Source organism: Mustela lutreola, chromosome 1 (genome assembly GCF_030435805.1).
Source record: "Mustela lutreola isolate mMusLut2 chromosome 1, mMusLut2.pri, whole genome shotgun sequence".
In the NCBI taxonomy this organism is placed as follows: Eukaryota; Metazoa; Chordata; class Mammalia; order Carnivora; family Mustelidae; genus Mustela; species Mustela lutreola.
In genome coordinates this window covers 216,471,703-216,593,598 of record NC_081290.1, presented here as the reverse complement: position 1 = coordinate 216,593,598, position 121,896 = coordinate 216,471,703, and the positions used below count along the sequence as shown (strand labels likewise).

Genomic DNA, 121,896 nt, shown 5'->3' with positions numbered 1-121,896 from the left:
CTTATGTAGGAGAAACTCCCCTAGGTTGGAATAAGTGCCAATAAGCATGTTATTTGGCTACTCTCAGACCTAGGGTACCAGTTGTCCTCTCTTCTACAATTTGAAATTGTCATGCTTTGTATAATTAAAGTGTTGTATTTTGTTCCCGGTCACACTTTTGTAAAAATCAATGTACTCAAAAAGGTGATGCTGGTGACTCAGTACTTCAAGATGATTTCCAATGTTTATAACCTTGAGAAGATACAGACTTGAAATGGGAAGTGCCTGAGAGTTCTCTCTCCAAACCTTCCCTGTTACTGTAATGTGGCCTTAAGTGGAACATGGGACATAACAACATGGGACCTAGGAAAGGTCCATCCTGGACACAAGGGACAAAAACCACGAAATGTGGAAAACCTGACTTGTAATCATTGATGCTTTTGAGGAAAGGTCTTGATTAAAGGGAGGAAATGTAAATATTAATAAAGATAAACTTCACTCAATGGAGTGGGGAAGCCAGAAGAAGGAAGCTCACCTACCACTCACCACCAATTGGAGATGCAAACAGGAAGAGAGATAACTTGCAAGTAGATACCATTTTACTCCCCAGCAGGAGGAATAAAGGTTTTCTCCTCCCCCAGCAACAGCTCAGCCAATGAAAGGCCACTATACTTTAAACTCCCTAGTGTATGCTGATGGACTTTTTTTTTTTTTTTTTTTACAACAGCCCTACCAAATACCTCCGGCTTTCCCTATAAAAGACCAGCGCTCTGCTTTGTTCTCCCCCTTGCCTGTGGCTTTGCTGTAGCCTGCATGTTTGGAATGGTAATTGTCTGCTATTCTTCAACCATTTTTGTTGGTAAAACAGCATAGTTTTATTTTTAAAGTTAACAACTCAGTTCTTTGGGAACCATTAGGGACACATTTCCTTAGCCACCCATTCCATATTCCCCACAGCAGACTGTCCTGGTTACTGCAGAATCAACATTATGGAAGTTGCCTGCCAACAGCAAGAGTCTCTGTCTCCTCCCCTAGCCAGACTTCCTCTTTCCCTTTAAGGCCCCCTCAGGACCAGAGGGGACTGGAGTTGTTTGCTGTGCTTTGGAGGGCAGTACAGCAGCCCCTGCTTTGCAGAAAGCTGCTGGTGGGCAGGTACTCACCCCGTCCCCTGCTGTGCCCTCTGTTTGGCCTGCAGGCTAGAGGCTGGCTCTTTCCCAAACACCAAGCTCCGTCCCCAGGGAGTCATGGCTACGTCCAGGGGCCGTCTCTATCTTTGGATGTACTTGGCTGCAGCGCTGGCATCTTTCCTGGCAGGATTTATGGTCGGTAAGTATGAACCCCTTCTCCCCAGTGCAGGGCTGGCACTTCACCCTATCGAGGCTGGGGAGGAAGGAGAGAAAGCAACCCTGGAGGCTGTGTGGGCTCCCTGAGCTCCCTGCGTGTGGCCAACTCCAGGGATTTCAGCCCAACTGGAAACCGAATGGAATGCATTTTGACCTTTTTAATGAAGTGTGACTGAAATTCAAATTCATTAAAGGTTCAGTGAGCTCAGGATACTTGTCAGGAGCTGTTCCGTTAGAGCTATCATTCCCCACAGGCATGAAAAAGGTTGTTTCATTTACAAGCACTATTAATGAGTCAAAACTAGCAAATAATATGAACAGCAGTGCAAAAATTGCCCTTCCTTCATCATTTACTAAATAAATATTTGTGGAATGTTTCTTGTGTGTCAGACGCTGTACTACGAACTAGATCACCCCAAGGAGAAAAAGAAAGTTAGAGTCCCATGCCTTGGTGCGTAACATGAAGGAAAATGAAAAGAGTATCTCCTAAAACTAGTTTTAACCAACTCAAAATTACACTGCATAGCAGAATTTGAAGGATTTCTATACTTAATAGGAATATTTTTGTAAAGCTCACCTTGAGCTATTTCTGAAGTAAGGACAATTTTTGGGCTTCTAATTTTTGTAAAGTCAAAAGCAATTATATAAGTATATGGCAAGTATAGATGCATGAATTATCTCCCCTAGGCTGGTTTATTAAGCCTTTGAAAGAAACTACAACTTCACCGCCCTATCATCAAAGTACACGGTGGAAACTCGTATCTGAGATGAAAGCTGAAAATATCAAATCATTTCTTCGGTAAGTTTGTTTTGATGTTTGGTCTTAAAAATGTTGAAAATATCTCAGAGGGAGAAGCATATTACAACTGGTTATATTCACCTGGGTAATCTTTATGTGTAATTATACCATCTCACATTAATTTATGTAGTTCAGAATGTCCCTTTTAACCACTCAGGGTAAAATGTATCTGAATGTTGCAAAAGTGGGTCTTGGGTCTTTCTTTAACTTCATGTACAGAAAAAGGATCTGGTTGCTTTTTAAAGAGATGTTTCAACTTCATGTAACTTTAGACAGCAACTGAATCTTGTTTCTCCCTTATGCCTGCTTTTAATCAGCAATTTTATTTGAAGGTCATTTTGTCAGGAAGACTTAGATGGTTGTAAACTCAGATTTAAAGGAGGGGAGATTAAAGTTTCAGACTGTCTGCCACAAATTAAACCTTTATGCCACATTGCAAATATAAGTAACACAAACTAGACAAAATGAGAGCAAAAGGATTAGTGCAAATCCACCATCCTCTAAGCATGAAAAAGCGTGACATTTCAGGAAAATAATAATGAACTCCTTAAAGGCAGTCACCATGATGTTTGTTTCTATATTCAGACTCTCTCAAAGGAGGGTCATTAAAAGAAATAAAAATAACAACAAACTCAGCTTTATTGCAGTATAATTTATGTAAAAGGAACTGCATCATATAAAACCTTAAGTTTGACAGTATTGACAGATATATAGTAGACTCAGCAAACCAATTCTTGAGTCAGGATACAGAAATTTTACATCATGCCCTTTGCAGTTTATTCCTGTCATCACCTTTAGCCCTATGCATCAACTGATCAGTTTTATGTCAATGAGTTTCTCTGCATTTTTGAGAATTTTATATAAATGGAATCATACAATATGTACTATTCTGTGTCTGTTTTCTATCATTCAGCTAATAATTTTGGAATTCATCAAGGTTGTTGCACATAGCAGTTTATTGCTTTTATTGCTGACTAGTATTCCATTGTATGGATATCTTGTAATGTGCAGTTGTTGGACTTTTGGGTTGTTTTTTATTTTTGATGATGATGAACAAAGCTGCTATGAACATGTGTTTATAAGTTTTGTGTGGACATACATTTTCATTTCTCTTGGAATGACTGTATTGGATGATAAGCATTATGTATAGCTTTTTAAGAGAATGTCAAACAGATTTCAAAAGTGGTAACAGTTTTACACTCCTGTGCACTATGCATGAATGCACTAGCTGCAGCACATCCCGGTCAACACTTAGTTTTGTCTGTTGTTTTAGTTGATTTGCATCTTCCGTATAACGAGTGATGTTAAGCATCATCTCCTATGTTTATTGGACATTTGCACATTTCAAAAAGCATCTGTTCACATATTTTCCTATTTTATTTATTTATTTATTTAAGATTTTATTTATTTGTTTGACAGACAGAAATCACAAGTAGCCAGAGAGGCAGGCAGAGAGAGAAAGAGGAAGGAAGCAGGCTTCCCGCTGAGCAGAGAGCCCAATGCAGGACTTGATCCCAGGACCCTGAGATCATGACCTGAGCAGAAGGCAGAGGCTTTAACCCAGGCACCCCCTATTTTCCTATTTTAAATTGTTTTCTTATTGAGTTGTAGGAGTTCTTTATTTATTCTGAGTACAATTCCTTTGTCGGACATGTATTGTGAATATTTTATTTTGTTCTTTGGCTGGACTTTTTTGTTAGTGGAGTTTTTGAAGTGCAGAAATTTTTAATTTTGGTAAAGTCCAGTTGACCAAGTTTTGATTTTCTTTCTTTTTTTTTTTTTTTTTTTTTTTTTTTAAGATTTTATTTATTTATTTGCCAGAGAGAGAGAGCGAGCACACAAGCGGGAGGAGCGGCAGGCTGAGGGAGAAGCAGACTCCACACTGAGCGAGGAGAGTGATGTGGGACTTGATCCCAGGATCCTGGGATCATGACTTGAGCTGAAGGCAGACCCTTAACCAACTGAGCCACCCAGGCGCCCCAATTTTTGTTTTTTTGTTTCATAGTCTATGTTTTATCTCACTTTGGCTATTAGAAGTATGAAGATTTCCTTCTATGTTTTCTTTTAGATTTTTTTTTTTTTTAGAAGTTTTATAACTATAGCTTGTATATTTAGGTCATTGGTCTACTTCAAGTTAATTATTGTGTATGATATGGTATAAGAGTTGAAATATTCAATTATTTCTGCAACACTTGTTGAAAAACATTTATTTCCATATTTTATTGCCTTGGCATATTTGTCCAAAGTTACTTGACCGTATATGTGTGGCCTGGTTTTGGATTTTTACGTTTTCTTTTATTGATCCGTAGATCTCAATACTACATACTGCTGGCTAGTGTAGCTTAATAATAAGTCTGAGAATCCAGTGGAGTTAATCCTATAAACTTTTATTCTCAAAAATTGCTTTGACTACTTTGGGCCATTTGTATTCTACATTAATTTTAGAATCATCTTCTGAATTCCTACAAAAAACCTGGAATTTTTAATAAACTCTTTTACTAAACTCTTTTACTCAACTCTATAGATAAATTTGGAAGACAAGTAACATCTTTAAAATATAGAGTCTGCCAGTCTCTTTTTTTATTTGTCATGGGATGGTACTATAGTTTAACTTTTCAACCATGGAGGGACATTTACGATTAGTTTTTGGATATTATGATTAATGTTGCTATTCACATTTATGTACAGGTTTTACATAAGCATAGGTTTTCATTTCTGTGGCATAAATGCCCAAGGATTAAAAACTGCTAAGTTGTATGGTAAATACATTTTTAGTTTTAGAAGAGTTTGCCTGCTTTCCAGTATAGGTGTATTGTTTAGTGTTTTCCATTGACATTATTATTTTTAATTTTACCCCTTCTCACAGGTGCATAGTGATACCTCATTATGGTTTTAAACTGTAGTCCCCTAATAATTAATGATATTGAACATCATTTTATGTGTTTATTCATCATTTGTATACTCTCTTCAGTGAAATGTCTGTTCATGTCTTTGACCTATTTTCTATTTGGATAGTTTTATTTGTTTTTTTTTTCCTCTTGAGATTTGAGAGTTCTTTATATTTTCTAGATAAGTATTTTGTCAGCTTTGTGGTATTCAGATATTTTCCCCTCTGTTATTTGTCTCTTCATGTCTTTAACAGAGTTATTTGTAGATTAGAAGTTTTAAATTTTAATGAGGTCCAGTTTATTGCTTTTTCCTTTTATGGATCATGCATTTGGGTTCATATCTAAGAACGCTTAGACTAGATCTCTTTTCCCCTCTCTCCCCTCCAGCCTGAAATTTTATACTTTACATTTTACATGAATTTTGTGATTCATTTAATTTTTGCATAAGACATAATGGGCTGTGGTGCATTATTTTGCCTGTAGATGTCCAATTGCTTTGGCATTATTTGTTGAAAGGCTATTCTTCTATTTAATTGCTTTTCACCTTTGTCAAAGATCGGTTGGGCATATTTGTGTGAGTCTATTTCTGGCTTCTCTATTCTGCTCTATTAATCTGTGTGTCTTCTCTCTGCACATACCACATAGCCTTGATTGTTGAAACCATATAGTAAGGCTCAGTAATGTGTAGAATGATTCCTCTCATCTTGTTTTTCTAAACAATTGTTTTAGCTATTCCATATCCTTTTCCTTTTCATATAAAATATAGACTAAACATATTTACGTCTCTGTGGGATTTTGAAAGTATTTGTCCTAATCTTATAGAACAATTCAGGGTACTTGACATTTTTCCCATGTCCAGTCTTCTAATCCATAAACATAGTCTGTCCAGTTATTTAGATCTCCTTTGTTTGCTTTTATAACATTTTGTAATTTTATAGGATGCAGATCCTGGATATGTACTGTTCAATTTACATCCAAGTATTTCATTTTCTTTGGAGTGGCTGTTCAAGTCATACTGTGTATAATTTCAGTTTCTACAATGTATAGAAATACTGTTGATTTTTGTGTTGATTTTGTATCCTGTGGCTCGTTTAAATTCACGTCTTTAGGAGTTTCTGGTTGATTCATTGGGATTTTCATGCCATCTTCAAATAGGGACACTTTTATTTCTATCTTTCTAAACTGTATGCATTTTACACTTGGGTTTTTCTGTTTGTCTGATTTTTGCTTGTCTTGTTCTTATTGTGCTGACTGAAATTCCAGTAGTATGTTGAATAGGAATGAGAGTGAACATCTTTTGTTGTTGTTATTTCTAAGATTAGGGGGAAAACATTCAGAATTTCTTGATTAAGTATGATAATGTTCATAGATTTGTTGTAGGGGACATATGTGTCTCAGTTGACTGAGCATCTGACTCTTGATTTTGGCTCAGGTCATGATCTTGGGGTCCTGGGGTTGAGCTCTGGTGGGCATGGGACTCCATGCTCAGTGGGGAATCTGCGTGGGAGTCTCCCTCTTCCTCTCTCTCTCTGCCTCCCTCTACCCGTTTCCCCACCTGTGCTCTCTCTCTCTCCCTTTCAAATAAATAAAAATCTTAAAAAAATTAATTTTTTGTAGATGTTCTTTATCAAGTTAAGAAAACTCCCCTCTATTCCAAGATTGCTAAGCATTTTCTTTTATCCTGAACGGATATTGATATTGTCAAAAGATTATTTTTCCACATCAGTTTCTATGATCATGATTTTTTTTCTTTATCTGGTTTGGAATCTAGTTATTCCTTTACTGATTTTAGGGACATTGGAATCAAATTATATCAAGAAAGGAGTCACAATCTCCAGGAGTATGAAAATGCATATTTTTCCCCATTAATTATGTAAATCTCTGCTTTATATATTATGAAGACCATTGACTAGGCATATACATGTTAATGTTAGGTGTTTTTTTTCTAAGATTTATTTATTCATTTATTTGACAGACTGAGATCACAAGTAGGCAGAGAGGCAGATAGAGAGGGGGAAGCAGGCTCCTGGCTGTGCAGAGAGATGTGAGGCTCTATTCCAGGATCCTACGATCACAACCTGAGCCAAAGGCAGAGGCCTTAACCCACTGAGCCACCCGGGTCCCCCTGTTGTTAGGTCTTTAAGACAGACTACCTTTTTATCTTTATGAAACATCCTTATCTTTGGTAATTGCTATCTTTAAGTCTATTTTATTTGGTAGAAATATTGTCACATCAGCCTCCTTACACTTATGTATACATCGTATATCTTCTTCCATCTACTTTTATTTTTTATTTTATTTTATTTTATTTTTTTTTTTTAAAGATTTTATTTATTTATTTGACAGAGAGAAATCACAAGTAGACGGAGAGGCAGGCAGAGAGAGAGAGAGAGAGGGAAGCAGGCTCCCTGCTGAGCAGAGAGCCCGATGCGGGACTCGATCCCAGGACCCCGAGATCATGACCTGAGCCGAAGGCAGCGGCTTAACCCACTGAGCCACCCAGGCGCCCTTCCATCTACTTTTAATCCATTATTTTCTTCAGAACTTTTCTGTTCACTGTAGAAAATAAGACAATAATTATATAAAGTAGAAATTAAATATCTCAAGCCCCACTCTTTTTTAATGTATACAAAATAACTTCTGTCTATAAAACACAATACTTTTAAAAAATATATGCTAAGATATTAAATATCCATAACGTGTAGATTTCATTTAATGATATAGAAAGGGAAAGCTTAACAGGAGAAGATGCTGGAGGAGTCCTCATGGGTGATAAGTAACTTGCTTTCTCTTGTGGAAAAGGAGAATGAAAGAAGTGGTGACAGGGAGACTGAGGTAGATGGGACAACATTTATGTCTCAGAGAAGACCTTGTGCAAAGGTGATAGGTGGCCACTGCAGGAGGAAAAGGAGTCTACCAAATGCCGTGGGGCAGAGATTTTTTTTTTTAAGGGTGGAGAATTTTATATGGAGAGTGGTGGGAAATGAAAATGGAAAGGTAGAAGGGTGGCTCAGATAAAAAAGGGCCCAATATGCCATGCTTGAATGTGAACTTTATAAAAACTCACGATATAGAGAGCCGTACAAGGAGTTCAGGCAATTAAATAATATCAGATGAATGATTTCAAATTATCACTATTTCTCAAGGTCAGACAACTATGACTTTCATATTTTAGTCCCAGCATTTAATGACTGACATTATGAAGAAATTATTTAACTATCCGCTCAGTTCCCTTATTTGCAAAATGAGGACAGTGGGAGAAGGGTTGTGAAGGCTGCACGAGGTAACCCAGGTGAAAGTGCCTGGTCGCGTGCCTGGGATGTAGTAAGTTCTCAGCAAACGTCTGTTTCCCTTTACTGCCTATCTTGTTTTGGTTGTGTCCTGGTTGGCTAAAAAAAACAATTTATAAAAGTATTATTCTCTTACTGAAGGGGTGGTGGGGTGGAAAAAGGTGAGAAATTATTTTTAAAATATTATTTACCTTCATGTAAAATCAGCCTATATAAAAACAATTTTTGTGAGGTCCCTTAAATGCTGCAACCCATTTATACTCAGAACCAAGAGAACATTGCCCTAATTCAGTTCAACAAATCTGTTGTAGAATATCTGAATAATCAGCAGCAACTAAGCAGTAGGCAACATAAAAATAAAAATGCGTGAACTTTTAACTTGAATAAATACAACAACAGTGGAAGTGTACAGTTTAGACTGCCCCGCTGGTCTCTGGCAAACATTATGAACTGCCCTCCCCCGTCTACCACCCAAAATCTCCCCCCTTACTGATGATCAGCAGGAAGGAGCACCATTCGTATGGAGGCCTGATCTTCTCCCAAGGTGCTTTCTCATACTGCTGACTGCCTGTGTTTACCATGGCATATGTTCTTTTCCGGGAGATCATGTTGTGAATATTGTATTTAAACACAATTTTTAAAATGGAATACCTAGAAATTGATATCATTAGCTTTTTAAAAAATCTTTGAGGTAGAAATGATAATACCTAAAGGATGAGTGATGCATCTAGAATAGTACTGAGGCATATTGTCTGAATATAGTCTTTAATTCCCACTTGTATCTTATTTTCATTGTAGTTCTTTTACAAAGCTCCCTCATCTGGCAGGAACAGAACAAAATTTACTTCTTGCCAAGAAAATCCAAACCCAGTGGAAGAAATTTGGACTGGATTCAGCCAAGTTGGTTCATTATGATGTTCTCCTATCCTACCCTAATGAGACAAATGCCAACTATATATCAATCATGGATGAACATGGAATTGAGGTGATGTGCAATTGTTGGTACTTATTGTGGTTTATAATCCCTGTTGTTCATGTGAATTGGGATGTAGAGTCAAGTAAAAATAGAAATTGGCTAATAGTGCAGTGGAGCTCATATTTTTTGGAAAATTGGTAAGTTGCAAACTAATGATTCAGTGTCTACTATATATTAGGCACAGTACTAAGTTTTAAAGATGGAATGAAGCCTAGGAACAGGATTCTTTTCGCATTAAGTAAGTCAAGGCAGTTGTTGGAACACATCATTTTAAATCAATATGGTGAGTGTTATGAAGAATATGTTTTGGGATCTTTACACAGAAAAGATTCACTTAGCACAGTCTGGGACTTAGAGAAGGTTTCCTGAAAGAAACCTTTCTGATACGAGAGTCATGAAAGATCCTAAGGAGTTAACCACATGAAAAAGCAAAGTAGGGGGCTGGCACTTGGATGGCTCAGTTGGTTAAGCTTCTGCCTTTGGCTCAGGTCCTGATCTCAGGTTCCTGCTTCCCTGCCTCTCTCTGCCTGTCTTGCCTCCTTATGATCTCTCTGTGTCAAATAAATAAATCTTAAAAAAAAGAAAAAGCTAAGTAGAAGAATCCAGGCAGAAGAGAAAATAATGGCAAAGGTTTGGAGACCCATAACTAACTTAGTATTACTGGGGAACTTAAAAATTTTCTGTATTTCAAAAATGTAAAGTACACATTGGGCCACAGTAGGAGATAAACCAGTATATATATTTTGGGGGCAGGTCACAGAATGGCTTATACATTGTCCTAAGGGGCTTAGAATTCAGCTTCAGTCAATGGAAACCATTGACAAGTCCTAAGCAATGGAAGGATGTGACAAGAGAGGCATTACTTAGATAGTTTGGGTCATCTGCAGGTTAGACCTTGATAGACAAGGAGTTCAAATTGGAGTCTTATGAAAACAGTCCGGGTAAAAGATGATGAAGCCCTGAATCAGGATGTTAGTAGAAATGAGGAAGAGGGATGATCTAAGTAATAGTTAGGTGGCAATACTAGTGGAAATTCATTCGTGATTGCCTGGAGTAAGGAGATGAAGACAGAGTTCAGGATGACTCTGAAGTATCTGTGGCATGGGCGGCTGGCTAGTGATGCTACTAGTAATAGCAAGGAAAGCCAAAAAGCAACAGGCCGGGGTGAGGGATGAGAAATTCAAAGTCGGACGTGTTGAGTCTGGACATCCAAGCTGAAATAATCATCCGGCCCTTGTGTTGGTGGAGATGTCCATATATAAATGTACATAAATATACATATCTGGAAAGGTGGAAATTATAAGCGTATGGACTATGGATAAAATTTGGGGAGTCAGTGAAATCTGATGACAAGAGAGTATAAAATGAGGCAGATCATAGACTGGGGATAAAACACAGGAAATATTTAAATGCATTTGAAAGAAAAGGGGTCCAACAAAGAAAGTTGAAAAGGAATCATTGGAAAAAGAGGAAAATCCTGGGGGTGCCACCTTCACAGCCCTGTTTTTATATGGTAACTCCTAGTCACCTGAGATTGCGTGCATTTGTTGAAGATGCTACCGCTTTGAAAGCGGTAAGAACAATAAAGCTCTTGCTCATTGTTGCCAGTGGAATTTACCTGATCAGTTACTGAACCTACTGTCAGAATGTTTAATCTTAAGTGTACACTTGGGGGCATTATTCTTTAATAAAAATCAGGAATATTTTTTTCCAACTTCATGTATTTCATGTATTTTTGATTCATGTATTTTTGCTAGGTTTTCAATACCTCCTACCTTGAGCCGCCACCTGATGGATATGAGAATGTTACAAATATTGTTCCACCATATAACGCTTTCTCAGCCCAAGGCATGCCAGAGGTAAAAGGACTTTTTACTTAACTCTTTAAGCCTTCTTTTGTTATTTAAAGCATCTGTAAAGGACTAGAACAAAGGAGATTAGGTAAATCATACTTGCTGATCCATACTTAAAGATTCAGTGCTACAAACACACTTTCTAAAACTAATTTAAGGGGTGCCTGGGTGGCTCAGTGGGTTAAAGCCTCTCTGCCTTGGCTCAGGTCATGATCTCAGGGTCCTAGTATCGAGCCCAGCATCGGGCTCTCTGCTCAGCAGGGAGCCTGCTTCCTCCTCTCTCTCTGCCTGCCTCTCTGCCTACTTGTGATCTCCGTCTGTCAAATAAATAAATAAAATCTTTAAAAAATAATAATTTAAGAATAAGAAAAAACAAATACATAAAAATCGTAGCCTTGTGAAGCAGATGCCGCTGTGAAATAACAACCTGCTGAACACATCTTTAATTTGGTAATGTCAGTAGATGTTTCCACAAGCTCTTTTCCTTTGTTCATAGTCTGATTTTGTTACAGGTTTATAGATCATACCACACAAGTGGTATTTAAAAATGAAATATGGGATTTCTTTTTTCTTTTAAAAATCTCCTTTGTTTCACCTACCACCCACCTTTCTCCCTTCTGGCAACCCTCTGTTTGTTCTCTGTATTTTGAAGTCTGTTTATTTAGATTCAGCATGTAAGTAAAATCATATTTGTCTTTCTCTGACTGACTTCTCTTAGCATAATATCCTTTAGGTCTATCCATGTAGTTGCAAATGGCAAGATCTCATTCTTTTTTATGGGTAAGTATGTGCACATGTACACAACCCAGTTCTTCCTTATCCGTCAATAGACACTTTGGTAAAGAATGATGCAGTAAACATTAGGGTGCCTATATATTTTTTGAATTAGTGTTTTTGCATTCTGTGGGTAAGTACTCAGTAGCAGAATTACTGGATCCTATGGTATTTCTATTTTTAAGTTTTTGAGGAACTTCCACACTGTTTTCTACAGTGATCACACCAATTTACATTTCCACTAACATAATGCAAGGATTTTTTCTTCTCTACATCTTTGCCAGCACCTGTTATTTCTTGTCTTTTAGATACAAGCCATTCTGACCCATGTGAGGTGATATTTAATTGTGATTTTGATTTGTGTTTCCTTGATGATTACTAATGTCGAGACTGTTTTCATGTGTCTGTAGCCCATCTGTATATGTTCTTTAGAAAATTGTTCATTTCAGTCTTTTGCCTATTTTAATCAGATTAGGGGTGTATATATGTATTTTCTGGTATTGGGCTGTATGAGGTCTTTATATAGTTTGGATATTAACCCCTTATTGGATATATCATTTGCAACTATCTTTCCCCTCTTTAGTTATGTTTGTGGTTTTCTTTACTATGTGAAATCTTTTTATTTTGCTGAAGTCCCAATTGTTTATTTTTGCTTTTGTTTCCCTTGCCCAAGGAGACATATCTAGAAAAAATGTTGTTAAGGCTGATGTCAAAGAAATTACTCCCCTGTGTTTTCTTTTAGGGGTTTTATGGCTTCAGGACTCCTCTTTAGGGCTTTAATCCATGTTTATTTCTGTGGCTGGTGTAAGAAAGTATCTTGATTTCATTCTTTCACATACAGCTGTCCAATTTTCCTAGTACGATTTATTGTAGAGACTGTCTTTTCCTCACTGTATTTTCTTTCCTCCTTTGTCATAGATTAATTGATTGTGTAAGTGTGGGCTTACTTATGGACATTGTTCTGGTCCACTGATCTAGGTCTGTTGTCATGCCAGTACTATGCTGCTTTGATGACTAGAGCTTTGTAGTCTGTCTTGAAACTGGGATTGTGATAACCTCCAGCTTTGTTCTTTCTCATGCTTCCTTTGGCTTCAGTGGTTCCATACACATTTTAGTATCATTTTTCATAGTCCTATGACAAAGGCTGTTGGTATTTTGATAGGGATTGTGTGGAATCTGTAGATTGCTTTGGGTGGTATGGACACTTTAATGATATTAAATAAATTCCACTCTGTGAGCATGGCATATTTATTTATTTATTTATTTATTTATTTATGTCTTCTTCAATTTCTTTTATCAGTATTTTATAATACAGGTCTTTTAGCTCCTTGGTTAAGTTATTCCTAGGCATTTTATTATTATTTTATGATTGTTTAAAACACAGCTGGGATTTTTAAATGATCTCTATTTCCTTTGGTTCAGTACCTGCTGATAATCTCTTCAAAACAGAACACACTGTTTAAAGTGTTACAAACTGGCATTTTTTTCTACCTTTTGAAGTATTGAAATATTTTCTAAAAACATACAGAATTAGCACATACCAGTTTTTTAGGCCCAATCTAGGAAAGATAATTTTTGATGATGTGGTATTGTGGATCAAACTTATTCATTGGTTTTCCTTTTAATTATAGCAGTAACCTATATATTTTTAAATTTTTTCTTTTCCTTATAGGGAGATCTTATATATGTGAACTATGCTCGTACTGAAGATTTTTTCAAACTGGAGAGAGAGATGAACATCAATTGCAGTGGAAAGATTGTTATTGCAAGATATGGAAAAATCTTCAGAGGAAATAAAGTATTGTATCACCTCCTTTTCTAGAGAGAAGAGGATTGTGTATATCCTCTAAATGTAAATGATCAGCTTGCATCATGTTTTCCAGAATTACCTCAATTTATATGTATTTTAAAAATCTTCCTATTGGCCATGGTTGCATGGGAAATCTTGCTGTTGTTGTTGTTTTAAGATTTTATTTATTTATTTGACAGAGAGAAATCATAAGTAGGCAGAGAGGCAGGCAGAGAGAGGAAGGGAAGCAGGCACCCCGCTGAGCAGAGAGCCTATAAGGGGCTCAATCCCAGGACTCTGGGACAATGACCCAGGAAATCTTGTTTTTATGTTACCTCATACATCTAGAAAGGGAAATTACTTTTATTACAGCAACAAAATTTGCCTTTTAAATTTTTTGGAGGGAAATTTTATGTAAACTGAAAATGAAAGCTCCCCTACATGACCCATTTTATTTGCCCACATGTGATCAATCTTCACAGCTTTTCTTAGACCCAATTCTGTGACATATGAATATAAATATCTTTTTTATATGCTGATTTTACAAATATTATACATTTTTTACAAAGATGCCATCATATACTATATTTAACTTTATTTTCTCACTCAGCAATAATATATAGGTATTCCTCCACATCAAAACACTGAGTGTTGTTGTATAATGTGTGATTAAGACTAGAGGACTCTAGATTAGATCCATACACCATAGATTCTGGTCTAGTCTAGGCTCCCTGTTCTATTGATCTTTTACTGTGAGCAAGTTACTTATCTTTGTCAGTGTTTCCTTATACATAAAGTGGGAATGCTAATAATAGCACTGATCTCCTAGAATCCTTATAAAGATTAAATGACTTTATGTTTGGAAGCACTTATGATAGTGCCTGGTACTTAATTGGTAGTTAATTCTATAGAGCTGCTTCCTAAGTAAATATGTTGTTATTTTGGATGGGTGCATAATACTTTGTAGAAGTGATAAGCAGTGTAACCATTCCTATGTTGACAGATGCTTGGCTTGAATTTATTACTATTAAAAATAATTCCATTGTGAACATCTTTGTCCATACCCACTTGAATATTTATATGAAGATTTTTGTAGTATGGATTCCTAGCAATTTAATAGCCAAGTCAACATGTATATTCTTTCAAAATTTTGGAAGGCATCATCTAATTGCCCTTCAAAAAAGTTGTGACAGATTGTTCTCCCATTCATATTGTAGAATGTTTTCTGAATATTGAAGTGTGTTTTAGTTAGCCAAAACTGATTGTTATCTATCTTTCACTACAATATTTCTGGTAATGGAGACTTCAGAATCTTGCTGGAAAGATTTTCCTATTTGTGGTTAGTTTACATTGTTAGAAAATGTTTACAAAATACAGTCAGCAATTTTTCACACACTCTGTATAGAACTTTAAATTAGTTTAGTTCTACAAGTATTTCTGTGTTGTGCCAGACTTTGGAGGGTGGGTAGTTAAAAGTGAACAAGACATGGTCCCTTTTCTAAAAACATCCTCAGTCTAGCAAGAGAGAAAGTTACCTTAAAGGTATTTTAAAATACAATGATCCATCCTATCACAGAAATATGTACAAAATAGAAGAGGTAGAAAGAAGGGAGTCATTAATTTTGCAGTTTTGGCCAAAATAGGAATGTTTCACAGAAGAGAGAGGAGCTTGCTTAGAGTTGTTAAAATAAATGAGAGCTCTTAGTTCCCCCAGGAGAGAAACTGTATTTAAGGCATAAAGAACTGAATGTGTAGCAGCATCATAAAAAGCAGTGTCTCCAATTCCTTACATTATTAAATTGATTTTCTCTTAGACGAATTAATCATCTGCCAGTTCTCCATTATGGATTGCACATTGCCCCTGCAGGTTAAAAATGCCATGTTAGCAGGAGCCATAGGAATCATCTTGTACTCAGATCCAGCGGACTACTTTGCCCCTGCAGTACAGCCTTATCCTAAAGGATGGAACCTTCCTGGAACTGCAGTGCAGAGAGGGAATGTGTTAAATTTGAATGGTGCTGGTGACCCACTCACTCCAGGCTATCCGGCTAAAGGTAAGCATGAATGGGCCTGCCCTGGTTCACCCATTTTTGCAAAAATACTACTTGCCCTTAGTGAAGACCTAAAAGTGAACATCTATTGAATAACCTTCAAACTGCATACAGTTACAATATTTTGGATTACTATAGCTAAGAATTAAAAAAACATTTCCCATGTATTACTTTTGTTTCACATTTTCATGAGGTGTGCACATGGAGGGGGAAGCGTCAGTTGAATTTCTCTCTACTTTTAGCAGAGGTACAGAAACACAGACCCCCATACCCAAATACTATTTTTACCAAACTAGAACTTTGGTTTTCTGAATTGCTTGGTGATACTATCCTTCTCTAGCTATCATACATTTGTATTATTATTATTTTTTTGAATACCTGTCAGTTTTGGGGTGTTGTCAAAACTTTTCACATTTCACATGTTAAAACGTCTGTGTAACTGCCTTCACAATTAAGATAATGAACCTATCCATTACCCAAAAGTTTTCACTCTCTCTAATGCTTTCCTCCAAACCCTTCCTACCCACTTCCTGCCCGTCCCTAGGCAACTACTGATCTACATTCTGTCGGTTTAATTGTTTTGAGATCCATCCATGTTGCTGTCTGTGTCAGTAGTTGATTCCTTTTTATGCCAAGTATTTCCTTGAATGGAGACACTGCAGTTTGTTTATTTACTTGTTGATGGACATTTGGATCGTTTTTTTAGTTTGGGGACTCATATATAAACCTCTATAACAGTTGTATACAAGCCTTCATATTTACATATGCTTTTATTTCTTCTGGGTAAATATATAGAAATTTGAATGACAGGATAATATGAGAGATGCGTATTTAAATTTCAGAGGGATTTTCAAATTGTTTTCCCAAGTGGTTGTACCATTTTACATTCTAGCAGCAGTGCGGGAGTGTTGCACTTGCTGTATCCTTGCTACCTTTAGTTTGGTCAGTTTCATTTTACATTCTAATAGGTATGCTAAACCTCCAAGTTACATTTTTTTCAAAGTTTTGGGGGCTATTCTAGGTCCTTTCCATGTGAATTTTAGAACCAGTTTATTAATTTCCACTGAAAAGTTTTCTGGGAATTTGATTGAGACTGAATTAAATCTGTACGTCAATTTGGGGAGAACCGACATCTTAAAAAAATAATATTTTGATCTGTGCACGTGGCACGATTCTGTTTACTTAGATACTCTTTATCTCTGCCTGTTTGCAGTTTCACTGTATGGACTGTGCACATCTTTCTCATTTACCCATATGTGTTTTCTACTTGTATGCTTTTTAATAATATATTTGAAATTTCTATTTCCCTATGTTCAGTGCTAGTAAGTAGAAATAATTTGTAGAAGAAATACATCAATCTTGTATCCTGCAAACTTGCTGAACTTACTAAATAGTTCTAGTAGGTTTCTATAGATACCATCAGTTTTTACATAGACGACCATGTTTTCTGCAAGTATGTTTTTTTTTTCCCAGTCTGGAGGCCTTTTACTTTTTAAAATGTGTTTGCCTTGGTATACTGGCTAGTATGTCTTGTACATTCCTGGAAAAAGGTGTTAGCAGAGATGTCCTGACCTTGTTCCTGCCTCAAGAAGAAAAAATCCAGTCTTCGGCTATAGGTTTTATTTTAGATTCTTTTTGTCAGATTGGGGGAGTTTACTTCGAATGGACTAAGAGCTTTTGTTTTAGCACATTTATCTAGGACTGTATAATGAATTTTGTCAAATGCTTTTACTGAGTCTTGAGATGATAGTAAGTTGTTATGTTACTTTCATTAAATTATACGAATAGATTTTGGACATTAACCCAACCCTCCCAACCTAGGATAAACTCTACTTGGTCACAATGAACTATCCTTTCACGTGCTTTGGTATATTGAGTTTAAAATTTTGTTAAGCTTATCTCCTTTTATTCATGAAGGATATTGGCCTGTAGATTGATTTTCTTGTACATGTTGGTCTTATTTTGGTATCAGAGTAATGTTGGCCTTATGCGCTGAGTTGGAAACTATTTCATCTTCATTGTTTTGTAAGAGTTTCGAGAGATTTTGGCCTATAAACATTTGGTAGAATTCCCTAGAAAATCTTGGCCTGCAATTTTGTTTGTAGGCATGTTTTTAACTACAAATTCCATTTTAAAACAGGTATGTGGCTATTTAGGTTGCCCATTTATTGTTGAGCGAACTTCAGTAGTTTATGTCTTCAACATATTTAGTCCATTTCATCCAAGTTAAACTTGATAGACTTGTTCATAATATTCTCTTGCTGTGTGTGCGGGTGTGTGTGCATACACACGTGCATTTGCAGGCACGAGAATGAGATTCTCTTCTTTATTCCTGGTCATGGCAACTTTTCTCCCTCCCTCCCTTCCTTCCTTCCCCTAAACTGTCTTGCTGAAGATTTATGAGTTTTATTGATCTTCTCAAAGAATCTGCTTGGATTTTATTCATAATTGCTACCATTTTTCTGTTTCCTATTTCTTATATTTCTGCTCTGATCTTTATTATGTTCTTTCCCTTATTATGTTCTTTCCCTGCTTATTTCTGCTTCATTTCTGGAACCTTGCTGTCATTTGATTGGAATCTTTCTTTGTTTCTAAGCTAGGTGTTTTAGTGCTATACAACTATTTTGGCTGAAAGCCAAAGTCCCAATGAGGTTGTAATTCTGACAGTACTTTTTAGTCTTCCTTTAAAGAGAATGTTGTATTACCATTTGAATAAGATCTTTATTATTCCCAAGATCTCATAAATTCCTTTTTTTTTTTTTTCAGTTATACCTAGTTTCAAAATTTGGGACATAATTGGACATAATTGGGCAACTAGTTAACTGAAGCTTCCCTAAGGATTCAAGAGATCCCTGAAGAAATAAAATATTCTTGTAAAATTCAAGAGATTTACATGCCATGTCAAAACAAATTTGGAAATTTATAATCCCCACAGTTGATTTTACATTAAAATTTGAATGATTTAATTTCTTACTGTTGAATTAAATAGGTCATATTAGATAAAACAATCAGTGGGTTTGGGGGAATTTTAAATTTTGATATAATTTCAAACATGTAGTAAATCTGATATAATTTTAACCATGTAGTAAATATAGTAATAAAAGACATTTCTTTATACCCCTTGCCCAGATTTTTCAGATGTTTTCATTTTATACAATTTCTGCAGAGTACACCTTTAGACTTGATGTCAAAGAAGGAGTGGGAATTCCCAAGATCCCTGTGCATCCTATTGGGTATAATGATGCAGAAATATTACTACGGTATGATTTTCTAATTGGATATGATATTTAAGATGTTTTATACTAATGTGTCTATTTTCTTGTCTAAAACCAATGTAATCTAATTATGTTAAAAGTAAAGTCTGGTTGTATACCTGAAACCGATGTTATATGTCACTTATACCTCAAAAACATTTTTTATTTATTTTTTATTTTATTATTACTATTTTTTAAAGATTTTATTTATTTATTTGACAGAGAGAGATCACAAGTAGACAGAGAGGCAGGCAGAGAGAGAGAGAGGAGGAAGCAGGCTCCCTGCTGAGCAAAGAGCCCGATGTGGGACTCGATCCCAGGATCCTGAGATCATGACCTGAGCCGAAGGCAGCGGCTTAACCCACTGAGCCACCCAGGCCCCCAAAAAACATTTTTTAAAAATTAAGGAAACAAAGTAGGAAAATACTTCCTGAAGTAGGAATAACAGAGTACACCAAGAAATGGCAAGAAACCATTAGTCTCTTACAAAAGAAAGTATCAAGTGCAAAACTGTGTCCAAGATAAAAATACTGACTGGAGATTTTTTAAATAGTTGGATTTTCTTTGATATTCATTTGATGTTTGTACTTGACTTGTATTTTAAAAATATTACAGGGCCCACTACTTATTAGATGTGTGAACTTGGACCAATTACTTAATCTTTCTCTGGTTCAATTTGCTTATCTGTGAATGAGCACAGTAATTGTTTCTCCCTGATAGGGTAATTATGAGGAGGAAATGAGACCAATGCAAGTGTGTAAAGTATCTAGAGTATAGTAAACATTTAACTAATGTTTGCTAATGTTGCAGTCTGTCATTGATTTTTTTTTTTTTTAAGATTTTATTTATTTATTTGACAGAGAGAGAGATCACAAGTAGGCAGAGAGTCGGGCAGAGAGAGAGAGAAGCAGGCTCCCCGCTGAGCAAAGAGCCCGACGCAGGGCTCGATCCCAGGACACTGAGATCATGACCTGAGCTGAAGGCAGCGGCCCAATCCACTGAGCCACCCAGGCACCCTGTCACTGATATTCTTTCACAAATTTCCAACTTTTGTTTTTTAGATGTCTGTACCAATAAAATTTAATAATTGCTAGGTAATCAATCACCAGCTTCCCTAGAAATTAATTTCTTCTCCTTTACATAGTCATGAATTTCCTATTTTCACTATTTCTTAGATCTAACACTTCCCTACATAAAGTCAAAAATAAGGAGGCTGATGCTTCTCATTTCCACTCCCTATTCTTTTTTTCTAAGCCCTCTTACCATAAACATATTAAGTACTTCATATCTTTCAATTTTCGCTCTCTTGATAACATGTAAGTTCCACAAAAAAAGGGAATATTAATAGTACTTGGCTCAATAAATATTTGTTAAATGTATGAATGAAATATCACATTATCAGCCTCCATGATTTCTTCTAAGAAATTATGATGCTCAGCCTTTTTCTGTTACTTTTATTTTCTCTCAACAGCCACATGGGAGGAATTGCTGTACCCGATGACAGCTGGAAGGGAAGTCTTAATGTGGATTATAACATTGGGCCTGGCTTTGCAGGGCATGATTCCTTCAGGTAATTTTATATTACTTTAATAGACTGGAATAGTTTTCTACGTTTAATGGAAAAATGTCAAGGTAACTTCTTTCAGGTATATTTTGCTTGTCTTTTTCTCATTTTTCATAACGAACAATTGATCATTTTATATCACTTAAGAAGTACTTATAGAATGATGTCCTGAATTCTTCTTCTAATAGAGAGATCACAACATTTGTATTATAAAGTCTTAAACATGACTACATTTGAGTTCAGATTTAACATTTTAACTGCCTTTTTCATCCAAAATTTTAAAACAATGTTTCGGATAACCCAGTATTTTAAATGTATAACATTTTGAAAGTTACCTTAAGGGAAGGAGTAAAAGAGAAGAGAGAAAGGAGCTCATGTTGATTGATCACTTGCTGTGCAGTGAGTTAAAATAGGTAAACACGGAACTGTTGTAAAACTCAATGCGTTAGCATTGGCCCTGTTGGAGAGGAGTGATCCCAGAATATTTATTCATTGAGCTTGTAAGTTTCCCACTAGATCAAGGCAGGCAGGAAATGCTAGCTGGAGAGATCAACTTGTGTAGAGATCAACTTGGCAAGATTTAGAACTTTAAGTAGTTTGATTTGCCTGTGGGAGAAAGGGAAATTTAACACTGATAAATCAGTGTTTTGGTTAAGTCTTTTGATTAAGCCCAAATCAGTGGATCAGTCTTGTTTGCTGTAACTTTACATTAGCCATGCAAACTTGGATTCATACTAATTTTTTAAGTTAAGAATGTTTTTTCAGCACTTTTAAAATATTAGGAGTTAACTCCTTTTATTTTAAAGGAATTTTAGAAATACTGTAAGTGCTTATTTATCTCTAACTGAGAACAAAGAGTTACTTTAATATAGAAGTTTTTTATATACAGTAGCAAGAAAACCTAACATACAGAGTGAAAGATAAAGGCCTTTCTGATTTAGAAATGAAACATAATGACACAGAGAACAGAGAAAACATATGGCTTCAGTTCTGTAATTTCAGTTCAGGAGTAAATTCAGAAACATACATATCTAGACCTTGGTCTAGATATCAAAATGTTCTCCTTCACCATGGGCACAAAATTCCTAATTGATTTGAGCTCAAAATGGACAAATACACAAATAAAAATCTCTTGTTCACCAAAAAGAGCTTTTAATAATCTATTAACCCATTTATAGAGATTCTGTCATTTTTCACCCAGATGAACTGTCCAGATTATCATTTCTCACCCAGAAGAGCTCTTGATAATTAATCCATTTACAGAGATTACCAAGTGACAAGACATAAAACCAAATTCCTAACCATTGCTCCCACCAATAGGGAATAATTCACCTGCCATAAGCAAACTAGAAATACAAAACATAAAATCAGTAGGAAAGATAGTATAAAGTTAGAAGTCCACAGAAAGAGAGACAAACCAAGAAATAGACTCTTTTTTTTATTTTTATTTTTATTTTTTTTTATTTTTATTTTTTTTAAAGATTTTATTTATTTATTTGACAGAGAGAAATCACAAGTAGATGGAGAGGCAGGCAGAGAGAGAGAGAGGGAAACAGGCTCCCTGCTGAGCAGAGAGCCCGATGTGGGACTCGATCCCAGGACCCTGAGATCATGACCTGAGCCGAAGGCAGCGGCTTAACCCACTGAGCCACCCAGGCGCCCAAGAAATAGACTCTTAATAACAGAGAACAAACTGATGACTACTAGAGGGAAGGCAGGTGGAGGGGATGGGTGTAATAGGTGGTGGGGAGAATAAGAGTATACCTACCATGATAAACACTGAGTAAAGTATAGAACTTGTGAATCACTATATTGTACACCTAAAACTAATACAACACTGTATGTTAACTGTATTGGTGTTGACATTAAACACTTCCTAATTAAAAAGAGATACAGAGTCAGCAGAGTGAAAATTCTGTCACTGCTTTGGTTTAACCTCAGAGCCAAAAGAAGACATGTCTGGGTTTAAGCTACCCATACCTGGTTCTACAAGGTGAATCCATTGTACATCTCAGTGGGACTTCAAAAAATGGAACAAATGGTAATATTTTTAAGTAAAACCATGTTTTTCCTACAAATATAAAATGAACATGTGTCAAAAATTTCATTTAATTCATTAAATAGTAAGGGAACCACAAAGGAATTCAAATTTGTTCAAAGGAGAATTCAATGATGATACCAAAAATATCAGCACATCAAGAATGCTGAAATGGAAGTACTTAATAGCAGAAAACTAGCTTCTTCTACCTTGAAGGAATCCATTATTCACTAGACAGATTTCAGTGGATGTGGAATTTCCACAAGTTAATCTTGATCTCTATGGAGTTGTGAAATAGTCTAGTCAAAGACAGTGATAGGCAGAGGTAACTGATAGATGAGCTAAGGCCTTTCTCACTTTTTCCTAACTGGAGTGTATTCATTCATTTTACAAATATTTATTGAGTATTTACTGTAACCCAGGCACTATTCTGCATACTGGGAATTCAGCAGTGAACAAAACAGACAAAGTTCCTTCCCTGTGGAGCTTACATTATAGAGTTCATGTTGTTTGGAACATGATGAGTTTGAAGTGATAACAGGACCAACAGATCCTTTGTTAAAAACTTTTTGAGTCATTAATTCTAGAAACTAGAAAGACAGAAGTATTGCATATGTGGTTGAGCTCCTCTGAGGATCTGAACAGATAATCTATGTTTATTTTCAGGTTTTGATTAAAATAGATTTTTTTCTTCATTCCTTGTTTGTAATATTCTTCTTTTATTCATTTAATGACATAATATCAATGATTCAGGGTTTCTTACTGATAAATCTTAGGCTTATTTTTAGAAATATGCTAGAAATCTTTTTGCTTCTTTGCTATTAATTTTTATCTCTCAGCAAAATAAATCCTTAATGTCTTAAAATATAAAAAATACCATTAGTTTTTCTCCAAAGGCACTTTATTGAATATCACACGATTTAAATATGCATTCAGAAGCACAATATGCTTGTAGAGGGGAAAAATCAGTACAGGTTCTGACCACCTCTTAGTTCTTCCACTCATAAATAACCACAAATTAGAAACTGCTGGGAGTCCTCTCTTCCACCGCCCGCCTCCCACATAGATAAAGATTCGTTTTGTTTCCTTGTGAAAATAAGACAGTATTTTCCCATGTCATTTTGTATTCATAGAATGTGAATGACTTTTTTTTTTTTTCTATTTTAGCCTGACTATATTTTTCCTTTAATTTGGTTAATTGTATTTCATGGGTATTTAAAAGGCTGGCCCAAATCAGAATCAACAGTGATGGATGGATAGAAAGTTTCATTATATAGTTGTTCGGTACATTTTAGGAGGTGCTTTCCCAAATTCCCATTTCCTTCCCAAATTTCCCATTGCTTTTTGGCAGTACTCAGCCAGCTATTTACTTAACAATTACTGACATTCTGCTTCAACAATCTTGCACCAGCAGGCATTAAGGTAAATACAAAGACACAATTTAAAAATGCTTATCTTTCCCTTAAGACATAACTGGCTGCCTTCCTTATTTTTGCACTTTGTATACAGTGTTTTTAAAAATTTTAGAATGAATACCCAAAACATTTTGAATAAGAGTATTTTGGACTTTAAATATCAACAATATAGCTATGAGGGAGGAATAATAAAAATATGTCAGTTTTTAAAATCTGACTTTAAGCATGCATAAGTACTTAAGAGTAAAATGCATTAGCCATTTACACATTGCACATAACAAGTGTTAATGATTATTGAATTAGTTTGTGGATATATGGGAATTCATTGTCCTATTATATAATTATCTGTAATTTTGAGATTTTTCATAATAAAATGGTGGAACAAAACTGTTAGATGTAATAATTTATATAAAGTAATTTATTCCCTTTGAAATCCTAGGAAGGTTAGAATGCATGTTCATAACACCAATAAAATTACAAGGATTTACAATGTAATTGGAACGATCAGAGGATCTGTGGAACCTGGTGAGTCTGAATATTTTTAAACACTTCATTTTTACAAAGATTACAAGAGTAAGAGAAAATAAACTTCAGTCAATAATTGATTTTTTTCTCTGATGTGAAACAGCTACATTTGAAAAAAAAGATTGTACAATGCTAAAAGAAACCCCTATCTTATAGTGTTGATTTTTTTTCCTATGGAGGAAACTCAACCAAAAGGAAGTTTAAGTTAAAAACTTAAATCGCTGGCGCCTGGGTGACTCAATTGGTTGAGTGACTGCGTTCAGCTCAGGTCAGGATCCTGGAATTCTGGGATAGAGTCTGCATCCAGCTCCTTGCCTAGCAGGGGGTCTGTTTCTTCCTCTGACCTTCTCCCTCTCATGCTTGCTCTCTCCGTGTCTCTCTCTCAAGTAAACAAATAAATAAATAAAATCTTAAAAAAAAAAACAAACCTAAATCACAACTATTTGTAATATATTGAAAAATTGTAGTTCTTCTGAACACATTATTTTCCAGACAGGTATGTTATTCTAGGAGGTCATCGGGACTCCTGGGTGTTTGGAGCTATTGACCCAACCAGTGGAGCTGCTGTTTTGCAAGAAATTGTCCAGAGTTTCGGAAAACTCATGAGCGGAGGTAAATGATGTTTCTTTGGTTGGTGATGACAAAAAGTGACTCACTTAACTGTCCTCTGTTTTTAGATAGGTGTACCTAATTAATGCATGTTAACAATGATTGCAGGCTGGAGACCGAGAAGAACTATCATTTTTGCCAGCTGGGATGCAGAAGAGTTTGGGCTGCTGGGGTCCACAGAATGGGCTGAGGTAAATATGACTACAGGCTTTTGTTATTTTCTTGGTCAGCAGGGAAACAAATACATGTATCTCAGGATAAGCACAGATCCCATTTGAGAAATAGTTTGCTTTTATTTTCACATTAGTTTGGCAAAGCAGAATAACCTCTAAATTACTGGGCCAAAACCAAATTTATTCTTGTCAAAGCATTTTGGTTTCCATTTGCATTTGTTTTGTGAATAAGTAAAATTTGTAAGCTCAGAGAATAAACAAAACTAGCAAGCTTTTCTGACGAGAGGACTGACCTATGTAAAATGGATACAGATCCTTGGAGTTAATTTTCAAGTTTTTAAGTTTTCTTGGAGTTCTACTTAGGAAAAACCTATGATATTCTTGCTTAAGAGAACTAAGGTGACTGTACTTGGGTTGTAATTTTACACTTGTAGATTCCATATAAATTGCAACCATAGCTATATTTCACCATTCTACAAAAGATTATGCTTGATTGTTGAGTAGAAGATAATTTTGTAAATGGAATTACTTTAGTAAATTGTCTTTATAATTTTAGATATTTATTTTTTCTAAAGGTATGATTGATTTTTATGTTACACTGCCTCCTAATGCTTTATCTTTAAGTGTCTCTCCTATGCCCCCTTCTTTCATCTTCTTCCCTTAGCCTTCCTATCGAGTAACTAAGTTCTTTAATGTACAAGGTAAGGAAATGCATTTTGTAAAGACATGTGCACTATATAAGCACATAGTCCCCCAGCACCATGAATTTATCTTTTATGAGCTGAGATTTTATAGCATTGTTTTAAAGCATGTCATACACTTCTTGTTATCTAGTTTTTAAAATAATTTCCTCCTGACTCATTTCCTCTTTAAATGATAATGTGAATGAAATAAGTATGGAAGTAAAATCAAACAGTTTCTTGTCTCCTGTCACTTATCCTTATATTCAGTTGACATTGCAAAGTTTTATCATCACATCGGTAATTATGAATATGCATTTTAGAAGTAGACTATTTAGAGAAATCAAATTTCCTTTTAGAAAAGCAAATTCTTTTGAGTGCATGAATATATAAATAGATGTCCCCGTTTCTCTAAATTTAGCAGCTTAAAGTACAATCTAAGATATAAAGTAATAAACATACTTTGCAGTAATTTAATAAATGTGGATTAGGGACAGTTTCAACACTTTCCAATATTCAACAGCATACTTTCTTTAAATATAGTTAAGGAATCTTCTTTATTTCTACTAAAAATGTGTTGCAATGGAAACTCTGACTTTGTATCTATAATACAGGCAACTGCCATCCAGCCATTGCGGGCAAGTGTAGATGGGGAAACAGTCCTCATTTGTGCCCGTAACCACTCACAGCTTTAATTTTTTTTTATTGTAATATATTTTTTCTTAAATTTAAGTATAGTTGACAATGTTGTATTAATGTACAAATTGTGGGTTGACAATCTTATACATTATGCAGCTACCATAATATGTGTAGTTACCATCTATCATCATATAAAGTTCTTTTATTGACTATGCTGTACTTTGCATCTTCGTGACTTATTACTGAAAGTTTGCACTTATTAATGTCTACACTTATTTTGCCCATCTTTCCACTGCCCTCCCTTCTGGCAACCACCAGTTCTCTGTGTTAGCTTTGGTTTGTTCAACAAATATCCCACTTGATCATGATAATTCATCCTAATGTATTGTTGAATTGGGTTTCATAATATTTTGTTGGGAATTTCTGAGTCTGTGTTCATCAGGGATATTAGCCTATTGGGGTAATGCTCGCTTTATAGAATGAATTGGAAGCTTTATTTCCTCTTCTGTGTTTTGGAATAGTTTGAGAAAGAGAGGTATTAACTCTTCATAAATATTTGGTAAAAGTCATCTGTGAAGCCACTGGGCCTGGACTTTTGTTTGTTGGGAGTTTTTTGATTATGGATTCAATTTTGTTACAAGTAATTGGTCCACTTAGATTTTCTATTTCTTCCTGATTCAGTTTTGGAAGATTGTATGTTTCTATAATCTTTTTTTTTTTTTTTTTTTTTTTTTTTTAAAGATTTATTTATTTATTTGACATGGAGAGATTACAAGTAGGCAGAGAGGCAGGCAGAGAGAGAGAGGAGGAAGCAGGCTCCCTGCTGAGCAGAGAGCCCGATGCGGGACTCGATCCCAGGACCCCGAGATCATGCCCTGAGCTGAAGGCAGCGGCTTAACCCACTGAGCCACCCAGGCGCCCCTGTTTCTATAATCTTATGTTTCTTCTAGACCGTCCAGTTTGTTGGTGTATAATTTTTTTATAGTATTTTAAAATCATTTGTATTCCTGAGGTGTTAGTTTTAACTTTTTTCCCCTAATTTTTACCTGAGTCCTCTTTTCTTGATGAGTCTAATATTTTATCAATGCTGTTTATCTTTTTGAACAACCTGCTCTCAGTTTCATAGGTATTTTCTCTAAGTTTCCATTTTATTTATTTCTGCTTTGATCTTTATTATTTCTTCTCTCCTTTCACTAATTTTGGGCTTTATTCTTTATCTAGTTCCTGTAGGTATAAGGTTAAATTGTTTGAGATTTTTCTTATTTATTAAAGTGTAGACCATAATGTATTTCTATAAAACTTTCTTTTTAGAACTGCTTTTGCTGTGCCCCAAAGAATTGAATTATTGTTTCCATTTTCATTTGTCTCCACGTATTTTTTTTTATTTCCTCTTTGATTCTTTCATTTACTTACTGGGTGTATGATAGCATATTGTTGTAACCTCAACATATTAGTGTTTTTGCCAGGTCTTTGTCATTTATTTCTAATCTTATACCATTGGGTTAGAAAAGATGCTTAAGATAATTTTGGTCTTAAACTTACTGAAATTTGTTTTGTGCACATATCCCGAGATCAAATTTGGAGAAAGTTTCTTGTGCAGTTTTAGAGAAATGTGTGTTCTGCTGTTTTGGGGTGGAATATTCTGTATATAACTGTTAAAGCCATTTGGTCTAATGACTTATTCAAAACCACTTTTTAATAATAGATTATCCAGACCCAAAAATCTATCTATTGCTAGATGTGGGCTTTTAAAATCCTTTGGAGTATAACTATTGGTTTCTAACTTTTAATGTCTGTTAACATTAGCTTTATATGTAAGGTGCTTATTTAGTATTATTATATCTTCTTGTTGGATTGATCCCTTTATTCTTCTATAATGTCTTTGTCTTTTAAAGTGTATTTTGTTTGATATAAGTATTGGTACTCCAATTCTCTTTTGCTTCCATTTGCATGGGTATCTTTTTCCTTTCCCTTCTCTTTTTGTCTGTGTGTCTTTTGATCTGAGGTGTCTCTCTTAGATTGCACACAGATTTTGTTTACTTATCCATTCAGTTACTCTGTCTTTTGACTGGAGTACTTGGTCCATTATAGTTAATGTAAGCATTCATAGATACTACTCATTGCCATTTTGTTAATTGTTTTCTAGTGTTTTTTGTAGTTCTCTCTGTTCCTTTGTTCTTCTTCTGACTTCTTCCTTTGTGTTTGATGGTGTTCTTTAGTGTTATACTTAGGTCTCTTTCTCTTTTTGTGTATTATGGATTTGGGGTTACCATAAAGTTCCCATGTATACAGCAATCTATATAAGTTGATGGTTGCTTAGATTTGAACACATTCAAAAGCATTAAACTTTTACCCCCCAAACACAAATTTTATTTATATGATGCCATATTTTGCATATTGCCTAATATGCTAAATATAGTTGATTAGTTTTCTTTTAACCTTCATATTAGCTTTGTGATTTATCTACTACTTTTACTAGATGTTTGCTTTTACCAGTGAAATTTTTTCCTTTCATACTTTTTTTCTAGTTGGACCTTTTCTTTTCTACTTAAGGAATTCCCTTAACACTTACAGGGCCAGTTTAGTGGTGATGAATTTCATTAGCTGTTTTTCATCTGTGAAACTCTATCTCTTCCTCAATTCTGAATGGTAAACTTGGTGGGTGGAGTATTCATGGCTATGTTCCCCCAGTGCCCTTTTAGCACACTGAATAGATTTATGGCCTCCCTTCTGGCCTACAAAATTTCTGAGGAAAAATCAGCTCAAAGCCTTATTGAGTTTCCTTTGTATGTAACTGTTTGCTTTTTCCTTGGTGTTTTTAAGATTATAGAAGTTTTCCATTTTAACTATTCTGTCTTGGTGTGGACCTCCTTTGATTCATCTTTTTTTAGGAGTTCCTGGATGTCTGTTTTCTTCTCCAAATTAGGGAAGTTCTGTTATTTCTTCAAGTAAGTTTTCTGCTCCCTTCTTTCTTCTTCTGGGAACCCTATAATGCAAAAGTTACTATTTTTAGTGTTGTTGCAGAGGTCCCTTAACTTGTCCTCATTTAAAAAAACTATTTCTTTTGGGTGTTCGGCTTGGTTGCTTTCCAGTACTCTGTCTTCCAGCTCACTGATTTGTTCTTCTGCTTCCTCTACTCTTGTGTGGAATTCCCTCTAGGGTTCTCAGTTGTATTTTCAGTTCTGGTGGGTTCCTTTTTATACTTTCTCTTTGTTGAAGTCCTTAATGAATTCATCCACTCTTCTCTCAAGTCTGGTGAGCACCATTATGCCCATTACTTTGAATTCCTTCTTAGGTAGATGGCTTTTCTTCATTTAGTTCTTTTTCTGAGGTCTTGTTCCTTTGTATGAAACATCTTTCCCTGTCTCCTGACTTTTGTTTGACTTTGTCTTTGTTTCTACATTAGGTGGAACAGGCACCTATCTCAGTCTTGAAGAAGTGGCCTTATGTAACAATGCCCCTGTGTAGACTGTGTGCTTAGTGGCTTTGGCTAGCTGATTGGTGCTGGATAGGTGCTGGCTGTGGCACTTTGCACAGAGGCACCCTGTCAGGTCAGCTTGAGCTAAAGCAAGAGTAGTTCAGAGGTTCCTAGAGCACTTTGCACCATGGTCCCCTGGAAGGACAGCTGAAAGGGAGCAGGTTCAGGCCAGGGTTTTTGGGGAGCTCCCCGTTGTGGCTGCTTTGGTGGGAGGGCTTGGGTGTTGACCCACAGGCCAGGTGTGTGCTTGGGTCACCTTGGTGGAACAGCTGGACCTGGTGTGGGTGAGGGGACCAAGTACCTCTGATCCTGGAAAGAGTTCCAGGAGTTAAGCTCATTTGGCAGACTTCTAGGGTTAGTAAATGAATGTCCTTCACTTAATAGTCTAGTTTCCCTTTGAACTCTGTTTTGTTTTTCTGTGACCTAGGGTGGGCAAGTCTGCAAAAGGTTCCCTCAGTCATATCTCTCCCTGCTGTAGGTTGTCACATTGTGGTTAGTTGTTCCCAATGTTACTGTGTCTCTGCTGTTCCTACCCTTCTATATGTGGTCCCTCTATGCTTTCTTGTGCAGAAGCTGTTCAATCAGCTTTCATTATTCTTCAGGAGGAATTGCTCTATATGTAGATGTAGATTTGTTGTCTAGGAACTGAGTTCAGGGTATTTCTGTGCTTCTATCTCGGACCACCTCCTATTATAGCATGTTCCTAAGGTAGCAAGCCAGATAGAAGTAAGAGGCTCTCTCAGCATATTCCCATCTGTGTGACGGTGTTTTCTATCTTTTGTGTGTGTGAGAGTGAGTGAAAACAAGGGGAAGCAGGAGAGAGGTAGAGAGACTGTCCTAATGTCTTTACTTCTTTCCCTGTAGTTTTTTCCAAATTACTTTCTCTCTTTTATTTCCTCTTTTAATAATAGATAAATGGAAATTCTCATTTCCTCACTTTTACTTTACTTGGGTATCCAGTCTCAGTATATCTCTCAAACTTCAGTGTATGCAAGAGTTTCCAGGGATACCTTGTAGAAAATACAGATTTCTAGGACTTTCAGAAATTCTTGTTCATTAGGTCTGCAGTGGAGCCCAGAGTCTGGGAGCCTCACCCTATATTCTAATCCAAGAAATCAAGGAACCACACTTTTCTGTGACAATTCCTATTGCTATGAACAGCAGCTATGCAATATTTTTCCTACCGATTTTAACTGCATTAATGTTCTTAATCAGCCAGTTCTCTGCATTTTCTTAGAAATTATGTTCAAAGGCATAGGTGTTTGATTCATAAAGATATTGGTAGACCACTTTTATACTAAGTTGTTATTTTATTTTATTTTTTTTTACATTCCCACAGTTGTAAATATTGTGAATTAACTAACAACTTTGCTTCAACTGTAGGAGAATGCAAAAACACTCCAGGAAAGAAGTGTTGCTTATATCAACTCAGATTCATCTATAGAAGGTATATTTTATTTTAGATTATTAAACATCTTTTGAATGTGCAAATTGTAACTAACTTATAAACAAAGATTATTTTCTTCCTGTCAAATTTCTCACTGATACCTTAATTTTCCACTTTACCACAGAGAAAACCATGATTCAAATGAGTCTATGTATGATTAATAACTAAGCTACTGATCCTAATTTCTTTAGTATATTTTCCATTTGCCTATCTTGAATTACTACTTAAAACTCTAGTATTAATTACAGTCTTCCTGTGGAGATATTAAAAGAATTAGGCTAAAATATTTCAGAATACTTTACAGAATATTCCACACAGAAATACTTCCTGTATGTACTGCAACAATTTGAAGCAAGCACAAAGTACAGACTTCCCTTGGAACAGGCTTGCATTTCATGAGGTCTAGATAAATGTCAGAGCGTACTTATTACTGAAACGCTCTAGTCTCATGTCTTGATACTGTTGAATTAGGTAAAAAGGGAATAGACTTATCACTTCATTTGCCAGAGTCCCCCTAAGAAATACCCTAAGAATGATGCGAGGGGTTATGGTGGGACTTGCTGCCTCAGCAGCCAAAACCCTCCTATAACTTCCTCTGTTTGAAGTGTACACTTTATTGTTCCTGAAGAACTATTTCCACCCTATTAAGATTTTATTTACTTGATAGACAGAGATTACAAGTAGTCAGAGAGGCAGACAAGGAGAGAGGAGGAAGCAGGCTCCCTACTGAGCACAGTGCCCAATGTGGGGCTCAATCCCAGGACCCTGAGACCATGACCTGAGCCGAAGGCAGAGGCTTTAACCCAATGAGCCACCCAGGTGCCCCTCCACTCTATTCTAATTCCTTGGGAATGATGCCTTCAATTTCAAGTCTACTGTATCTTCTTTATAATTAGAAATAGAGTTCTATTGGAATTTCATTTGGAAGTATTAAAACACACTGTGTTTTATTTTTCCAGGCAATTATACTCTCAGAGTTGACTGTACACCCCTTCTTCACCAGTTGGTGTATAAACTGACAAAAGAGGTAAATAAATCTGTCTTGTTTTCTAATGAATGGGTAAGTGAATAATACCTATTTTCTTAATTAGTGGTGCTTTTTAAACTGGAAAGAGACCTTAATACAGTATTTGTATGACCTATCTATAAGAATAGTATTGCTAGTCTCTTCTAATAGTAGCTATTAATAATTGTGTGCACTGTTGTCATGTTGTAGGTATACAGAGTCATGTGGTAGAGGCATTCTGATAGTACAGTGAGCTGAACTGGAAAAAGCCTTGGGTTCAGGCCCAACAAAGTGAATTTTAGCAGCAAAGATAATAAAAAGACATGGTTACTGAATCCAAATACTTAGTAGTCCAGAGAGGATATATACTCATAAATGAGGAATTATACTTCACTAGAATATTGGATTCTACAAGCAATGGAGAACAATTATGGAATAGAAAATGTGAAATCCTGGGGTAGGTGGGCAGGCATCAGAAGAGGTTTACAGAATATTTAGTGCATGGGCTGTAAAATGGAAGGATATGAGAGAGAAGGCATTCTCAGCACAGAACACAATACCTAAAGCAGATGTGAAAATAGGAAAAAAGTATTTCCTGACCTCTGGGTGGCTCAGTGTGACATAAGTGAAAGGTTTTGGTGGAGAGATGGTAAGAAATGGGGCATGACAAACAGGCCAGGTTCAGACATCTGGTGATGGAGAAATTAAAAAACTTTAACAAGGTTATACATTATCATATTTACCCATTAGAAAGATCACTGTCAGTGTATAGATTAAGCTGTAGCAACTCTAACAGCAAAACAAAAATAATAATCATATAGGAATTTTGTAAATATTGATAAAAAAGTATTCTGAGCTCCCTAATGTACTCTAAAAGTTATATAACCTATTCCCTTAACATCTCTGTACTTCATTTAAATAGTTCATTGTAGAATTACAGAAATATTTCCTTGAAGTATGTGTCACTTTTCTGAAGGTACTATTTTCCTACTTTCCCTTATTATTGTTCTTTTTCCTATTAGTGTCTCTAAAAACTCCTTTTCCCAAAGGAATCCTCTCATTATCCCAACTGGCAACAAATTGGATAGCTCGTGTTCTTGATCCTTTTATTGGAAATGTCCCATAAAAACATCTCCTTTAAAAGCAAGCTGTAAGGAAAATCCTGAGAAAATCCCTTTCAGCATATGCATTTATGCTTTGTGCTGTCCTAGAGAGATGGCTCCTGCCTTTGATGTCAAGGATAAGAATAATTTTAGGGGTACCTTGGTGGCTTGTTAAGCGTCTGGCTCTTGATTTTGACTCAGGTCATCATTTCAGGGTTGTGAAATTGAGCAATGTCAGGCTCCATGTTGAGAATGGAGCCTGCTTGAGATGCTCTCTTTCCCTCTGCCCCTCCCCCCATGCTTGTGTTCTCTCTTAAAACAAACAAAAAACCAACCATAAGAATGTTAGGGCCAATAAGGAGAAATTTAGGTCTATGCACCTTTGTAAAGAGGCAGATGCTTATCTATGGCCATACCGATACCCAGTAGAAAAAGACTTTTGTATTCTCCTGTGAACCGATCGTTATAATTTTACCAACTGCTAGTATGTGTTAGCATAGTCACATCATGGTGGTAACATGAGAGTAAGATAAGAGTTGTAGACAGGGCAGAGCTTAGAGAGAAGGGCAGCTGACTGATCAAAGAAATGGGGCAAGATGGGACGCCTGGGTGGCTCAGTTGGTTAAGCAGCTGCCTTCGGCTCAGGTCATGATCCCAGCGTCCTGGGATCGAGTCCCACATCGGGCTCCTTGCTCCGCAGGGAGCCTGCTTCTCCCTCTCCCTCTGACTCTGCCTTCCACTCTGTCTGCCTGTGCTCGCTCTTGCTCTCTCTCTGACAAATAAATAAATAAAATCTTTAAAAAAAAAAAAAAAAAAAAAAGAAATGGGGCAAGGTGTTGAAATAATGAAGGAGGGTCAGCCCCTATGAAGATGTGTTGATTAGAGACAGAAGTATGATCTCGGGAGACCAGGCTGAAGGGACACCGTTCTGGTTAGTGGTAGATTGAGATGGTGATTCCAGAAAATGAAAGGATTTTTCAGGGAATTCAATCTAAGCAGGATATGGGAGTTGGAGCAGATTCTCAGCTACTGCAAGTTGGTAGAAATTGATTAGAGTAGAACCCGATGAGTTGGCTGGAAATAGAACATCTCTGCAGCTGCAATGTGCTGCTGGCAGGCAGAGGGATGACTGTGGAGTGCTGGGACTGTTTTTAAGCTAGGGCTTCATGTGCAGTGATAAGGCAACAACCAACTCTGTATAAGGGCAGAGAAAATACCAGAGAACTGATGTTGATATTAAGATGGGGACCATTATTCCCACTTCCACAAGGTGAGAAAACTAGGGCTTCAAGGGGGGAAGCAATACACAAAAGGTTAAAAGGCTTCCAGGCTGCATAAGTAGGGTATGCTCTCCCCCAACTTTTTTTTTTTTTTTAACAAAGAGCTATAACCAGACAAATTACAGGTGGGTATGTGTGGTAATATGGATTTAAAATACATGTTAGCCTTCCAAGTCTGCAATTTTTCCACACATTGCCCTGCTTCAAGTGAAGAATGAGAAGTATGTTTATACTTTTAATGAGGATAGTATAAAAGGTTCATGCAATTTACAGAAGATCTTAGAATTTCCAAATAGAAATCTGAGCTTATACAGAGCTTTTACAACCCATCAAATTCCAACTTTGCAAAAATAAATATAATGTGACTTTCTAAAATGGCAGTACCTCCTTACCCCACCTGCCCTACAAAACCAACTTCAAACTTAGTGTCTTCAGCCTCATCTCCTGCCCTGAGGCCTCTTTTTATAGGTCTTCATGGACAAAAGCAATTTACTAAAGTAAATCTTGTATCTGGTTTGGCCCAGTAACTTATTACTAAAAGAGATCTAAGCTCCCAGAAATCATAGTGATGACATTTGCTGGAACTCTAGTAAAAAGTTTACCAAAAGAAGGAGATTTTATCCCAGGTATAGGGTAAAATTACCATTAGGCAGCCAACAAAAATAAACAAGAATTTGGATTTTTTTCCTTGCCATTTGCTTTTGTTTTTCCATAAAGAACATGACATGTATCCATATAGTTAAAAGCTGATAACATATGGTCTTATTATTGGCATAAATTTAGTTGCTCCTGGGTCTAATTCACAGTATTCGATTTTTCATTCCAGATCTCTAGCCCAGATGATGGTTTTGAGAGTAAATCTCTTTATGAAAGCTGGTTAGAAAAGGACCCTTCATCTGAAAATATAAACTTTCCTAGGTAAATTACTTGTGTATTTCTTACCATAGGATAAATTATGAATTCCCCTTTGCCCCTTGTTTCTCCAAACATGCAATTCTTAGATGTGTCAACAGTTTGACTAAAGAGAATCCCATAGGATCCTGCTTGTAGCCTTCGATTTGCTAACTGGACAGAATAGCTGTCTTTGAATCTATGAGAGTCTAGTTTTGCAGAGTTTTAGTCAAAGTTATTTTGCCACATTATCAGGTACTATTTTGCATTCTTGAATTAAATTTCAAATATGTTATATATGTTAATAAATCATGTAACTGCAAATGATAATGATGAAGTACAAGAACAGGATTATTTGCTTCTAAAGGGGCATTATAACCACCAGATTGTCTTTACCTGTAATCAATTTAGACTGTTTAAGTATTAATCTTTTTACTTCATATTCATACAACAGCAGCTTTCTTGATTTTTTTGTTTGTTTTGTTTCTCCTGCAGTACTATTTCTAAAAACTAGTAGAGGATGGTAGAGTGTATAGCTTCATTCCATATTCTAAATAAGGGTTGTGAAAGTCTGTTTCCACTATGAAAGTTTCACATGCTTAAAAAAAAAATTAACTGGAGTAGAAAAAAAGGTCTGAAAAACATCTAAGGTTGGGGTCGCCTGGCAGCTCTATTGGTTAAGTGTCCACCTTAGGCTCTGGTCATGATCCCAGGGTCCTGGGATAAAGCTATGTCTGTGCCTTACTCAGCAAGAGGTCTAATTCTCCCTCTGCCCCTCTGTGCTCTCTCCCTCTCAAAAATCTTAAAAAAAAAAAAAAAAAAAATCCAGGGTCTAAATTTGGGAGTGTATAGTTACATTCTTAATGCAAATGTAATTTTACTTTCTGCTTTACTCACCATTAAGAATTTTTCTGTTAGTATATATATGTGTGTGCGTGTGTATAGTGGTTTTCTTTACTTATGCAAAGAAATCGATTTTAATTAAATTTCTAAATAAGTCACATTTAGATTCTTAATGATCTTATTTTTTTGTTTCTCTTTATTTTAAATATACTTTAATATGGCAGGGTTTTTGGTTTTTGTTTTTAAGATTTTATTTGAGAGAGAGAGAGAGAGAAAGCAAGTGGGAAGAGAGGCAGAGGGAGAAGCAGACTCCTGCTGAGCCAGGGACCTGATGGGATGTGGAACTCCATCCAAGGGTCCAGGGATCATGACCTGAGCCAAAGGCAGACATCTGACTGAGCCACTGAGATGTCCTTCATGGCAGTTTTCTTCCTAGATTATAGTTCTCTGGGAATGATGAAATCTTACTTTTCCCTCTAAATAAATACCATAACATGCTGACAATATTAGAGACTACTGTCTTGGTAGGGAGCCTGCTTCTCCCTCTCCCTCTGCTTACTGCTCCCCTGGCTTGTATACTGTCAAATAAAATCTTTAAAAACAAACAAAACAAAACAAAAACACTCTATATAGTTCCTAGGTTGCTGTCTTTGGTGGCACTGTTTAACTCCATGTAGTAAAGTATTTTTGTAGTAAAGTACTTTTCCTAATTCCTGTAAATATACTATGCAATTCCTTGCTTGGTTCACTGTCCCATTTAACTTCATAATTTTTATTTATTTCTCCATTTGTGTATATTTATTTTCTACATTAGGATCAACAAACTGGGATCTGGAAGTGATTTTGAAGCTTATTTCCAGAGACTTGGAATTGCTTCAGGCAGAGCCCGTTACACTAAGAATAGGGTAAGCCATTGTATTATTTTGGATACACAGCATAACCAACTTGTTAGGAATTTTAAAAAGTCTAGTTTTTTGGCAGTAGGTCACATGGCCCAGGAAAAATTCCACGGATAAGGGCTGACTTTATTCCCTTTGTAGATGGACTAGGAATTTGGGTTATTCTGTGTATCTTCCCTGCAGGATTATTCAGTGAAGCAATAGTTAACAAAGTAATGCCAGATACTTAGCTGGTTATCAGAACCAAGTAGTTCATATCTTTTCTGGTGTAGGTTTTGTTGGAAAGCCTCATTCTTATCTTTTCTTGAGGAAAACAAGCAGGTGAAGAACCTGTCTTGGTTACAGGGGATGCCAGAGTCTTTACTGGTTACAGAGTCTTTATTGTTAGTAACCCCTCTTCACATACCCACTCCTGCCTGTCATCTGAGCCCAGGGCTTCTGACTAGGGAATAAAACAAGTTCTTCATTTTTCAGTTGAATCTTTTTTCTGTTCTGCACTGACTACTTTACACCACTGTCACTCAAACATACTGATGATGTGCAAGTCGTAGGATATGCCAACATATACCATATGTCTGCTTGATTATGTAAAAATTATGTAATAAACTGGGGTGCCTGGGTGGCTCAGTGGGTTAAAGCCTCTGCCTTCGGCTCAGGTCATGATCCCAGGGTCCTGGGATTGAGCCCCACATTGGGCTCTCTGCTCAGCAGGGAGCCTGCTTCCCCTCCTCCTCTCTCTGCCTGCTTGTGATCTTTGTCAAATAAATAAATTTTAAAAATCTTAAAAAAAATTATGTAATAAATCAAGGTGAAGGTTCCAACAGTAAACTCAGATTAGTCACAGATTTTAGTAATTTTGAAATAACTGCAGTACACCAACATCTTGCTTTTCTAGAATACATACCCCTTGCAAACTGGACTACCCAGAAGATGACTGAGAACAGAGAAGAAAGCAAAAACAGTTCCAAAATAAATGCACAAGTCTGTATACTAATACTCATTAAACTTTTTCAAGGCTTATTCACTGATGACCTATTCTGGCATCAATCTGAACAAAGTTATCTAGTTTTTAAGACATTGTAGATTAAAAGCAGAGTATTAGAGACTGGCATGGGGGATTCCTTGTAGTGATACTAAAAGCAATAAAAATGTTAACCTTATAGCAAAGTAGCAGATAGACAAAAACTAAATTTAGGAAAGGCAGTCCTAAGTCAAAAAATATTTACTTAAAATACCACTATGTAATAATTTATCCTGGTAGACCATAATTATGTAATAAAGGATAAATAGCATTTAGTTATACAGTTTGGAAAGGAGACAAGGTACTTAAATATCAAATTCCTAAACATATGTATCTTAGCCAACCAGAACCTTTCGTTTTCAATTGATAATTTTAAACTGTGCTAATATACAGTTTGAGTATGTACTCCTTAATTTCAGTTATCAGAAATACAATAAAGACAATTTTCAGGAAGTATTTTGAATAAAATTACATGAATTATAAAACAACAGTGAAATTTAGACTGGTAAAACATGATAGTGTTTTAGTTAGATACTAAGTTTATTCTGCTTCATTGTGATAAAACTCAGGGTGCCACAGGATTGTATTTTTCCTGCAATCATTTTTATTATATCAATCCTGTAATTTGAATATTTAATGTTTGTATTTAGTACCTGGTTTTTTCCTCCCCCTTCCCCCCCACCCCTTCCAGAAAACAGATAAATACAGCAGCTACCCGGTATACCACACGATTTATGAGACGTTTGAATTAGTAGAGAATTTTTATGATCCCACATTTAAAAAACAGCTTTCTGTGGCTCAGTTACGAGGAGCACTGGTTTATGAGCTTGCAGACTCTGAAATCATTCCTTTCAATATTGAAGACTATGCAAAAGCTTTGAAAAACTATGCATCAAGTATCTACAATTTATCTAAGAAACATGACCAACAACTGAGAGACCATGGAGTATCATTTGGTAAGAATGGCTGGGTATTTTATAATCTTTAAGTCAGAGCTTTAAGACAGTCTCCTCTTGTCATCACTGCACACTCTGATCCTAGAATATATACCTGCATCACTTAATTCTTACCTCTGGGAAAAAACCGAAGCACTTTTAAAGAATGTAATTTCATCTGATACTATAGGATGAATTCATATTGCTAAGTTAATGCTACAGACATTGGTTTATAAATATTTTCCTGATGTTGCTGCCTTTAAAAATATTTTTGCTGTTAAAAGAACAATACTACAATACAGAGATGAGAAAACCTATTCCACTACATATGTAAGTATCATTATTATTGCATATTATTTGTCTATATGCAGGATTTCTTTTACATGGTTTTAATCACTGTTTCGTATTTATGTAGCCATTTTGTGGTTACTATTTTATACTGTACCCCTTACAAAGCAGGGATGAAATGGGTCTGAAAGTGGTTACTCAATTCAAATCCTGGCTTTAATATTTAATCACTGCATGATGCTGGGAAAGATACTTGGCCCCTATGTGTATGTCAGCTTCCTTAGGAATGAAACAGTAAAGAATATAACGTGTTTCCAAGACAGCTGTGGGTGACTGACCTGGTTAATACATAGAAACAATGTTATCTACTAGTAGGGTTTTATTTTAACCATTTTTAATCTGGGAGTACATGTTCTTAGTATACACCAAAATTATCAAATTTGTATTCAGTGTCTACCATCTACAAGTTCTGTGTTAATTCCTGGGAGATAGAAGGATGTGTGAAAAATAATCATTGCCCTCAAAGAGCACAGAATTTCACGTGAGGGAGAAGACCAAAAGGCCGGGGACAAGTTGTGATAGGAGTATACAGAGAGTACTACGGGAATACAAAGAGTAAGTACAGAGTAGTCAGTAGTGGCTTTTGAATATTACTACATCCAAATTTGTCACCTTCAAAGTTATGATGAGCAGTAGGTACTAAGTTCTAGAGAAAGATGATGCAAAGAAAATTTAGGAAATTGTGTTTATATCAGTAATTGGAGAACCTCTGTAATGAAGGGGCAAATAAAAAAAAAAAAAGATTTAACTGCAGACATAAGATGGACATTCATGGTTCTTTGGCTATCCAGGACCCAGTTCTTGTCCTAGATGCTCTGATTTTTCTTTTAGTGAATTACTTTTTATCAATTCAAGTTGGTATCCAACCAAGAGAGGGCACACACTTAAAATGGAATGACTCTCTTTACACAGGTTAAGTAGCCCAATCTATCTCTTAATACCCAGCCTTCCCCCTGCCTCCCAACTGTCAAACTCTCCAACTCATTGGTGACACTCCATCCGGATTAAACACTGATAATCTTCTATCTCCTACCTAACATGCCCTACTCCTTTCCCAATCAAAATTCACCATTAAGTGCCAGGCAAAATCAGGCACTCAAAAAATGTTTTAATGAAGGAATGATGGATGGGATGGATATATAATCTGCACTCCTGGTCTCCAGTTCCTTACTTCCTTCTACCATTACAGTGCACTGTCTTCCTACTAGTCTCCCAAAATTGTTTACGCCAAAGTTATCACTCACCCCTATTACTAAATACCAGGGACACAATTTACTTCTTATCCATCTGGACTGCTGTGGTTCACTGGAAATTTAAAATTCCTTCCTCAATACTTTTCTGTACCTTCCATAGTACCTATTATTATTTCGTACATGGTTTTAAAAACAACTATACTAATTAGAGCTTAAAGGAAATCTAGGACAAAGAAAGATTTGTATTCTTTATTTTGAATGCACTATTTACTAGCTGTGTGACCTAACAGCTTGTGTCTGGAACAGTAAATACTCTATCTGTAAAATGAATATTGTCTCCCCTGCTTTACAGATTAATGAAAGGATAGCAATAATTTCTGTTTATGTTCAATTTAGAAAAGATACAAAATAATAAATAGGTAATTGTAATAAAAAGTACACTGAGAACGTTCTCACTTTACTTAGAATCTTTGTAAACTAGAGAAAAGCCTGACCAGGAAAAAACCACCACCTGACCCTATTTCTGTGTCCACATACATCAGCTTGTCACAGGCAGACTTTAAACAAGATCTTAAATGCACTCCTTACAAAGAGGGCTTAACACTGTTTTAGTCTATAATATTGCAAAAACATAACTATCTATAGCTGTATCTTGTATCTAGCATACAGATGTACCAATAGTATGTATTGAATGAGTACATACATGAATGATGCATTTCTGGTAAATTAGGAGTTAAAAGAATTATTTATGTCCTAGACTCCTGGAAGTTATTTCCTGAAGAAACAATTGTCATTTTCTATTTTATATATGTATGAAATTTTTATATACTTTTATATAAAATATATATATACAGTTTCTTTGTTATAATATTTTCTGATAATCTCCATGGATCTGCAGGAAGGCGCAACACTGTTTGCCTATCTATTCACTCCTATCTCCCTGGAATGGGGACAGCAGGAAAGTGAACATGTGAAATAAGCAGCACTTACTAACTGACCTTCCACTTTTGTATTTTTAAAAGATTCTTTATTTTCTGCTGTGAAGAACTTCTCAGATGCTGCTTCGGATTTTCACAGAAGACTTACACAAGTTAATCTTAATAAGTGAGTTTCAAATGTCAAGCTCTCCATCATTCTGAAAACAGATGTGGTTACTAGAATGAGTCATGTACACTTACACTTGGCTCTACCTCACTGCTCTTGAGGTCTGTGATTCAGCAGCATCAGCATCACCTAGGAGCCTGTTAGAATGAGAGTATAAAACGCCTTCCAAGACCCACTCAATTCGAATTCCATACTTTAATAAGATGCTCCAGAATGGTTTTTATTCACACTGAAGTTTGAGAAGCCTTACTCTAAATAGTAGACAAAAACTCATCCACACGACAAAAGCCAAGGAGGAGAGCTGGGAATTCATAGTTCCACAGGCTTAAGTGCATTTGCAGTATGAATTTCACTATGATCCCAATAATTCCCTGTCCTAATGCAGAATGTTTTTATTGATACAATTGTTGCATTTCACTTAACCACTTGCTTGAAATATAATGAAAAGCTCCTTGGATTGTAGGAAAGCCAGAGAACTTATGTAGCACCCCAGAAAGAGAGCTGGCAGATTCCAAGTGTGAAAGGGGAGTCCTGGCATGCAATACCTCCCATCCTTCTTGTAGAATGAAGCAACTTCCCTTCATTTTTTGCTGTTCAGTGTTTATTCGGTGGCACTAAATGGCTTATCAAGAACTTGATAGCACACCCAACCTGCCTCTGCAGGAGGCCGGGCTCTCCTCCTAGAAAGAATTAAAAATGTCTTTCTATTCTTTCTGTGATCTTGAAAAACAAATGAACCACTACCAATAGGTCTTTCTTACTGTAAATATTAGAAAGATGCCTATGTTGTCATATATGGTTTACATATGAGGCATTACCATTAATCTGCATTTTCTTAAAAGCTATTGATTTTAGAAATTCATTTTTCCATGCCTTATCCTGTATTATTTTAAAATCCAGTTCCATGGTAAGGGTTATAGTTACTTATTTCTTGTTTTCCCAGTCCCATTGCAGTGAGAATCATGAACGACCAACTGATGCTCCTGGAGAGGGCATTCATCGATCCCCTTGGTTTACCAGGGAGGCGGTTCTATAGGTAAGGAAGCAACAGGTGTTTCACTAAAGGACATTAGCTACTTCTCTGTGACCAAAACCAGCATGCTTTAAACTCTTGCCATCAGATGAATGGAAGGCGAATATGTATGCTATGAGGAACATGGGTAAGATTATGTATAGTAGTTGTAAGTTGTAGTATCAGAAAACTTAACTTCATGTTTATTGATTTGCTGCAGATGTAAATGATAAATGGTAGATGAAAAATAACTCTAAGAAAATCTAAAAGCTATAAAATTTAGAGGGAATCTTAGAGCTTCTGTAATTCAAACTTCTACATTAATCTTTACTATAGCATCTGAGGTAAGTAGCTATTTAGCCTCTGAATCTTCCAGTCCATAGGAAGCTTACTACCCTCATGAGGAAGACCACCTCATTTTAAAAAAGGTCTAATGTTAGTTTCCCTCAGAAAGATCTTTTTCTCTGTAATTTTCCTCCCTCTGACCCTGTTCCTTCCTCCCTGTTCAGCTCTTCAAATTCAAATAGGATAAATCTAGGTCTATTTCCATAGAACATTATAGTTTTTTGAAGATGGCTGCCATGTTCTGCTGAAGCAATATCCTCTTTTTGTATCCGTACCTCTATGCTTTATTTCACTGTCTTGGCCGTTTTGAACAGTCTCATTTTTCTAGGTACCTCTTAAACTGCAGGTCCTTGGTGAAAATTTGTGAGGCAACTTATCATCAGATACCATGTGCCAGACATAGTTCTGCATGTTAGCTTTCTTATAAATATTAGTTGACTAGTATTAACCTTTAATTATAAGCATAGGCTTTCAGAGCCCAGCTCTGGCTCATACTCAGCAACCTGGGCGAAAGACTGACCTGAATTTCAGGTTCCTCGGCTATAAAAGGAGAGGAGAGTATAACTGCTTTCATCCCATAGACTCAGAGATTTCAGGCAGATTAGCTCAGAGAGGAATGTACTCATAAGAAGCTATTTTAATAAAGTTATAAACAGTAATAATTCATTATTGATACAAATAAAACAGCCATCGGTTAAGTATGTACATGTCAAATAAAAAGCTGAAAGCAAATCTACATGTTAACCCCCTCTTGCCTATATTAGTCTATTATTCATAAGCAAAACACCTTTTTCTCAAAATGAATGCAGACTCTACAGAAGCTTGTAGGAGAAAAAGGGACCATGGTCCTTCAGCTTTTCCTTCTGTAACCCACACCCAGGCATTTGCTATTCTCTTTAAAGAAAATCATTTTATATACATGTGTACATATGTATTTTTTCATCTGTATCTAAATTAATAGGACCATACATTTTGCATCTTGCTCTTTTTTCATAACAATTTATCTTAGAGATCTTTCCATGCCAGTATATAGTTTTAGCTCTCTCATCTGGAATATAGTATTGGTTTGGCATGTATGTATAATTTTTAAGTCTCTGTTGACTCTTTAATTCAATTTGTTTTCCCCTCATTTACTTTTAGTAAAGTACTGCCATAGTATGCCCTTGTGCCCTTTTGAACATTTGTTTTTATATCTATATAATCAGTATGTGGATTTCAGGGTCAAAGAGTAAACACATTCTAAGTAACTGCTACACTGTCCTCCAAAAAGACTGCACTATATTTAAAAACTTATTGGGAATTATTAACTGAATATTAAAGGCTATATTCTAAAGCGAGGACAGTACCAGATGGTAATGTAGGAAGATCCTGAACTCCCCTCAACCCAGGGACACAATGAAGCTGTAACTATATATGTAACAGTTTCCTCTCAAAAAGACCAGAAGACTAGCTGAGCCACTGCTTCGTATCAAACAAGAAAAAGGCCATACCAAAGAGAGTAGTAGGAGAGTCCGAGAACTAATCATGCCATAAACCCATCTCTAGGTACACAACCCACAATTAGAAGGGAATTTATAAATCCAGAATTTCTCCCTTGAGGAGAAGGGTTCATACCTCAAATAGGGTACACCAACTTTTAAGACTTGCACTTGAGGTTAGCCTCTAAAATATCTGGCTATGGGGCACCAACTACCCAAAGGGCTACAGTGAACAGACCAACAGCTCTTACAGAGCTTGCATGGACTCACCTGCCACAGGGCCAATACAGAAGGAGCCCTCTGAAAAGCAGACTTCATGTGAAAGATTCATTTGGTAGTCTTAATGCATCACCTGGAGGAGGCTGGTGGGTGCCATCTTTGTGGTGTTCTGCTGAACTCCAGAGCACCAGTATCTCCTGGAAGGCAGCTTTTTACCTGTGTCTTGTACTTAGTGTTTACAGCTGCTGGCCAGGGATGCCCTTTAATTGTGTGGCTCTGGAACACATGGGGCTTACTTACATTCCTGAGTCCCATGAGACTGTAACAACTGAAGGCTGTTCTTAGAAGAATTTTTTCTAAGAAAAACAACTATCTGCTGGTATAGGAGGTTTGGCCTAAGAAGAAAGCTCTAGGGCCTATGGCTGATGGCAAGAGTCTTTCTACTCCCCCTCTGACCTGCCCCAGTTTGATGGTATATTCCAAAAAGGAGGTTATACTTTTGTTGGGCATTGGTTTTTGCCACTGCTGCCAGGGCACACCTGTCCATTGGGTCTGGGGCCCAGTAAGGTCCTACAAGACTGAAACTAATGGAGAAAGAGGTCTTAAGACAGCAAGAGGCAACAGATCCAAGCAGCTCAGTCTTCCAAGTGACGGAGGTCTAAGTTTAACATCATGGCTACAGCCTGAGGGGCAGGCTTCCACTTGAACACAGGTCTAAGCATTAACTATAAACCTTACCAGGGACATCGGAGGGCAGGTACTATTTTTCGTGTTCTCACTCTTCCTGTTCCAGATAGCAGACTGAAATATAAGCATATTTACTTACCCTGGAGCTTCAGCCTGCTGCAGGGCAGGCTTTCCATCAGGCCCTCTTTTAGAGGCCTATGGCAATGCTCTCAGGCCATGTAGGTGGGGGCAGTAACACCTTTGTGCTCCTTCTTATTGCAGCTTGCTGCTATATTCCAGAAAGCAACTTATGTACTCAGTTGGAGCCCCAGTTTTTACTACTGTGTCTGAGGGACACCTCCCTATCATGTGGCTCTGGTGGCCACCCCAGATTGCTTACAGTCCTATAAGGTGGTACATATTTGCATACTATGGAAACCAAACCCTCAGGCAGCAACTTTTAATCACCATGAATTTAAGGCCTGAGATAGTCAAGGGGACAGTGACAAGTCTTGGCACACCCTCAACTACCAAGAGGAGTTATTAAAAAGAGGCTGTTGGAACAATCACAAAATTGGAGAAACAAATGGAGATAGAGCAAAGTTAGATGAAAAGGTTCATCTACTTCGACACTGGGAGAGGTGGCTGTTTGATCTAAGGCATAGAAACTAACACAAAGTTAAAAAAAATTCAACAGGAATATACCAATGAAAGGTAAAACCACAGAAAAAGAGCTTAATGAAACAGAGATAAGTAATCTACCTGATAAAGAGTTCAAAGTATGGCCATAAAGATGCTAAGCAAATGTGAAAGAATGGATGAACACACTGAGAAGGTGAAAAAGAAAAGTACCAAAGAGAAGTCATAAAACTGAAGGATACACTTAGAGGGGTTTACAGCAGAAGAGATGAAGCAGAAGAAAGTATCACTGAACTCAGAGATAGGGTACTGGCTTTCACCCAAACAGAGCAAGGGAGGAAAAAACAAAACAGAACACCAAAAGCTTAACGAACTTATAGAAAACATCACTCCCAGTGTAGGGACAGAAGGGGGCTACAACCTGCCATCACCTAGAGAAGGAAACCAACATCCAGATCCAGGGAACCAAAAGAGATCCACACTAAAACACATTATAATTAAAATTCAAGGACAAGGAATTTTAAAAGCACCAAGAGAATTACTTGTTATGTACAAAAGAATCCCCATAAGATATTTATATTTTTCAGAGGAAACTTTGCAGGCCTGATAGGACTGGCATGATATAGTCAAAGTGCTGAAGAAAAAACTGAAACTAAAAAGAAAAAAAACTTCCAACTAAGAATATTGTATTCTGCACCATTATCATTCAGGATTGAAGGAGAAAGAGTGTTCCAGACTAACAAAGGCTAAAGGGATTCATCACCACTAGTCATATGAAATGGTAAAGGGAGTTCTTTAAAAGCTTGTGAAGAAAAGGTGCTAATTAGTAACAAGAAAATAGGAGAGTGAAAATTTTACTGATACAGATTAGAGTAAAGGCAATATATTAAATAGTATGAAGGGTAATGCAAGAGTTATAAAAGTAAGCATAACTGCAATAATAAGGGATGCACAGAATTAAGAGGAAGTAAAATGTGACACAGAAAACAAAACGTGGTGATAGGGTTGATATAAGAGTAAGAAGGGAGAGCTTTAGAATGCCTTCAAAGTTAAATTGTACTGTTCATGAAAGTCCACTTTAAATTGTTACATTAGTGTATGTAAGGCTCACAACAGCCACAAACCAAAAGCTACATAGAGGCTTACCTCTGATATACTGCAAGGGAGGTCACAGATATTTGCAATAAAGCAAGTCACATGAAATTCCTGATTTTCTAGTACATATAAAAGCTATGTTTATACTATATTGTAGTCTATTAAGTGTGCAAAGCATTACTAAAAAAAAAAAAAAAAAAAAAAAAGTACATACCTTAATTTATTGCCCCAAATGCTAACCATCATTTGAGCTTTCAGCTAGTTGCAATCTTGCTGGTGGAGGGTCTTGCCCTGATGTTCATGGCTGGTGATTAGAGTGGCTGTGGCAATTTCTTTAAAGAATACAACCACGAAGTCTGCCACATCAATTGACTATTCTATTTATAAGATTTCTCTGTAGTATGTGATGCTGTTTGATAGACCTTTACCCACAGTACAAGTTATTTCAATATTGGAGTCAATTCTCTCAAACTTAATTAAAAAGCAGCAGCAAGGCTTTATGTAATACTTTAAACCCTTTGCTGCCACTGTTGAAGGCACTGTTCTACCTTCACAGACAGCATCTTCATCAGGTATAGATTCCATATAAAGTAACGACTTTCACTTATCCGTAAACAGCAACTCTTCATCTGTTAGTTTTATAAGATTGCAGCAATTAAAATATAATTACAAAAATTAAGACCAGTATCCCTGAAGAAGAGATGCAAAAATCTTCCACAAAACAGCAAAGTGAATTTAATATATTAAAAAGATCATTCACTATCCTCAAGTTGACTTATTTCAGGGATGCAACTCTTTGAGTATTCACAAATCAATGTAGTATATGACATCAACAAAATAAAAGGTAAAAATCCTATGATCAAATTAATACAGAAGCAGAAAAACCATTTGACAAAATACAACATCTGTTCACGATAAAAATTATCAGTAAGTAAAGTGAGTTTAGAGCCAGGCCATGTAAGACCTACCCCCTTGTACCCTAATACTCATGATGAAACACTGAAAGCTCTTCCTGTAACATCAGGAACAAGACAAGGATTCCTACTCTTACTTTTATTTAACATAGTCTTGGAAGTTCTAGCTGCAGCAGACAGGAAAAATAAATAAAAGGCATTCACATTGGTAAGGAAGAAATGAAACTATCACTATTTGCAGATGACATGGTAATAAAGAAAACCTAAAAACAACAAAAAATGAGAACCAATGAATTCAGTACAAACACAATGCACAGAAGTCTATTACACTGCTATAGACTACTAATAAAGTAGCAGAAAGAGAAATTAAGCAAACTCCTTTACAATTGTATCAAAAAGTATAAAATACCTGTGAATAAATTTAACTAGCGGTGAAAGATCTGTACTCTGAAAAGTACTAGATAGTTCTAAAATGGAACAATTAAAACAAATGCAATCCCTATTGAAATACCAACAGCATTTCCCACAAAATTAGAGTAAATAATACTCAGGTTTGTATCATAAAAAACATCCCAGACAGCTGAAGCAATTCTTGTGAAACAGCAAAGCTGGAGGTACATACAATCCCAGATTTCAAGATATACTACAAAGTCACAGTAATCAGTATGATACACGCAGAAAAACTGACCCAGAGATTAATGGAATGGAACAGAGAACCCCAAAATAAACCCTTGCTCACGCAATTAATAACATACAAAAAAGGCAAGACTGCAGTGGAGTCTCTTCAATAAATGGTGGTGGGAAAACTGGACAGCAACATACAAATGCAATGAACCACTTCCCTACATCAAACAAAAAGCAACTCAAAATGGACTAAATGCCTAAATAAATGTTGAGAGCTAAAAGCATAACACTCCACCAAAAACAAAAAACTCAGCAACACAGGCAGCAATCTCTTATACACTGGCCTTGGCAAAATTTTTCTGGATAGGCCTCCTTGGGCAGGGAAAACAAAAGCAAAAATAAACTTTTGGTAAAATATTAAACTAAAAAGCTTTTGTGCAGCCGAGGAAACCAACAAAATGACAAGCAACCTACTAAATGGGAGGAGATAACTGCAAATGATAGATCTAATAATGGGTTCATATCTGAGATACAAAAAGCCCCCAATAATCGATTAAAAAAATGGGCAGAGAACCTGAATATATATCTTTCTGAAGAGTACACATGGCCAAGAAACATGAAAAATGTGGTCCCCATCATTAATCATTAGGGAAATGCAAATGAAAACTGAGGTATTACCACCTCACAACTCTAAGGAAGGTTCGCATCAAAAAGCCAAGTGTCAGTGACAATGTGGAGAAAAGGGAACTCTGGTGCACTGTCAGTGGGAATGTAAACTGGTGCAGCCACCAGACAAAACAGTATGGAGGTTCCTTAAGAAATTAAAAATAGCAATCTACATAATCCAATAATCACACTGCTGGGTTTTTACCCAAAAAAGCCTGTAAAACACTAAATGTACAAATATATATTTAACTAAATACAAATACATGCATCCTTATTTTACCAAAGTGTTACTTACTACTGCCAACATAAGGATGCAAACTAAATGTCCACTAATAGATGAAATAAAGATGTAGTATACATACAATGAAACATTCCCTAAAAAAGAATGAAATCTTGCTATCTACAACATGGCACCCAACTAAGAGGGTATTATGCTAACTGAAACAAGTCAGAGAAAGACAAATACCATCCAATTTCACTTCAAAACAAATGAACCAAGAAAAGAAACGGTGGTTGCTAGAGGGGAAGGTGGCAGGAGGGTGGGCAAAATAGGGGATTAAGTGGTTCAGATTCACAGTTATAAATAAGCCACAAGGATTAAAGGTACATCACAGAAAATATAGTCAATAATACTGTAATAACTTTGGTGATAGATGTAACTCTTTACTGCAGTGAGTATTTCTTAATGTATGTAACTATATGTAAATGTAAAACTGGACATAAAATCTACGTACCCCAAACTAATAACACTGTATTGTCAAATGTATTCCAATAAAATATAATAAAAGTTTGATATATTACAAGAGTAACTGTAGTTGGAAAAATGGTGTCAAAAGAACTGCTAGATGCAGGTTTGCCATAAACCTTCAATTAAAAAAAAAACACAAAAATGTATCTTTCAAGCACAATAAAATGAGGTAAGCCTGTATTAGATACAAGAAAAGATAAAAATTTAAGCATATGTTCCAACAAACCACAAAGGGCAAGAGGAGGAAAATAAGGAACAAGGAGGAACTACAAAACAGCAAGAAAACAACTGACAAAATAATATGTACATACATACTGATTATTTTGAATGTAAATGGAATCTGCTCCAATGAAAAGACAGGGTGCCTGAATGTAAAAAACAACAACAACAACAAAACAAGAAAGACCTGTCTATATCATGCCTAGAAGAGACTCACTTCAAATGTAAAGATCCATACAGACTAAAGATGAAAGCACAGAGATATCAAATGCAAATGGAAGCCACAGAAAGCAGGGATAGCTATACTGGTATCAGACAAAATACTTTAAAATGGAGACTGTAATAAAAGACAAAGAAGGAAATTACACAATAAAAGGGTCAAACAAGAGGATGCATTTGTAAATATTTATGCACCCATCATCATAAAAGCACCTGAACACATAAATTGAGACCAAAAGAGAAACAGCAGTACAACAGGAGGACTAGAAGGAGACTTTTAATACCACATGTCAATAGCTAGATTCCAAACAAAATAATTACTATGGAGACATTAGTCTTAAATGACGCATTAGACTATATGAAATGAAAAGATATACACAGAACATTCCATCCAAAAGCAGAACACACATTCTTACAAGTGCATGTGGAATATTCTCTGGGATGGGTCATATGTTATGCCAAAAAAACAAGACTTAATTAATTTAAGAATCCAGCATTTCTTTTGACTACAGGGGTATGAAACTAGAAATCAATTTACAAGAAAAGTAGAATACTCACAAATAGATGGAAATTTACATTCTACTTAATAAATAGCTAATAGGTTAATGAAATCAAAAGACAAAAAAGATACCTTAAGAAAAATGAAAATGGAAGTAGAACATGCAAAATTTATGGGATGTAATAAAAGCAGTTCTAAGATTGACATTCACCAGCAATGAATAACCAATACCTCAGAAAAAAGCAAAACTCTTAATCAACCTAACACCTACCTCAAAGAAGTAGAAGAATGACAAATAAAGCCCAAATTTAGGAGTAGGAGGAAATAACAAAGAGGAAATCAAGGAAACAGAAATTAAAAAGCCAAAAAAAAGTTCAGTAAGACGAAGAGCTGACTGTCTGAAAAGATGAAATTTATAAACCATTCACTGGATTCACCAAGAAGGGAATGGGCTCAAATAAAGTGAGGAGACACTGTTAAATAATACTATGGGAATAAGTAAGAGACTACTATCAACAATCATCTGTCTGCAAATTGGACAATGTAATAGATATGGACAAACTTCTAGAAACAAATAGCCTTCCAGAACTTATTAATCAAATAGAAAATGTGAATAGAGCAGTTATTAGTGAGGAAATTGAATTAGTAATCATAAACCTCCCAACAAACAAAAGTCCAGGACCAGGTGGTTCACTGATGAATTCTACAAAACACTGAAAAAATAATCAGTACCAATTCTTTTCAAATTCTTCCAAAAAAAAGAGGGAACACTTCCAAACTCATTTTAAAAGGCCAGCATTACCCTCATAGGAAAATCAAATAAGGATGAAAAAGAAAATTACCAGCCAATATGATGAGCATAAAAGGAAAAATCCTCTATAAAACTTAGCAAACCGAATTCAACAATATATTAAAAAGATCACGTACCACAAATGGGATTTATTCAAAGATGGTTTATACAAAGACGGTTCAATATCCACAAATAAATGTTATATACCACACTAACAAAATGAAGGACAAAAATGTCTTAACAGATTCAGAAAAAGCGTTTGACACAATTCAACATACACTTTATTAAAACTCATCAAAATTATGTAGAAGAAATGTAACTCAATATAATAAAGGGCACGTAAGACAAACCTACAGTTAAAATTGTATTTAATGGTAAAAGGCTGAAAGCTTTTCCTCTAAGATCAGGAACAAGACCAGGATGTTTTTCAACACAGTATGGATAGTCCTAGCCAGAGCAATTAGGCAAGAAAAAACCATATTGGAAGAAGTAAAACCAATGTTATTTGCAGGTGACATTATGTAGAGATAAATCTAAGGAATCCACCAAAAAACTGTTAGAATGAACAAGTTAAATTCAGTGTAAAGTGAAGATACAAAATCAATATACAGAAACTGATTTTATTTCTATTCACTAATAATGGGCTATCAAGAAGAGGAACAAAAAAATAATTCCATTTACAGCTGCATCAAAAAGAACAGAGTATCTAAGAACTTAACCAAGGTGAAAAGCCACAGGACTATTAGATGTCAGTTCAAGGATTCAAACCAGGTTTGTACAAACCTTGTATCTATCTTATACATTTTTTGCTATACTCTGCCTTTCTAATTCTCCAGTAAAGGACAAATGCAGTGAATGCATAGTCAGATTTCTTTGCTTAAAGTTATACTGTTACATAAGTATTGTAAATCACTTATAGGTCTTCATTTTGGAATAAAAAAAGTGAATGCCAGGAGGAGACACACAGTATTGTTAAGGTGTGGTCTGACAAAAGGGAATGAATAAAAAAGCATATAAAGTGTAATGTATGTATACTCTAGCTCAACCTACCATCTATTTTTTTCTATTAGGCACATCATCTTTGCTCCAAGTAGCCACAACAAATATGCTGGAGAATCATTTCCTGGGATCTATGATGCTATGTTTGATATTGAAAATAAAGAAGACCCTCATTCAGCCTGGACAGATGTAAAGAAACACATTTCTATTGCAGCCTTTACAATTCAAGCAGCAGCAGGGACTCTGACAGAAGTGTTAGAGTGAGGTCCCAGCCAAGTGGCTAGCCATTTAAAGTGTTACTGAAAGTCTGAGGATAAAACTCTCGTTTTTGATAATTCATGATGCCAGAGTATTCTATAATCTTGCTTTTCATGTCATGTTTTGACTTTAGACTTCCATCCTGTCAAAAACAAACACCCCAGTTGTGGGGCAGAAAAACAAAGTAACTGAAAATTCCCATAAATGTCAAGGAATGTGGGACTTTGGCACATTGCTAGTAAAAATGTAAAATGGTACAACCACTTTGAAAAAGAGTTCATTAATTTTACAAAGTTAAACATACAGTTGACTCTTGAACAACATGGGTCTGAACCGCACATATCCACTTACACGTGAATTTTCTTCTCATAAATATAGTACTGTATATGCATTTTTTATTGATGATTACATTTTCTTTATTTTTAATTGTTAAGAATACAGCATATAATATACAAAATAGGGGTTAATCAATCTGCTATCAGTAAGGCTTCTCCTCAATAGTAGACTATCAGCTGTTAAATTTTTAGGGAGTTAAAGTTATTCAGATTTTTGACTGCATGGTGGACTGGCACCCGTAACCCTCACATTGTTCAAGGGTCAACTACAGTAACCTTTGCAAGTTATTATTTCAAAAGTTATTTTGTTTTCATCATCTTTAAGAAAAGACAAGTGATTATGTGGTAGAACAGTGTAATTAAGGATGTTACAGAACATGCCTGAACTATTTCTTAAAAACATCTTCCCCTAAGAATACTTTACCTATGAGATGGTTTATGTAAGCCACCTGGTAACCACAAAGCAAAAACCTAGTGATGAAACCTAAAAAAAGGGGAGACTGAACAAATCACCATGGAAATCCACTTTACAAAGGTAGAAAATAGAAGTACAAAATAGGAAACACAGGAGATACAAGACTAGAAGGCAAACAATAAGATGGTAGTATAAGTAATTATGAATGGACTGATTTTACCTAAGGTCAGAGTGACTGGATGGAAAAGAAAAAAAAAAAGGACCTAACTCCACTCTACAGGAAATTCACTTTAGCTTTCAAGACATACACACACTCAAGTATAGGAATAGAAGAGGATATTCCATGTAGGTGGATACCAAAAAAAGTGGGTGTAGCCATACTTATGCCAGAAAAACATACACTTCAAGCCAAAAACACTAGCAAGTGTGATAAAAGAAGTCATCACATAATGATAAAGTAACAAAGATGTCAAGAAGAGAGAATGCTCAAAAATATACACACATGCAGCATCAGAGCACCACGATTAAAAAAACTTTCACCAGATTTAAATGGAGAAATGAGCAATACATTAATAGGGAACTTTAATACTACTCAATAAATTAATCATGCAGTCAGAAAATCAAAAAGGAAATACTGGAATTGAACCAAAACATATTCCAAAACAAAGTGATTTAGCAGTTATATATAGTAATATTCCATCCAAGAACACTATAATACACACTTTTCTCAAGGGCATATGAACATTTTCCAGGGCAGATTCTATGACAGGGTACACAACAAATTTCAGCAAACTAAGACTGAAAGTATACCGACTCTCTTTTCTGATCACAATCGTCTAAATCAGACATCAGCAAGAGGAAGCTAGAAAAATCTAGTACATGGGAACTAATAACACACTTCTAAACAGTAAGTCAAAAAATAAAAATGGGAAATTAAAACAAATGAAAAAGGGAATATGACACATCAAATCTTATGGGATAAAAGCAAAGCAGTCAAGAGTCAAGTTTATAGCATGAAATGCGTTATCTTAAGAAATTACAAAGATCTCAACCTAACTGTACCCCTCTAGGAAATATAAAAAGAATATGCTTACAGGAAGAAGAAGGAAGGAAAGAAAATCAAAGCAGAAAAAATAAAAACCCTATTTCAGAAAAAAACTACCCATAAAACTAAATGCTGGTTCATCAAAGAGATAAAACTGACAAAACTATTAGCCAGACTTCGACAAAGACATAAAATTATAAATGAAAAAGACCATACAAGTGGTACTACAAAATACACAGGATCATAAGAGACACACACACACACAAATGTGAAAAGACAATAATGAGCAAGAGATTGAATCAGTCATTTAAAACCTCCCAGTACAAAAAATAACCCAGGACGAGAGGGCTTCATCGGCAAGTTCCAATAAACACTCAAAGAATTAGTACCAGTCTTTCTCAAACTCTTCCAAAAATATGAGGTACAGGGAATACTTCCAAACTCAGATTAACAGGCCAGCATTATCCTGGAACCAAAGCCAGATAAGAATACAACAAAAAAGCGGTGTCTGGGTGGCTCAATCAGTTAAACATCCAACTCTTGATTTCAGCTCAGGTCATAATCTCAGGGCTATGAGACTGAGCCCCATGCAGACACTGGGCACCGAGCCTGCTTAAGACTCTCTCCCTCTCCTTCCTAGTCTGCCCACTATTCATTGGTGCGCGTGCTCTCTCCCTCAAAATAAAACCACAAAAAAATGAACTATAAACCACTATTCCTGATAAACATAAACATAAAAATTCTCAACAAAGTATTAGCAAACCAAATTCAAGAACACATAAATTATACACCAGGGCTAGATGAAATTTTTCCCTGGGTTGCAAGGATGATTCAACATACACAAATCAATACATGACTTTTCATCACATTAATGAAATGAAATCACATTAATGTAATGAAAGAAACATCATGATCATCTATGCATTTGACAGAATGCAAAATCCTTTCATGATAACTTTTGGCAGACTGAGTATAGCAGTAACATACCCCAAGGTAATAAAGGCGATGTGTGACAAACCTCCAGCTAACATGATATTCAGCTGAGAAGAACTGAAAGCTTTCCCTCACATCCAAATCAGCAAGAAAGAAGTCAAACTGTCCCATTTGCAGTTATAGGACTTTGTTTACGCCAAATCCCAAAGACAACCAAAACACTGCTGGAACTAATATTTCAGTAAAGTTGAATGACGCATGATCAATGTACAGAAATAAGTTACCTTCCTATACACTAAGGATGAAATACCTGAGAAGAAAATTATCCCATTCACAGCATCACAAAAGATCTATTTAGGAATAAATTTCACCAAGGAAATGAAAGATATACAATGAAAACTAAGACTTAGCTAAAAAATGAAAAGACACAACCAAATGGAAAGACATAATTTGTTAATGGATCTAAAGAATTAGTATTAAAAAGTCCATACTACCCAAAGCCATCTAGAGTCAATGCAATTTCCATCAAAATACCGATGGCATTCCTTACAGAAATAGAAAAACAATCTTAAAATCTGTATGAAACCCCAAATTGCCAAAGCACTCTTGAGGGAAAAGAACAATGCTGGAGGTACCACATTCACTGATTTCAAACTATACTACAAAGCAACAGCAATAAAAACATCATGGTGCCAAACTAAAACAGACATATAGACCAACAGAACTGAGAGCCCAAAACTAAACCCCTGTGTATAGAAGTCAACTAATACTTGAAAGGGAGCAAAGAGCACCCAATGGGGAAAAGAGGATTCTTCAAAAGATGGGTGTTGGGAAAACTGGATAAACACAATGAAATTAGACTCCTCTTACCACTCACAAAAATCAACCTGAAATGGATCAAAGACTTATACAAAAGACCTTATACTACAAAACTACAGGAAAACATAAAGAAGCAGCTCAACAATGGTCACAGCAGTGTTTGAAATATCCCAAAAGCACAACGAAAGCAAAAAAAAAAAAAAAAAAAAAAAAAAAGCAACAAAATGAAAAAGCAAGCTATGGAATGGGAGAAAATTTTTGCTAATCAGGTATCTGACAAAGTACTCAAATTCAAGACACATAAAGAACTCCTATAACCGGACACAAAAACACCCAAGAGTCCAAAAACTGGGAAGAACTAAACAGATACTTTCTCAAGACCTCTATCCACATGGTCAACAGGTACATGAAAAGATGTTTCACTTCAATAACCATCTGGAAAATGCAAATTAAAACCACAGGGAGGGATGCCTGGGTGGCTCAGTCAATTAAGCGTCTGCCTTCGACTCAGGTCATGATCCTGGGATTGGGGTCCTGGAACTAAGTCCTGCATCGGACTCCCTGGTCAGCGGAAGCCTGCTTCTCCCTCTGCCTGCAGCTCCTCTGGCTTGTGTGCAAACACACTCTGACAAGTAAATAAATAAAATCTTTAACACAAAAACCACAAGAAGATATCACCTTATTATATCTTTTCAAATGGCTATCAACAAAAAGACAAACATGTAGCAAGGATGTGGAGAAAAGGGAGCCCTTGTGCACTGCTGGAAGGAATATACATTTGTACAGCTACTATAGATAATAGTATGGAAGTTCCTTAAAAAAAAAAAAAATTAAAAAACTGTAACATAAAATCTAGTAATTCTACTTCTCGGTATTTATCCAAAGAAAATGAAAACATTAATTCAGAATGACATATGCATACCCATGTTCACTGCAGCACTATTTACAACAGCCAAGATATGGAAAGAACCTGTGTCCACTGACAGGTGAATGGATTAAAGATTAAAAAGATGTGATATGTATACACACACACACACACACATTCACTCATGAGAAAGAAGGATATCCTGTCATTTGTGACAACATGGATGAAGGACTTGGCACATTATACTAAGTGATGTAAGTCAGACAGAGAAAGACAAGTGCAATATGCTGTGACTTATCTGTGGAATTTAGAAAGGCCAAAGTTGTAGAAACAGAAAATAAAAATGGTGGTTACCAGGGGACAGAGGTTATGGGATCAAGAACAGATGGAGTTTAAGGGTACAAATTTGTAATACACAGTTAATATGCCTTAGAAATAAAATGACCATACAATGAATAAAAACAACAAATTGTTATTAAATTCATCAAACTTGCTAAGAGACTTGAACTTAATTATTCCAACTTCCAAAAATAATTATCAAATAATTATGTAATGTGATAGAGGTGCTAATTACTACTTCAATGGCAACCATATTACAATATGTAAGTGTATCAAATTCACATGTTGTACACTTTAACATTCCTTGGAAGCAAACCTGTGTGGTTGGTCAATTACCACCAGCATGAAGAAGTCACTAAAGTGTTTTTGTTAAATGAAGTAATTAAGCAAAGGGATGGCTACAATGCTGAAGATGCTTACAGACTTTTAGATCTTATTAAAAATGTTAATAAAACTTATAAATCTCATACCTATCAAACTCAGGACTTCTTGGAGAGTAACTAAGAAAGCTAAAAATCAGCTAGTCTCAAGGTTATCTGGCAAAGTGTAATATATAAAAAGTAAATCAATCATGTATGCTAGAGATTTCCCTTTGGAAGACGGGCCTTGTAATTTATAACGTAATGTGGTTTTTGATTCATTAAACACTTAGGGTTCAGGTTTTAAAAGTCCCTTCTAATTTGATGGAATATCTTCCCTAACTCTTCACAAATGAGAACCCATCCAGTTTTCACATAATCGAAAGAACGAGTCTGTCTGTAAAACACCAATAATTTTAATGTGTTGCTTCTTTCACCCCATTACAGTGCCTATGTACTGTATCTATGTATCTGCTTATGTACACAGAGATGTAGAAAGTTGTTCCAAAGTCCAGGTGACAGTAAGGCCAACTTACAGGCACAAGAGTTTACAAGACAAATTCATTGCCATCACTCTATTACTTTCATTCAGTCCTGCAGACTCCATCCATAATCCTTCTGAATTGCCCACCTGTCCATTAAGGTCCTTATCAAGTATTTCAGTGCAAAAACTGAAAACCCACTATCCTTTCGTGATAATTTGGTCATTTGATACTAAGACTAATAAACAAATGGCAGTTACAATTTTACGTTTTGCATGTTTAGGTGTGTTTAGTGTCATGTTAAAGAGTTTAAGGACTTAGGAATCAAAGTCCCTCAATTTAAAATCTAATTTCACCATTTGCTACTTATGTAACCTGACGCAATGTATGTGGTTTTCCTTTGTCTCTGCTTCTCTATCAGTAAAATATGACTATTAGTATATAATCATATGGAGGTGTTCAAAAATTAAATGAAAAGCTATTAAAAACACTTAAAGTACTTGGCAACTTCTAGGTGCCAAACTCTTGAACAAAAAAAATAGCTACATAGTTATATCTACAGTCTTGAATTACTTGTAACTAATACCTAAATTCCTAAACCTCAACTCCAAAATCTATGAAGTCTTCTAACCTAATCACTAGTGAATTATGAAGTCTTGATGTTAGACACTTACTTTTCCTGGTTTAAAATTACCTGCTTGAAAAATGGAACTAGAATTCCACCTAACTGAATACCATTGTTCTAAATTTTCCTTATCTTGGTATTGGCTTTCTGCTCCCTTAAATTTACTCCTCTCCTCTGCCTCCAACTCAGGCTTTTCTTGCTCATAATTTAAGGAGTTTTATGGTTAGGTGGGAGAAGTGCCCTGGAAGGAATCCTTAAGGTATCAAAACCAGTCCAAGTTGGCCTTCAATATAATGTCTGTAATCTGAGACTAGTCTGTTATTAGAATCTAGCTTTCATTTGTAGGGAGCCTTTTCAAGTTTTATACACAATTATAATTTCAAGAAACCCACTAATCCTAATAAACTCAATGCAGTGAATGTTATAATTTGTGGATTTGCTGATACACATAATCTTTAATTCTTTTCCTTAAGAATATATCATGCCTAACCAAATTGTTTAATCACTGAACTGACAGAATCAAGCAAGAGATAGTCTGTGGTGAATTTTGTTTTGTCAACCCAGCAGCCTTCTTTCCCCATTCTTCTGGCAAATAACTTTTCTTTCAGTGGCACACACTGCATATTCAGGATATAAGCCTGAACAATCCTGTACTGGATGGTATGTACCCGTGATTCTACCAATGAGAATGACACTTGATTTCTTTTGACTGTCTTTATCAATACACATAAATTCAACCCTAAGAAAACCAAAAGACAAATGCCAAGTGAGGGACAGTCTACAAAATACCTGACCAGTCAGTACTCCTCAAAACTGTTAGGGTTTTGAAGGAAGTCTGAGAAATTCAAAACCAAGAGGAGCCCAAGAAGACATGATGACTAAATGTAATGTGGCATCCTAGATGGGATCCTGGAACAGAAAAAGACATTAGATAAAAATTAAGGAAATGTGAATAAAGTATGGATTTTAGTTACTAAAATGCATCAACACTGGTTCACTAATTCCAGCAATTTTATCGTACTAACAATTTTTATCTCCTGTAATTTATCAATGTTAATTATAGAAGAAATTGGATATGGAATATATGGGAACTCTCTGTACTATCTTTATAATTTTTCTTTAAATCCAAAACTGTTCTAAAAGAGAAAGTAAATTTAAAAGAAATTAGACTGATAAGAGGTAAAAAAAAAAAAAAAAAAAAAAAAAAGCACACCTAATCACACTTCCATGCTGCTAGTACAAACTTTATTGTACATCAACATTTTTATGCAAATTTTTGAGCCTCATTCCCAGAGTTTCTGATTTAGCAGGTCTGAGGTTGGGGACCCAGAACTGGCACTTCTAACAAATTCGGAGATGTTGATCCTGCTGGTCTAGAAATGGTATTTTGCTAGTCACTGGCTTAGCCTAGAAGATGAAAGTCAGAAACCTCAAATGATCCCTTGCTTATTTGTCTTTCCTCTGCTAGCATCTTTCGTTGCAGACACTTTAGATAACTGCTTTAAGCAAGTCTCATACTAAAGGGGAAAGACAGACAAATCTGATGCTGTTTCATTACAGATTTTTCTAACATGCAGATATGAATTCCTATCTGTAAAGCTACATACAGGATACATACCATTATCAAAAAGACAATGGACGCTTGTTTCTGAAACTGAGGATTCTGAAACTTCTTTGGAGGCTGTTGAGAGAAACTAGAGACCTAAGAGTTGTCAAATCACAAATGAAGAGTTTATAATCTAGCTATTATTATAACTAAAACAATCCAGACAAAAGGACTACGTATTTTATTTTATAAACTTATTTTCTAACAAAACATATGAAACTAAAAATTTGTTCCTGGTGACCAAACACAGTGTTACCAATTTTCCATGCTATGTGCCAATGTTTTATGGAAACTATTACTCCAAGTGGCAGACACAAGCAGCACAGAGCAGTTAAAAGCACAGAACACAAAGCCAGGCTATTTGAGCTTAAAATTACTACTACTTATAAACTCACTAGCTCTGACTTGGGCGAGTTATTTAACCTATGCAATCAATCACTTTCCCCATGTGTAATGTAAGGATAGAACCTACCTCACAGAGTTATCATTAGGGGTAAGCTCATATTCATTAAAGTCCTTAAAACAGTGAGTGGCCCATAAGGAGGTGGTTGTGGATCTTCTTGATATTTACAAAAGCCAATCAATACGCCAAGCACTATACTAGAAAATGGCAATATTATGATTGGCCAAAACAGTCAAGGTTAGTCAGTCTACAAGAGTATACAGACATTCACAAATCAATCATACAAAAAAAATATGAATATTGCACTGTAAACTAAAATAAACATTTGCAGGAAAGGACCACACTATTTTAAAAGCAGTAGCCTTACTATACACATCTAGTTTGATTTGTGGAGGATGACAGGAAAGTATGACAGGTTCACAGATGTATCCCTCTTCCAGGCTTAATAGTAATCTTACTTCAAGTAGCAAAGTCTTAGAGGTATTTTAACAATCCAATCATTTGGGCAATATACCTGCTTGGTCAAAAAAAAAAAAAAATGGAAATCGAATTATTTTGACATAATTTTTAATCAACATAAAAATGTTTAGGGCTGGAAGTTTTATTTCACTTTAATGGACATTAGAGGTGGCCTACTAAATTGGAAAACTAAGAAAGGTCATTAATTAACATTTAATTAAAACATGCCCCTTTGGAGAAACTGTTCTTGAAGGAATTAAGAACGATATAAAAACTTAAAATCAAATAGTAACGATGCAGAAGAAAAACACTGCAAGCTCAGTACTTCAGAGATAATGCTATGTGTATAAAACACCCAGGCATTTACACTTAATAAAAAAGGGAAGTCATGCAACAACTCTAGATAAGTTTAAGTTCCAAGGTACTTAGGCGTTAAGGAAGAAATCAGGTAAAAAAATCAACTGCCTATCGACAGAATTAAAATAAATGAAAGGAAATATTAACAAAACTTAAAAGCAAGCTAGACTTAGCTTGCATTTCAGAAAGGATGACACAGATTTATAATACAGGCAAAAGAATAAAAAAAATACCCAATATGAATGCCTATTCAAAATTAATATGCAATGAAACAAACAAAACCCTAATGTTAATGTTCTAACAGACAACTTAAAAATACGCAGTAGTTACTTTAAAAAAAAAAAAAAAAGTACATAACCAAATGCCTTAAAACTGATACCAGAACTCATAAATGAGATTTTAAAAATTTATTTATTGTGGGTGTCATGCAGCTTCAGGCTGAGGAATAGCTGACTTTTTAAAAAAGTAAGGAGTGGCAGAGCAATACCCCGAAGTCACTTTCAATTATTTGCAAGAGCTCTTTAGGTTTTTCTTCACCCTTAAATGGTTAATTGTCTAAACAAAACGAAACAGGTTACACTTAATAAGAATTAAAATCTCTAGCATAAAATGATAAAATAGATCATTAGTCCTCTGCCAGTATATGGTTACAAGAAGTTACATCACTGACCTATATAGTCATTTCTCTCTATGGTATGTTGATTTCAATTTATATTTTTAATGGTTTACAAGTTACTGGCTGAAATTATTACAACAAAACTAGGGCAGGTTTTAAGAACTACCCTTCAAGTGTTCCACTAAAAAAAGGATGGTCAAAATCAATGTTCTAATTTACGTAGTAATATTGTACCTATTGTACTAATTCTTAGTTTTGCACATGTTCTATGGTCACGTAAGATTTTAATACAAGGCAAAGATTACTATAGGAAGTAAAAACTGCTCTAAGTACTTTTTTTGCAATTCTTCTATAAATCTAAAATTATCTCAAGATAACAGGTTAAGAAAAATAAAAACTCAACTCTTAGGACCTTACTACCTTTATATTAGCAAAGATACTGAACAAGAAAAAAATAGTACTTTCTATTTCCCATGTTGAGTTTAGCTGTCAGATTAGTTACAAGTGTATAATAAACTTAGTTTTCACTGCTTTGCTATAGTAATTACTTTGAATGCTATGAAAGACAAACATATTTCTAGAGAAACGATACACTTAACATTTTTAATTTTCTTGACAGATAAAGTGACACAAATTCTACTCAACAATAACTGTCCCTTTATGTATGAATCTAAGATAAAAATATTTATATTTTTATTTGGGCAACAAATCAGGTTCATAGGAGTAAGAGAAGAAATAGGATTGGTCACTAATGTAACCACTAATGTAACTGAATACATAAGCTGCAACTTTCCCACACATACACAAAAATACACACAGAGTCAGTGCTTTGTAACTAACTCTCAGGTGAATAATCCACTTGCTTTAAATAATAGTTCAACTGCATGTAACACCTTAAGATATTGCTTAGGGGGAAAAAAGTCTCAAGAAGAAAACATTAAAAAAAGTGTATTAATCACCACCTCAAATCAAATCAAGTATCAACCTCTCCCCTAAACAATAAATAAGATTTTATGTCTCCAAATGAACCCAAGTCCTTAAATTATGAAAGATAATTTTTAAAAATTTAAATACAACCCCAAGTACTAAAAACTTATAATATTCTCTTTTGGCCCAGTTGTTCTGAAATGTTTCCATGGTTAAAATATTTATTTTGTTAAAATACCATGTATCCTGAAAGCCCAGTTGCCAAGTTTTTTATGTCTTTATTTGTAACAGAGCTAAATCCTTTAATAATTACGTAACTACCTTTAGTAGTTATTGGCTAGTTGAGTGAGACATACTCTTTATTAACCTGTACTTCTAAAACTGTAATTATGCAAATTATCTTTGTAAGAATAAAAGAAAAACACTCAAGGGGCTTGGGAAATAATCATTTTAATCTACATTAGCATAATTCATACCCAAATTTCTTAAGTTTTGCCAAAGTTCTGGCCTTCAAACATTTCTTAATTTTAGTTTTCTTGGTGAGCTCTGCATTGCCTCAAAAAGTAAGCTATCTTTAATGGGTTTAATTAGCATAAACAATCTAAGCCTGTGATACCTGTAGTTAATGAAGTATATACACAATCAACATTGTATCACCTAGAATTGTCAAGCTATTCATGAAAGTCTTAAAAAAAAAAAAAACCTCTAAAAGAATTCAGCTATTTTATTTAACATGTAATAGGTATTTCTCATAAAGAAAAGCTTAAATATTTAGTTTTCTGATACCCTAATGTATTTCCATAAGCCTTTAAGTCTACGGTTCAATACATAAAGGTTCCCATCACGGAGGCCAGATATATAATTTCTCTTTACAAGTAACTAAAGATTTTAAAAGGGTGTAGGCTATAAATCCGATACAATTTAGTCGTAACACCATACAAAGACCTTATAAAATAATCAGGAAAGAGATGTGTACCATTATTGCTTAGTCTTAATAAAATGGCAAATTCTAATCAAATTGATACCCCTCTACTCTTATTTATAATGTTTTCTATACATTTAAATCATAGCGCTTGGCAAGTAATACAGGTACTGATATAATGTTTTAATTCAATTAGTTGTAAACAAATTCCAATTTGTTATTCAATGCATATATTCCCCTTTAACTAGCTACTACACTACCTCAGAATTATTCCTCCTAGAAAAAGTAACCTTCCCAAGGATAAAACAATGCAGAGCTTTATCTCCTCCTTAAAGATTTTCAAGTATTATAGGAACACAAACTCATGAAAAAACTAATTAAAAATCCGACATTCCATCTTGCTTTACTAATTATGGGGTAACAGAAAAGAGATGTGAACAAAACAAATGTTCTTTTATACTTCTCTGCTCAACATAATATTATGTGGAAAAATACTGTAACTATGAGCTACTTTCTAGCTTATCAAGTAAAGGACCCAACTACAGTTCTGTCGAGTGAGGAGAAATGAATAATCAAACTTAGGTAACTCAAAAAGAAGATGGGAGGCACAGAAAGATAAACTGACTTTGGCTTTTAAGAACCTACCATTGACCCTGAACTGCCAGATTCAACAATAACAGCAACAACAATGACAACACAGCAACAAGAGAGGACAGCAGCAAGCCACCATTTTACCACACAGCTAAGAATTCTGAAATAGGCAATAACTTTCTATCCCTGTCAACTCATTCTGCTCTATCTTCTTTTGGTTTTTCCGGCTTTTTGGTAGCAGGCAGTTCAAGGCTTGCCCATTGCATAGGTTCAGCTTTTCTCATGGTGATCTCAATCTTTGTTGCAGTCATAGTTACATAACTTCGTGTTACATCAATCACCTGCAACACACCAGAGAATGATGGTAAGCCTCGATGTTTTTCAAGTCCCAGAGAAAAATACTCATCTTGTCTATGCTAATAATCGCAACTCTGAGCATCTAAGGCCATTTTTATACCCAGATTTAAAGTTTTTAGTAAGAATTAATGGTAAGTTATATTATCTATTTTGTATCATTGATTTCTAAAGTATGGTCTTCTTACTGTAGAAACTGTTTATTTTGAAGCAGTAGAAAAAATTCTGGATACTTACACCCCATAATTTCACATTTTGATGAAATTCCTTCTCTCCTTCAAATACAATGTGCACATTTAACTGAAAAATATACAGAAAGTTAACTGATCAAATCCAAGTTGAAGGAATAAGATTTAAACAATGATTATAAATAAAAAAGATACTGATATAAATCCTTTAAGCTATTTTAACAAACTTCCAATATTGTGTATTTTTTTTTTTTTGAGGAAACCATTAACAGAGGAGAAAAATTAACTGAAGTTTCATATTGAGAACTAGGTACTATATTATTTAATAAAATCTTCTAAGCTACTGTAGTATTTCCAGAATGCTTCAGAAATAATTCTATTATATATAGAAATTTTCATTTACAAAAGTTTGACAGTAATTTCAAACTACTTTTTCGAATGAAAAAGATTAAAAGAATCTTAAAATTGACCCAGAGTATTTTTTAATACATTAATATAGAGAATCATGTATGAAGACAATTTTTTCTCAAAGATATTTAGTGTACTTACCAATGTACTATTTGCTTCTACTTGGCTAAGTTCTGGAAGTGAATTTTTAGCATACACTGAAATGGTGACTTCACCCCCAGTCTGATGCCAGTCATGTCTACAAGGAACAACTTTTTTCCCCTGTAAAAGAAGAAAACCCTTATGAATTTACAAAGTGCCATATAACCTCTAAAAAAGAGGAATCTAAGTCAAATTATATTAAAAAAAATTACCATGTGCAACTGAGCCCTTAATGTTTTTAAGGGCAAACAATCTCTTAAAGGTTTAAACAGTAAAATACATCACAATACAAATAATCTTTATAATCTTATGGTTGGAGAACATGCTTATTCTTCCATTTGTGTTTTTTCCTTTTAGGGCCATAGCATCACTATACATTGAAAAAGGCAACTTAAAAACTCCTATTAAGTTTTATCCTATTTTAACATTTCTGAAATCCACTAAGCACAGTCATAAAAACATTCTATGAAAACCAAGACATTTGCTTAGTGAATAATCCAGATAACATCTTAACCTCATGCACTGAAATCTTCCACTTATTTTAAGTTGGAAGTTGACGACATGTTGAAATTTCCAGTTTCTACAAGTTGGAACTGACTACTTATAGCAATCTACTATTTGCTGTTATAGAACAGTTTATTTTCCCCTAATAATAAAATGAAGAAAAAAGTGATAATTTGTGGAAGAAATGTTTTGGGTTATTATTACAGAAATAACTATTACCTACTAGTAGAACATTGCTTTATCAAGGACTATTTTGAAAAAAGAGACAAATCGTGATTAGTTTCATAAATTTACGAAAGCAACTTAGTTACATAATGCAGGAAACTGTGAGGCACTACTGTTCTTTTCTTTTTAGTTAACATATAATGTATTATTTGCTTCAGGGGTACAAGTCTGTGATTCATCAGTCTTACACAATTCACAGCGCTCACCATAGCACATACCCTCCCCAGTGTCCATCCCCCAGCCACCCATCCTTCCCATACCCTCCACTCCAGCAGCCCTCAGTTTGTTTCCTCGGATTAAGAGTCTTTTGTGGTTTGTCTCCCTCTCTGGTTTTGTTGTATTTCATTTTTCCTTCCCTTCCCCTATGATCCTCTGTCTTGTTTCGAAAATTCCTTATATCACTGAGATCATATGATAATTGAGACACTACTGTTGAAAAAGCAGTATTTACATTTTGGTATAATTATGCTAACTGAATTTAAAATTGTTTGGATCCCTTACATTTTTTTGTCCTTAGCTACTAGCTCAGACACTTAATACTTGATTAAGTGTATGCATTAAAATATAACAAAAACATTATTACATCAAGGGTTAGACTATGAAAATTTCTGCATATAATAAAAAACATTTATTTTTTTAAGCTTAAAACTTTCAAAATTTTGGTCTTTGGAGAAAATACAGAAAGATTTTACTAAGTTTTTTTGCTAATAAAATATTCCTGCAAGTTTTGGGGTAGACAAGTTATTGTAACTTGGAGTATATATTTATAATACCAAAGCATGTTACTAAAAATCAGAAAATATAGAATACTCAAATGCAGAATTGAATGAATTCCTAAAGCAATTTGGAAATTTACAATTGTTCTGTAAGTTAAAAGACACATATAGTGAAAAGGTTCATTGTTAGTGGGGTTGTTACTGCCAATATAGCACATAAAACTAATTTATTATAAAATATGTTGCAAGAGCTAAGGTGCACTTTCTGACAATAAATTGGCTGCCTTCTTAAAATTTAATGGGATTCTGGACACTTATTTGCATAGCCTATGTCTTTTTAAAAAGCTATCCAGTGAAGTAAGGACTAAAGTTTTTCTTGTTTTAATAAAGTACCCTTTAGCAAGCAGAGGCATTCAAGACAATTGGAAAAAAGTCAGCCATCCTTCTCTTTGGCCGCTAGATGGAGCGATTTTGCATTGTAAATGGCTGAGTCAAGTTTTAAGAGGCCAGAAGAGAATCCAAAGTCGAAGTGATTAGTAACATGGAAGGAGAAGAAAAATGATTTAAAAACAAAAACAAAAACAAAAAACAACAGAACGTGGGGAGAGCCTATGGAATTACAGAAACACATGCTTCAATTCTGGCAGAGGCTTCAGTATTTCACAAAAACCTGCATATCTGCATCATCACACATAACGGCCACTTGGATTAAAGGGCAGTGCTCTAGACATTTGACTCAAATTAATTTTAATTTTTAGGCTCATCAAACCTTTATGCAAGAGAGACATTATTTCTGAAGACAGAATAATCTTAAATCTTTAAGAAATGACAGATAACTATATCCCAATGTTATGAAAATGCTACTTACAGCATCCTTTTTAGTCCACATGTGCTTCCCTGTTGTACAGCCCTCTTGTGCTAAGAATGTATTGAAATCAGAAGTTTTTTTTCTACAGCAGCTCCAGTATTTCATCCTTTAAATTATCACAGAAAAACTTCAGAAATAAAATCTTACAACTACCACAATGACACTGTGATTTTAAAAGGTAAATAAGTATGTGCAACTTCAGTATTCTACAGAGAGTCTGAGTTACTAAAGAGAGTTAAAACTATCAGGAAACTAATCATTTTAAAACCAGAATGGCATTTATTGTAGTAGTTCTGGAGCTCCTGAGTAAAGATGCTTAAAACCATCACAAAATTCCAAATCTGCTTTTCACTAACTGCTCACATTCCACTTTCCTCATAAAGTTCCCCAAAAGTGATAATGACCAAAGGTTTTAACAGAGTGAAGACTTTAACATGCTACTGCATTTCTATAAACTACAACACGCATGGAAGAGGGCTCAGCTGAGGGCTGTGGAAAAGTGTGGATTTTCTTGGATGACACAATATTGATGACAGATATTAGTCAGACTCAAAAATTCTAGATGTCCAGCAATGCACAGAGCAGTCCTTCCAACTAAAAACTATCCAGCCCAAATAGAGTATTCCATTGAAAAATAAGAGAATAAGGAAAAACATGCAGTATGAATCACAATGGCCATTTCACTGTAGTAACTGTTTCAGTTTTCTCATATATAGAAAGATAAAACCCCCACTCTAGGTTTTTTCTAAAGATTATATAACAATGTAAGTAAAACACTAATAATGCTGCATGGCAAATAATGTTTATAGGCACATTAACTCTTCTAACCTCTACCATGAAGTTTTAATTAGTCATGTATAAGTTACCCTTCATGAAAAATAGGTACTCCAGAATGATATACACAGACTTCTTCTAAACTCTGTGGACCCTGATAAGTCTAAAAGAGAAAAAAGAGGAAAAAATTAGCTTCACATCTCACTGTCCTATTTCACAAACATTTGTAGAACTGGTGACCTCTAAGAACTATGAAAATGCTCAAGAAATAACAATTACCTAAAACATTCATTAAATTCACCCCAAGTCATTCCAATAAGGAATGGAAAATGATTCCTTTTTAGATATGCTTAAGTTTTAGTTCCCTGTGAAAAAGGCAAATAGAAAAGCAGGCAATGGGATATATTAAGATGTTTTCACACATTCAGGTATGAGGTCACAATTCAACGTATTTAGGTATTTAAATTTATAGAACAGTATTGAAATCAAGGGACTGGTATTCTCAATGGAAATACAGTTATAGCATGATTTATGTGTACAGGAAACTCTGTGTGGGCATTATGAATTAATAAGCAATTCTGGAAGTTCTATAGTGTTGTTTCTTATCCCTAGGAAGGGTAAAATGAGCTGCAGACCTATAAATATATCCAGGGTTTGTCTGGAAGATCCGGGCCCCAGTGCTGCTGTAGGTGAAGGCTCTACAGATGAATTCACAAAAAGTAATGTTAATAAAACACAGATGCAGCCAGCAGTATATTTTTTATTCTGGTATTTATAGCAACCACCTACAAGTACAGAAAATAAAATTCTGTATATTTACTTTTGGTAAATCCAACGTACTGCCTTGTATCTCCTAAAGATTCCATAAGCACATAAAAATCAGCTATGTTAGATTCTGAACTTATCACTACTTCCCCCTCAACTCCTATTCTTCTTCCTACTTATGTGATGGCACCATATCCATTCAGTCTCCCAAAGCAAAACTGCTTTCTCCCTCTGTCCATGTTTTCTATCATGAAATCCTGCCAATTTAGCTTGAAAATATGTATCAGTTTAATCTTCTAACCTTCCTCATGATCCCTAGCAGATTTTAGACAATGAGACTGCACTAACAGATTCTAATTCTTTTCTTTGCCTTCCATTTCTGTATTCTAATTAAAACGTGTATCACTCTCTTTTAACAGTCGTTTAATTACATCTACCACACACCTTACAGTTACCAGTTCCAGGTGGTTTGTACATTTTAAAACTGCCTCTATATATGAGAAAATACTCATGACCTTCATGTAGACAAACTTCTTAAAAAGAATAGGAAGAGTACTCGTCAAACAGAATGGACAAATTAGGTTTCATTAAAATTAAACAGCCTTTCTTTGTTTTATCAAAAGTCATTATTGAGACAGTGAAAATATACAGTATCTCTCTCTGGTTAAAAATAGTAAGAATTCCTAAAACCAAAAAGAAAAGCCAACTGAGAGAAAGAAAAATACATAAAAGATTTCAGACATTTCACAAAAGAGGACATCCAATTGACCGATAAACACCCAGAAAGGTACCCAACCTCATCATCAGGAGCATGCAAACTAAAATCACAATGGCAACACTACGCACTAACAGAATGGCTAAAATATAGAAGACTGATATTACAAAGTGTTAACCAAGGTGTAGAACAAATGGAATCAGCCCCATATACTGCTGGCTGATGTGTAAAGACGACCATCTTGGAAAACTATGAGGAACTATTTGTTAAAGCTGGACACAGACACACTATCATCTGGCAATTCCATTTCTAGTCATATAACTAATAGAAATGTATCCATGTGTCCCCAAAAGTCAGGCACAAAAATGTTCATAGTAGCATTAAACAAAAATATTTAAAGGACAATAGAAAGGGTAAGTTGATGGGCAACATTCACACAGCAGCACATTTTAAGACAAAGAAAATGAACAAACTACGGCTACATGCAACAAAGAGAACTGTAACACATTTCATTAAGCCAAGGAAAACAGGAGTGAGAGAGAATCCTGGTCTACAATTCTATTCACCTTAAGCTCAGAAACAGGCAAAACATTGATTAAAAATGTGGTTATATTTGGGAGAAAATAATAAATGGGAGAAGGTGTAAGGAGGGCTCCGCTTTGTGAAAATCCCTTGAGCTATAAATTTACTTACATCCGTATACTTTTTAGTATTACATTTCAATGAAAAAGATCAAATAAGGGCCTCTCTAACCTACAGCAGGTTCTAACTTTTCAGCACTATAAAAGCCTTTAAAGATCTGGTCCTAACAACTTCTCTTTTAATCTCCACACCAACAAATTTTATACATTACAAACAGTTCCTTGTTGGCTGTATACTGCTATCACCTCTGCTTGAGATATCCTTTCTTTTTGTCCATTTACAGAATCGGCATTCATGTTTCAAAATCTGTCTGAGATCGTTTCTCTCTGGTCTTCCTGCACTACCTACCATCCCACCTGCACTGTCTCCTCTACCCCAGTATTTAGTTACTCTCTTCTATCTACTACTTCAACCTTACATAATACATTTCCATTTCCAACCCTAAATAAGCAAAGTGATCTCAAACTTAACATGAGGGAAAATTACACACCCGCTCCCCAAAACCTGTTTTCTCCTTCTTGGTTAATGGTGTCATCAGTCACCCAGCTGTTCGAGCCCCATGTCCCCTCCACTTAAAGTTCATTAGCAAGTTCTGCTAATACTGCGTCATTTGTCATGAGCCAGGCAGGCACCACTCGAGGCATTTAAGATACAGCAAAGAACAACAACAACAAAATTCTGTCCTTGTAAACCTTACATGAGAGAAGGAAGGGAAGGGAAAGTCAGATCACAAAATACATATGCAAAAGAAGTAGTGTGTTAGAAAGTGATTAGTGTCCTGGAGAAAAGGATAGCTGAGAACGGAGATACTGGAGGGCATGCAATTTCACATGGAGAGGTAGGGGAAACTCACTGCAATGTTTGAGTATATCCCACATTTAACCCCTTCTAAAAAATAAGCTTCCAGCCACACTGCCTGGTCTTTCACAATTGCAACCTAGCTGTTTTCCCCTCCTCTAGTTCCCAGTGCCCATTACGTATGCCAGATTATCAGCCAAAGAGGTCTTTTTAGAACCCTGCCTTAGAACAGGGAATGTGAGGGCACCTAGGTGGTGCAGATGGTTAAGCATCTGCCTTTGGCTCAGGTCATGATCTCCAGGTCTAGGGATCAAACCCCATATCAGGCTCCCAGCTCAGTGGAGAGTATACTTCTCCTTCTGCTTTTCCCCCCACCTGTGCTCTGTCTCTCTCTCAAATGAATAAATAAAATCTTAAAATAAATAAAGAGAATTCTTCCCATTATCCAAAAAATAAAAAAAAAGCACCCTACACTCTTCACTGTGCCCTATAAGGACTGCCATAATTGTGTTCCCCAACTTACCCCTACCTTTCATATCTTCCACCCCTGACCAAGCCCCACTGACCTTTCCCATAATTTCATGAAAAGCCAAGCTTTAAAGGCTCTACACATACTGCTCCCCTATCAATTTGGAGGTTTACATAACTCACTGCTTCATTGGATTTCTGATTTAGTGTCACTTACCAAAGGACTTTCCTGACAGCCTTCTTCAACAGTTTTACTGTCCTTATTTATTACATTTTGTCTACCTGAATTCCTAATATTTAATTATCTATGTGTTATCCTTCTCCCTAAATTGGACTACCAGCTCCACAAAAACAGAAATTGTTGCTTTACTTGATACTGTATTTCCAGCCCCCCGCCAAGTGTCTGACACACAGTAAGTATTCAGTAAATGCTGACTGAATTAGAATTACTTATTCCATGATTCGGTCAGATATATTTGTCAAAGACCAAGTCTCTTATCCATGTTCACAGTCCTAGACCACAGCACACTGACCAACACATAATAGGCACTCAAATGTTTGTTGAATTGAATCAGTAAATTGCATCCTCTTCTTCAAAAATTATTTTACTTCCATAACACAACACAAATTTTATAATATATACCTTTGAACACCCTCCATTTTTACATGAGGTCCCAATCTTAATTTCATCACTGTCCTCTTCTAAAAGAAAGAAAAGAAAATCAAATTAGAAACATTAAAATACTTTAGTATCATTCTTAAATAACCTTCTTCATAAAACAAGTATTTGGAAAAATACTAAATCTAAAATACACTGAAATTTTAAAACAATTTTGAATTATTAAGTTTTCTAAATGATCTTTTAGAATAAGAATAATTGATAAGAAATCAATTACTGTGATTAGGTTTTGCCCATGTCCCCAAATGATATATGACACATTTCTATTCTATAATGTAATACAATATCCAAAATCTTAACCTATCAGAGAGAAATCATGAAATGGGTACTACTTACCTCCATGGTACTGAGTGTAGGTCAGAATATATTGAATATATTTTATATCACACACAATGAAACATTTACAATTATCAAATAAATTTAACAGTTAAAAACTACTGAACCACAGAATAAAAATGTTTAATTAGCAGTTTCTCATTTTAATAAAGACATTATGGAATACACCACCAATTGATTTTGTGATGTTACTGGTATTCAGAAAAATAAATTCTTTACTATAATGTGCTACCTTTTTATATTTATATTCATTGAACCATACTGCTATCTCTTTTTTTATAATTGGTTAATTGTACAGAAAAACCCACAAAATGAAATCTTACCTTTCTTATTTTCTTCATTCCCCGAGGTTAGTTTAAGTTTATCAAGTGCTTGTTTTAGCGAGGCAGCTATTTTTAATTCCAAGTTTGTCATTGGTTCATCTGGGCTGGAGAATTTTTAAATTTTATTACTATTGACGTACCAAAATATACATATGTATACACACACACACATATTTTTTTTACTAAAAATACACTAAGAATCTATAAAAACTCAAATGCTTTGTGAATCAAGTTTTTCCTATTAAATAGTATTTTATAAATAATTGCTATACGTAACTATACTTTCAAGTTTTAACAGAAAAATTCTGAAATTATAATACTATGACTCAGGCACCTGGGTGGCTCAGTCAGCCAAGTGCCTGACTCTTGATTTTTTAGATCAGGTCACATCTCAGGGTTGTGAGAGCAAGTTCTGAGTCAGGCTCCACGCTGGGTGTGGAGCCTGTTTGGGATTTTCTCTCTCTCCTTCTGTCCCCCCCATAAATGAATACATAAACAAATATATTAAGGCTCAAATAATCATGCTATTGCCAACATGGCAATTATTAATTAGTATTTATTAAAAATTATTAATCAGTAAGTCTAATGGGAAGTGAAGAACAGGAATCCACATTTGCCAACAAGGAACCATAAAGTACTTTTCATTCCACACCCAAGCAAAATGCTAAGAATACAAATTTTATTTTTTGGGAATATAATTAACAGGCAACAAATAAGTACTAAGGGAATCTATATTCCTACCAGAAGGGATAATTCACTTTGTGTGGACACTGGTTATATACATCCATACATTCAGATAGAATTATACCACAAAGTAATTTCAATAGGGTTAAAAATCAATACCACCCTCCAACACTTCATAATAGTTAAAGTGTTATGTGTACACTTTATATAAAGCCATTCAGTAAGTATTAAGAATATCAACAAATGCAACAAAAATAGAAATCCCAAATTATTCAATCCACATCCTTAATGAAAACAACTGATGTACGAAGTATTAACACAGTACATAAAAACCTATATTCCCACAATCTCTACAATACTACCAAATGAATTTACAGAAAAATACTTAGTATCTCTCACTTAAGCAAATAGTCTATTATTTAAAATATTAATTCACACTGCTAATTATAGTAGACACCACTGTAATACTTACAAATGAGCCATGCCAAAGTTGTCTTTTCCTCAATTTTTTTTTTTTTTTTTTGGTAACTGGCAAATTGGCCAGCAAAGCACTTGATAAAGTCGCTCATGATTATGAGTAGGTGGAGATGGAATAAAAATCAGTTTAAGTAGTTTGGTTAAACGAACAAATTATCAAAAAGTCTCACAGGCCTCTTGTATTGGTCCAGTATTATTCAATATGCTGTAAAATTTATTTAAGATCAATAAAGTAAAAGTCATGAAAACCATTAGGTCCATTATGGGAATAAAAATATCAACTCGAGGGGAGGCCCCTGAGTGGTTCAGATGGTTAAGCGTCTGCCTTCAGTTTATGATCTCCAGGTCCTAGGATTGAGTCCTGCATCGGCCCCCCTGCTCACCAGGAAGCCTGCTTCTCCCTCTCCTTCTCCCCCTGCTTCTGCTCTTTCTCTTTCTCTAATGAATAAATAAAATCTTAAAAAAAAAAAAAAAAATCAACTCAGGCCATATTTGAGGCCAAAAATCATCTAAGTCTTATATTTTGGTTCTAAAGCAATACTCAACTGCAAATGCAAAATGAAGGAGGCCTGGTTTAACAGTGGCAGCCAACACCATGTGTGAGACTGTGAAACAGAGTTTAGTTGACCAGAAGGGAAGTATGAAGAATCTGTGTAATTCTACTGAACAAAGAGCAAATGGTATTTTAAAAGTACTCTAACAGATCTGCCATCTAAATAAAATAAATAAAAAAAATATACACACTTAGTAACAATAAAATGGTTTACTTTAAAATGAAAGTAAATTCTTCTTCACTAGAATTATTTGAAAGGAAACTAAATATCCTTCTCAGGAATATCCTAGAAGATTATCAATAAAACAGCAGGGGAATAAAGAGGAAGATGTCTAAAATTCTTTCTCAACTCAAATGGATTCTCTGACAATTGCTTTCTAGAATTTCACTATGCAACAGTGAAAAAGACATGTCAAGTCATAAGGCTGATGTGGGCTCTTCTGCTTTTGACCTATTACGATGATATACTGAACAAACATACAGGAGAAGTCTACTGTGTACATGCTCTCAACTTGAAGGGGGGGAAAAATGGAAGGTATACTTAAGGGAAAATCCAAAAGATAACAAGTTGGTGACCTACCAAGTCACTACCTACCATAGTACCATAAATGGTACTATGCAAAATCATAAAATACCAAGAACAAATGCTATTATCCACTCATGAGAAAAACATACAACCATACAAAGTGTACCTTGGCCTTTTTATTGCTTCTACTGGTTTAGGGGCTTGAATGATGTGCTCCTGAAATTTGGGTTTCAATTCAGAAAGTTCTTTCTTCTCAGTAGTCTTGACTTCAGGTTTGACTGGCTCAGGTGGCTTCTCACTATTATGCCTGCCTTTTGTACAGCCCTGTTAGGAAAGAGAAGAGTTATCCTAGAAACTGTTTCCCGTGCCATAATAGAAAAATTAGTTTTCTTTATTAATAAATTCTATTGTATGCTTTCTCCACAGACTTATTTTAAGAAACCAAAAACAAAACTCTAAATTTGCAATATTTGTAAAAGTTCTTACATCTTAATGTATTCTAAAAGAAGCCATTAAATTACACTTCCTGACTATCAGGTTCTCCTATATACACAGCATAAACTTTTTTTTACAGTAGAGTTCTGGAAATCTCACACAGAATTCTACAAACTATAAACCCAAAAGGGCCTTTATTTGAGCCCTAATTCTTCTCCTTATCAGCTATTTGACCTTGAGCAAGGGAAATCTTTTTAGTTTCCTCAAAATAGATGGATTGGCACTTAAGATATTTTTTGAAAGGATTAAGTAATATAGAGTAGTTGTCAAATCTGGCAGATGGGTCAAACATTCATTATAACATCCCTGAAATTTTAATTTTAATGGCAAGTCATTTCCTTAACAGTTTTTTTTTCTTTTTTTTCTTAAGGGTATACAGAATAAATGGTACATCTTGGTGGTATCTTAGATTTGATAAATACCCATTGCCCCTCACTATAAAAACTCCTTAACGTGCACATGTCATTTCCTTCTCGATGTACTTTAAAGACTACCTATACTGTCAGGTGGCTAATTAGTATCATGAAGCTTTTATCTCTAAAATAGATAAATCCCTTATTTTAAAGGCTGTCAAAGGAGGTGAGCTCCACTTAAAAAAAAAAAGGCTCTATGTGCAAATTAACAGACTACTCAACAGAAGTCCCAAATCAGACTCCTCAAATCTGGAGCTTCCCACTGTTTATACTTTCTCAGGAGTTATTCTAGGAAAAAAAGTTGATACTTACTGCAATGCTTAAAAAATCTGAAAAATCAGTTGTTCTTCTCTTACAGCAAGACCAACCCTATGAAACAGAAAAAAAAACAACCCTGAAAACTGAATATGCATAGAACATAACCCACTAAAAGTCTACTTGCTCCTACGTCCTGGAATCTGGCAGTGACTTGCACATATATAGATTTCATAGTTGTGAAGTGTTATAAATGAATCAAGTAAAATGATTTTTAGTTTTTGATTAAAAAAAAGCTAATTAACCAATGTTAAAGGTGATATGTGCTGTGACTGATTACAAAAGGAAGTACTTTAATACAGAGAAATAAAAATCGCTTCCTTTTTCCAGACTAGTGTTTGATTTTTAGAAGAGAAACATTTTATAATCTCCAAAGGCATCATATATTTTAAAGGATATGGGGAGTAAGTGAAGTGTTTTACTTTAAAAATCCAGAAAATTAGAGACATTAGTGATAATAATTCAGCTTCTAAAGAACTCACCGTAGGTATACCCCAACAATAAGCATTCCATTTTCAGAACATAGGTTGATTAGCATAGGAACCTAAGAATTGTTAGCTCTTTGAAGGTTAAAGGATCTTATTAGTGACAAGCATAAAAATATAGAAACTGAAATGCTATGTGTGATTACTAAAGAAAATATCAAGTGGCTTACCAAAAAATGGCTTTAGGCTGTCATCTGTAATTCCAATGTATCATAAAGAATAAGAAAACAAAAATGCGGCAGTTTCAAGACTTGGGATGTTCCAAATTAGACTAGAGGCTAGGATTTGCACTTCTCCATCTGGGACTCACTGTTTTTCTCAATGTACTATATGAAGAATTTGGTAGTGATTATTTTCACACTATTTTCTTACAAAATTAAAGAAAATATTAAATATACTGTAATTTAAATTTTCCTTTATTTTGAAATTGAATTCTTTTTACTCTGAATTGAGATATAGATGAAAACCTACTATAACCTTAAAATATAGTATTTAGTTAGCATTGATAATATAGTCATCAGAAAAGTTATTCTGTATGAGAAAAAGCTTTATTGTCTTAATCATAAATAAATAATTACAGCAGATATTCTGGGTATATAGGGATACAGACATAATACATAATATTTGTTCCCAAATGCCAATCTGCAACCTATGGCCGTCCTCAGTATAAAAGAAAAAAATGAAAAGGGCACCTGCATGGCTTAGTTAAGTGTCTGCCTTTGGCTCAGGCCATGATCCCAGGATCGAGCCCCACATCAGACTCCTTGCTCAGTGGTGAGTCGGCTTCTTCCTCTATTCCTCCCCTAGATCCCTTTTACTCTCTCTCACAAATAATAAATAAAATCTTTTTTAAAAAATGAAAGCTAAATTTAAGTGAGTATAAGGTTGTCATTTCTTAAGAAGAATTGTCTCTTCTCTGTCTATGCCACTTCTAATTTGAATATTAAAATATTCTTTCTTTTGTATATGCCATATTTAACTTATCTGCCAATAAACTGGAAACAGAAAACATTACACTGATTTACCTATTTTGTCCGTCTATGTATTTGTGGTGAAATCCAATAGTATTAGAAAAAACAGGTCCTCAAGAGATATTTATAGAGACAATAACAGCAGGATTCGAAAAGAGACAAAAATACTTCTGAGTGAAGTCCTTAAGATTAATTCAACAGGGTGATTAAAAGTTGGGTAGTAAAAAAAGAGCAATGGGGGCATCTGGGTGGCTCCGTGGGTTAAGCCTCTGCCTTTGGCTCAGGTCATGCTCTCAGGGTCCTGGGATCGAGCCCTGCATCAGGCTCTTTGCTTGGTGGGGAGCCTGCTTCCCCCCATCTCTCTGTCTGCCTCTCTGCCTACTCTCTGCTCTCTCTCTGTCAAATAAGTAAAATTAAAAAATCTCAAAATAAAATAAAATAAAATAAAGAGCAATGGACTGAATGACTAGAAAGTTTGTGACATCATAACTAGCAGCAGCAAAGTTGAGATGCAGGCTATTTTTGGAATAAGAGTTCATTCACTTTCAAGTGAACTGGTTTGCAGTTGCAAATGAACTGTTCTACAGAAGCTACTGGCACAGTGATGCCGTTTAAGGAACGAAACACATGCACTAAATAAGAGAAAATAGAAAGCTAAAGACAAAGGTGAAATACATCTATGGCTAGGAGACAGTAACATAGCATAGGAAAAGAAAGAAAAAGAAAAATATACAGTAAGAAAAACAAACAGAATAAATGACAATTCAGGAAAGATTCCCCTCACTCTTCTGCAAAGGGGAGTATTTCCCAGAACCAGTTTCCATCCCCCCAAAAGTCTGTAAAGCAGCTAAAAAATGTAAGAGTCAGCTCTGAACTTGCCCTAACAAATGATTGTTCTGTTTCCCATACTTAGAACTAAACAGACTAACATAAACTCGTTATCTGTTTATACATCTTTATTAACACTTGGCTATCTATGGGTTAAATGCCAAAAGGGTCCAACTACTCCTTGGAAGGATAATTAGACATTCAAAACGCACCAACAATATTTAAACATGTAAGACTGCTTATGTTCTTAAAACCAAAGTACCAACACATAAAATGACGGCAGCCACACCACAACATTTTCTTCTGAGATAAATGTTACCATATTATCATAACTCATAAAAGATCAATAAACACACCAAGAAAAACCTGTTCAAACAACATTTTATTATTTCTCTAATTCTCTGAAACACCAAGGAAGTGCAGGTGGAAAACAGGTGGTATCTCAGTTTGGCACCCTTCACTGTAACAATCTTTCCTAAAATCCAGAGCTGTTCTTATTACACAGTAGCTGTCTCACAGATTAAGAAATTAAAATTCAATACACTTATTTCACTTCCCCTCAAGATTAAAAAGACATGAGTACAGAGAGCTGGAATGGAAATAACATAATTTTATAACTGAGAAAGATCTTAAGATCACCATCAACTGTCTTTGCCTTTAATGAAGTATTTGCTTCAAGCACTACAAAACAGTCATTAAGAAAGCAAAAAGTCACAAGTTGAGGAAAAAAAAAATTTGTATTACACCTCTAATTTTTTTTTTTTTAAAGATTTTCTTTCCTTGAGAGAGAGAGAGAGAGAGCTCAAGAGCAAGAGGGGCAGACTCCCCATGGAGCTGGGGGCCGGATGCAAACTCGATCCCGGGACTCAGGGATCACAACCTCAGCCGAAGGGACTCGCTTAACCAAGTGTGCCACCCAGTTGCTCTATACCTCTAAATTTAATAACACACAAATATGAATAGAATGAAATATACCAAGTTCTTACCTTTAAGGCATCATGAAAGACTGGAACACCTGGGTGATATGTGCAAGCATCTGGTTAAAAAAAAAAAAAAGAAAGGAGAAAAAAATACACTTTGCTATATGAATTTTTTTTAAAAAAAATCATTATTTTTTTCAGATGTTAATATTTAATCCCTTTTCCAAATGCAGGTAATATTCTGCTTTTCCTTAAAAATTCACAAATGCCTGAGTTTTATCCATGGCACACAGCACTTAATATAGTATTGCATTACAATAGCAATAGCTAAACATGTAATTCAGGAGTATGATAGCTGTAGATAAAAATACAGAATAGTCCAAGTGTAACAAACTGTATTCTATTCCTTTAATATTTGTAGTACCAAGACTTCAAGCTCTGATTTTGACCATCACCTTCCAATCCTTCCAATTCTATTTACAAAAATACTATCAAACTAGAGCATTCTTATGTGCACTGATCCACAGATTGCCCAAGAGATGCTCTAAAAAGAAATTTTAGAAGGATATGCTCAAAATTTTAAAAACTGATGTAATATGTAATTGCTAATTTAACTATTGTGGACAGGTATCAATAGCTAGATACAAAACTCATTCAATAGATGTTTAAGTTCTACAGTCTATTTTCAGGGTTACCACTGATTGTTATTCTGTATCTCCCTACCATTTCCCGTAACACCATCAATTTTCACTAACTCATGCAAATAAGCTTAATACAGTTTGCAATATGAAATATTACATGTAAAAAAATCAGATAGTCATAAACAATTATTTTCTGACTGGATACAACTCCGAGCTTAGAAAAAAACAGGTCAGCTCCACATCTGCATGATTTTCTTATATGGGTACTTTGCCCCACCTTTTGTTGTCTGTTTAGCTTTTAATAACCCACAACTACTGATTCCTGCTGTTGCTTAAAATATTCCTGGTACTTACAGAAATCTTCCTATTCCTTTATTAATAGACAGTATGGCTTCTTTAGTAATCAGATATTACATAGATACTATGTTAGGCTAACAGAGTGAGAAAGTGTCAGGTATTTTCATTGCACAGTAACTAAACCCATGGAATAAGAACAAACTATTAATTGAGGGAAGTAATGGAATTAAGAGTGAAAAAAGGAGATTCAAAGTAGAAATGAATATGCAGAGGGATATTAAGTTGAGAACAGAATTAAAAAGAGAACAAACAGAGCATTTTCAAATATTAAATATCATATATCAGAGGCATACATAAAATACATAATGCTTAACAACTGTAAGAGGCATAATTATCATAATGATCAGTTTGGGCAGAATGGCGGCAGGACTGAATCAGGTCTTAACCCTACAACTAGTAGCAACAAAATTTGACAATCACTGCTTTCAAATATAAGTAACAAGCAGATGGTTATTTTCCTCTCTAGCCTTTAACAGTTTTACCAGTTTTGCTCAAAGTTGTATTTTATGGGTAACATTGTAGCAGTTAAGAGCCAAGGGCTTTTCATTCTGGGTCTGACCCTGGCTCAAATACAGGCTCTGCCTCCTAGCAGCTGATTCAGTGTATGTATGTATGTATATATATACACACACACACACACACACACATATATATATAAAATATACATATATATGTATATGTGTATAATGTATATACAATTTAGTCCACATAATATGGACTAAATTGTGAAGTGGTGCTTTTCCCAGAATAACTGTTTAATATGTGAAGATACCAACTTTGTCTTCTTTAAACATTAATTTCACTTGTGTTTCAAAACTAAAACCAGGTATAAGCTTAAAAGGATACCTTAGAAGGATACTTTTTGCCCAAAAGGTCAAACCTTTCCCACTCCAAACGAACTCTCCTAACCAAGTCCACACTCTACTCTTGGCTCCTACCTTCTACTTTCTATCTCCATTTTCTTAACGTACCACTGAAACAACTTACTCTTAAGTCTCTATCCCCCATTTTGCCAAAGCAATGAAACTTTCCACAACCTTACTGGAGCTCCCTGCTGAATTTAGTATTGATCACACAACCCGTGAATGTCTACTCCTCTCATTTTCCCACTCCCCCAACACCCATCTCTTTCCTAGGCATAATACACACACACTCTCTCTCACAGACACACAGGCGCACGAGTGCACACACACACACACACTTGCTGCTGACTTCCAGAAAATGGCTGTATCTCCCTCATAATTTCAGGATGGTACAGAACATTCTATAACAAACATTTTTACTTTGGGACATTACTGTCCTAAGACAAAGCCTCAGTCTTTCCCTTTACTTAATATTAAAGTAAAATATGGCAGACACTAAGGCAATCTACTTTTTGCAAAGGTTACCAAAAGCAAAGGCTTTAGGGATGCCTGGGTGGCTCAGTGGGTTAAGCCTCTGCCTTCAGCTCAGGTCATGATCTCAGGGTCCAGGTTGGATCAAGCCCCATCCAGCTCTCTGCTCAGCAGACAGCCTGCTTCCTCCCTCCCTCTGTCTGCTTCTCTGCCTAGTTGCGATCTCTGTCAAATTAACCCCCCCCCACCAAAAAAACACAAAGGCTTTAAAACCTCTTATTCTTCCATTCTGTCATCCACTGAAAGCTCACAATTTTCTCTTTGAATAACTTCATAAAAATGTCAATGATGAAAACACGAATATTGTACAAAGACTGAAAGACCGGATTCAATTTTATCAACTGAATTCTGCCAAGAGTCTTATTTATTTATTTATTTTTCAAGATCTTTCAGGCAGAGAGAGAGAGGGGGAAACAGACTCCCCGCTGAGCAGAGGGCTGGATCCCAGGAAGCTGGGAGGAAGGCAGAGGCAACCCACTGAGCCACACAAGTGACCCGAGCCTTATCTTTTTAAATGTCACCAATTCACCTGTGCACCAAGTAAGTCCTTCGGACAGCTCAGAGGTGAAAAAGATTTAAAAAGGTGTAGATTTTCATTTCTTTCACAATGCAGGAACCATGGTGCTACCATGTTGAACCCCGCTTCCCCTTAAAATACATTAACACGCACTTCATAGGGATGTTGCAAAGATTAAACGAGATGATGTAGTAAGTGATAGATTAATGCTTGGCATATAGAAAACACAATAACTGCTAACTGAATTTGACAAAGTGGGGTCATTTCCCACAATATTCAAGAAATCAACTCACTTTATCCCATTTACCATTCAAAATTAAAATTCACTGTTCACCTAGTCTCATCACTTAACTTTCACTTTACATCCTTAACTGTATACGTAGGAACCATCACTGTATCCTAAAGATGGCACGTTATTAAAATGGGAAAATCACAGACAAACTACGCAACAAATAAGGCTACTGAGACAAGGGTAACAAATGAACCATCCACCCCGCCAGTTACATCAAAACTTAGCGTAAAGATACAGAGTAATTTTCCTAACGCAAGACACTTAAAAAAAGTAACTTTGTAACAGCTGAGTGGACTGAACCAGCAGAAAACAAGACTTACAGGAAAATAAACTTCTACGCTAAGGCAAGGAGCCGGACTTCAACGCCGAAGTCAGTCGGCCCGCTGCCCAACCCTCCCAGCCGTCTGTCTCACTCACCTACACGCGCGCACCTGCCGCTACGCGAGCCGCGCAGCGCCTGGGTAACTTCTGCTCCCCCAAGGAGACGGGGCAGAGGGGGACAGGGAAGGGAGAAAGGTATTTAGGTTCCAGGCGAGTGGGCGAGTCAGCGGACGGCCGGGAAACACGAGGGGCCGGGAGATGGGTCCGCGGGGCTGCGCGGCTGCGGGGAGCGGGTCGGACGCCTCCACCGAGCGCTACGGGTGGGGGCGGGGGGCGAGCGCGGCCCGGAGGGGCCGAGACGGGGCAGGACGACGACCGCTCGCGGGCTGACCCGGGACGCCCTTGGGCCCAAGGGCGTCCCCCCGGCTGAGGGGGAGAAGGAAGGAAGGGCTGGCGGCGCGCTTCTCTTACCGTCGGAGTTGTTCTCGGGATCGAAGCGCTGGCCGCAGCCCCGGTTGTAGCACAGCAGGGCCATTTCCTTTCCCCACCGTTCAAGGCCGGGGCCGAACGCAGGCGAGAGCAAAACGGTGCGCGTCCGACCCCACTGCCGCAACCGCGGGTCTGACGGCTGGGGCGGCTGCCGGCTTCCGGAAACGGCCGGTTCCGCTTCAGGAACCTTCGCGAATTTTCCGGTCGCGCAGGCGCAGAGCCGATGGGAAGAGGCGGAGGGAGCGGCGGGAGCCCGGGCCGCCTCGGGGCGGACGTGGGTCGGGCTCCGGGGGCTGGCGGCGGGGTTTGGAGGTGGCGCCGGATATTTGAAGACGAAACACCTTAAAAGCAGAAAGCGATGGCATCCTGGGGACGGACTCTCTCCAGATTTCGTCACCGGGTAGCTCGTGCCGCCCCAAGGCCGCCCCGCGGGCTGGGCCCCAGCGCCGCAGCCGCCTCCGGGTTTTTGAGACCGCCGTGATCGCGGCCTGGCGACCTCGCCTCTCGGCTGTTCCGGAGGGGATGCCGCCGCCTGCAGTGCTGGCGAACCCTCTGCCTAGAAGGCGGTCGCTCGGGAAACGAGCCGAGGAACGGGGACGAAATCTCCCTGGTGCTGAGGTCTCAGTGGTCCTGATCTCTGGAGCGCTGAAGAAATGCACGCCTCGGGGGCAGTTGCGTTAACGGAATGATGGAGGCCGAATCACTCTGAAAATACAAAGCACTTAAAATCAGGCTATCTATCGTATTGATCGAATACAGTGCTAGAAATGGTTACTGTGGCTCTAAGACCCCGGGGTAGATTGGTGCTGTTTCATGTTAGCCTCCATTTGATCGGTTTGCCAATACTTGTTTCTTCAGTGCTGGCAGCGCTAACAAGATTTCATCTAGTGCGTTTTCAAAAAAAAAAGCGGGGTATCACACTAACGAGCGCACGCTGAGGGTACCAGCTGCAGCCTGTCTCTTTCCCAAACTTGGGACATTTGAAATAAAAGCAAACACTTCTTAACAACAGGTGTACTGACATTCGTAAAATAGTAATATCCATTGTTCTTTCATAGAAGTAAAAACGTATACAATGTTTCCAGTGATACCAAGTCTGTCAATGAGAGATGGGCTCAAAAATCTTCCCATCCCAATACAAAACACTTTTTTTTTTATATTCCCTTCTTTTTATACCTAGAACTATTAAATTTTTATGTAGTAATCTCAACATGGATATATACCATATGCTATTTTTCATTTAACCTAACCTGAATACTTTGGTCTCATAATCATTATAAATGAAAACTCAGTTAAATAAATTAGCACTGTGGCCCTTCTTCCTTTCATCTTATCAACTTTATTATATATTGTTTTTCTTACGTTAGATTTACCTTCTAGATAAGTTTTGATAAGTGGCAGTGCTGAGGTAAAGGGCATAAGCCTTTTAAAATAAATTTAAGATTTTAAAGATAAATATAGCCGATAGTTTCCAATAGGTGGTACCAATTTTCAGTTTCACCAGCCATGGCCTGGAAGAACAGGCCATGGAAATTAATCTTACACAGTTAGAAATGGACTGATAAGATGTTTAGAAAGTTTAGGTTGTTTTTAATTTCATGGTCTAAGTGCCCTACTATCACTACAACATTACCAGCATCATTAGTAAATTCTTCCTAATGCATTTAATATTTGTCATTTTTTTCCAGCTACATTTTATAATCAAATTAATAAATACCTTGGTAGATAATTCAAAAATGCAGAAATATATTAAGAGCAAACCAATAATTCTACCACCCAACAATAAATACTGAATCACTAAAATAACTAATAAATTTATTTCTAGTCCCTCCCCCCCCCAGCCTGAGCATTTATTTATTGGTATAAATGTTAAACAGAACAAAAAAACAGCAACAAAACCCCCAAAGAATTGAAGTCATAATGTATATGGAAGTTTATATTCCTCTTCTGGGTATTTTAATAAACTACAAAGTTATATATTTTGTAAAAAAAGATTTATTATTTGAGAGAGACAAACAGGGAGCAGGAGCTGGGAGGAGAGGGAGAAGCACCCTCCCAGCTGAGCAGGGAGTCCAATGTGGGGCTCAATCTCAGGACCCCAGGATCATGACCTGAGCTGAAGGTAGGCGCCTAAGCAACTGAATCACCAGGGGCTCCTAAGTCATTTTTTTTTTTTTTAAGATTTTTATTTATTTATTTGACAGAGATCACAAGTAGGCAGAAAGGCAGGCAGAGAGAGAGGAAGGGAAGCAGGCTCCCCACTGAGCAGAGAGCCCGATATGGGGCTCCATCCCAGGACTCTGGGTTCATGACCTGAGCCGAAGGCAGCGGCCTAACCCACTGAGCCACCCAGGTGCCCCTTAAGTCATTCTTATTAAGAAAACAGAGACAATACATTCCATTCTATTCAAGCCACAGTACCACTTATCTCCACACTCCATTGCAGACCACACAAACTGTTTGAGAAGCTCTCTGGTAGTAACACAGCATAATTTATATAGCCTTTAAATCGAGGTTCCATTCCCTTCCTCCAGAACACACATACTGTTACACAGAATCTTGAGATTTTTCCCATGTTATGAAAACAGTGGTATGGAATAGTTAAGCGTGGATCTTTGGATTCAAACCCAGATTCAGATTCTAGCTCTGCAATGTAGTAGCTAATAATCATTTCAGGAAATCCTGGTTTCCATTATAGACTTGAACTGGCTATCCTATGGACAGCAGGAAGTCCAATCTCTGGACTTAAGAAGTGATCTTAATTATTTTGATTACTCATGTACTATTGAACATAGACATTTATCTCCCTTTTCAGATCCCACTTAAATTGTGGAGTAAACAAATAAAAGTAAAAAACAACCCCTCCCCCCAGGGGCAAATTTGATTAGGGCATTTCAACAGACAAATTATTTCAACAAATTTTGTTTTGCTTAAATTTTTTTTTTAAAGAATTTATTTATTTATTTGACAGAGAAATCACAAGTAGGCAGAGAGACAGGCAGAGAGAGGAGGGAAGCAGGCTCCCCGCTGAGCAGAGAGCCCGATGTGGGGCTCGATCCCAGGACCCTGGGATCATGACCTGAGCCGAAGGCAGAGGCTTTAACCCACTGAGCCACACAGGTGCCCCAATTTTTTTTTTTTTTTTTTTTTTTTTTTTGGTATTAGGAATATTTGTCTTTTTGTTCAAATTTTCCCCTGTATACTAATACCTAATTACCTCTTACTTTTTATTTCTTAGGCTTTCCCACTCTGTCAGATTTAATTGATTTTGAGTTTCAGTTGTTTCCTTGAGGGCAATCAATGAGAGTACTCCTCTTTTCTTCCTCATCCTCTCATTTTGTTTTTTTTCTACGTTTTTAGAAAATGTAGTATTTGCATACAGTCTTTGACCCAGAATCCTAGCTTTATTACTTATTATATAAATATATTTATTGTTAATTATATGTCAATATATGTATATTTATCAAATCTATCTAAATGTATTTACTTACAATAAATATATTAAGAAATGTTTTCACTGGTTACTACTAGTCTTCTACTTTAAGTTTCCTGGCATTCTTGTCAGATGAAGCTTATTTTTTAATAGAGTTGACAGGAATCATTTATGAAAAGTATTCCCTGATCTTTTACATGTCTAAAACACCTTCCTTTAAAGACCTGAAACTTGAAGGAGGACTTGAATGGACATAAAATCTTTATTTCATACTAAGAGCTCAGAATTTACTTATTTCACACTAAGTTCAGAATTTACAAATATTTTTTATATATAACTGAACTGAATTTCTTTTTTTTGTGACCAAGCCTATGTTGAATCAAAGGGAAAAACCTCATTATAGCAGTACCTATTTTCATGTTGCTTCCCTGCAGCAATCAAACTTTTAGAAATGTCCTGAACTTGGGGCACCTTGGTGCCTTAGTTGAGCTTCTGACTCTTGATTTCCACTCAGATGATGATCTCAGGGTCTTCCCCTGTGAAGATCTGTGCTCTGCATGGAGTCTGCTTGAGATACTTTCTCCCTCTGCCACTCCCCTCACTCTTGTGTGCTTTCTCGTTCCTTCTAGAAAAACAAATAAAATTCTTAAAGAGAAAAAAAAAGTCCTGAACTTATTTCACTACTCTGTAAATCAGTATAAATGTCCTACGACAGTACAGTACCACATATTTTGTAAATGATTATTCCAAAATTTGGTTACTTTTTTTTTCAAAATAAACTGAACATCTTTAGCTGAAATAGTTAATAAATTTGGATTTCTAAAAACCATCAGCTTTTGAAGTCCATAGACTACTGCAACTGAAAAAAACAAAAACAAAAACAAAAACAAAGACACCTTAAAGATAAAAAAAGATTACAAATAAGAATTACATTGAAATTTATCCCTATAAAGCAAGGAGGAAATAAAACAACTAATAAGGGGACTAGAGGTGATAATTTTGTATATTAAAAAACATACACTGATGCTTACACTCTAGTGTGCATGCACACAGTTATTTGAAGAGTCCCACTTTTCTAAAGTTACCCGATGTTTGAATTTCTGCTATAGGCAGCAATCCCAATGGAAGTAATTTAGTAAACTGTGAAGTACATTTTCTTCTGATTAAACTCGCATTTATTTATGTTTTTAACTTTTTTAAAAAAATATTTTATTTATTTATTTGACAGGCAGAGATCACAAGTAGGCAGAGAGGCAGGCAGAGAGAGGGGGAAGCAGACTCCTTGCCCAGCAGAGAGCCTGACATGGGGCTCAATCCCAGGACCCTGAGAGCATGACCTGAGCCAAAGGTCGAGGCTTTAACCCACTGAGCCACCCAGGTGCCTCTTTATGTTTTTAACTTTTAATTCAAATCTAAGATAGTGTCCTTGTTAATTTTAATAACCTAAAAAATAGGAGATGAGAATCATATACATTGTGCCTCCCACCTCCGGCCCACCACTTTACTCCAGTCATTGTGGTTGTAACCTGACATCTCATTTCATCTGCATTACATACCTTTCTCTGTCCAGTCCCAGGCTTCTCTGGTGCCAATGTGTTAGATGCTTGTTAGCCTTTCTGATACCTACCAAACTTAGAAGTGGAAGGAGTAAAGTGTATGGTGCAACCCTTGACCAATTCGTGGCTGGGAACTGGTAGATACATGATTCTGCTTCTGTGCCTCAGGTAGACAATTCTGAAGGGTATTCTACAAGTCTTCTTAAAGGAATTAACTGCCAGCTACTAATGACAATAATAATGCTGTTCAATAATTTACCCTAGGAGTCGATTTTTCTTCCCTCTCTTGTCTTTCCAGTTTCCCACTCCTCTCATTTGGAATAATTTCCTAAAATAAACTATTTCCTAAAATAAACTGCAAGCTTTTGTCTCCAGCTCTGCTTTCAGAGAGGACCTAGGCTGAACCAAACTGAAATATGTACATTCTTACTGAATATCTTTTTTAAAATTAAGCCTTCAAAAAATTAAATTCATCATATCTCAGAATTTTATTGACTAAATTTTACTAACAGAAAAAAGAAAAGACAACTTTACAGGCTGAAAGTTTGAAGCTGTTGTCGATTAGGAAGAATTTATTTCCTTGTGCAATTAATTGCTGGCATTTCCATAACATTACATCTCCTTTATTGTCTACAATGCTGGCCTTTCCAAACAATTTCAGTTTTCATTACACTTTGGCTCTTTAGATGGTGCATATGAGTGCCAAATGACTTGTTCAGATTTGAATAACCAAAATTAAAGATTCTGTTGCTGACTCATTTATTTGTAGCTCACTTTTCTGTAAATAGAGGAATAATCACTGGGGCTTTCAGTTTCTACAAAATTTTTTATACACGGTCCTGATTTTGGAATATGCTGCACTTCTTTTCTAAAGAGAAAGCCCTTTTTTGTGATAGTTTCTTGTATATCTTCTTTTCTTCCAAACTATAAACTTACACAGTTTGTCTAAGTGGATAACAGATTTTTTTTTAAAGAACATTAAGACATACAAATCTGCTTTATATATCCAACTAACATGTAAGATCTTTGAAACAGGGATTTTTGTCTCTTTATTCACTATTACATCCTGAATGTTTAGAACAATGACTCACATAAGATAGGCACTCAATAAGTATTTGTTGAGCAAATTGAATGAATGAATTTGTATGTGCTCAATAGGAAAAGAAATAAAAGGCAATAAAATCAAATTCAAAAGATGGTCAATTACAACCAAATTTTTTCTTTAGCTTGTAGAATTTGGAAAAAGTGAACAAAATATAAATATAGAAAATAATTCAGAGCTATTTATATTACAATTAGCAAAACAGTATTTAAAAATATCAAAGTCAATGTAGACTGAAAAGGTAGTTTGCATGAAAGCAGCAGAAGAAAACCTTTAAGTTGGAATCTATTTCTAAAAAACAACTTAATTATGGTTAATTATGGCTCACCATGTCTCCCAAAACTTAAGCATTGTTGTAAGATATAATCTTTTTTTTGCCACAAGATGGCAGCAAAGACTTATTTTAGAATCACTGGACAGCGTTACACCAAATGGTGTCTGTCTTTAAAAGTTACAATGTGTCTCTTAATCTCACAAAACAAACTGAGGGTTGCTGGGGGGAGGGGGGGTGGGAGAAAGGAAGTGGGATTATGGACACTGGGGAGGGTATGTGCTTTGGTGAGTGCTGTGAAGTGTGTAAACCGGGCGATTCACAGACCTGTACCCCTGGGGATAAAAATATATTATATGTTTATAAAAAATAAAAAAATTTAAAAAATTAAAAAAATTTAAACAAGTTACAATGTGTGAGGAAAGTCGGGGATACATTTTTATTATTCCTGGGAGGTATCACTTCATTAGAAAGGTTGTATCCTTGGTGCCCAGAGTTTCTGTGACTCTACACATGCTCCTCTCTTTTATACTCTCTGTCTCAATATCATTTTCTTTATATCCCTCCAGATTAATTTTAAATTACAAATCTGAATATGTCACTTAACTAAAAAAACAAAAAACCAAACCAAAACAACAACAACAACAATAACAACAACAATGAAAAACCTTCAATAATTTCCTAAACCATGTGGAATAAAGAAAAATCTTTTCAGTTTATTCACTCAATCTATTCAGTAACTATATTCTATGCACAAGTTGCTATGATAGGCACTAGGAATAGAAACATGAATAATGCTTGGGCTTTTCATTTTGGGAATTACAAACATGTAAAGACATAGCTGCCACAAAGCACTTACCCAGAGGAAGCTTGATCTGGGGACTGATGAGGTATAAAAAAAAGGGAGGAAGGTGAGAGATGAGTTTGACTGTGGGGCATCACGGTCTGGAATTCAGGGAAAATGGGCTTCAGAGAGCAGTTTGAGAATCAATACACAAGCATAATCAAAGGGCATATAAATATAACTGACAAATTTTTTCATTGAGTCCCTATTTAAAAATGTATACATTATAATTACAAAATATTTAAGAACTATAGAAATGATTAATGTGAAATTCACTCAGAATTAATGTGAAAATTGGGGCGCCTGGGTGGCTCAGTGGGATAAAGCCTCTGCCTTCTGCTCAGGTCATGATCTCAGGGTCCTGGGATCGAGCCCTGCCTCGGGCTCTCTGCTCAGCAGGGAGCCTGCTTCCCCCCCCACCCCCCCACCTCTCAGCCTACTTGTGATCTCTGTCTGTTAAATAAATAAATAAATCTTTAAAAAAAAGGGAGAGCGTTAATGTCAAACTCACCCAGAATATATATATGAATATACAATAGAGAGAAAGACTTATCTTACATATAAACACAACTTATCTGTGCATACTCTGAACTGTCTATGTATATATAAAAGATCATAAATAGGGTCTTAAAACACATCCTGTTTTTGTAACCGCAATTCACTTAATAATAAGTTGAGATGGGGAAACTGGAGGGGGCAGCAAAAGAGACTGAAGAAGACTGGTTATATAAAAGGAAAGGCAAGCTGTGCGAGAATCTAGAGAACGGTGCCACGTATGACAAGAACTGAGTGACTTTTAAGAATGGAATAATTTAGTGTCAAGTTCTACAGAATGATTAACTGAGAAGAGAACTAAGAATAATCGATTGGATTTGGCAATTAGTATCCTGGGTGGCGGTAACCTCTGCCAGAATAGCTTTAGCCTGACTGCTATATGACAATGAGGGATGAGAAGCAAGGAAGGGGTGGCAGTTGTGAACTTTTCCTGTGAGAAGATTCAGTTGAAATGGAAGAGATTAAAGCATAAGTATAATTTGTGAAGAAACAGCTAGGTGCACAAAGAGAGGTCTAAAATACGAGACAAATAGGAAATAACTAATAGAACAAGATTCTGGAAATGGTCAGATGTGGTTTAAAAATAAAACTAGGCAAAGTATTTGTTTATACACAGAGGGTATTTCTTTTTTTTTAAAGATTTTATTTTCTTAATTTATTTGAGAGGAGAGAGAGAGGGAATTTCAAGCAAACTCCCCACTGAGTGGAGGGTCCCACTTGGGGCTTGATCTTATGATCCTGATATCATGACCTGAACCAAAATCAAGAATCAGACACTTAAGCAATTGAGCCACCAGGCACCCCCGTTTTTGTTTTTGTTTTCCTTTTGAGTATAGTTAAATTTTTAGGTGCAGAAGTGAAAGTTCTCATTCAAGGGAGTCCTGGGTGGCTCAGTTGGTTAAGATCTGCCTTTGGCTCAAGTCATGATCCCAGGTCCTACTGTGGTCTCCCTGCTCAGTGGGGAGTCTGCTTCTCCCGCTCCCTCTCCTCCCCTCTCATGCTCTCTGTCACTATCTCCATCTCTCTCTCTCAAATAAATAAAATCTTAAAAAAATAATGTTCAGGGATTTTTACACTATGGTCTCAACCCTTTACTAATACACTTCATGTGGCTTATACATGAATCAAACTGAATTATTTCCTCTTGCCCTGATATATCCACCCCACAATTTCTTTATTGCTTGTTCACGTCATTCTCTGTTCTCCAATCTCTTCTTATTTAAAGCTTATACATTCTTCAAGGTCCAAAACAAATTATGCTTCTTACTAGAGCTATCCTCACTACATGATCTAGTTCAAATGTGACTTCTCACTTTCTGGAACTTACAAGTTAGTCAATGTTATCCCCAGTAACACCACCCGTATAGACAGAATACTGGGGAAAAGCAAGGCAAGTATAAATGGGATGGTGGTTGGAGAAGAACATTCCCGGTACATGATCTTTCATGGTCTGACAACATAAGAGAATCTTATAGGTAGTGGAATGGTTTTTTTTTTTGTTTGTTTGTTTGTTTGTTTTGTTTTTTGCTTGTTTTTTAAAGATTTAATTTATTTGACAGAGATCACAAGTAGGCAGAGAGGCAAGCAGAGGAGGAAGCAGGCTCCCTGCTGAGCAGAGAGCCCCATGCAGGGCTCGATCCCAGCTCCTTGGGATCATGACCTGCACTGAACTCAGAGGCTTTAACCCACTGAGCCACGTAGGTACGACACCTGGGTTCTTTGTTTTAATATGGCTCAGTTTCAGAAAATATATTCAGTTCTCTTAAAATTTAATTCAATTCACTGCTTTTTTAAAACACAAACTTCTCTTCTAATATTAAACATAAGCTGTAAATTAAATTTGATGTGTCAATAGGAAATGTGTAATTTTTGCTTTGTTTCTGTATGTTTCCAAAAAGTGATTTGAAAATTTTATTATACTGTTTTCATAATGTGAGTTTTTATCAATATATAAAAAGAATAAAATTAAGAAATATAAAAAGCATTGGATAGTAATATAATAATCAAAAACAAATAAGAAGAGCCAGGATTTGGAGTTAGACGACCTGACACTGAGTACAAATGTATGTCACCTCTCTGGTCCACATGCTTTCTAACCTAAAAACAGGTTTTTAGGAGTGTCAGTTGAAAATTGTGAACCACAAAGCTTGTAAAAATATTAAACATTTTTAGAAGCATTCATGTAAAAGGATTTTTATTTAAGAAGATTTATTATCATTACAGTATACAATCCTCTATAGGTTCACAGATTTCTATGTCCATATTGAAACCTTTGCTTCTGATCACTAAGCATGAGTTGACAGTTAAGAGTTCCTCAGCATGGGGCACCTGGGTGGCTCAGTGGGTTAAAGCCTCTGCCTTCAGCTCAGGTTATGGTCCTTAGGGTGCTGGGATTGAGCCTTGCATCGGGCTCTCTGCTCAGCAAGGAGACTGCTTCCCCCTCTCTCTCTACCTGCCTCTCTGCCTACTTGTGATCTCTCTGTCAAATAAATAAATGAAATCTTAAAAAAAAAAATAAAAAGAGTTCCTCAGCAGAGTGGCTCAGTTGGCTAAGCATCTGTCTTTAGCTCAGGATATGATCCCAGGGTCCTAGGATCCCTAGCCCACATCAGGCTCCTTGCTCAGCAGGAGCTCCTTGCTCTGCCTGCCTCTCTCTCTCTGACAAATAAATAAATAAAATCTGAAAACAAAACAAAACAAAACAAAATAAAACACACAAAACAAAAACAGAAGAAAAAGAAAGTTCCTTAACAGGGGCACCTGGAGGGTGCAGTTAGTTAAGCCACCAACTTACTGGCTAAGGTCATCATATCAGGTTCAGCGTGAAGTCTGCTTGGGACTCTCCCTCTCTGCTCATCTTCCCCACCCCCGTCCCATGCTCGTGCACTCTCTTTCTCTAATAAATAAATAAATAAATCTTTAAAAAAAACCAAGTTCCTCAGCAAATGCTTTTGTTAAATGAAGTAATAGGGAATAATTGGTCTTATCTTAAATCCCATTAAAACAGTTTATTTTTGGTTTTAAAAATCAGAAAGTCTGGGAGGAGTCAAGATGGCAGAGAAGTAGCAGGCTGAGACTACTTCAGCTAGCAGGAGATCAGCTAGATAGCTTATCTAAAGATTGCAAACACCTGCAAATCCATCGACAGATCGAAGAGAAGAACAGCAATTCTGAAAACAGAAAAACAACCACTTTCTGAAAGGCAGGACTGGCAGGGAAGTGAATCCAAAGCAACAGGAAGATAGACCCCGGGGGGAGGGGCCGGCTCCCGGCAAGCGGCGGAGCAACCGTGCACAAAATCAGGACTTTTAAAAGTCTGTTCCGCTGAGGGGCATCGCTCCAGAGGCTAAACCGGGGTGAAGCTCACATGGGGTCAGCGTAGCCTCAGGTCCCGCAGGGTCACAGAAGGATCAAGGTGTCTGAGTGACGCAGAGCTTACAGGTATTAGAACTGGGAAGCCGGCTACAGAGACAGAGCTGAGGAGTAAGGTCTCAGCTTGGGGTTACCTTGAACCGGTCACAGGCTCGGTGAGCTCGGAGTGTGGCCAGAGGTCAGGCAGACGGGAGTAACTGGGTGTTCATCTCTGATGGCACACTGAGGCTCTCAGCTCCTCCGGACCAGAGATGAGGAGGCCGCCATTTGTATTCCCGTCTTCTGGAACTCTACGGAAAGCACTCAGGGAAAAACAACTCCTGAAAACAAACCCAAGCAGATTCCTCAGCCCGGCCCCTGGTAAGGGCGGTGCAATTCTGCCTGGGGCAAAGACATTTGAGAATCACTACACCAGGCCCCTCCCCCAGAAGATCAACAAGAAATCCAGCCAAGACCATGTTCACCTACCAAGGAGTGCAGTTTCAATACCAAGGAGAGCAGCAGAATTCCAGAGGAGGAGAAAGCAAAGCATGGAACTTTCTCCCATGGCGTTCTCCCCATGATTCTTTAGTCTTGCAGTTAATTTAATTTTTTTCTTTTTTAGTATTTTTTTCTCTTCTTCTGCTAAGTTTTTTTTAACTTTTACACTTTTCTTTTTTAATGTTTTTTAACTAGTTTATCTAATATATATATATTTCTTTTTTATACTTTTTCTTTATTTGTTTTCTTTTTTTAAAATTGCTTCTTTTCTTTTCTTTCTTTCGTTCTTTTTTTTCTTTCTGAACCTCTTTTTATTCCCTTTCTCCCCCTCATGATTTGGGATTTCTTCTGATTTGGTTAAACCATATTTTCCTGGGGTTGTTGCCACCCCTTTAGTATTTTACTTGCTCCTTCATATACTCTTATCTGGACAAAATGACAAGGCAGAAAAATTCACCACAAAAAAACAGAACAACAGGCAGTACCAAAGGCTAGGGACCCAATCAATACAGACATTGGTAATATGTCAGATCTAGAGTTCAGAATGACAATTCTCAAGGTTCTAGCCGGGCATGAAAAAGGCATGGAAGATATTAGGGAAACCCTCTCAGGAGATATAAAAGCCCTTTCTGGAGAAATAAAAGAACTAAAATCTAACCAAGTTGAAATAAAAAAAGCTATTAATGAGGTGCAATAAAAAATGGAGGCTCTCACTGCTAGGATAAATGAGACAGAAGAGAAAAATAGTGATATAGAAGACCAAATGACAGAGAATAAAGAAGCTGAGAAAATGAGAGACAAACAGCTACTGGACCATGAGGGGAGAATTCGAGAGAAAAGTGACACCATAAGATCAAACAACATTAGAATAATGGGGATTCCAGAAGAAGAGAAAGAGAGAGGGGAGCAGTAGGTATATTGGAGAGAATTAATGGAAGAATTTCCCCAATATGGCAAAGGGAACAAGCATCAAAATCCAGGAGGCACAGAGAACCCCTCTCAAAATCAACAAGAATAGGTCCATACCCCACCACCTAATAGTAAAATTTACAAGTCTTAGTGACAAAGAGAAAATCCTGAAAGCAGCTCAGGAAAAGAAGTCTGTAACATACAATGGTAAAAATATTCAATTGGCAACAGACTTATCCTCAGAGACCTGGCAGGCCAGAAAGAACTGGCATGATATATTCAGAGCACTAAATGAGAAAAACATATAGCCAAGAATATTATATCCAGCTAGGCTATCACTGAAAATAGAAGGAGAGATTAAAAGCTTCCAGGACAAACAAAAACTGAAAGAATTTGCAAACACCAAACCAGCTCTACAGGAAATATTGAAAGGGGTCCACTAAGCAAAGAAAGAGCCTACAAGTGGTAGATCAGAAAGGAACAGAGACAATATGCAGTAACAGTCACCTTACAGGCAATACAATGGCACTAAATTCATATCTCTCAATAGTTACCCTGAATGTTAATGGGCTAAATACCCCAATCAAAAGTCACGGGGTATCAGATTGGATAAATAAACAAAACCCATTTATATATTGCCTACAAGAAACTCATTTTAAACCCGAAGACACCTCCAGATTTAAAGTGAGGGGGTAGAAAACAATTTACCATGCTAATGGACATCAGAAGAAAGCAGGAGTGGCAATCCTTATATCAGATCAATTAGATTTTAAGCCAAAGACTATAATAAGAGATGAGGAAGGACACTATATCATACTCAAAGGGTCTGTCCAACAAGAAGATCTAACAATTTTAAATATCTATGCTCCCAACGTGGGAGCAGCCAATTATATAAACCAATTCATAACAAAATCAAAGAAACACAACAACAATAATACACCAATAGTATGGGACTTTAACACTCCCCTCACTGAAATGAACAGATCATCCAAGCAAAAGATCAACAAGGAAATAAAGGCCTTAAATGACACACTGGACCAGATGGACATCACAGATATATTCATAACATTTCATCCCAAAGCAACAGAATACACATTCTTCTCTAGTGCACATGGAACATTCTCCAGAATAGATCACATCCTCCGTCTTAAATTAGGTCTCAACTGGTATCAAAAGATTGGGATCATTCCCTGCATATTTTCAGATCACAATGCTCTGAAGCTAGAACACAACCACAAGAGGAAATTTGGAAAGAACCCAAATACCTGGAGACTAAACAGCATCCTTCTAAAGAATGAATGGGACATTCATTCAATTTTTTCAACTGAAAAAATTCATGGAAACAAATGATAATGAAAACACAACGGTTCAAAATCTGTGGGACACAACAAAGGCAGTCCTGAGAGGAAAATATATAGCGGTACAAGCCTTTCTCAAGAAACAAGAAAGGTCTCAAGTACACAGCCTAACCCTACACCTAAAGAAGCTGGAGAAAGAACACGAAAGAAACCCTAAACCCAGCAGGAGAAGAGAAATCATAAAGATCAGAGCAGAAATCAATGAAATAGAAACAAACAAAAAAAAAAAACAGAATAAATCAATGAAACTAGGAGCTGGTACTTTGAAAGAATTAATAAGATTGATAAACCCCTGGACAGATTTATCAAAAAGAAAAGAGAAAGGACCCAAATAAATAAAATCATGAATGAAAGAGGAGAGACCACAACTAACACCAAAGAAATACAAACTATTATAAGAACATATTATGAGCAGCTCTACGCCAACAAATTTGACAACCTGGAAGAAATGGATGCATTCCTAGAGACATGTCAACTACCACAACTGAACCGGGAAGAAATAGAAAGCCTGAACAGACCCATAACCAGTAAGGAGATTGAAACAGTCGTCAAAAATTTTCAAACAAACAAAAGCCCAGGGCCAGACGGCTTCCCAGGGGAATTCTACCAAACGTTTACAGAAGAACTAATTCCTATTCTCCTGAAACTGTTCCAAAAAATAGAAATGGAAGGAAAACTCGCAAACTTATTTTATGAGGCCAGCATCACCTTGATCCCAAAACCAGATAAGGATCCCATCAAAAAAGAGAGCTATAGACCAATATCCTTGATGAACACAGATGCAAAAATTCTCACCAAAATACTAGCCAATAGGATTCAACAGTATATTAAAAGGATTATTCACCACGACTAAGTGGCATTTATTCCAGGGCTGCAAGGTGGGTTCAACATTCGCAAATCAATCGATGTGATACAATACATTAATAAAAGAAAGGGGGCGCCTGGGTGGCTCAGTGGTTAGGCCGCTGCCTTCGGCTCGGGTCATGATCTCAGGGTCCTGGGATCGAGCCCCGCATCGGGTTTTCTGCTCAGCAGGGAGCCTGCTTCCTCCTCGCTCTCTCTGCCTGCCTCTCTGCCTACTTGTGATCTCTCTCTGTCAAATAAATAAATAAATCTTAAAAAAAAAAATAAAAGAAAGAACGAGAACCATAGGATACTCTCAGTAGATGCTGGAAAAGCATTTGACAAAGTACAGCATCCCTTCCTGATGAAAACTCTTCAAAGTGTAGTGATAGAGGACACATACCTCAATATTATCAAAGCCATCTATGAAAAATCCACTGCAAATATCATTCTCAATGGAGAAAAACTGAAAGCTTTTCCGCTAAGGTCAGGAACAGGGCAGGCATGTCCGTTATCACCACTGCTTTTCAACATAGTACTAGAAGTCCTAGCCTCAGCAATGAGACAACAAAAGGAAATTAAAGGCCTCCAAATCGGCAAAGAAGAAGTCAAACTATCACTCTTCGCAGATGATATGATACTATATGTGGAAAACCCAAAAGACTCCACTCCAAAACTGCTAGAACTTATACAGGAATTCAGTAAAGTGTCAGGATATAAAATCAATGCACAAAAATCAGTTGCATTTCTCTACACCAACAACAAGACAGAAGAAAGAGAAATTAAGGAGTCAATCCCATTTACAATTGCACCCAAAACTATAAGGTACCTAGGAATAAACCTAACCAAAGAGGCACAGAATCTATACTCAGAAAACTATAAAGTACTCATGAAAGAAATTGAGGAAGACACAAAGAAATGGAAAAGTGTTCCATGCTCCTGGATTGGAAGAATAAATATTGTGAAAATGTCTATGCTACCTAAAGCAATCTACATATTTAATGCAATTCCTATCAAAGTACCATCCATCTTTTTCAAAGAAAGGGAACAAATAACCCTAAAATTTATGTGGAACCAGAAAAGACCTCGAATAAATAGCCAAAGGAATATTGAAAAAGAAAGCCAAAGTTGGTGGCATCACAATTCCGGACTTCATGCTCTATTACAAAGCTGTCATCATCAAGACAGCATGGTACTGGCACAAAAACAGACACGTAGATCAATGGAACAGAATAGAGAGCCCAGAAATAGGCCCTCAACTCTATGGTCAACTAATCTTCGACAAAGCAGGAAAGAATGTCCCATGGAAAAAAGACAGCCTCTTCAATAAATGGTGTTGGGAAAATTGGACAGCCACATGCAGAAAAATGAAATTGGACCATTTCCTTACACCACACACGAAAATAGACTCAAAATGGATAAAGGACCTCAATGTGAGAAAGGAATCCATCAAAATCCTTGAGGAGAACACAGGCAGCAACCTCTTCGACCTCAGCCATAGCAACATCTTCCTAGGAACATTGCCAAAGGCAAGGGAAGCAAGGGCAAAAATGAACTATTGGGGTTTTATCAAGATCAAAAGCCTTTGCACAGCAAAGGAAACAGTTTACAAAACCAAAAGACAACTGACAGAATGGGAGAAGATATTTGCAAACGACTTACCAGATAAAGGGCTAGTGTCCAAAATCTATAAAGAACTTAGCAAACTCAACACCCAAAGAACAAATAATCCAATCAAGAAATGGGCAGAAGACATGAACAGGCATTTCTGCAAAGAAGACATCCAGATGGCCAACAGACACATGAAAAAGTGCTCCACATCACTCAGCATCAGGGAAATACAAATCAAAACCACAATGAGATAATACCTCATTCAGTCAGAATGGCTAAAATTAACCAGTCAGGAAATGACAGATGCTGGTGAGGATGTGGAGAAAGGGGAACTCTCCTACACTGTTGGTGGGAATGCAAGCCGGTGCAACCACTCTGGAAAACAGCATGGAGGTTCCTCAAAGTGTTGAAAATAGAACTACCCTATGACCCAGCAATTGCACTACTGGGTATTTACCCTAAAGATACAAATGTAGTGATCCGAAGGGCATGTGCACCCAAATGTTCATAGCAGAAATGTCCACAATAGCCAAACTATGGAAAGAATCTAGATGTCCATCGACAGATGAATGGATAAAGAAGAGGTGGTATACATACACAATGGAATACTATGCAGCCATCAAAAGAAATGAAATCTTGCCATTTGCGACAATGTGGATGGAACTAGAGGGTATCATGCTTAGTGAAATAAGTCAATCGGAGAAAGACAACTGTCATAGGATCTCCCTGATATGAGGAAGTGGTGATGCAACATGGGGGGTTAAGGGGGTAGTAGAAGAATAAATGAAACAAGATGGGATTGGGAGGGAGGCAAACTATAAGTGACTCTTAATCTCACAAAACAAACTGAGGGTTGCTGAGGGGAGGGGGGTTGTGAGAAGGGGGTGGGTTTATGGATATTGGGGAGGGTTGTGCTATTATGGTGAGTATGGTGAAGTGTGTAAACCTGGTGATTCACAGACCTGTACCCCTGGGGATAAAAATATATTATATGTTCATAAAAAATAACAAATTAAAAAACATAAGCATTAAAAAAATCAGAAAGTCTTAATTACATGTCTTAAATATAAATATGGAATATTTTGATCTATTTTTCTGTCAATGAGTATTGAACTTTAGATTTTGATCCTAAAATCATTTTACCCTTTTTTCATGCATATTAAATATTTTAATCAGATTACCAAACTGAATATTTTTTTGTGCGAAAATATTTGGGGGGAAGTAAAAAATATACTTGGGGGACTAGAAGTCATTGTATCAGTTTAATCTATTAATCAATTTTTTCTCCACATTTTTATCATTTTCATTTTAAATTTCCTATTATCATTAATATCATTTTTCTTATTAAGTTTTTAACTAACATTTGATCCCTTGATTGTCTTTTGCCTATTCAACATATTATCACTTATAATTTATGCTACTGGAATTTTCTTTGGTGACCATTATTTCTACCAAATCCAATGTCATTGCATCAAATACCTAGAATTTTAGCTATTTACAAATGTTTTTGTCTTGGATATTTGTACCTGTCATGTCATCCAAATCTTAAAGACTAAAAGTTTAGGGGTGCCTGCGTGGATCCGTGGGTTAAAGCCTCTGCTCTTGGCTCAGGTCATGATCCCAGGGTTCTGGGATGGAGCCCAAGGTAGGGCTCTCTGCTCAGCGGGGAGCCTGCTTCCCCCACTTCCCTGCTTCCCTCTCTGCCTGCTTGTGATCTCTGTCATATAAGCAAATAAAATCTTTAAAAAAAAAGACTAAAAGTTTATATTCATCTGTTGGCTAATCTTAGAAAAAAAATATATAGAACAATTGTTTTCAGATAGTTTAAAACTGAGCTAATGTCCACACCTGGCTTCTTGTACAGATAAACCAATCCTTTCTTATTATTTTCCATAATCTTGTGTCTTAGCAATGTTTCTACTTGATGCTTAAACTATATTTATAATGCACTTTTTCTTTTCTGAGAATCTGCATAATGAGTCAGTTTAGGAGTTATCATTTAAATAGATATTTAAAAATCATATATTTGGTCAATTATCTGGGGTTCTGAATAACATATGCTTAGGCTTTTTTCCATTTCTTTGAATAATGAAGGTAATACAAATTATTTTGTGAGAAATATTAGTGATAAAATCCTCATGAGGGTGCCAGGGTGGCTGAGTTGGTTAAGCGACTGCCTTTGGCTCAAGTCAATCTTGGAGTCCCAGGATCAGCTCCCACATTGGGCTCCCTGCTTGGCAGAGAGTCTGCTTCTCCCTCTGACCCTCGCTCTTCTCGTGCTCCCTCTCTCTCTCTCAAATAAATAAATAAAATCTTAAAAAAAAAAAGGACGAAAAGAAAATCCTCATGAGTTGTTCACGAGATAACTGAATGAGGAATTCATAAAAATCAAAGCAGAATATGTTTGAGAACTAAGGAGAAACAATATTGTAATACAAGAACAGAAGTTTTAAATAAATATAGTTTCACAAAAAATGTTCCAAAACTAAAATCATGCTATGAAATATCTTTCCCATGGGAAGTGTGAACACTTCAGTTATTCAAAACCAGCCTGGAAATAGCATTAAGAAATATACGCTTGGGAGTAATTTTATACAGTGGTTGAGTTGACTAGGAGCCTAATAGGCCTCTACCATATCTACTTGGTATGGCTTAAATAAAATAGCAACTTCTACACAGTATTCGCCATTGGAAAACAGAAATTCAAAAAATAATGTGACCAGTGTAGGTAACATGATTCTTTTAATAAAATACAGTCACATTTTACTGACCTATCAAATAATAGAAGTAATGATGGTTTTCAAAGAATTTTGGAAATAAAAAAATGTTATGAAGTGTTGTCAGGCTCTATGATATATTTTCATTCACACATATTACTTCTCTGGAAAAATAATTCTATAAACTGAGAAGTGGAAGAGCAAGGGGGCTAATATAAGGAAAGAAAAAAATAAATAAGAAGGAAGTGGAAAACCTCTGCTAGGAAATTTAAGGACATCAGATTGTAATGGGACCAGTTCAGAATATATTCTTATTTATAATAACATAAAAAAGGAAATCCAGATTTTTCAGCTTCAGATGTGTTAAGAAGTAAATAATTACTGTTTTAATGAAAAAAACCCACCTTTTAAAATCTTTTACTGGTAGCATTGCCATTTTCAAGATCTAAGGTAAAGACTACTTCACTGGTTAAACTTTAGAGTATTTGTTTCATGATGTTTCAGTTCGTTTTTCATCATTGGAAATAAGTAAATATGTCTGAAACTAGCTGCACAAACCACAAGTTCGGAAGCCAAGAACAATTTGATCAATATAAATTTCCAAAATAGAGGATTCCATATTTACTACAAACTGACAGTCCAAGGCTCTTCAAAAACACCAAAAGTTAACAAAACAATATCTAAATATATGCATGTTTAAACTTGTCTATCTAAATATGATTTCATACTTTCTAATAATGGTTGAGAACATGGGATCATTTATTTTTTTACATTCATTACTAAATACGACAACAGGAACACTTACCCTGTTTCAGCTTTTTCCATTAAGTAATCCTCACAAGAACAGAGATGGGTACTTTATTATTCTAAGTTTTAAGATTAGGAAAATGAGACATAAAAGAGTTTATTAACTCACCTCTGTTATGACAGCTGGTAGGTCACAAAGACTTAATTCAAACCCAGACATTCTAAATGCAGAGCTCATATTCTGGGGCTTCGTCTAAAGCATTTAAAATAAGTTTACTTTATAGTATTTGGGTATTAACAGAATTAATACAACAGAGTTCTAATATATGTTATTATAGTTGTGTAGTTAATTGCTATTGCCATCTCAGTAAGTGTTCTCTTGTAGCTGAAGTTAAATTCTACTTTCCTTTTTAAATGCCTAATACAATGTCATTATATAACTCTGTGGGTGCCTGATGCATATTTGTTAAGTTATATATTAAAGTTTCACAGAGAAAGTTTCTCAGATAAAAGGGGAAAGGTCAATATTTTAAAGCTACTTTTATTCTATAGAGGAAGTTTAAAAAAAAAAAAATTAAACAGAGCCCTTGGGTGGTTTGGTTGGTTGAGCATCCAACACCTGGTGTCTGCTGGCTCAGGTCATGATCTGAGAAGTGAGATGGAGCCCCAAGGCCTCCAGCTCCGTGCTCAGCGGGGCCATCTCTTCCTCTCTCTCTGCCCCTTCCCACGCTTGTGCATATTCTCTCTCTCTCCTCTCTCTCTCTCGTTCTCCCGCTCACTCTAAAATAAATAAGTGAATCTTTAAAAAATTTTTATATAAATTCTAATTTTGTGCTGATTGAAGATTCATAAGCAGCTGTAAAAAGATAATACTGAGACATCTCACGGACGGACCCTTTACATGGTTTCTCCTCACATGGTGATATTTTGTAAAACTATAACACAGATACTGTGATGAGGAAATTGAGATCAAAACAATCAATTCATTTTCAATTTCCCCAGTTTTACCTGTACTCCTTGCATGCTGTGCATTTGTGTGCCTGTATTTAGTTGTGCGCAATTGTGTCTTCCTGTATCAGTTCATGTAACTGCTATGGCAATCAAGGTACAAAACAATTCCATCACTATCCTTTTTTTGTTTTTGGGGGGAGGGGGACAGGGAGGGGGAAAGGGAGGAGCAGAGGGAGAGAAAGAAACTTAATTGTAACCCTGAGATCATGACCTGAGCCCAAATCAAGAGTCTGATGTTTAACCAACTGTGCTACCCAGGCTTCCCCTTACTGTACCCTGTACCCTCTTAAACACTCTCCAGTTCCTCTGCCTTCCAGAGCCATTAATGTGGTCTTTATAGTTTGGCAATTTCTACAATGTTATGAGTGGAATTATGTAACATGAAATCTTTTAGGTTTTTTTTTTTTTTCCTCCACTGAGCACAATTCCCTGGAGACTTATCCATGTTGTTATACATATAAATACTTCATTGTCTTTTATTGATGGGTGGTATTCCGTGGTATGTTTGTGCCACAATTTGTTTAACCATTCACCGGCCAGAGCAGGTTTTTTTTCAGTTTTCAGCTGTTACAGGTCAAGCTGCTAGGAACATCTTTCTAAAGGTTTTTGTATGAACATAAGTATTCATTTCTCTGGGATAAATGTCCATGAGTGCAACTGCTGGGTCATATAGTAGGTGCACCTTTAGCTTACAAGAAAATTGCCAAACTGTTTCACAGTGACTATTCTATTTCACATTCTCACCAGCAATGTAGGAGGGATCCAGTTTCTCTGCATGCTTGCCAGCATTTGGTATTGTCACTATTTTTAATTCAGCAGTATGATAGGTATGTAGTAAGATCTCATTGCAGTTTTAATTTTCACTTCTGTAATGGCAAATCATGTTGAACAGTTCTTCACATGCTATCGGTCTATCCTCTTTGGTGATATATAGATGGCCCATTTTATTTTATCCCTTGGTGACATTATTCTTTTGTCGATTTTCTAACTGGATTACTCTTCATAGTTGAGTTTTTCAAGTTGTTTATATGATCCAGATACTTATTCTTTGTCCTTTTTATAGTCTAGATATTAGTCCTTTGTGTGGTTTACAAATATTTTCTCCTAGACTGTGGTTCATGTCATAAATCTCTTAACAGAATCTTCTCTAGGACAAAAGTTTTAAATTTTGATGAGGTCCAATTTATCCATTTTTCTTTCATGGATTGTGTGTTTCTCTCTAAGTTTCCCAAAGGTAATTAAAAATTTTATTAAATTGTTTATATAAATGGGAATTTTTCTCAATGTGTAAGAATAAAATTAAGAAATATAATAAAAAGCAGTTGGATATTAATATAATCATTATAAACACAATCTGGGCTTGAGTTTTGGTTTATATTTAAGATGGTCTTCAGATAATCTAGAATATATTTACATTAAATATCTTAACATATAAATTAAATCATAGTTTTAAAAAACCTTATAGATAATAATCCCCTAAATATGTCCACAAAACATCATTTAGGAAATGCTGATCTTGAATTTTTCTACTTAAAAGCTGGCAGCACAGTCTTATGAAAATAATATCAGCCTAAACATACCTATGGACTTTGGAAAAAATGGGTCTATGTAATTTATCTACAGTAATGCTTTGGTATAATTATTTTATTCTGAAGGATTCACATAGAATCCTTGTCATCTAGAATTTGAACTCTAGTTAATACTATACTGTTCTTCTAAAATAGAGTGCATTCTGTGTTATTTTTTAGCAAGTGTTCACCGAATACCTACTGCATGCTAATATTGGAAGCGAAAATAAAATTAAGCCTTGGTCCCTGTCCTGGAGCAATTTCTTAACCAGTTTAGGAAATAAAACAGTCACATTAAATTTGTAATATCAGTATCAAAAGCTTTTTTCCAGTTCTATTCTAGGATCTTTATTTGTATTATATCATTCATTCATTCATACAAATAATCTTATAAGGTAGGTATTCTTATTTTCCCTCTTTCACAGAAGTAACTAAAAGGACAGAGAGGGTAAGTAACTTTCCCAAGATCCCCCAGCTAAAAAGGGCAGAGTTACCATTGAAACTAGACAGTCTGACTCAGTAGTCTGTGCCTTTAATTTTTCCTCAATACTGTTCCTTTAGAAGGGAAATAGTATGAGGTTGGCTGACCAGGGCCAACCTTTGTGTCAATTGATTCCACAAGTTATATTTTCCACCTCATACCCCTTTCCCAATGCAATCAGTAAGTTAACACAACTATTTTTGGAAATGGTAACTGGGAAAATTATTTGGTCATTACAGTGGCCAAATCTGATTACATATGTAGGAAAATTACTACTATGTAAACATCTTTAACTTGATTTTGGGAATCTCTTTCAGAATGGCTGTCCCTTTTTTGGACTCCCCTTGCTGGATTGGTAGAATCACTGCATTTACTGGGGAGGTTTTATTTCATGACTGGTCATGTTGAAATGTAAAAAGAATCAGGAGAACAATGTATTATGATCAAATAACCCTACTAGAGTTGAAAATTATTTGGTTTATACTGATATATCTTAAAGGGTGTTTCTGTACTCAAGTCAAATTCTTTTAACATACATGAATTAGTCCAATCAGGGATAGAAGTCTTTTTTTTTTTTTTTTTTTTGGTTAGTAACTTCAGTAATAATTATTAGCAGGACTTGATGAAATGTTTTTAAGTAAGTGTACTCTTCTTATTGAGTAAAACATTCCAAATATAAAATTCAGTTAACCCTTTTAAAGAGATGACTCAATATTTTAGGTTCTTTCTACCACTAAGTTTAAGCCATTTAATTAACAGCATGTCACTATAATTTTATAATTGCTTATGTCCCCATAACAACTAAACCATGAAAACCAAAATGTATACTAACTCTTTGCTATTTTACTAATTAACTTAATCAGCAAATTTTAGTGAGGGATGTTTTTATTTGATTTAGAGATGGACTGTCTCCCCACTTTAACATTTTGTAATTAAGGTACACTGTACAATCCATGTTGAAATTTTTTAAAGATAACATCATTTGTTACTGGTTTTTAATGTTGCCATTTTCATTATACTGTTTTTTTAAAATTTTGTTTTTGTTTTTAGTATAATTGACACACAATGTTACATTAGCCTCAGGTGTACAACTTAGTGATTTGACAAGTTCAAACATTATGCTATGAATACAAGTATAGCTACCATCTGTCCCATTACCTCACTATTACAATATGATTTACTGTATTCCTTATACTCTGCTTTTTATTCCCCTGACTTACTCTTTCCATAAGTGGAGAACTATATCCCCCTCTCCCCTTCACCCATGTTGCCCAGCCCCAAACTCCTTCCCTTGGCAACCTAAGCTTGTTCTCTGTATTTATAGTTTTGATTCTGCGTTTTGTTTATTCATTTTTTAAAAGACTTAATTTATTAGTAGAAACATAAGGAATATATTTGTCTTTCTCATTCTGACTTATTTCACTTAGCAAAATACCCTCTATGTCCATCTATGTTGTCTCAAATGGCATGGTCTCATCCTTTTTTATGGTGGAGTAATATTCCATGGTGTATATATACTATATTTTCCTTGTCCATTCATCTATTGATGGACAATTAGGTTATACCCATATCTTGGCTATTGTAAATAAGGCTGCAATAAACATAGGGGTGCATATATCCTTTTGAGTTAGTGTTTTCCTTTTCCTTGGGTAAATGCCCAATAGTGGAATTATTGGATCCTGTAGAGTTTCTATTTAGTTTTTTTTTGTTTTTTTGTTTGTTTGTTTTTGTAGAACCTCCATACTGTTTTCCACAGAGGCTCTACCCACTTACATTTCCAGCAACAGTGCACAAAGGTTTCTTTTTCTCCACATCTTTGCCAACACTTGTTGTTTCTTGTCTTTTTGATTTTAGCCATTTTAACAGGCAGGAGGAGGTGATAGTCTATTGTCATTTTGATTTGCATTTTCCTGATGATGAATGATATTAGCATCTTTTCATTCATTGGCCCTCTGGATGCCTTCTTATTCTGGTCCTCTGGCCAGTTTTTAATCATAATCCTCACTGAATCCCAAAACTTTGGTAAGGCAGTAAGTTGCCACGTGATCCTCCATACCTATTGAACGTAACTATTTGTAGGTGACTATTTAATTATCCGTTCAGCTAGGTTACTTGAAAATCAGTAACCAAACAGAAAATTGAATTTTTATTTAATTTAGACCATAATTGCAGCCCAAACTTCATAAAAATTAATACACTGGGATACAACACAAGTGAAAAGACAGAAGAGCAGATGTGGATCTGCAAGATGAAAATTTATAAATTGAGCAAATATTTGTTGCTGGGATATTATCTGAACATTTTTAAAGCATCAGCCACATGACTTAGTGTACCTAATTAGAGAAAAATACACAAGAATATAATGATGAGTTTCATTTTCTCATTGAGACATTTGAAAAAGAACTTCTGGTCACACTCCAGACAATGCAATTAAAGACAGGAGAAATTGCCAAATCTCTTGGAAGAGATCACAGAATTTTCAAAGCTAAGAAAGGTTGGTGTGATGATTCATCCATCATGAAAATCTTTGCCTCAGATACTGAGCATGTAACTTTCAAAGACTTCCAGCTGACTTCCAAGAGAAGCTATTAACTTCCAGAGATACAGAAGTCTTAAAGGGAGAAAAGGACAACCTGAATTAAACTAAATAGGAAATGCAGATGAATTCCTGATATTCTTTGATACACCAAAAATTATACAGTCAATCCTAAATGTGCTAAAGCAGTCAGGATCATGAGCACAGAAAAATATATATATATATATATATATATATATATATATATATATACCAGTATATCTCTGTTATGTAACTGTGTATGCTTGGAAATGATTCAGGAGATTTGGATTGTGAATTACTAAGGACATTTGTATATTCTTCAGGGGAAGGGAGTCGAAGGGAGTCGTATTACATAGCTAGTGTCCAGAGGCCTCTGGCCTATAAATAGGACATCTCAGTTGTCTCCTAAATACAAGTGGTAATTCCAACAATAAGAGCAAGACCTAGAGCAGGAGCTAAAGGAGAAGTGAGAAAGAGATGCCGAGAAGAGAGAAATGAAGAGATGGCCTTCAATATTTCTGAGTATGACAGAGGAGACAGCAAAAGGACACTGAAAGAAGGTAAAGCAGAGAGAAGGGAGGGAAAACCCATGGAAAGTGGTATACCAGGAGGCCAGGAAAAATTTGTCTTTCAAGAAGGAGGGAGTGGCCAACCATTAAATGCTGCTGAGATATTGACTAGGGTTGAAGCTGAAACGTGTCCACTGAATTTAGTTGCTAGTCATTAATGGAAGCTGAAGGAAAGTGGCTTTCATGGAGTAGGGGGCAGAAGACAGGATAGACTGGTCTGAGAAGTTAATGGTACACCCAAGTGGAGAATAAAAGTTATTTAACTTTTCTTGTAAGTCTAAATGTGTAGGAGATATGAGCTGAAGGAGCAGTTGGGGATGAAAGATTTTTAAGATTTTATTTATTTATTTGACAGAGATCACAAGTAGGCAGAGAGGCAGAGAGGGAGAGAGAGGAGGAAGCAGGCTCCCTGCTGAGCAGAGATTCCCAATGCGGGGCTCGATCCCAGGACCCTGAGACCAGGACCTGAGCCAAAGGCAGAGGCTTTAACCCACTGAGCCACCCAGGTGCCCCTGGGGGAAAGCTTTTTTTCTAAAAAAATTTTAGATGAAAGAATTCAAATATAAAGTTATAGGGGAATAGAATCATTCTCTGTGGTTCAAACTGCAAGTTATGACTCATTAGTGCATCGTAACATTAATTTAGTGATTGGGGACCAGCATTAAAGAAAAAAAAAAGGATAAGAAAAGAAGAAAAAATATCAGTGTATCATGCCTCATAAAGTAATGTTAAGAAATTTTGTTCTGGTTATTTGTATAAATTGTCCTCTGCAATCCTCAGTAAGATGTATTTTTTTTTAATTCTTTTTTTAATTTAAAAAAAATTTTTTTTATAAAAATATAATGTATTTTTATCCCCAGGGGTACAGGTCTGTGAATCACCAGGTTTACACACTTCACCGCACTCACCATAATAGCACATACCCTCCCCAATATCCATAACCCCACCCGCCTCTCCCAAACCCCCTCCCCCAAGCAACCCTCAGTTTGTTTTGTGAGATTAAGAGTCACTTATAGTTTGTCTCCCTCCCAATCCCATCTTGTTTCATTATTCTTCTCCTACCCTCTTAACCCCCATGTTGCATCTCCACTTCCTCATATCAGGGAGATCCTATGACAGTTGTCTTTCTCCGATTGACTTATTTCACTAAGCATGATACCCTCTAGTTCCATCCACATTGTCGCAAATGGCAAGATTTCATTTCTTTTGATGGCTGCATAGTATTCCATTGTGTATGTATACCACCTCTTCTTTATCCATTCATCTGTCGATGGACATCTAGATTCTTTCCATAGTTTGGCTATTGTGGACATTTCTGCTATGAACATTTGGGTGCACATGCCCTTCGGATCACTACATTTGTATCTTTAGGGTAAATACCCAGTAGTGCAATTGCTGGGTCATAGGGTAGTTCTATTTTCAACACTTTGAGGAACCTCCATGCTGTTTTCCAGAGTGGTTGCACCGGCTTGCATTCCCACCAACAGTGTAGGAGAGTTCCCCTTTCTCCACATCCTCACCAGCATCTGTCATTTCCTGACTGGTTAATTTTAGCCATTCTGACTGAATGAGGTGTTATCTCATTGTGGTTTTGATTTGTATTTCCCTGATGCTGAGTGATGTGGAGCACTTTTTCATGTGTCTGTTGGCCATCTGGATGTCTTCTTTGCAGAAATGCCTGTTCATGTCTTCTGCCCATTTCTTGATTGGATTATTTGTTCTTTGGGTGTTGAGTTTGCTAAGTTCTTTATAGATTTTGGACACTAGCCCTTTATCTGGTAAGTCGTTTGCAAATATCTTCTCCCATTCTGTCAGTTGTCTTTTGGTTTTGTAAACTGTTTCCTTTGCTGTGCAAAGGCTTTTGATCTTGATAAAATCCCAATAGTTTATTTTTGTCCTTGCTTCCCTTGCCTTTGGCAATGTTCCTAGGAAGATGTTGCTATGGCTGAGGTCGAAGAGGTTGCTGCCTGTGTTCTCCTCAAGGATTTTGATGGATTCCTTTCTCACATTGAGGTCCTTTATCCATTTTGAGTCTATTTTCGTGTGTGGTGTAAGGAAATGGTCCAATTTCATTTTTTTGCATGTGGCTGTCCAATTTTCCCAACACCATTTATTGAAGAGGCTGTCTTTTTTCCATGGGACATTCTTTCCTGCTTTGTCGAAGATTAGTTGACCATAGAGTTGAGGGCCTATTTCTGGGCTCTCTATTCTGTTCCATTGATCTACGTGTCTGTTTTTGTGCCAGTACCATGCTGTCTTGATGATGACAGCTTTGTAATAGAGCATGAAGTCCGGAATTGTGATGCCACCAACTTTGGCTTTCTTTTTCAATATTCCTTTGGCTATTTATTCGAGGTCTTTTCTGGTTCCACATAAATTTTAGGGTTATTTGTTCCCTTTCTTTGAAAAAGATGGATGGAATTTTGATAGGAATTGCATTAAATATGTAGATTGCTTTAGGTAGCATAGACATTTTCACAATATTTATTCTTCCAATCCAGGAGCATGGAACACTTTTCCATTTCTTTGTGTCTTCCTCAATTTCTTTCATGAGTACTTTATAGTTTTCTGAGTATAGATTCTGTGCCTCTTTGGTTAGGTTTATTCCTAGGTACCTTATAGTTTTGGGTGCAATTGTAAATGGGATTGACTCCTTAATTTCTCTTTCTTCTGTCTTGTTGTTGGTGTAGAGAAATGCAACTGATTTCTGTGCATTGATTTTATATCCTGACACTTTACTGAATTCCTGTATAAGTTCTAGCAGTTTTGGAGTGGAGTCTTTTGGGTTTTCCACATATAGTATCATATCATCTGTGAAGAGTGATAGTTTGACTTCTTCTTTGCCGATATGGATGCCTTTAATTTCCTTTTGTTGTCTCATTGCTGAGGCTAGGACTTCTAGTACTATGTTGAAAAGCAGTGGTGATAACGGACATGCCTGCCCTGTTCCTGACCTTAGCGGAAAAGCTTTCAGTTTTTCTCCATTGAGAATGATATTTGCAGTGGATTTTTCATAGATGGCTTTGATAATATTGAGGTATGTGTCCTCTATCACTACACTTTGAAGAGTTTTCATCAGGAAGGGATGCTGTACTTTGTCAAATGCTTTTCGAGCATCTATTGAGAGTATCATATGGTTCTCGTTCTTTCTTTTATTAATGTATTGTATCACATTGATTGATTCGCAAATGTTGAACCAACCTTGCAGTCCTGGAATAAATCCCACTTAGTCGTGGTGAATAATCCTTTTAATGTACTGTTGAATCCTATTGGCTAGTATTTTGGTGAGAATTTTTGCATCTGTGTTCATCAAGGATATTGGTCTATAGCTCTCTTTTTTGATGGGATCCTTATCTGGTTTTGGGATCAAGGTGATGCTGGCCTCATAAAATGAGTTTGCAAGTTTTCCTTCCATTTCTATTTTTTGGAACAGTTTCAGGAGAATAGGAATTAGTTCTTCTGTAAACGTTTGGTAGAATTCCCCTGGGAAGCCGTCTGGCCCTGGGCTTTTGTTTGTTTGAAAATTTTTGACGACTGTTTCAATCTCCTTACTGGTTATGGGTCTGTTCAGGCTTTCTATTTCTTCCGGTTCAGTTGTGGTAGTTGACATGTCTCTAGGAATGCATCCATTTCTTCCAGGTTGTCAAATTTGTTGGCGTAGAGCTGCTCATAATATGTTCTTATAATAGTTTGTATTTCTTTGGTGTTAGTTGTGGTCTCTCCTCTTTCATTCATGATTTTATTTATTTGGGTCCTTTCTCTTTTCTTTTTGATAAATCTGTCCAGGGGTTTATCAATCTTATTAATTCTTTCAAAGTACCAGCTCCTAGTTTCATTGATTTATTCTATTGTTTTTTTTTTTTTTTTTGGTTTCTATTTCATTGATTTCTGCTCTGATCTTTATGATTTCTCTTCTCCTGATGGGTTTAGGGTTTCTTTCTTGTTCTTTCTCCAGCTTCTTTAGGTGTAGGGTTAGGCTGTGTACTTGAGACCTTTCTTGTTTCTTGAGAAAGGCTTGTACCACTATATATTTTCCTCTCAGGACTGCCTTTGTTGTGTCCCACAGATTTTGAACCGTTGTGTTTTCATTATCATTTGTTTCCATGAATTTTTTCAATTCTTCTTTAATTTCCCAGTTGACCCATTCATTCTTTAGAAGGATGCTGTTTAGTCTCCAGGTATTTGGGTTCTTTCCAAATTTCCTCTTGTGGTTGTGTTCTAGCTTCAGAGCATTGTGATCTGAAAATATGCAGGGAATGATCCCAATCTTTTGATACCAGTTGAGACCTGATTTAGGACGGAGGATGTGATCTATTCTGGAGAATGTTCCATGTGCACTAGAGAAGAATGTGTATTCTGTTGCTTTGGGATGAAATGTTATGAATATATCTGTGATGTCCATCTGGTCCAGTGTGTCATTTAAGGCCTTTATTTCCTTGTTGATCTTTTGCTTGGATGATCTGTCCATTTCAGTGAGGGGAGTGTTAAATTCCCCTACTATTATTGTATTACTGTTGATGTGTTTCTTTGATTTTGTTATGAATTGGTTTATATAGTTGGCTTCTCCCCAGTTAGGGGCATAGATATTTAAAATTGTTAGATCTTCTTGTTGGACCTATCCTTTGAGTATAATATAGTGTCCTTCCTCATCTCTTATTATAATCTTTGGCTTAAAATCTAATTGATCTGATATAAGGATTGCCACTCCTGCTTTCTTCTGATGTCCATTAGCATGGTAAATTGTTTTCTACCCCCTCACTTTAAATCTGGAGGTGTCTTCGTGTCTGAAATGAGTTTTTGTAGGCTACATATAGATGGGTTTTGTTTTTTTATCCATTCTGATACCCTGTGTCTTTTGATAGGCGCATTTAGCCCATTAACATTCAGTGTAACTATTGAGAGATATGAATTTAGTGCCATTGTATTGCCTGTAAGGTGACTGTTACTGCACATTGTCTCTATTCCTTTCTGATCCACTACTTTTAGGCTCTCTCTTTGCTTAGAGGACCCCTTTCAATATTTCCTGTAGAGCTGGTTTGGTGTTTGCAAATTCTTTCAGTTTTTGTTTGTCCTGGAAGCTTTTAATCTCTCCTTCTATTTTCAATGATAACCTAGCTGGATATAGTATTCTTGGCTGCATGTTTTTCTCATTTAGTGCTCTGAATGTATCATGCCAGTTCTTTCTGGCCTGCCAGGTCTCTGTGGATAAGTCTGTTGCCAATCTAATATTTTTACCATTGTATGTTACAGACTTCTTTTCCTGAGCTGCTTTCAGGATTTTCTCTTTGTCACTAAGACTTGTAAATTTTACTGTTAGGTGAAAGGGTATGGACCTATTCTTGTTGACTTTGACAGGGGTTCTCTGTGACTCCTGGATTTTGATGCTTGTTCCCTTTGCCATTGGGGAAATTTTCTCCAATAATTCTCTCCAATATACCTTCTGCTCTCCTCTGTCTTTCTTCTTCTTCTTGAATCCCAATTCTTCTTCTTCTTCTTTTTTTTTAAAAGATTTTATTTATTCATTTGACAGAGAAAGATCACAAGTAGACAGAGAGGCAGGCAGAGAGAGAGAGGGAGGCAGGCTCCCTTCTGAGCAGAGAGACCAATGCGGGACTCGATCCCAGGACCCCAAGATCATGATCTGAGCCGAAGGCAGCACCTTAACCCTCTCAGCCACCCAGGCGCCCCTGGAGTCCCAATTATTCTAATGTTGTTTCATCATATGGTGTCACTTATCCCTCAAATTCTCCCCTCATGGTCCAGTTGCTGTTTGTCCCTCTTTTGCTCAGCTTCTTTATTCTTTGTCATTTGGTCTTCTATACCATTAATTCTTTCCTCTGCCTCATTTATCCTATCAGTGAGAGCCTCCATTTTTGATTGCACCTCATTAATAGCTTTTTTGATTTCAACTTGGTTCAAATTTAGTTCTTTTATTTCTCCAGAAAGGGCTTTTATAACTCCCAAGAGTGTTTCTCTAATATCTTCCATGACTTTTTCGAGCCTGGCTAGAACCTTGAGAATTGTCGTTCTGAACTCTAGATCTGACATTTTACCAATGTCTGTATTGATTAGGTTCCTAGCCTTTGGTACTGCCTCTTGTTCTTTTTTTTTGTGGTGAATTTTTCTGCCTTGTCATTTTGTCCAGATAAGACTATATGAAGGAGAAATTAAAATACTAAAGGGGTGTCAATGATCCCAGGAAAATATGCTTTAACCAAATCAAAAGAGACCCCAAATCGTGGCAGGGAGAAAGCGGATAAAAAGACGTTCAGAAAAACAAAAAGAAACAATTAAAAAAAGAAAACGAATAAAGAAAAAATATAAAAAAGAAAAAATATATATACATTGAAGTAGTTAAAATTTTTTTTTAAAGAAACGGTTAACATTAAAAAAAATTAGCAGAAGAAGAAAAAAAAAATTGAAAAAAAATTAAATTAACTGCAAGACTAGTGAATCACGGGGAGAAAGCCATGAGTTCAGTTCTTTGCTTTCTCCTCCTCTGGAATTCCGCTGCTCTTCTTGGTATTGAACCTGCACTTCTTGATTGGTGAACTTGGTCCTGGCTGGATTTTTTGTTGATCTTCTGGTGGAGGGGCCTGTTGTAGTGATTCTCAAGTGGGGCCCTGAGCTCTCAGCTCCTCTGCGCTGGAACCTGGGAGGCCGCCATTTTCATTCCTGTCCTCCAGAACTCTATGGAAAGTGTTCAGGGAACAAAAGCTCCGGAAAGCAAACCCGAGCGGATTACTCAGCCAGGCCCCTGGTTAGGGCGGTGCAATTCCACTTGGGGCAAAGACACTTGTTGACTGGGGCTTTGAAAGAATTTGTTGACAAGGGATGTTAGTGTTTTGGTACCAAAATGACTTGAATGAAAGGTTGTAGAATAAATAAAAAGTATAAGGAGCTGCATATTTTGGAAGAAAAAAGTGAAAAGGTCAGTGGAGCTGAAGTTTCAAACATTGAAGAACAGTGAGAATTGGGGTTCCTGAACAGGTACATGGAATACTCACCAGAGAGCAAAATGTTTGTGATTTTGGAAGTGAATATTTTTTCAGCGACAAGTTATAGGGGATTGGTGGTAGATAATGTGAGATATACTGTTAATGATAAGGAAGTCAGGAAACCATTAGAATGTGATGCTGGATAGATTGTCCAGAGGGACTTTGAATTTCCTGAGATGATAGCAGGAATTGAGGAGGGAGGGGATCCCATGGCCTAGGGACCACAATCCTTAGTGGATGAGATGAATTAGTCAGGAGCTTGGTGGATGAAAACAACAAGGAATGAAAGTTTTTGGAATATGTGGAAGAACTTTTGTGGAACAAGGCAACAATGAGAACTCAAGTTCCATTTCTAACCTGAGCTCTCAAAGAAGAGAATATTGTCCAAGAGTATCAGCTCTTAATCAGACTGTCTGGGTTCCCTTTTTGGCTTCATCTCTCTATACTTCTGTGACCTTGAGAAAGTTACTTAATCCCTTTCTCCCTCAGTTGCATACTCTAAAACATGGATAAAAGTATCTACCTTATGGGAGTGCTGTAGTAATTAAATGAAATGAATTTGTGAAATTTATTCATGAAGTAAATACATGTACAGTCTAAGTTAGTGCTTGTATAGAGGGAATGCACAATCAATCTTTGCTGTTATTATTGGTTATTCTTTTCTAAAATGTTAAATGAACAACCTCTCTTTGGGAGAGCCATTAAAGGTTTCTTGATAGTTACTTATTTTTTAGTTAAAGTCGTGTTTGGGGAAGCTGTTGGGGTTGTAAGGAGAGTTTCAAAAAGCCCAATGGCATTATTTTGGAAGAAAAGAAACTATGCATGGGCTGGTAGGTGAGGGAGCAGACACACTTGAGAATCATAGACATGAGAACAGAACTAGAGACAGCTGAAAGAGTGTACATCCCCACCGTGCCCTGCCACATTGCACACAGTTCATACAGACTCCCCAGAAGCTGGGATAGGAGATGAGGAGATGAGGCATATAGTGAATTTAGTAGCAATACTTTTTTGAGGAAGGAAGGATATTTTGGGCTTCCAGAATTCATGCATATGGGATCTGGAAGAAAGATACTCTAGGTGATGTATTTCCTTTCCTTCTCATGTCATCAGCTACAATGAGAGCAACTGCGACCAGCGACTATGGGTCGATGAGCACAAGCCACATAGTCTCTCATGGAAGTAAGAGAGGATGCACATTGACTGTAATTCACAAACATACCATATTGGTATAACTACCCCCACACTCCAATCACTACGGTTTCTCTATTTTCATAAAGAATAGATCTTTATCTAGTCTTTATTACCTATAAAGAATAGATCCTTATCATTATCTAAGCTATTACCTTCTTTATTTTTTTATAAAGATTTTTATTTATTTATTTGACAGAGAGAGATCACAAGTTGGCAGAGAGGCAGGCAGAGAGAGAGGAAGGGAAGCAGGCTCCCTGCTGAGCAGAGAGCTCGATGCAGTGCTCGATCCCAGGACCCCAGGATCATGACCTGAGCTGAAGGCAGAGGCTTAACCCATTGAGCCACCCAGGCGCCCCTATTTTTTAAAAAAATATTTTTATTCATTTATTTGTCAGAGAGAGAGAGAGAGAGAGCGAGCGAGAGCGAGCACACCAGCAGGGGTAGCAGCAGGCAGAGGGAAAAGCAGGCTCCTGGCTGAGCAAGGAGCCCGATGTGAAGCTCAGTCCCAAGGCCCCGGGATCATGACCTGAGCTGAAGGTAGAGGCTTAACTGACTGAGCCATCCAGGTGTCCCTAAGCTATTACATTCTTGTTTACTTACATGTTTTGTTTACTTGAATTGGAAGACCTAAAGAGCAATGATTCTCTCTTCTTTACTACAGCATCTACAATGCCTAGATAGTTTTGTTAAATGGGGGCTATCCCCTCTTCCTTTCAGTCCAGGGAACTTAGAGGGTGATATATGGAGCCTAACACATGAAGTTATTTTGCCTTCTAAAAGTGCCTTATAAAAATATCATATTGCTGTTAAATGCCTACATGTAATTTGCCATTTTGAATTTGTCTTTCTCAGGATACAAAAAACGGAATCCTGATGAGTTACCAAAACACCAACTAATGGTTTTGTTGTACAATAATATAAATCATTATATTCCGTCTAAATTTAGAACTATTTCTGTGAAACTTTACACTTTTTAAAAAAAATTAAGTCTTCTGTAAGACAGAACATTTGGTTCATCCAAAGTCCTGCACTTGGAAAGAGGCAGGGAAGGTACGACGACTTACTGACGCATTCCTCCCTCAGTTGGCCTCTGCTCTGGAGCCGTTCTCCTTGACGTCCTCTCACAGCCCTCAGAATGAAGTGAGTTGGTTTCTACATTAGAAAGATCCAGTAGGTTCATGAAGAATTCAGAATCTTTGGCATTTATTTTTTTCTGGGAACAAATGGTCAAGTGGAAAACTTTCCTCAGTAGAAGTGAATAGAAATTTCAGAAAGCACAATTTTCTAAATAACAATAAAATAGTAACTTCATGGAGACATTTGGTTTAATGGTCCTAAGGGATCACAGGAGTTTCTTCACAGCAAAGGCCATATTCAGAATTTTAAAATTAAGCATCCATTAAGATTCTTCTTTATGATTCATATTTGTAAAAGGATTATAATGAATATTTGACAATTGCTATCATTCTTCTGATCCTCTGCTCCTTTTCAGTTTACTTTGTTGGAATTTCTTTTTTTTTTTAAGATTTTATTTTATTTATTTGACAGAGAGAGAAATCACAAGTAGGCAGAGAGGCAGGCAGAGAGGAAGAAGCAGGCTCCCTGCCAAGCAGAGAGCCCAACGCGGGGCTCGATCCCAGGACCCCGAGATCATGACCCGAGCCGTTAATCCACTGAGCCACCCAGGCACCCCTACTTTGTTGGAATTTCTTAAGGCTTGATCTGGGCCCCATTAAATTCTCTGTATTCATTCCATACTTATTTCAAATTCAACCTGTATATACAGTTCATATACTCTCCTACAATTCAGATTCATATCCCTAATTATCTTCCTGACGTATCCACTCAAGAGAGGCAACGTTCTCTCACATTGAACAAGTGCAAGTAGAGATTTATTGAGTTCGTTATTCACCAAACTAAGTTTCTTTGTCTTTCCTCACACTATTTGGCATCATCATCCATTTATCCTGACTCATAAAGCAAAAGTTGAAGTATTTTTCTTCATTATTTCTATCTATTTCATTAGAAAGTTCAGTCAAATCTACTTCAAACATATGTTTGCCATATGCCTGCTCCTTTCTATCTCTTTCCACCCATCTAAATCAAGTCACCCAGTATCCCTTTCTAGATACTTCCAGCGTTTTGTAACAGCATTGGCTTCATTTTAGAAAATCTCTCCATCCCAGAGAAATATCACTTCTCTTTTCCAATTTTTTTGCGATAGTAAAAACCTAGGGTAGGGCTCTCATGAACCTGGCCTGGGTCCTATGGACATACCAGAATGAGGTGCTGGACCAGAAGGAGATACTGCTTTAATTTTTCAAAAGCAGCTATGTGAAATTCTGGTTCAAGTGGGGCAGCCCCACTCAGTCCACAGGGACAGAGAGAGTTCATTCCCTAAAGGAACATCAAGGCACTATTTCCAAGAGATGAGGAAATGGATGTTGGGAAGGAGAAATAATG

At 36.2% G+C, this 121,896-nt stretch overlaps 2 protein-coding genes across 4 annotated transcripts; one reads left to right on the top strand and one right to left on the bottom strand.

Moving 5' to 3' along the window:
- The first annotated feature begins 940 nt into the window (after window positions 1-940).
- On the top strand, window positions 941-59,436 carry NAALAD2 (N-acetylated alpha-linked acidic dipeptidase 2). Of its 3 annotated transcripts, XM_059186777.1 has the most exons (19): window positions 953-1,305; window positions 2,010-2,121; window positions 9,098-9,284; window positions 11,033-11,134; window positions 13,575-13,700; window positions 15,559-15,745; window positions 18,909-19,002; window positions 20,468-20,566; window positions 24,453-24,538; window positions 25,031-25,150; window positions 25,256-25,338; window positions 31,501-31,564; window positions 32,524-32,591; window positions 35,780-35,871; window positions 37,502-37,592; window positions 39,299-39,563; window positions 42,106-42,187; window positions 43,131-43,223; window positions 53,391-59,436. In XM_059186777.1, exons 1-19 carry the CDS (start codon window positions 1,224-1,226, stop codon window positions 53,581-53,583), a joined length of 2,226 nt encoding a protein of 741 aa, XP_059042760.1. In that variant the 5' UTR covers window positions 953-1,223; the 3' UTR covers window positions 53,584-59,436. The 3 variants fall into 3 exon arrangements, 2 of the variants coding, with proteins under 2 accessions (XP_059042760.1, XP_059042774.1); XR_009356939.1 differs by lacking the exons at window positions 39,299-39,563; window positions 53,391-59,436 and having other exon boundaries at window positions 941-1,305; XM_059186791.1 differs by lacking the exons at window positions 953-1,305; window positions 2,010-2,121; window positions 9,098-9,284; window positions 11,033-11,134; window positions 13,575-13,700 and having other exon boundaries at window positions 15,569-15,745; window positions 18,872-19,002.
- Window positions 59,437-64,868: 5,432 nt separating this feature from the next.
- CHORDC1 (cysteine and histidine rich domain containing 1) lies at window positions 64,869-85,442 on the bottom strand. Its single transcript, XM_059186801.1, has 11 exons — window positions 85,240-85,442; window positions 81,313-81,362; window positions 78,040-78,096; window positions 76,986-77,143; window positions 74,580-74,683; window positions 73,885-73,943; window positions 69,946-70,016; window positions 69,080-69,185; window positions 66,767-66,886; window positions 66,267-66,329; window positions 64,869-66,016 (listed from the first exon to the last, which is right to left on the bottom strand). The coding sequence occupies exons 1-11, from the start codon at window positions 85,301-85,303 to the stop codon at window positions 65,870-65,872; spliced, it is 999 nt and encodes a 332-aa protein (XP_059042784.1). The 5' UTR covers window positions 85,304-85,442; the 3' UTR covers window positions 64,869-65,869.
- Between the last annotated feature and the right edge of the window lie 36,454 nt (window positions 85,443-121,896).

What these genes read in the sequence shown, in the direction of transcription:
- CHORDC1 (XM_059186801.1), bottom strand. Translation starts at nt 85,303, where the DNA reads ATGGCCCTGCTGTGCTACAACCGGGGCTGCGGCCAGCGCTTCGATCCC. An exon ending in TCCCGAGAACAACTCCGACG is followed by an intron (nt 81,363 to 85,239) that starts GTAAGAGAAGCG and finishes TTTTTTAACCAG; the next exon opens with ATGCTTGCACATATCACCCA. An exon ending in CAGATTTTTTAAGCATTGCA is followed by an intron (nt 77,144 to 78,039) that starts GTAAGTATCAAC and finishes CTTTCCTAACAG; the next exon opens with GGCTGTACAAAAGGCAGGCA.
- NAALAD2 (XM_059186777.1), top strand. Translation starts at nt 1,224, where the DNA reads ATGGCTACGTCCAGGGGCCGTCTCTATCTTTGGATGTACTTGGCTGCA. An exon ending in AATATCAAATCATTTCTTCG is followed by an intron (nt 2,122 to 9,097) that starts GTAAGTTTGTTT and finishes TTTTCATTGTAG; the next exon opens with TTCTTTTACAAAGCTCCCTC. An exon ending in GAAAATATAAACTTTCCTAG is followed by an intron (nt 35,872 to 37,501) that starts GTAAATTACTTG and finishes TTTCTACATTAG; the next exon opens with GATCAACAAACTGGGATCTG.